We start from the raw sequence: 144,179 nt of genomic DNA, 5'->3' as shown, positions 1-144,179 counted from the left end.
ACCCTCGTAGAAATTGAAGCCGATCGACCATTTAAGGCGTTTCAGATTCGGTGAATAGACCCCAAGCGAAATGATCACTGATCCTAATTTTCACAACAGAATTTTGTTCAGCGATAAAGTTCATGTCGGTTGAATGAGTACGTATTTGCGGTATTTAGAGTGATGATACCCTACAGGCCATTGTTGAGACGCGCTACATCAACAAAACGGTCAACGTTTAATGTGCTCTATGGGCAGAGGGAAAATTGGTCCATATTTCTTCAAAAATTAAGCCGTCTATAATGTTAAATTATAGAGAACGTCATAAAGCCGAGATTAAGAAATTTTTGGGGTCTGAATTGGAGGTTTTCGGAGTAGTCGGGCTTTGGTTCCAACAAGACGACGCCACATGCCATACAGTCAAAAACACAATCAATTTATTGAAATAAACTTTTGATGTGGCCTGCAAGATCGTGCGATTTGACTGATGTAATATTTTTTATTGGATTATGTGAAGTCACTTATCTACTCAGATGCGCCCGAGACCATTGTCGTATAATCAAATAAGAAGAAGAAGAACTCATATCATCTCAGCTAGACTGACCTCTCTATTTCAAGACACTAGGCAGCTTTACACATGTCCACAAACACTTCAAACTAACATCCCTGTTCTTGCTATTAAACCAGGTTGATAGTTGTTTCCATGACCTACCGTCGAGCAGCGGATTCTCAACACACCGCTGAAAAGTTCGGTGTGTCCTTCATAACAACAATAATTACAACAATAACAGCTGCAAGCACATTTGCGGAAATGTAAGTCTAAGGTAAACATCATGACGATCCTGCGCTTGTAAAAACACTAAAGTAATGCATGCAAGCCTAATCTATAGTAATATTGTTATTTTATATTTATTGTAAAAGGTTAATTCTAGTTATTATACCGTAACTTGTATGACCAAAGCCATCAGCGTCTGTACACGAATAATTTGCATAGAGTTTATGCGATTCTTGCCAAGCGATAAGTGACCACGTCAAAAACATAGCTGATTTTCATATATGTATAAATATATATGTACTATGTGTATCGATATATATATATATGTATGTATATGTGTATTGTAACGCGCCGTATTTTCGCAAAGTGGTAACACAGTAGCTAACCGCTGCTATTACCACCAGCAGCACAGCGGTGCGTCGCCACAAAAATGGTAGTCATGACAAAAAGAAACAACAACAACAAAAATTGCAATGCGGAGGAAAAAGCATATCAAAACGGGCGATCAATGGTCATAAAACGTATTTGGCTTAACATGTGCGAACGGCATGCTGGCGACTGGCGATGGCATCCAAAGCGGCCAGCAGGCGATTGAGCTACAACAACAACAACAGCAAAGCAAATAACTACAACAAGTTGGCTGGGGAGCGGTAGGTCGTTGTAATGGTATGTCTAAGCGACAACATCGATTAAGTGGAAACCATTTACACGCTTGCCGCGCGCGCCAAACACCATTTGTGCCACAAATGCCACAGTGGTAACTACAAATATGCACGTGAAGCAAAGAAAAGGCAAACAAAAAAAACACAGCAACAACAAAAAATAACAAATCACAGATAGTTAACAAAAAAGTGACAGCAATGAATTTGTGTGGCATGTTGGCGTTGCATGTTGCATTCAAACAATTGCAAATGGTTGCTGTTATTACTTTATAGCTTGTTGCAAATACTCGCACTGTTGCCAACATGTCAATTATATCAAATTAATAATTATAAGTAATTTTATGTCTCTCTCTCACTATGCCATTTATGTACGTTGTTTGGCTGGCTTATGCAGCGCCTAGTATCTTGTTGCAGATAGTTGCAGGCATACAAATGCAGCAAACGGGTACTTGATTTAGTATAGCGTTGTTGTTGTATTTGTTATTGGAAATGCATGACAGCAATTTAGCTGATTGCACACTTTGGCGTATTCATATTTGCCACAAAGCAACATTGTAACAGCTGTGACGGCAGCAAACTGCTGCATGCACCATTGCCAATAGCAAATGCTTTGCTTAGTTAAGCCACATGAGCAACAGCTGCATTAGTAATGCCGTAGCAGCAATAACATCGTCGGAAACAAGCCTAAACTAGTCACAGCGCATGTCAGATTTAATTTTTTAACTGCCGGCGTGCCAAAGTCTCGACAGCGTTGTAATACCCGTTGGTAGGGAGATAATATAGCTGTTTAGGATTCTCCCAGTAGTAAAACTGCTGTGCCGATTGAGCTCGCGTAAAGGACTAAATAATATATGATCATCACTTACCCTTACAATTGTTATAAGCCACGGCTTTGATGGCCTTCGGTGCGTTCCCCGAAGCAGACACAGAACGCCAAATCTGGCTGAACGATGACTATCGTTTCGTGTTTGACCAAAAAGTCAGTCACAATCACACTAGAATGTGACGATGCAACTCTTTACAAGTCTGACACTATCATCGGCGCGTGTATCCTCAAAACAGTAACCAAATTAATGCGTGATCCAAGTAGAGGTTATTTGTTTAATAGCCCTTTTTTGAACATATCCCAGTCTTGCCAAGCTATTACGTTATTTTTGGTTCAATATAGTTTGGTATTTCATGATGGAAAGATCTGAACAACGTTTACAAATCGTTCAACTTTATTCACGTTCGGCCCATTGAGCGCACTATTCGCAACAACATCACCTATCTTGAGACCCAGCATTCATTATTGCGTAATATTTGAACGAATAGACCACGTCCAGCATGCAGTGAAGAAAAGAAGCAGCCGCACAGCTAAGAGTATACACGAAAACCGTGGAGAGTCGATTCGGCGCCATTCGCAGCAACTCGGACTGACATATCGAACGACTTGGCGCATTTTACGTCTTAAATTAAAATCGTACCATCGCTCCATAAATGCCAAAGCGTGTTCTTTGGAATGGTAATATACATTCCCCATTAAATTTGAAGTTTCTGCTTTTTTTCTTTAAAAAATTAGAGAATGCTTATACCCGAACTTAGTTCTTCCTTACTTGTTTTCTTTTTTAGAATTCTTAACACCTTACTACATAAGTGGCGGCAAACTAAAATCTTGCATTAATTGAGAACTCCCTTTATCACGTTGATTTTTGAGGCTAGAATCCGTAACCAAAGAGACCATTTTTCCGTAATAGACCGCCATTTGGTAAATTTCAAAAGCTATGTATATATATGTATTTCTGGCCTAGGCAACACTAAGTGTTGCCAAGTGCAATCTGACATTTCCATTGGAAAGTTTGACATTTTTTAGCATAACATCACTCAGATCGTTTTGTCATTTAATCGTGAATTGTTTTATTTACAGGGAGTTAAAAAATTCATCTCGGCAAAAAAATGGAATTAACTCGTGAACATTTTCGTGCGATCATTTTTCACAACTTTCGACGTGGATTATCACGACAAGAGTCATCGATGAACTAAAATCTTTGTATGGCTATGAAGCACCATCCGATAGCACTGTGAAAAACTGTTACAACGAACTCAATCCTGGCCGACGCTCGCTCAAAGACGAATTCCATGAAGGTCGTCCAAAAACAGCCGTTGTGCCAGAAAACATCGATGCCGTTCGTGAACTGATAATGCAAGACCGTCATGTAACATACCTTCAGATAGAGGCATGCCTATGCATTTCTCCCACTAGCATACATTCGATATTGCATGAACACCTGGCCGTAAAAAAGGTTTGTTCTCGTTGGATCCCGCACAATTTGACAATCGCTCAAAAAAAGGCTCGTGTGGATTGGTGTAAAGAAATGTTGAAAATATACGATCGCGGTGCTTCTAAAGACGTTTGTAAGACCGTCACAGGTGACGAATCATGGATCTATGCGTATAAGCTCGAAACAAAACAGCAATCGACCGTGTGGGTCTTCCAAGACGAGCCAAATTCAACGAAAGTTGTTCGTGGAAGAAGCACTTCGAAGCAAATGGTCGCCTGTTTCTTCGGCAAAACTGGTCATGTGGCGACTGTTCTGCTTGAGCAACGTAGGACGGTCAATTCTGAGTGGTACACCACCATTTGTTTGCCTGAAGTCTTCGGAGAAATTCAAAAAACGAACAAGAGAAGACGAATCATTGTGCACCATGACAATGCGAGCTCTCACACATCGGCTCAAACCAGCGCCTTTTTGACCGGCCAAAACGTCGAATTGATGGGTCATCCGCCGTACAGCCCTGACTTGGCACCCAATGACTTCTTTTTATTCCCACACATCAAGAAAATAATGCGAGGTCATGTTTTGGAGGTGTCTCAATCGGAGTGGAAAAAGTGCTTCGAAAATTGGTTTGAGCGCATGCAAAAGTGTATAAATCTTGATGGAGAATATTTTGAAAAACAATAAAACCATTTTCGTTGATAAATATTCCTATTTTCATTATTAGGCCAGAAATATATATAGCAGCCCTCGTATCAATCAACCACCGTATTCACCGTGTGATTTTTTCTTGTTCTGCAAACTGAAATTGCCGATCCGTGGAGCCCATTTTCAGTCGATCGAAAAGATAAAACAAAAAAACAGCACTCATGAAAAGTGTTTCGAGAACTGGAAAATCGTTGGCCTAAGTGTAATATTGGGTTGTCAAAAAAGTCTTGTGGTATTTTTTATTGAATTTTATTTATTTTTATTTTTTTTTTTTATTTTTTCTTTTTTTTTTTCTACTATGCCGGTCTCTTTCGACCAATTCAGCGATTTTATCGCAATTTTCGACGACAGGCCTTCCGGAGCGTGGCGCATCTTCGACCACCTCTACACCAGAACGAAAACGTTGAAACCATCGTTGTGCGGTGGAAATGGAAACTGTATCGGGTCCATTTTTGCCTTTATCGTAGTAGTACTGTAAAATATGCCGTATTTTCTCTTTATTTTGCTCCATGTTTGCGACGCTATAACTTACGAACGACTTAAAAGAAACGGCAATCAATCAAACACGTGTGAGCGCGTGAAATGAGCTTTCCATAACATGGTCCGATGCGACAAATAAAACTAGAACTACGCGCTTTCAGCGCCAACTAGCGAAAATACCGCAAGACTTTTTTGACAACCCAATACATCTGGAGGGGACATTACTAATTGAATATTTTGTGCTCTATTTACAAGTTTCGGGTACTTTTTGGTCACAATATATATCAAGATATAAAAAAATTGATTTTTATAAATTTCACAATTGGTGTACCCTTTAAGTTTCGATGAATATTTGGTTATATTGAACGCTTTTATGACTTTTATTTTGCTAAGGAATTCATTTGCTCTTCAACAACATATTTTTTTAAATACAAGTAAATAAATTTTAGACTATTCGTTTTGATAAAAGTTAGTAGCTGAGTGAGCATTTATGTTTGTTTTATTTTAAGGATATACACACATATAGGCACATACAGAATATATTTATAAATTTGAGCATATTGGTTATCATCATCATGATTTTTCTAAACCTTTCAATCATGCCACACATACGAGAAAAGGTAAAAAGCAAATTCTCGATTTATTTATGGGTAACAACAACAACACCAAGTTGTTTGTTGCTGCTACGACGCTTTATCACTGAATAAATAACAACAATGCAATGTCTACAATGTTGCACTCGAGTGACTGACGACTGCTGTTATGGCAACAATGATGGAATGCTGGTTGTTACCAATATGTTGCCACAGCAGCTGTGCCTGTAGTTTGAGTGGCAGCACCATATGAACCGATGTATGTATGTACGTCAGCAAACTATGAAGTTATATACAACAGTTATTTACAAATATATAACGTTTGTATGTATAACATATGTACGCAGCTTCCTGCCACATCTGTGAAATAGCTAGCTGACTGGCTTGACACATGAATGATGTGTTTGTGTGGAGAACAGTAACACAACAGCAACAACAACAACAAAGAAAAACAGCTCACTAGCATTGCAACTGTAACAAGTGCGCAAACAAATAGTCTGAACTACAACAACATTTGACAGCTGCCTGACTAGTGGGTGGGAGGTTATTCGTTTAGTTGATTGCTGCCTTCGTTGGTTGAGCGGTTGATCGTAGTTCTATTGTCGTTGTTGTTTCTGTTGCCTGTTGTTGGCAGAAACGAAATTGTAGAAATCGCCTGGCAAGCTCCTGACAGTGGGAGTTAAATGTCGAACGCACACATACGCCCAGCAATACAAGCATAGAAAGGTATGTTACTATACATACATACATTCATATGTATGTACTTGTCATATGTACACTTATGCATTGGTATATAGAATAAAGTAAGAACTCGGGACTATTCAAATGGTCGCAAACTAGTTGTTTTGAAATATTTCGTGAAGATATTAAACAGTTTTCCATGAAAGAACTTGAGTTTGATCATTCAGTTTGTATGACAGCTATATTGAACAATACTCCCAAAAACTCCACACCACATAGTAGGACGAGAATGATGACTGACTTATAGAGTTTGGTCTTTGTTCGTCGAGAGAGGACTTTACTTCTCAATTACCTACTCAGTTCCAGTCTGAAATGTCATAGCGGACCAATATGAGAATTTCCAAAAAATTAACAGCTTTTTGAAAGGAAACAATTTCGGCCAACATACAGACAGTCAAACAAATGGCTAAATCGACTCAGCTCGTCAAGGTATAAATATTAGAACTGTGTATTTCAACTAGTATAATCTCGAAATGACCTACTCCATATACTTGTATGTCATGTTAGCTCACTTTGTTGCCAATAAGTTCAAATATATTGCACAAAAGTATCAAAGTGTCAATAAACATGTCGCCTTACTTGCTCAAATCTGAAAGCAAGCTAAATGTAGAAATACAACCCTGCCACACATTTGTTATTGTTTTTGTTCAGTTATGTGGTATCATGACACCAACACTAACTTCAAATTGCAAAATACCACAATCCCTCACACTCATACCCGCATACTACACTTTTTTCGTTTCCCACTGCTCGTCATAGTTGACAAGCGACAGCCGACAGTTGACAACAAGCTGTGGGTGTCATGCGGCGACGCAACGGTGGGCATGGCAGCTCAGGCATGTGTACGTCGTAGTGGGTGTACTGCGCCACTAAGTTGACATTAGACGTTTGTTTGTGTCAGGCCATCCGCAATGTTAGGTTATTATTTTTTGAGTGACATATGCTGTCAATATTTTATTTATGTACTCGTACTCACATGCTGCGCATATCTGCCATATCTACAGAGAATTATGTTTGTGTGAGTATTAGAATGTGTTGGAATATGCTTTTGTACTACGTGCGTATGCATATCTCTGTGTATTTTTGGAGATAAAAGGTGTACACATATAAATGTCAAATATTAAATAAAAATTCTTGTTAAGAAACATGTGCACGGTTTCAGATTTATTTATTTTAGTCATAAAGTATTCGTTTTTTATTCCAATTAGATTGCAAAATATTTAGAAACTTTTTCGTTTTTCTTGTCAAAATAACAGTGAATGCTTGATGTAACTACAACAGTTAGACATTCGCTCTCGTTATGTGAAGAAATTTTCAGGTAATTATTTTGCATCTTATGTTACATTATTGGCGCGTTAATAGGGATCCGTAATGTTTTTGAAAATACCATAACATTTTTTGAGCTATATGTAATATATAAGTTAGCTTAAGGGGGGATCCTATACAATCGCCCTATGAAGTGCAGTGTTTCTGGGGCGGGCCTACTTCTTTAAAAATATTCGGAATAAACCAATGAAACTTCCGGATTCTATTTTTGAATAGTTTTTCAATTGATTAGTGCGAAATTTTTTCCATTTTTTGAAACTACTAGAGGTATCTTCCCCCTTAATGAAATTGGGAACGTCTTTCTATGATATTTGTCTTTCCTTGTACAGAAAATGGTTATAATTTGGCCAATAATTCTTCTACAACCCATATACCTAATATAGTAGTAGTAATATATCCGACTTTCCAGTTGATTTTATTATTTAGTGCGATATTTTAATGAAACAAAGTACTTCTTTACTATTAGCTAAATAGGAATGAAATCGGCCTTAACCCGAATCCCTAATATATTCCTTACTTCTCCTTCATACATCCAATATTTTATATTTTCTGTTTAGTTGATTTTATATCTCTTATATTTGTATTTCAATAGAAGATATTTCAAATATATTAACCGCAAATACAATATGAACATTATGTCATTAGGAAAATAAATGTATACGGATGAATTTGAATACCGTTAGAGATCTTTCCCTATCTTTTTTAAAAGTTTGGTCCAGAGCTTTCATTTTGCGTTAATTTTTAACATCATATAACGTTAGTTATTTTAGTTCGCAGTGCCTATCTCTCTCTCAAAATTTTCCCCGTTTTGGTTTTATAATATACATAATTATAATTTATATTAGTGGGGTTATTTCAAAATTTGAATATTTATTTTAGAAAAACTTATACAATTGTATTACTCAAAAGCGGCAAGATCTGGGCTATAACGAGGATGAGCAAAACTTCCCAGTCACTGTTTTCCAAATAATTATTAGTTAGCCTTGCAACATGAGTACGAGCACTGTCATGATCGTTTTCGGCAGTCAATCGCTTGGATTTGTTGTACTGTATTCGATATCATTCCCAATTTCACCCTGTTTTAGAAGCTCAAGATACTGTACACACTTCTAGTCCTACAAGGTACACATGTATAATTATTTTGCCATTAAGGTAGTATTTATATAGTTAGAAGGCCGAAAAAAGCAAATTTTCCAGAATTTTTCCGGAAAACTTTTAAATTTATTGATCCAAAAATTTGTACACATATTTTTGTATTATTAAACTGTATTATAAGACTTATAATTAATATATGTATATATATAAGTATATATTGTAAATATTTATTTGGTAGGAACTACAGCTGTTCTCCAGGAGCTTCTCTCAAAAATGACCTTTTGTGGTGACCACTACATCTCTGAACTGGATCCTCTGAAATTAAAAAATCAAACAGATTTCGTTAAAGTAATGTTATATATAGGCTCTAGTCGATGGAATAAGCAAAATAAACTTTTGACAAAATGACGGTTTCTAAAAAAAAAATCGATTTTTTACCACAATTTCAGCATAAATAGTTTATAAAATAATTATTTATCGGTGAAAAGAAATCTTCTATTAATTACTAAAAAATTTATTTAATGAGCTCGCGTTAAAATTTGGGACTAATCGGCTTATTCGTTTTTCAGTAATGTTGATCACCGACTTTGAAAACACCATTTTGCAAAAAAAAACGCGTGTAAAGTTTGGAAAGCGCTTCCAAGCACTCTGGCACGCCTTTTAAAATTTGCGTATAACTTCGAAAATAATCTCCAGAACGATATGAAATTTTCTGTGTGTATTCTGAAGTATATGTGCATTAAGAAAATAAAATTAAAAAATCAATTTTTTCGAAAATTGTAACTGTACATAGCTCCTTAAGAATATCTATTTTTGCCGTTGATATGGCCGGTTGGCAAAGTTTCACATATGATTTTTTGCATTACGATTGTCAAAATAGATTCATTTTTCATCACTAGTCACAATCCAACGCACAAATAATTTTCAACGTCTCTTGCTTTTAATTCATATCTTCATCTTAAAGTTTTGTTGATGGCTTCAGGTCTTTGCAGTCAGAATCACCACTTTTAGTTACGCCGTGTCATGAGAAACCGCACTAATATAGTTATAGATCAAATTTAGATGGTAAGTTGTCGTAAGACTATGATATAAAATGGAAAAACATATTTAGTAGATACTTTTTATACTTATTTATATGCATACTATTGAATATCACAACATTGCTAAAATTTTGTCTAAAAAGAATTTGATCTGATCTACCTTCTTCAGCTGGAATATACGCAAATTACAAACACCACGTTTGAAATTTTTTTTAGAGAACTGCATATTTCTATACATATGAATGCGTAGTTAATGAAGGTCTTCAGAAACCACAATGCCAACAAAGTTCTTCAAATACTTTTCTACCTCCTGTCAAAATTATTCAATATACAACCACATATCTCAACTAATATGCTTGTATGACATGCCTGTCATGTTCTTCTAGGTATTTTGGTACTAATGCTGACAAGATTATTTTTGTTGTACATGTACCATATAGACTGTCATTGGTTACCATAAAAATGAGATGGGCGATAATATAGTATGTATTGTATTTACACAACAAATGGCAAATACCGACCGTACGTAGCAAATATTGCTTATTTGATTTTCTGCAGTGGTTTGATCAGTGCATTTTGGACATTGCACACACATGCAATTGATGTCTTTGCCAACAACGTTCATATATGTATGTATAAACCCACTATGTGTAAAACCCACTCAGTACATACCAAATAGGCTTTTGTGCACATATGTAGCATACATCCAGGCGCCCACAATTGCACACGTCATACTGCAAAGCTGTCAATGATTTATGAAATTTCTTACAAAAATTTTTCAAATAATTACGCACTAACAACAATGCCATTCACACATACATATACATATTGTATAAGCCTTGTTGAATTTAAGGATATTGACGTAAAATACTCAAGTTACAAAAAATGTATGTGCGAGTACAAAAGAATTTCGACTTCGACATGTCGTTAGCCCACTCATATTGCATTTGGATTATTGTTCGAAAACATACATATCAATAGAATAGCTTGATAGGCTCATTGAAAGCAAACATTTTTCGTAAGCGTTTTTTGATTTTTTTTTAATAAATAAATAGTGACTTTGCAGAAAATTGCATATTTCTTAAATGAAAAATTTTCCATCAATAATATATATATACATATAGTACATACATCTGTGGCACACTGATAAACAAGCTTTTGGGAGAATATTTAAATAAAGTTGTTTTACGTAACTAATGGCAAGCGATTTACTTTCTGCCAATAACTTACAGAGGCTGTACTTTTCATTACAAAATTTAGTTAGGTTTAACACTGGTGGATTGAGATCACACGCTCTGAAGTTCATAAAGTGGGCCATAGAAACCTCCCTACTGAAACCGTAGCACAATTCTTTTTACTCGGATAACTCTTCAATAGTGCATTAAATTTAATATTGAAAGAAATTATCCCCAAATTAATTTATCCAGAAAGAGCTCTCCATCCAACGCAGTCAGTATATTTTTAGCACTATTTAAGATTGAAGAATGCAAATACATATTTAAAAATCTGTCCAAGAGTATTTAAGGTATCGACTTTGATACCCTACATCATAATTCCTAAAATTAGGATATGTATGAATAAGCCTATTGGTTCCTTGGTCCTCTCGGCTGACTCGTGGGAGCATAATAAACACAAATAAAGATCCTAAAAAAAAATCAACCTTGGCGACTAACAGATGTACCAACCATAGTACGTCGGAGAAGAAAACAGCGGTTACCAGGCAAAATATGCATAAATATTGTACACTCCACATCAAAAGCAGCCATGAGTACAAACCAAAGTACAACCAAGTGAGGAAAAGCCCGTACCAAAGGACAGGTTTCATTATGGGTATGTTTACCAAAGGCCAAGCTTCCGGGACCTCAGTGAATAAAGAGGGAATGAAACGCCAGAAGCATATAGTGGAGGAATATGAGAGTTTCCTGCATCAGAAATAATTAGAACCTCCTGCTGAAACCAGTAGGTAAGTAGTTCCCAAAAAAGGAATCGGTCACAAGGTCAAGCGACGGGAACTCTGCCTAAAAAGACAAGGCAGGCAACAAAGTTGAGTAGTGCAGCAGCAGCAAGCCACTTCAGCGACGTGGCCAGGGACAGCCAGGTGGTTGTCATAAACGACAACTCTTCCTCGCCAACCACATTACAGGAGAGATAGCTGGTGACTGATGTCAGATTGTCTAGCTTATTTTTAAGCTATATACCTAACAGTCCAGCGAGTCTCCGTCCGGAGTTAGACCCCTTAGAAACTCTAAGAGGCTACAGGGTCATTAAGTGCGCGGATCAGGCCTCCCTTGATTTTCTTGCGGGTAATGTCGCTAAAATAAACGACGCTCTCATAGGCCTCAAATTGATGCTTATACCCGCCAAGGAGATTCCAAGGCTCTAAAGGGGCCAGGCGAAAAGCTCCTACGATGTATCAAATTGAAGAATATGTCCATGGTCCTAGCATGTTTTGCGACTAAAGACTAGAGACGGTGTTCTAGTCACAAATTAGGACTTTTTCTCAAAATGTCTCCAATATTGACTTCAGACTGCTTACAGAATTGTGCTATAAATGTATTCAGTCGATTGATAAGATATGTTGAGATCTCTGATATCTCTCTTTTCATAACGTTTCCATAAACTTTTTGATGTTATCGCCAATAACAGAGTCGGATGGACGGCTCACAGGTTTTGAAGACTTTATGGTCTTCAATGAATGCTTTGTGCCATGATTCTATTGCTTTGAAAACATAAAATTTCAAGCAAACTCATTGTTTAGACTTCACTAAAGAAACTTTTCACGTCGTAAACAAACAGCTGCCAATCACACACTAATTGACATAAAAAGACCAAATTTCGCACGAACATAAAAAACGTTATAGACATCTATATAGTTTAGTCGAATTCAATTTGGTCAAATGGTAAATAAATTTTCAAATCGAGTACTTAACAAATTAATGGATGTGATAATACTAGATTCCTTCGAAATGAATGCGCTACAAAATTTTGTTTCGTCCATTTTGTCCCCAAACTAAATTTTTGTAGTGAATTTCTACATTAAACTCATTACGTTTACATATTATTTTTGAAAAAGCTTCAAAGTCCCAATTCAATCTCACTTTTACTTTTCCAAATTCATATGTAATTATATTGAAATGAAGTGATTATATAAATTTACAAACATTTATTTGGCCATTTCCTAAGTCCACTTATTTGAATAAACCAAAATTTATTGTGCAATTCTCTTGGTATGAATACATAAATAATATTGTAAAAGATATGCGTCTTAAAATGTAATATTTCACAACATACACATCGTCTTAGCCCAATAATTTATAACTCAGCACACTTTGTAGCCATAAGTAACTGTATTTGTATGTATGTGCTTACACCGACATTGTCATGCATTAAATATATCCCACGGACAACAAATCACTAATTCTCACTTAAACTGGTTAACGATAAATATTTGAACACAGCGCCCAGCCCTCCTTTCTTATTGACCAGCTAAGCAAACCGTTTTGCTGAAACAACTTCTCACAAACATACTTATAGTACAAACACATGTTCAACGACGCACTATTAACTTGGAGTAGAACTTGTCGATAGAGTGGCACAGAGAAATGAACTTAGGTCCTTAATGTCAGACAGCTGATACACACGAGATAATAAGGATAAAACTTATGCGCACTTATGGAAAGCTGTAAATGGATGTGTGTATGTATATGTGTATTGAGTATCTTGAAGGCCTTGAAGGAAATTCTAATGTAATTGTATATACTGGCATTGCATACTCGAGTTGGGAGTACCAACTTCGCTACAAAATACTAAAATTTCACTTGGAATCTCCACGCAACCTTATACACAAATCGAACCAATACATTCTTCAAATCAGCATCACAGTTGACGAATATCCATAATACAGAATTTTTGAAAACTCTGTGAAAAATATTTTAGATTACGGAAGGCATTCCCCAAACGAACGCTCTTCTAAGCGGAGTGTAGAGCTACACAAAAGCAAGCGCGGAGATTACAGCAACTCTGCGGTCGAATAAGACTAGTAGAATGCATACGAAAAATCTACCTGCAAAACATTGAGGTCACTATTGAAATACCTCCAGGAACCCACAGTAACTATAACGTTTCTGGAACATATCCAATGACCTCAATGTTCATATTAAACTCTCACCTAAACTTCACCCGGAAGATCCATATATTTGGACCCGCATTCAGCAACACTCCATACTTTAAGAAGTTTCTCCAACCCCAAATCACTTTGCTTCGACCCGACTCCTTCGAAACAGCCCGCTTCCTGCACTGTTGATAGATGATATAACTAAATAATTTCATTGAGTAAGGTTTGAGTAGCCCTTATAACAACAAAAACCTTTCTCACTTAATCTAGCTTATTTAAGACTAGAATAAGAGTAAATAATATACTGTTTAAATACTTGAAAAGTCCACCTTTCTTAGATCCTTAGTCTAATACCTTTAAAATACGGACTATATGAATACTTTTCCTCAAAAAATAATATATCTGTACTCTTTGCTCATTTTCAGTTATATGAGTACATAAATCATTTGAAAGGCTTTCCTTCTCTGGTTTAAGAAAACACAATAACGCTAATTGAGAGCCTTATCCTTATTAGTTCAAACCTTTCACCGTTTACCTTTCAGATTTCCTTGTGGGATGTGCGCGCATGTACATACATATGTACGTACAATTGAAATATAAGCACGCACTAATGTTTGCTAACACAAACACATCTCTATGCGTCGTTCGAAATTTCCCCATACATCTGTATGTCCAGCAGCATGGATAACCCGAGCAGAGGCAACGAACCGGAACAAAACATAATTTATGACTTCATAAAGAACCAATTCCAAGTAAACTGCCAAAGCTTACCCGCAAGTAGCATAACCTCAAGAGATGTAGAAGCAAGACCTGCAAGGAATAGAGCAGAGCAGCATAGGATGGAGGCAGGCTTAGTCCCAATATTTGTTGTCTTTATATGCTTACGATGTGAAACCATATGTGTCTATTGTGATATAAGCTACTGTTTACGATAGAAAGGTGCAAACGAGATGAGCAAGATGAACAGTGTCACAAATACTGCATATCCTATTTAAAAATGAGACCAATGAAATAATAAGCATTCAAGGGTAGCCAATGGTAAAATGGGTTTTCATCGGTATTACTTTATCGATTCAAGAAAATACATTATATGATTTATATAACTGGTTCAAGTGCTGTAGCTGTTAGGACAAGACTTCAAGACTGTCAACAATTTCCCCTTCTTTTTAAGAAATAAAAGTACGTCTGAAAATTATGTTGAAAACTTTTAAATTTAGTATACCCTGCTCTTTCTAATGTTGCCCTCATTCTGGTTTGGTTTCAGTGTCTAATAGAATAACACTTGTTGTCTCCAAAGAGATAATAATAATTGTGCAGCGCTTATTTTCAAGACTACAATGACAGTGTTTTTGTCAAACATTCACAATATCTAGAACAGTTGGAGAGGTCCAAACAACTACATAAAGCTAGGCAGGTATGTCAAAAAATATTTTTTGTATTATTATTTTTTTTTTACATATTTTATTATTTTACATTTTCTATCCACTGTCTTAGATAGTAAACCACTCTTCTCTTAACTGAATTCTTCTCATGAACTTTGTGCTCAGTTGAGTGTGGTGCCGTGATTGCGGTAAGATAATCTCTCTTATTGGCTAAATCATTTCGAGAAAGCAGGAAAATTATCCACAGCAAAACAATTGATTTTCGAGACAGTCAGTGTCACACAAATGTACGAACATATTGAAATACGAATGGAATACAAAATGTGACATTATATTTGTCCCAGCTGACTTGAAGAGAAGCTGCATAAATCTTCGGTTACTCTTGTAGATAATCTTAAATAATTTCGATGAATGTGACCTGCGTTCTATTTAGATGGAGTAATAGTCGTTGATAGTTCCGGGAATAATTAAGTTATATAAACCACATCAATCAACATATCACATCAAGGCACATAATATTTTCAATAATTTTATAAGAACTGTGATGGGTATTCTGAGCCTAAGTCCTCCTTATGATAGCCGCACGATAGGCAGACAGATATACATATGTTACTTATCTGTCTTGGCATGAAACACATACCATACAAAATTATGTTCATATATTCAATAATACATACAATATCTGCATCACATTGGCCTTGAGAAAGTCGGAAATGTCATTAGCATATTAGTAGTTGTTAGATTATTTATATTGCAGTAATAATTCTTCTCATATGTATCGTTAGCGACATGCAACAAACCTTGCCACAAATTATTGCAGTTATGCTGGTTCGAAGTCAAATACATTCAATATACTTATAGATGTTTATCTAACATTACTTGCATTACATAATGGGATTATATTCGAATAAATTCTGAGTTTTACATAAGTATAATCTGTTTTTTATATCTTACCACGTAGCAGACCTGTTAAGTTTGCCACGACATTTGTAACTCCTAGAAGGAAGCTATAAACCCTATAAATTATATGTACATATGTATATATCAATGATCAGCATGATGATCTGGTCGATTTAGCCAGTCTGTCTGTCTGCTAATAGTCTAAATTAAATGCCTAAAAATAAACATGCAATTTTTTTTTTTCAAACCTTTAGAGTAAACGAAAAGTCAACTTGCTCATTCTTATACCATGTTCAGACCGAAAATTTGAAGAGATTAGATTACATTTAAGCCCTTTACTAATCAGCACGTTCTCACTGCCGTTGGACAGATGACAACTGTTTTTGCCATTCAAGAATTCTCCTTCTTCTTTACTGGCGTAGACACCGCTTACGGGATTAATTTCGCTCCGTGGCGCCAATTGGATATTCCAAGCGAAGCCAGGTCCTTCTCCACTTGGTCCTTCCAACGGAATAAAGGTCTTCCTCTTCCTCTGCTTCCCGCGGCGGGTTCTGCATCGAATACTTTCAGAGCTGGAGTGTTTTCGTCCAATCGGACAACATGACCTAGCCAGCGTAGCCGCTGTCTTTTAATTCGCGGAACTATGTTAATGTCGTCATATATATCATATAGCTCATCGTTACATCGAATGCGATATTCGCCGTGGCCAACGCGCAAAGGACCATAAATTTTTCGCAGAACTTTTCTCTCGAAAACTTACAATGTCGACTTATCAGTTGTTGTCCATCATTCAAGCCTCTGCATCATATAGCAGGACGGGAATTGTGAGTGACTTATAGAGTTTGGTTTTTGTTTGTCGAAAGACTTTACTTCTCAATTGCCTACTCAGTCCGAAGTAGCACCTGTTGGCAAGAGTTATCCTGCGTTGGATTTCTAGGCTGATATTGTTGTCGTTGTTTACGCTGGTTCCAAGATAGACGAAATTATCTACAACTTCAAAGTTATGACTGTCAACAGTGACGTGAGAGCCAAGTCGCGAGTGCGACGACTGTTTGTTTGATGACAGGAGATATTTCGTCTTGCCCTCATTCACTGCCAGAACCATTTGTTTTGCTTCATTGTCCAGTCTGGAAAAAGCAGAACTAACGGCGCGGGTGTGGAGACCGATAATATCAATATCATCGGCATACGCCAGCAGCTGTACACTCTTATAAAAGATTCTGCAGCTCGAATTATTTTCTCCAGAGGGAGTCGCCTTGTCTGAAACCTCGTTTGGTATCGAACGAATCGGAGAGGTCCTCAACGTCAGCCGTATTAGTTTGGCGCGGATACCAAATCCAGACATCGCGGCATATAGGCAGCTCCTTTTCGTACTGTCGAATGCAGCTTTGAAATCGACGAAGAGGTGGTGTGTGTCGATTCGATTTCACGGATCTTTTGCAAGATTTGGCGCATCGTGATGTCTGGTCGGTTGTTGATTTTCCAGGTCTAAAGCCACACTGATAAGGTCCAATCAGTTTGTTGACGGTGGGCTTTAATCTTTCACACAATATGCTCGATAGAACCTTATACGCGATGTTGGGGAGGCTTATCCCACGGTAGTTGGCGCAGATTGTGAGGTCTCCCTTTTTGTGGATTGGGCTGAGCAGGCTTAAATTCCAATCGTTGTGCATGCTTTCGTCTGACCATATTTTACAAAGAAGCTGATGCAAGCTTCTTATCAGTTCTTCGCCGCCGTGTTTGAATAGCTCGGTCGGCAATCCATCGGCCCCTGCCGCTTTGTTGTTCTTCAGGCGGGTAATTGCTATTCGAACTTCTTCATGGCCGGGTAATGGAACGTCTGCTCCATCGTCATCGATTGGGAAATCGGGTTCGCCTTCTCCTGGCGTTGTACGTTCACTGTCATTCAGCAGGCTGGAGAAGTGTTCCCCCTCCATAATTTAAGTATGCTCGGGCATCGGTGATCACCTTTTTGTTGATTACTAGTACTACGTAATGCTAGAAATAAATTATTTCATAGAATTATTTCATAGGCTTGTTAGCAGTATCCTTAAGTTGAAAATACTTTCCACTTTTTGCAAATGCCCAACATTTGCGTAACCAAGTATTACTCACATTACTAGTACAGTTAAGCAATCTGCTTACCAATAACTTACTTTACTTTATCAGCTTTCGCACATTTGTACAGTTATAGTTATACGGTATAGCTCACTTTATCCACAATTCTCAGCGGTTGCCATGAAACACAAACGAAGTACTGTTTTACCAGCACTTTTCCAAAAATGGCATTCTCTGGGCTTTGCACTGCGTTGCATATAATAATTGTTGTTATTGTTATAAGTAGAATTTCGGTAATCGAAAGAGGGGAGAAGGCCATAGCCCACCGGCAACTGGCAACAGCGCAGATATTCTTACAAAAGTCATGACTTACACATGTCGCCGTTATAGTAACTTTTCCGTTGTTTGTGTTCGATATTTGCACGCTCGGACACATCAGAGGCAACAAAAGCGACAACAAAATACAAGCAAAAGAGAATTCAAACAGTAGTAGAAACTATTTTCACACTCGCATATGTACGTACAATAACAATAACAATAGTAAATCGTATTGTAATAACGTATGGCGAACATTTGCAGATTTGCAGTCATACGTTGCCACTGTGGCAGCAGCGCTAGCGAACAATTACACCAACAACGCCCACGAAACGGAAGCTGTCACGTGTAATAAATGGTAAATGCGACAGGAAGGAAACACTACAATTTGTTATCTGTCAACAGCAACAGCGAAAATGGCAGCACGGCAACACAGTGTAACTAAAATAAAAGCACCGACGGTGACAGCAACTGTACGAGTAACAATGGCGAAGGTGACAACACAAACAACGGCAATGGCGATTGCAATGCGAAAAGCGTTAGAAATTCGGGGCGATGAATTGAGGCGAAAGGATTTGTGCAGCGGAAATCTTTGACACTTTGCAACAATCAATTCGAAAAAGGAACATGCCATGTCGGTAAAAAAATAACTATGGATAAATATTTAAGTAGATATGGACAGTAGAACTGTGCTAGTGAAAAAAATATTGTCAGAAATTTGTTTTAATTGTTATATAAAAATTACCGCTAAGGATTATAACTGGTGTATGCGGGGCTCATTGTCTTAACAGGCTAACCTAACCTAAACTATACGAAACTAAATGTAATAATAATCTTTTTAACTTGCTGAATTTTTGAAGGAGAAAAACTATTCTAACGGTAGCGACGGCGAAGGCGACCGATTTTTTATATTAATTATTGCAATGCTTCCGAGTAGTGTTTGAAATCTGACCACATGTAGGGGGGTTTTCTAAAAACAGTTTCTGGATAATTATTTATTGTATTGAGAGAAAATTATAGTAGAACACTAAAAACGTTAACCTCGGCTGCACCGAAGCTAACATACCCTTCACAGGTGCATTTCTTTTAGTAACTATGTGTGCAGTCTGTGTGGAAGCTATATGCTATAGTAATCCGATCTGAAGAAATTTTTCAGAGATTATGTTATTATCTTAAGCAATAATCCATTCAAATTTCGTGAAGATACCACGTCAAATGCGAAAGTTTTCATACAAGCCCCTGATTCCGAGCGTTCAGTTTGTATGGCAGCTATATGCTATAATAAGCCGTTCTGAACAATTTCTTCGGAGATTACATTGTTGCTTTAGAAAATAATCTGTACCAAATTTCGTGAAGATACCACGTCAAATGTAAAAGTTTTCCATATAAGAACTTGATTCCGATCTTTCGGTTTGTATGGCAGCTATATGCTATAGTTAACCGATCAGAACAATTTCTTCGTAGATTACATTGTTGCTTTAGAAAATAATCTGTACCAAATTTCGTGAAGATACCACGTCAAATGTAAAAGTTTTCCATATAAGAACTTGATTCCGATCTTTCGGTTTGTATGGCAGCTATATGCTATAGTTAACCGATCTGAACAATTTCTTCGGAGATTACATTGTTGCTTTAGAAAATAATCTCTACCAAATTTTGTGAATATATCTGGTAAAATGTAAAAGTTTTCCATATAAGAACTTGATTCCAATCATTCAGTTTGTATGGCAGCTATATGTTATAGTGGTCCGATATCGGCAGTTCCGACAAATGAGCAGTTTCTTGAAGAGAAAACGACGTTTACAAAATTTCGAAACGATATCTTAAAAACTGAGGGACTATTTCGTACATATACAGACAGACGGACATTCCTAAATCGACTCAGTTCAACATGCTGATCATTTATATATGTATATAACTACTTTATAGGGTATCCGACGCTTCCTTCTGGATGTTAAAAACTTCGTGACAAACATAATATACCCTGTTCAGGGTATAATAACTAAAAATGAGTCACGTTCTAGAGACTCCTCTTATTCACGTCACATTTATATTGAAAGAAAATGATTGAATAGAAATTAAATGAGCAATTTTCCAGAGATTCCTCTTCTAAGGTTCACACTTCCCGAGATTCTTCTGTGATGACAGCTCAATTTGCATGGATAGCCGGAGTTTCCCTTATGACTGTCTTTCCTCCAGCTATGTCCGGTTGTTTTGGTGTAACAGCACGTATTAGTGACCTAAGTATCCTACTATACCTACGGAAAACTGTCCCTTATCGTACATCTTGGCCGTATTTGTTTTATTGTATTTTTAATGGTGCTCTATTTCATGCAGTTTTTGTTGTTGTGATGTGTTCATTTTTTGCTAATGGATCTCGGCCACTATCACCGACCGTTGTAAGGGTTTCCATTTATAAAAACCGTGTTTATCTTTGCAAACAAGAGACTACACGAGAATTAACAGGAACCTATTGCGACATGCCTTAAATGTACTGGAAGACTCGCCGGGGTTTTAACGATACGGATATGAGTACAGTATTAGCCGTTCAGGGGGTAGACAGCGGTTTCGGTGAGATGTAATTTTTCCTACTGAGGTGATAGAACGCTTATCAGACCTTTGCCAAACTATTATTTTGGATTCCAGTATATCATTATCAGACCTCGATTGATATATTTTAATTTCAGGCTGAATATACGAAGCCTCCGTCGGCGAGTCCTGGCATTCACCACAATTCGCATCAAAACAAAGTCCTTCAACATATCGCTGATTTGCATCAAAGCCCTGACAGAAGAGAAGGACGATGTGACCAAAGAAGCCTTCTATGAGCGCTTGGAGCGCAACTATGAAAGCTGTCCCCGCCACAATGTCAAAATCGTGCTTGACGACGATTCGACTCGGGAAATTCAGCCTCCATGAGGAAACATCTCCAAATGGGTTGAGACTGATCGACTTCGAAGGGGCCCGAAATATGTTTATCTGTGGTATTAGATTCCACTATCTTGTTGCAGCTAAGGTACTCAACCGCCTCTGTGCAGCACTTCTACTCCTGCTCTCTGAGAGCACTCATCAATGAGCTATCATCAACTAGGTATAAGGGAACTGTGGGACGGTGGGATTGAGAGGCCAAAAAGCGAGAGTATGAAGAGCTTGACAAGCTGGCCGACAGGGGTAATGCTCCATAATTCTACGAAAAGTTGCGGCGACTAAGGTGATCTAGTAACCCATGCCCAGAGCATACTAAAATTATGGAGGGAACACTTTTCCAGCCTGCTAAATGACAGTGAAAGCATAACGCCTCGAGATAGCGAACGCGATTCCCCCAATCGATAACGATGGAGCAGACACTCCATTGCCCGACCATGAAGAAGTCCGAATAGCAGTTACACGTCTAAAGAGCAATAAAGCGGAGTGGCCGATGGATTGCCGGACCAGCTATTGAAACAGGGCGGCCAAGAACTGATAAAGAGAATGCATTAGCTTCTTTGTAGAATGGTTTGACGATAGTATGCCCACGATTGGAAGTGTACTTTGCCCAATCCACAAGAAAGGAGACCCCACAATCAGCGCCAACTACCGTAGGATAAGCCCCCTCAACATCGCGTATAAGATTCTATCGAGCGTATTGTGTGAAAGATGATAGTCTATCGTCAACAAACTGATTGGACCTTATCAGTGTGGCTTTAGACCTGGAAAAAATGTGTAGACTACTTAATGGTGACCATCCTTACATCGCAATATGACCGAGTATTTATGTATGTTCGATGTTAGAATAACTGAAAAATAATCTGAGTAAAATTTATTTCTTCAATTTTGCCAAATCATTTTACAAAGTGGTTTTCTTGTTAATTTTAAGTTTTCAGTTTTCAAAAAAATTATTTTTTTTAGTCAATTTAAATTGACAGATAGTATCATAAGCAAAGGCAAATAAAATTTCCAACATGATAATAAAATTATGGAATGCTGTCCACTGTGGCATTCCTTAAGAATTTATAAGCCATGATAAATGGTAAGAAATAAAGTAAGCCACTACGTATATATTTATGTACGTATTAAAGCAAAGTCAGCAAACGAAAATAAACAAATGGCAAAGTGTCGAAAGGAAATACCAACAATAATAGCTGAATAATGACACTGACGGCGGCAAATTTATTTATTCATCCAGAGCAAAGGAAGTCGTAGTTAGCGGTTAGTTAGTTGCCTTCTCACAATATAAATGAATGACAGAATGGCGGAAGAGAGTAGTTAGTTAGACTCACATCAAAAGCATGTGCATATATTTAGTAATAACGGATGGCTTAACGGAAGTTTGACAGTTCGAGTGTGTCGGCAACGGAAAATGTCGCTCACGACGAGTTACGACAAATAAAAGGATCCACTGGCCAATAAAAATAACAATGCCTTTCGTTCTGTGTGTGAAATTACGGTACATACAACGAACACAAATGCACTTATGCTTATTTAAATATTATATTATTCTTGTAGGTGAACGGTCGGCATTGTTAATAAATTTAATGACATACGACATTTTGTCGGCTGAGGTTACAAATGACAGTCGTACGTTGACAGACAATCGCTGCCAAAGCTAACCTAGACAACAATTCTAGAAAACCAAAAGCTTTTATCATGTATTCCCAGTAGTAAATCGAGAGTTTACGAATGGTACGAAAAGTATCAGACGAATATTTTAATATAAATGTTGCTATTGTACCGGAACACTGTCAGCTTTCCAGATGCATCAGTATTTTCAAATCAGTCGGTATTCTCTATTAATCTAATTGTGTATTTTGAAGATAACCATTTTAGGTTTGGCAGCTGAAGGTGTCTGAACATCGTATATGCTTGGTTCATATGATATGAATGAGCCAAGCATTCGGAAAGAAGATATAGAAAATAGGTCTTTGTAATTCTTGAAACCCGAGATCGTGCATTGCAATATACCCATCTGAGTGAGAATTGAATATTTTATCCTAGTATTCAAATAAAAAAAGGTATCTTGGAAACATCTATTAGGGTTTAAAAACAGCCAGGGTATCGGGATTACTACAGCTTGGACGTTTGGTTGCTTACTACCCAGGAAATCTGAAATTATATGCACAAAAATTTCTAATAGCGGTTGAAAGATTTTGAACTTTTAAACTTTTAGAAGTCAGCCGTATGAGTAATTTTACTGAACCTTGAGAAAGTAGGTAGTAAGTATTTAAGTTGAACTATTAAAGACTCTACGGAGGCTGCTATATATAATTCTGGCCTAGGCAACACTAAGTGATGCCAGGTGCAATCTCACATTTCCATTGGAAAGTTTGACATTTTATAGCATAACATCACTCAGAACGTTTTGTCATTTAATCGTGAATTGTTTTATTTACAGGGGATTAAAAATTCATCTCGGCCAAAAAATGGAATTAACTCGTGAACATTTTCGTGCGATCATTTTTCAAAACTTTCGACGTGGATTATCACGACAAGAGTGCATCGATGAACTAAAATCTTTGTGTGGCTATAAAACACCATCCTATAGCACTGTGAAAAACTGGTACAACGAATTCAATCGTGGCCGACGCTCGCTCAAAGACGAATTCCGTGAAGGTCGTCCAAAAACAACCGTTGGGCCAGAAAACATCGACGCCGTACGTGAACTGATAATGCAAGACCGTCACGTAACATACCTTCAGATAAAGGCATGCCTATGCATTTCTCCCACCAGCATACATTCGATATTGCATGAACACCTGGCCGTAAAAAAGGTTTGTTCTCGTTGGATCCCGCACAATTTGACAATCGCCCAAAAAGGCTCGCGTGGATTGGTGTAAAGAAATGCTGAAAAAATACGATCGCGGTGCTTCAAAAGACGTTTATAAGATCGTCACAGGTGACGAATCATGGATCTATGCGTATGAGCCCGAAACAAAACAGCAATCGACCGTGTGGGTCTTCCAAGACGAGCCAAATCCAACGAAAGTTGTTCGTGGAAGAAGCACTTCGAAGCAAATGGTCGCCTGTTTCTTCGGCCAAACTGGTCATGTGGCGACTGTTCCGCTTGAGCAACGTAGGACGGTCAATTCTGAGTAGTACACCACCATTTGTTTGCCTGAAGTCTTCGGAGAAATTCGAAAAACGAACAAAAGAAGACGAATCATTGTGCACCATGACAATGCGAGCTCTCACACATCGGCTCCAACCAGCGCCTTTTTGACCGGCCAAAACGTCGAATTGATGGGTCATCCGCCGTACAGCCCTGACTTCTTTTTATTCCCACACATCAAGAAAATAATGCGTGGTCAACGATTTTCGTGAAGATGCTGTTGAAGCATTCAAAAACCATGTTTTGGAGGTGTCTCAATCGGAGTGGAAAAAGTGCTTCGAAAATTGGTTTGAGCGCATGCAAAAGTGTATAAATCTTGATGGAGAATATTTTGAAAAACAATAAAACCATTTGCGTTGATAAATATTCCTATTTTCATTATTAGGCCATAAATATATATAGCAGCCCTCGTAAACATGTTCTCACGAAATTTTACTTCAATAAACGCATTCGTCTGTTGCTTACTTCTTAGCGTTAATTGAAAAAAATTATTTTAAGAAAAGCACTGTCGAAATTTATATTGACCGGTCACAATGGACTACATTGTAGGAACTTATAGTATATATTCCTCTCTTCTGGCCCACTAAAGTCAGCAAGCATTTACCAAGTTAAAAAAAAATAGTTATTTTTTATGAAAACAAATGATACTGATACTTGCTGAAGACTATCCAGGTTCTGATAGCGACAACCAAAAAGTTACAGCCAAGACTGATGCCTATTTGAAGGATCGTTTAACTCGGTGTATTGCCCTCGATGCCATCTTTATTGAATATGAAATACGTTTTATTGTTCGATAAGAGAACGTTGATAAAAGAGAGAGCGTTTGTTTTGTTGGTACACTCTTCATATGAACGTATGTATGTGAAGTTTCATTTCAATCTGTCAATTCATTCTTTGTTTACAAGCCATTTAGTGTCGCCGTGTCAGAGTATTTTTTTACAATGGGAAAAATTGAATATCGTGCAGTGATAAAATAGCACGAAAAGAAATTCTCGAACGAATGTTAAAAGTAATATAATAATTGTTCACCTACAATTAGGACAGTAGAAATATGGGTTGCTAAATTTAAACGTGGTCGTTTAGGGCTTGAAGACGAATCACGTCCAAAAAGCGCATCTACACCAAAAATCATAACCAAAATACAGGGTATGATTTTGGAAGATCGTCGATTGACCGTCAAAGATTTAGTAGAGGCTCCACATATCTCATTAAGTAGTGTGAGTCATTTTTTAAGCGAAATTTTGGGTTTTAGAAAGCTTTCAATAACAATGGAACAAATCGAATGCGACTTTCTCAGCAACATTTTGAGCATTTTAAAAGGGATAAAGTGGATTTTTTGCGTGATCCTGAATAAAAACAAGAGGCTAAAGAGTTGTGTGAACCTGGTTGTTCGGCTTCGAAACGAGTTCGTGTCCGGAAATCGACCAAGAAGGCTATGGCATCAGTTTTTTGGGATACGAGGGGAATTTCGTTTGTGGATTGCTTACAAACTAGTAAAACAATTAATTCTGAATATTATTGGAATCTTTTGGACCAGTTAAAGGAAAAGAATCGTGAAAAAATACTCGATTTGTAGAGGATAAAAATTCTTTTTCATCAGGGCAATGCACCGTGTCACAAGATTATTTTGACAATGGCTAAAATCCAGGAATTGAAGTTCGAATGGTTAGAGCATCCACCGTATTTACCAGATTTGGCTCCCAGCGACTTCCATTTGTTTCCAGAACTCGAAAAAATGTGTGCGTGGTAAGCGTTTTTCATCAAATGAAGAGGTCATAACGGCTATTAAAACGTATTTTGCAGACCTTCCGGATTCTCACTTCAGGGATGGGATCCACAGATTGGAGGATTGTTGGAGCAAGTGTATTAATGTTCAGGGAGATTATACTGAATAATAAAGTGTATTTTCAATCATACAAAAATATTTTTTTTTATCAATCGGTATACCGCCAGGCCAAAGCCATAAATTATTACTGCTGGGTTATACTCACATACGTACAAGTATTTTAGCACATGCATATAAATACGTGTTTAATGTCAAATCAATGTTTTCACTGCGCTTTAGTTGAAACCAACATTAACCCCAACGCTTTCCTCCCTCTCTCAACAGCATTTGCACTCACTGACCACCTGACTAACTCTTGTCGCTTGTTTTATCCGCTGCCCCGCCGGCGTACTTCTGTCGACGTATTTATGTCAATTTTACACTTGTATGACAGCTACAAAAATAATCTGTCAACATAATCATCAACTTTAACCTCGACTGTCAGTTTAGTTAGCAAAATATGTTACCACAGACTAAAATATACTTGAAAATACATAAAACCACAATTTGACTTAACAGCTGTCAGTGTGCGATTTCGAGTAATGCAAAAAAATGTAAAGTGTACATAAAATACTTAAGTGGCCATTTGGCTAGTCGGTCTACCAAAGTGTGTGGACAAAAAATGTAAACGCGATAAACAAATTGGATTTTTCTGAAACTGTCTGTAAATTGAACTATGGGTTATAGGAGACTACTAAATGCGCTATAATGGTAGTATGTGAACAGAGCATCTACGAGGTATGACAATTAAGTAATGAGACTGATTCCATAAAAACCGTATATTTGAAAATTATTCTACAACTCTGCCATCCCCTTCAAAATAGTTCCGATTCCAGCGCGTTTTTCATGCTTCGTAACATTTCTGGAACTCTTCGACTGGGATGTCCGCGAGTACCCTCGTCACGGCCGCCTGGATGCCCGTAATCGACTCAAAATGGGTTCCTTTAATCACCGATTTTATTTCAGGAAACAAAGAGTGACATGTCGGGCGAATAAAACGGTTGTTGCAACACGGCGATCCCTTTAGAGGCCAAATACTGGGACACGCTGAGGGCGGTGTGGCACGGCGCGTTGTCGTGATGAAGGATCCAGTTACGAGCGATGTCTGGGCGCACCCTGTTGACTCCTTTTCGCAAACTTTCGAGTACTTGGCAATCGTAGACTTGATTCACAGTTTTCCCCGGTGGAACGAATTCTTTTTGGACGATTCCACGGCTATCAAAAAAGGCAATAATCATCGTTTTCACCTTCGACTTGCTCATGCGAGCTTTTTTCGGGCGGGGGGCGCGCGGAGACAACCAGAAACACCTGGCCACGACTAAGAGCAGTAACACCATACACTCTTACAATTTTAGCGTACGTTTCCGAAGCTGTTTCGCCCAATCTGGCGCAAAATTTTATCGCGACGCGTTGCTCTTGATTTCGTTTTTCCATTTTCGTGACGAGCACTACAAACACACGTCTACTCAACTTGACGCAGCAGGCGAACTAAACAACCTAGAGCGATGGTATATATATCAATGGAGAAGGGAGGGATGCCGGAAAAGGAGAAAGGGAACTTCAAGGTCACAGGTTTATCACAAACGCGGCAATAGAGTCAGTCTCATTACTTAATTGTCAAACCTCGTAACGTCAAGGCTTGGTGGTTCTTATTTCATAAACTCTCTCAAATATAGACTACTTGTACTTATTGCGTTTTAAAATACATCCAAAATGCTTTTGGAATCACTTTACACTTTAAACTAACTTTGTTCCAAATCTTATTTTCATTCTATGAACCAAATCATCATTTTTCGAAAAGTTCATTCAAAAACAAAAATTTAAAAAAAAAGGTCCCCAAAAGTCAATTTCTATAAAAGTTATGGCTATTTGAAAATAAAAAACAGTTTTTTTTGAAAAATTCATAACTTTTTCGAAGTTGGACAAAAAATTTTGAAAAAATTCTCAAAAATGTTTTTCAAAGGGTAGAAAAGGATGGATAAGTTTCAGTAAAATCTAAAGGGTTCGGTTTCAAAAGTGGTCGATTTGGTATGGAATACCCCATATGAAGTCGTTTAAATTAAGCTCATAACTTTACAATATATGAAAAATGCGAACTAACCCACAAAGAGCATTTACTTCAGCTCTGAACCCAATTTAGTGCTTCTTTCTAAAAATATATTCCACACTTATCCGTTGCCATTTAATCGGTAACTTCTTGCAATGTGCTGATTTTAATTTTCGAACTCTTATCGGCCATAAATAATCCGCATCTCGGCATTGGCCGACAACGCAACGTACCAAACTTTCAACGTGCCACACTTTCGCTGCAAAATTATAAATCTTCACAGCTCCGCTGGCATAAGTGCAAGCCTATAATATTTCATTCAGTCCACGCCAATGCAGTGTAGCGTGCATTTAGCCCAACAACTAGCGGCAAACAGCTAAAATTAATCACTGACCATGTTGAGTGGACGCTGGTCACCCTGTCCTTCGTGCTACGTGTCACCGACGTCGGCGCAGTCGCAAAATAGATGTGTGCCAGCTGCATACTTATACGCGAATAGATTTATACACTTTTATTCAATTACAATTTGTGCAGTTTTTTATTGCTTAAAAACAGCGTTTTATAGGCAATTATTAATTACCCACCACGACTGAATTACCGGCCGTTAACAGATGCGTTTTTTTTTTTGTGCCTCATTTTCGATTTCCCCGCTTCACTCGCAGCTTTAAGTATGTAGCTGCAAGCTGCACGCACCACGGCCAAGTTTGGGGGGGTTTAAGCGGTTGGTTAATTGGTTGGCTTATTGCACGTAAGTATGGTGTGTTTGGTGGTATGTATGTATGTATATTGGTCGGCTGCGTTATGGCCATGCGGCTAAACTATTGCGGCCGTTAAGACCACATTCAAATTACGCTTGCTGTAGTTCAAGTTTTTGTTGCTTTTACTCACCTCAAATTAAATTTGCAAAAGTTTTAATTTACGACGAGACGCACTCGTAAAAGTCAAAATAAATTGCCTGCCCGTCGGAACGACCGGCATCGTTTGTACATACGCTCGCCTGCAAACGGCGCGCCAACCTAAAGAGTTGGCTGGCAGCTGGACAGCCTGTCGGTCGAGGCTGGCAAACTGGCGCACAGTCTGTCTTGACCGTTGACGGCTATGTTTTGGTCGGGCCGACATGACCAGATAATTTGTGCGCAAACTCGACCGTCGTCGAATCGTACATTCTCCTTTGTAAATTTACATACGGTTTAAGTGCACACACACAGCGCTCGTAACACATATTCGCTTGGCGTCGCCGTAAATTTGATTTGAGACTGCATGTGGACGTGTAATTGACATGTTTGCCGCTGTTATGTTTCGATATGTGGCACTTGGTATGTGGTGGCATGTGGCGAGTAAAAGTGACAGTTGGCAGCCGGTAGTCGGCAAACTGGCTTTGATACAAACCCACACTCTCCGCTCAGCAACATATTTGTGATTTGTACCGTAGCATAGTGTGGCGCGAATTGGTAAAACCATTTTAGTCTTGACTGAACTATTCAAACCGGTACTCTTTGTCAAAGCAAAGCATTTAATTTTGATAAGCCAAAACATGTTGCCAAAATTAATGGCCTACAGCAAAACTTCGAATGGCTAATGCACAAGCGTTTCGGTTGAAATGCACATAAAAACTTTATTGAATTGCGATACAAATCGTAGCTGGTTGTGAACAACACAACAAAAAAAATGGGTTAAACGATAAACGTGGAAAATTAGTAAGTGTGAAAAAGCTTTCTAGGTAATTAAATGCTTGAAATTGGAATTACCATTTATGGAGCTTTTAATGATTACTGCTGCCTTTAATTATATTTTTTCTAATAATTTTTGTCTGTCATTCGCTAAAAGCTTTTTTATGAACTTCTGCAATCAGATAAGGTGCTTTTTAATAAATAACCTGTTTAGTGGTGTATTTTTGGTGACGATTGTTAATTAAAAGCGGAAAGAAACCAACACTATTGGATCGTTCACAAAGTAATTTCTATTGAAGAAAAAGTTGATCCCATTCAGTTTTTTCCCAGCCAACTTCACATTTAATTATATTAGATTGTCAAATATCTCCCTTCCGTTTTTTGCCTTTTATTCAATGCTTTATAAAAAGTGTTACAGTGATCGGATGCGCCATTTCGTTCGATAATCTGTTTCCTTCTTGACGTCAACTTCATTATACCCCCCTCGCAGAAACCCCCCTCCTTATTTGCGAAGAACTCGGACGCCATATTTCACAAGCCTCTTTTGAGTTCAAATTTACACCAACAAGGGGGTTCGCCATGGACAGGAGCGGGCGGTAATCACTTGGCGCTATGTTCGGGCTTTATGTTGGATTCGATAAAACCTCCCATCCGAGCTCCCGTAGCTTCTAACGAGTCATCAACGAAGTGTATGGTTTAGCTTTGTCCTGGGGGAACACTACACCCTTCCTGTTGGCCAATTATGGACGCTTCTGGTCGATCGCCTACTTCAAGCGGTCCAGTTGTTCGCAGTAGATGGTAAATAAGACGTCTGGCCATATGAGAGCAGCTCATGGTGGATGATTCCTTTCCAATCCCACCCAACACACAGAAAAACCTTCCTGGCCGTCAACCCGGATTGGCCAATATTAGGACGATTCATCGGCCTTCGACCACGACCGTTTTCTCTTGACATTGTCGTATGTGATCCATTTTTCGTCGCCAATCACCATCCGCTTCAAAAATGAATCGAGTTCGTTCCGTTTCAGCAGTACATCGCAGGCGTTGATTCGGTCCAGAAGGTTTTTTTGCGTTATAGAGTACCATCCCCTAAAACACCATTAATCTAATGGAACATTTCTCTAGCGGATACAGTATAAGGAACACAATAATTTCCGACAGTTTTAATTCGTAACGAATCTTACGTCTCTATATCTATATCAGCGTTATCGTTTTTAATTAGACAAATAACTGTTCTACTATATACATATAATGTACATGAGAATAGTAGTACTGCAGGGCGTTTAATTTTGCACCTAAATGTTATAATTAGCAAACAAATTTACATTTTACCTTTTAAATGAGAAGGTGTGACTTTATTAGCGTATTTTTGAAACTATAATTGTGTAACATTTCCAGAGTAGTGCTATTTGGCAACAATTGAAAAAAAAGTATTGCTTACAGGCATGTATTGCATGGATATATAACAAGATAGTGGTCCGAGTCGATGTTAGGACCTCCGAGTATACGCATTTCTAAAACACTGGAAAAATGTCTTCCCTCTATCACAACAACATAGACAGACACCGGACCCAGAGGATACTTGGTTTCCTAGCCAGAGTAGTCGATGTTTCTTAATTCGCTGCACTATGTCAATGCTGTCGTATAACTCGTACAGCTCATCGTTCCACCGAATGCGATACTCGCCGTGGCCGACGCGAAAAGGACCATACATTTTCCGCAGAACCTTTCTCTCGAACTCACTAGATATTGTCATCGTCCATGCTATGGAATAATGAGTGACTTATAGAGTTTGGTGTATGTTTGTTGTCGTCGTCGAGAGAGGACTTTGCTTCTCAATTGCCTACTCAATCCGAAGTAGCACATGTCGGCAGGAGTTAGTAGGAGTAGGATTTCGAGGCTGACGTTGTTGTTGGTCTTAATACTGGTTCCAAGATAGACAAAGTTATCTACGACTTCAAAGTTATGACTCGCAACAGTGACGTGGTTGCCAAGTCGCGAGTGCAACGACTGTTTGTTTGATGACAGGGGATATTTCGTCTTGCCCTCGTTCACTGTCAGAACCATTTGCTTTGCTTCCTTGTCCACTCTAGAGAAAACAGAACTAATGGCGCTGTTGTTGAGGCCAATGATATCAATATCATCGGCGTACGCCAGCACCTGTACACTCTTATAGATTATTGTCTTTATTCAGCTTTGGAGCTCGAATTATTTTCTCCAGCAGGTTCTTCCCGATCCTGATGAAGCTTTTGGTATTGCTCAAGGTCAGTTTACACAGCCACATTAGTTTTTCGGGCATACCGCAGCTCCGGCATAAATGCAGCTCCTTTTCGTGTGTCAAAAGCAGTTTTGAAATCGACTAAGACGTGGTGTGTGTCGATCCTCTTTTCACGGGTCTTAACCAAAATCTGGCTCTTGATGAATATCTAGTAAGTTGTTGATTGAAGAGGTCAAGACTTTCCAATTTCCGGACGTACTTTTATGGGTAATCTCTTGTAGACTAATGACGTTTTTTTTTACTTTTTCCGAAGTCGAGAGTTATGGATGCTAAATGTCCCTCCATGGCGCGCTTAAATAAAATGATTAATGTGACATCGCCCGATTTCTTTATTATAGTCAGCAAAATTAACCCAAAAACAAATTTTTCATCAGCTTGAGCTTCGAGCTTGATAAGTGGTTCATTAACTTTGCGAAATAATGAATCTGCACATGATTTGGTGCCCGCTGCAGTGGCCATACCCCTTAGTATACCCTGTCGAGGGTAAAACGGCTATTTGTTTTTCAACCGATTGGACTATTACAGTTACTTATGTTAAGTACTTTTCACTCCTTATAGTACAATGACTGCTAGGAACAAGAGATTTAGGAGACCATTTTGAGAGTGTACATAATCTTCGGTACCCAAAAGCAGCCCTACCTTCCTTGTATATAAACAAAATTAAAAATTGGAAAAAAAATTTCACTTTTTATTTACAAAAATATTTTAGCGCACTTATGGTATTAACTGTATATTAATATATTATGTAGACGAGTATGTACATATGTGTGTATGTAAACAGGCTATATTCACCACATTTACACTTTTCTAGAACACCGAATGATTAGCATAGAGTTTAGCGCTTGCTAACTTTGTGCGCTAAATTAACTAACAAGCGTTTTGTATTGTTAAATGAACCAACAACAAAATACTTATCCATTATATACTAGTAATAGTCGGATCGCACAAAAAGTGTTCGTAACATGTAAACGAGGTGAACAATTAACAAATTTTGTGCTCAACCTAATCCGTATTATTGAATATATGCAAACGAAATCATTGGCAAGTAATTGCTAACAAATTGCTACAATGTTCATACGACAACCAAACAAAGCACGCATATACATATAAATGTGTACATACACATATGTATGGCTTTGTGTGTATGTATGAGTGAGAAACGCTGGTGAAGCTTGAGCTGTTGACTGGTCCGTCTATTTGGCTTGCGATTCATTATGTGGAAACATAGTGAAAAAGTTTACAAGAAATATCCAGCAAGTAACAACAAATACATGTGTATATGTGAATGAACAAATGTAAGCGTTGTAAGTAAGTTACAGACAACTGCCACAAATGGTGGCAGGAATGTGGCAAAAACCGCACACAAACTAAGCAATAAACGTTACAGCAGGCAAAAAGCAGAATAAATGCGGTCTTAAGTTCGAGACATATGTACATATGTATGTGTACACGCATAGAAGACTTTGAGATCAGTATTGACTTGGAAATTGTATGCATTTCTGCATCTATGCTTGAATGATCGTTGGCGAGCACAGTGGTGTAATTTACTAAAATATTGCATAATTTATTATGATCTAGAAAAAAGCAGTATAGGTCCTTTAATAAATAATTTTTTGGATAAGCTACAACTGCTTATAAATGCCACATATGTACTACTATAGGCAAAAAATAGTAAGACTTTATTCATAATTTTAAAGTTCATTCTTCAAAATCTATGTCGTCCCCCTTAAAATAATCTGCCTAGGCGCCAAGACACGTTTACTGCCTTTAATTACTCAAAACGGTTTCACCGAAGCAGTTGTTAAATAGCCAGAAGTCACACGGAGATAAGTCAGGCGAATACGCTCGTAGCGCCAGGATATTAGTCGAAAATTTGACGAAAAACTCACGAAGAATCGATGCAATATGCGACGCTACATGATCATGGTGCAAAAACCTAGAGTTGTCAGCCCCTAATCCCGGTCTCTTTTACAAATAGTTTCGCGCAGACGGCGGACAACACTCAAATAGTATTCATTGTTGCCAGTTTGACCGATTGGGAGGATTGCGAAGTACAGCACACCTCGATAATCGAAGAAAACTGTCAACATAGGCTTGATTTTTGACCTGTTTTGACGTGGTTTTTTCACCTCGGGTCACCTTTGCTGCGATGTTCGGCCGATTTATCGTCTGTTTCCGGGTCATGAGGATAGATCTAAGACTCATCGTTGGTAATAATACATTTCATGACGTCCTGGTAGTCGGAAACCATTATTTCACAGAAGTTAACGTGACGCTGTTTTTCGAAGAAGTCTATTGATTTTGAAACCAGTCGTGCTTTAATTTTTCTTAGGCCCAGCAGATTTTTTAAAATGGTTTTCCCTGATCTTTCCGATATTCCAACGGTGCCAGTAAGAACTCTAACCGGAAAGTAATAGGACTGAGCCGATTTAAAAAAAATAATTGCACCAAACGTTACAATTCAAAATAGGATCCTTTTGCAGCGCTGCCATCGCGATTTCCAAACATTAAAGGCGTCACAGAAAGCATTCTCTGGAATGGGCTTGAAAGCTGAGGTACATGCTGCTGAAATCTGTCGTCTCAGAATGCTTTCCTGTCAAACAAGGAAACAAAAACAGTCCGGAGAGGCCACATCTGGGCTGTAGGGCGGCTGTAGAAGCGTTGGAATGCCGGCCCTGGTTAGTTAGTCGTCGTTTGAGTCTCTTGAGGATTTCCACATAAAACTTGGCATTGACGGTTTGTCCAGGAGGAACAAACTCATGGTGCTACCATGTGAATAATACCTGTTCCTGTCTGTGGCGAATAGTTTCACTGATTGTAAATTCACTTCAACTCTAGCTTGTGGAAATCATATGTAAAAGGGAGAGAATTGAATTCAAAATTTTTTTTCTTCTTAATTATACTTTTCAAAGGATTAGAGATGAAATGAGCGCTTATAAGGCCTTAAGTAAGAACTTGGTTTGAGTGGTTTGGGGCGAAAAACGATCTTCTTAGTGTCTATTGACTGTTGGCTGAAAGATATACTAGTATGTGTTTACAGTAAGTTACATTTTCCTAAGACATCCAAACAAGTATAAAAGTTCCACGCCAGAATCTGCGAATGCCCAACGAAATCGAAAGAAAAAAGAGTGGGAAATCGCCAAGTGAGCAAACAGAAAGAAGTGAGAGAAGTAAGGAAACCGCCAAACTCGAAAAGAGCATGCTAGCCAACAAAATGCCGCTTTCCTACTTGAGAGCATGAGTAAGCTGATTTTTTTTTTTTGCTGCCTTTGTTATTATTACCTTGTTGTTGTTGTTCCGGTTGGCGATGGTGTGCACATTGGCGCCCACGAGTATGAAATGTTGCTCCCTCTGTGCGCCATAAATAATATTTTTTCGCATAAAATATGTTATCCGATTTTCATGGCATGCCGAATAGCGGCAATATTTCATTTTTTATTACCTTTCGCTCTATGCCTGTAAGAGTGAGAGTGTGAGTATAAGTTGCAGCAGTGTATGTATGTACCACCGTTCGCTCATACATTATTGCCGGTTACCTTTGCATAGTGAAAAAAGAAATATTTGTGTTCATGCCACTAACATCCTCGCCAGCTCAACGCGCAGTTATTCATGCCATATTTTCTTACAATCCGCTCAAAATGTAACACCACCCCTTCAACTCATACACAAACACATGTATCAGCGCCCACAAAAACCGTTAAATAGGAAACGCACACATACATAGTAATAAACTTGTTTCGAACACCTCTACAACAATGCGCCTAAATGTATGCAAGTGAGTCGATATTTTTCACACTTTCGGCCAGTACTGCGGGAATGTTTGTCAGTGGCGAAGGTTTTCAATCAATTTATGATTTTAAAGTACCCACAATTCACTTGATCTTGGGAATGTACGTGTTAAGAGATAAACTGATTGATAACACAAAGGAAATGGACATATTGAAGCCTGCAGCAGTTGTAGTATATACTCGTATGTATTTTGGAATGGTAAATTCCAACAAAAGAAGCGAAAAAGAAGACATGTCTTATTAAATTTAATTTCTCATGAGACTTTTGGCCTTTTCCAACATCATTTATTCAGTTCTGCCCAGTAGAATGGTCATGAGTTTAGAAGAGAAGATCTCTGAAGTCTACAAAACTAGATTTCTACTGAACTAACATCTCCTTTAGAACTATTGGCGTGAATGAAAACAAATTCTGTCTACGTATGGGAAGAACATCGGATAAATAACTCACTCTCCGAAGTTAAATCTCTACTAGTTAAAAAAAAGTAGTATTCCAATCATGATGCCAACAATAATCCAATAATAATCGATATTTTTTATCGGTACTCACACAACTTTTAAATTATTTAATTCTCATATTCTAACAACACTGAAATTAGTTTCTTGCTTTTGCCAACAGATAGCGCTAAATAAAAGCTTTACAATTTCAACCAGCGAAAAGCTGCAGGTTTTTTGTCCAAGACATAAATCATCACTTTCTCGGTCACCTGATAAATTTCGCTATTACTATTAATTATATCTGGCAACATTGAGAGCTAATTTTGAGCTGTCAAAAGTTGTTAAATTGTCCAGCTGAAGGGAGAAATTTTTTTAAAGATTGTGCCTTATCAATAAAAGATATGACAGTTCTCTGCCAGTAATATTCGATTAGTTAATGAATATTAACGTGTATTCTTACCGGTTAATAGTACACTAAGTTCGTTTGATTTAATGCTGATAATATACAAAAGTTGAAATAAAAAGACGGTGTTTGTTTTGCTATTGGCAATAAATTGGTCTAACTAAATTTCTTAAACATACATATTTCCATAATGGGCGAAGAATCTTCAAAGAAAAAACAAAAGACGTGCCTTCAAGTTGCAACAAATGTTTCTGAACAAAAACACAATGTAACAAGAGAGCTCAGAGGCAATAGCTTAGGTTTATGTCGTGGCTTTCGAGGATGTACCATTTGGCTCACTGGTCTGAGCGGCGCTGGCAAAACATCCATTGCATTTGAGTTAGAAGCTTATCTAGTATTACGTGGCATTCCAGCATATGGACTTGATGGTGACAACATACGCACGGGATTAAATAAAAATTTGGGTTTTACACCAGCTGATCGTCAAGAAAACATACGAAGGGTCGGGGAGGTGGCAAAATTATTTGCTGACAGTGGAGTGATTGCGATTTGCAGTTTTGTTTCACCGTTTGCTGAAGATCGCGATTTAGTTAGAAAAATTCATAAAGAAGCCGATTTAAAATTTTACGAAGTATTTGTGGATACTCCATTGTCGGTATGCGAGTCTCGTGATGTCAAGGGTCTTTATAAGAAAGCACGAGAAGGTGTAATAAAGGGATTCACTGGAATAACACAGGATTATGAAAAACCTGTACAACCTGAGCTTGTTATTAACACTGCCGGATTTACTATAAAAGAATCTACACAGTTAGTGATAAATCTTCTGCAAGAAGAGGGTATAATTCCAAAATGTAAGGCAAATTCAAATGAAATCGAAGAACTGTTTGTAGAACCAAAACTAAAAGAATCACTTCTGCATGAAGCGAAATCATTACATTCGATCCCATTAACCGATGTAGATCTGCAGTGGGTGCAAGTCCTATCGGAAGGATGGGCACATCCGCTAAAAGGCTTTATGAGAGAAGATATTTTTTTGCAGACATTACATTTCAATTCAATTGCTACTGACGACGCCACAACTCGTAAAAATCAGTCAGTTCCAATTGTTTTGGCAGTGACAGAGGACATAAAAAATAAACTAGATGGCGTGTCGTCTGTGGCGCTTACATATAAAGGCAACCCGGTGGCAATTATGCGTAAGCCAGAGTTTTATTATCAACGTAAGGAGGAGAGAGTATCACGCCAATTTGGCACAAGTCATGAAGACCATCCATATATCAAGATTATTGCTCAGGGTGGAGACTATTTGGTCGGCGGCGACTTGGAAGTTTTAGAACGTATACGTTGGAATGATGGTTTAGATCAATACAGATTAACACCAAACGAACTGCGAGCAAAATTCAAAGAAATGGGAGCGGACGCAATCTTTGCATTTCAATTAAGAAATCCAATTCATAATGGTCACGCACTACTAATGCAAGATACGAAACGGCAATTAATTGAAAGAGGATTTAAGAAACCAGTTTTATTGCTGCACCCCCTTGGCGGTTGGACAAAAGATGATGATGTCCCCTTGCCCGTAAGAATTGCTCAACACCAAGCAGTACTTGATTCTGGAGTTTTGAAAGCAGAAGACACTGTATTAGCGATTTTCCCCTCACCAATGATGTACGCTGGGCCAACTGAAGTACAATGGCATGCTAAAGCAAGAATGAATGCAGGGGCAAATTTTTACATTGTTGGTCGGGACCCAGCAGGTGTACCACATCCCAATAAAACACTTTACCCTGATGGCAATCTTTTTGATGCGACACACGGCGCACGAGTGCTAAAAATGGCACCTGGTTTGGACACTATAGAAATATTACCCTTCCGAGTAGCTGCATATGACAAAAGCAATTCACGCATGGCTTTCTTTGATCCAAGCCGTAAAGACGAATTCGAGTTTATATCAGGTACCAAAATGCGTACATTAGCCAGAACGGGACAATTACCGCCTAATGGATTCATGGTGCCGGAAGCGTGGAAAATATTATCGGAATATTATCAGTCGTTATTAAGCCAGTAAGGGTTGTTTTTTAACAATAATTAGAAAATTATACAAAATAATATTATACCATATATTTATGTACGTTTATATACCCTACATGTGTTTTAAAAGTTTTAAAATTATACTTTGAAAGTGTCAATATTTTTTAACTTAATTATTTTTTTATTATTATTAAATTATTTATATTCCTATCTCTAAATACCAATTTTATGATTGTAAATCATATAGTAATATATGTAGCTACTAGCGACAAATTTATTTGAACTTCCTTAGTAATATTGCCAGAAAATTAACTACATTTCTTTTGTTAATGTAAACTTTTTACTTAATCAGTGCTCATGTCATACGATTGAAAGTGGTTTCTTTTAGATCCGTTATCTTTTTATATTGGAAAATTTTGGTAGCTAAACCAACTTATTTTTTATATAAATGCGTATGTACTTTGAATTTAGTTATAAGTAACAATGTTTTTTAGATTATGTGTTAAGCTCAAATTTATTTACATTTTTTTCTTGATTTTGTGCCTTTTTTATGTTATATTGTACTTGTATTAATAAAAAAACATTAATTTTATGTCGCGCAACCAAAAATTTGCTTTTGCTTGTACCTAACGGTATTACAATCCCAACGCGTGTCTTTAAAATATGTAAAATGTTTTAAACTGGTTTTTAGAAGAAGAAGGTAAGTTCTATAAATACGTAGTACATACATATGTATGTAACGGGTGATTTTTTTGAGGTTAGGATTTTCATGCATTAGTATTTGACAGATCACGTGGGATTTCAGACATGGTGTCAAAGAGAAAGATGCTCAGTATGCTTTGACATTTCATCATGAATAGACTTACTAACGAGCAACGCTTGCAAATCATTGAATTTTATTACCAAAATCAGTGTTCGGTTCTTTTCTTTTTTATCGACAAATTTTGTTCAGCGATGAGGCTCATTTCTGGTTGAATGGCTACGTAAATAAGCAAAATTGCCGCATTTGGGGTGAAGAGCAACCAGAAGCCGTTCAAGAACTGCCCATGCATCCCGAAAAATGCACTGTTTGGTGTGGTTTGTACGCTGGTGGAATCATTGGACCGTATTTTTTCAAAGATGCTGTTGGACGCAACGTTACGGTGAATGGCGATCGCTATCGTTCGATGCTAACAAACTTTTTGTTGCCAAAAATGGAAGAACTGAACTTGGTTGACATGTGGTTTCAACAAGATGGCGCTACATGCCACACAGCTCGCGATTCTATGGCCATTTTGAGGGAAAACTTCGGACAACAATTCATCTCAAGAAATGGACCCGTAAGTTGGCCACCAAGATCATGCGATTTAACGCCTTTAGACTATTTTTTGTGGGGCTACGTCAAGTCTAAAGTCTACAGAAATAAGCCAGCAACTATTCCAGCTTTGGAAGACAACATTTCCGAAGAAATTCGGGCTATTCCGGCCGAAATGCTCGAAAAAGTTGCCCAAAATTGGACTTTCCGAATGGACCACCTAAGACGCAGCCGCGGTCAACATTTAAATGAAATTATCTTCAAAAAGTAAATGTCATGAACCAATCTAACGTTTCAAATAAAGAACCGATGAGATTTTGCAAATTTTATGCGTTTTTTTTTTTTAAAAAGTTATCAAGCTCTTAAAAAATCACCCTTTAGTAGTAGCGATGACACTTTCATAGCGATGTAAACATAATGAAAGGCTGACTATGTAAGTATGCAGCTAAGCATAGCAACTTAGTTTTAGTCTGTTCTACGAAAAGTTGTAACTTCTTTGCAAAGAAATTTATGGCCAACGATGACACAGTAAATACGTTAGCGTTACTTTTTAGTGTGAAATTTTTATGCATATTCATAAACAAACTATAACTGTATATATTTCTGTAATTAAAACAACATTAGTTGTTTTTTTCTCGCAATCATGTTGCTTCTTATGGTCACTTAGCATAGATGAAGCTCTATAACATACATACATACATACATACTTACATATGTACATATATGCAAACTTTCCATTTGATCGTGTGGCCGAACTTTGACCTGTATATAAAATCTAAAATTCTCATGTTATTTACATGAGTAAAGAAATAAAATTTCGTTAGGTTTAAATTTAATATAAAGAGCTTGTTTAACTTGGTGTCTTTCTTTGGAACTGAAACTTCAGAGAGCGTTTCCAAAAAATCAGCTTGGGAAATAAGGAAAATCCTATTGTATATTGTATATAAATTTGTACGCGCTTTACAAAATACTTTCCAAAATTACCTTAAAAATATGCTAAACCTTGAACATTAATTAAAAATATTAAAAATTGTTTTCTTGTAAATTCTAGCAATTCCCTATCATCCCCAACTCTCTCCAAACTCGTTATCAATAAAAAATTATATTGACCAAAACAGAAATAACAAGTAAGGAGCTGCTAAATTCAGGTGTAACCGAACATTTCATACCCTTGCAACTTAACAAGATGAAAGTCGGGGCAATACCTTCCACATTGCGCGATATACATGTAGTATAAAGTCAACTGAAAGTTTCGCCGAATTAGTTTCGTCATAAGTATATCACAGATAGGCCAATATTTTTAGTAAAAAGTCAGCCATACCTGTAAGCACCATTCACTTGGAAAACAATCCACGCCAAATTTCGTGAAAGTACCTCGTCAAATACTCAGCTACTCATGCGGATCATTATGTATATATTTTATAGGGTCTCCGACGCTGCTTCTAGAGGTTACAAACTTTGTATAGGGTATATTATACAAATAATTCGTGTGCAAATTCCTATGACTAATTAGTAAAATGATATTATGTTTATAATTTTGACTTTTCAACGTTTTCGTTGTTATGTATGTACGTACATACATATTTACCATGGTACCGATGATACATACGTCGAAAGTAAGAATGAAAATCGAAAACTATATTAAGTTAAACTAATCAACAAATTTGTGCCAACAACTGTATAACTAGATATGTATGTATATGCAGGTACAAATGTATGTATGTACGTAGTAAATATGCGCTGGAGATAAAGGTTTAACATTTGAACAACTGCTCGTAATGAATTCTATCTGCTAAGTATGTATATAATTTTGTATATATTGTTTCTATAGCAACAATTGTATATATGCATATATTACTAACCCAAATTATTGTTGATTTTTTATCGTTTACGTTTTTAAATAAATATTATTTTAAATCCACACTCCCTATATTTTCACTCACTATTAAATTTTAATGTTTATTTCAATGATCAGAGAAATGAAATGCTGAGAAAAATTTGAATTAAGCAACGTCATAGGTCTACAACAATGCACACCGCGTACTTGATATTCTGTATGTATGAATATTAGTTTAAATGTATTGGCAAACATCAAAGATTTATCATTTTCATTAACCGCAAGTTATTTAGCTCATGCGTCGCTTGACTTTGCTTTGGTACATACAATATGTTTGAAAAATTATGACCAGCAAAACTAATTTTGATTTCCTGACAAAAAATTTCGATTTTTTATAGCTGAGGCAGCTACGTTTACATTTTTTTAATTTAATGCATTGTGTAAAGGTTTCAAAATAACAAACACATTCCATAATTTTGCTGACAATGTAATGCTAATGAAGAACGAAATTCGGGGAAACAAGTAAGGAAGTCCTAAGTTCGGGTGTAATCGTATATTTTAAATTACTGAAATTGTACTGTTGCTTTGGACAATAAACTGTATCAAAGTTCGTGAAAGTATTGTGTGAAATAAAAGTTTTCCAACCATGGACTGGACTTTGATCGAACAGTTTATATGGTTATCGTTGGTTCTGACAAATCAGCACCGTCTTGGGGAGAAAAAGACGAATGCAAAATTTCAGTTCGACATTTAAAAAACTGGGGAACTACGTTATGTATCAATAAACAGCTAGACATGGCTTAGTCAGCTCAGCTGGAAACGATGATCTTTTATATACCCATTTTAAAGACTCGCCGACATTTTTAATTTGATTCAAAATCTCTTAATTTTGACCCAATTCAACCATTCGGTCAAAAGACTATTATACTTTGTTACAACACGTTTCGAGAGTATGAAAATTGAAGAAAGCGAGAAAATCGAGAACAAACAATGAAGTAGTTCTTAATGTTAGAAATAGGTTCGTTGAACTTTGTAAACAAGCCTAAGGCACTAAAAACCATAAGTGGTAAAACATGCCACAAAGATCATCAAGAACTGTGTTAAGCAAACGTACAGTCATCTGTGTAAGCAGAAATCTATCTTAGCTTAGCCAAGATACAACAGCTTCTAACTCATAACACACATAGACCTAAATACATACATACTTATGTACTTGGGTATGTAGTATGTGTGTATGTGCCCATTCTTTTTTGCATGCAATCATTGAGCTGAATTATTAGGCGTCTTCGACACGCTACTTTTCTGCTCGCCATATTTGATTCTTGTAAAAAAATTTACATACATATGTATGTATGTACATATGTAAAAAAAAAACAAACAACACATACATATATCCAGTATAATAAAATATAAGACTTTTTTACAGTGTAATATAAGTATCATAACCTCAGCGATTCCCGCTTTGGGAATATATTTTTATACTAAACCCAAACAATGCTTTTATTTTTCTCGCTAAGGTGCTATTGCTGTCCTTAGCATTGTGTTCGTGAAAAAATCTACACGAAATATTTTTTGAAGAAAACTGCAATAAGTAGAATACATACTATATGTATGTATGTACTAAAGGGTTGCAAGAATTAATTCACGCTATGAATGCAACAGAGAATTTATGAATTCATCTCATAACTCGAGTTCAGCGCCGACGCTGAGTTCGAATTATGTGAATGCAGATACAGAGAAGACATTGTGAGTTGTTGTTTATCGCTAGCAGGTAGACTCAGCTCATTCATCTCATAAACAAACCCAACTCACACTCATATCATCAACCAGCAATGAATGCAAAGCGTTAGCGTTCGCTTAGTAGTGGAATAGTGTGTGATCGTCACTTATTGTTATGTGAATTCATTGTTTCTCTAATTCTGTTAACAGAACAGTGTGCACCCATAGTGTTCAGCTAAGCAAGCAAATAGAGAAGATAAACGGAAGGGTTTTCCCCACAACAAGTTTGCCTGCATTGTACTGGCCGTAGACGCTTAACCGAGACAGTTTATTAAATTTTTAAATTCGTCATTTGTTTTGTGTATACGGAGATAAAAGGGGGTAAAATAGTTTTGGCAGATTTTTATTTTAATATTTCATATTTTTCATCAAAAATAATGGATGTAAGTAATTGACCGCGAAATTCAGTGCAATTGTTTGCTAATATTTGCCATGTTGTAATACAATTTACACCTGTGTCTCTGTTTTACAAAAATAGGTAACATTAGATGAATCTGCATCGTCAACCCAGTCGACGCCTGTACTAAGGCAGCAGCTTAATGAAATTAAGGATAATATAGTGAAAGGGAAATATACAGTGGTTATTGAGCTGGGAAAAGCAAGGTTTGGGAAATTTTTGGCAAGGTTGAATAGATTTAAAAAGAGTTTTTTTTTTCAATTGTTCCAAAGGACAGGTTTTAGTTCTAAAATATTTTTTTTTTATAATATTTTGTTAAATCTATTAATCCCTAAATAAACTTTATGAAAAATTGCAATAAAATTGAATATTGGAAACATTTTTTTTATCCATATTCGTATGTAATTATCTATGCGTATTTACATACTTCTTTCTAGCCGTGCAACTAGAATAACTCGAGTTAACAGTTGTTAATTCACACGAACATCATTCACTCATCCAACATCCTTCTTGCACAGAATTAATTCACACCAACAGAATGAAATGCTTTGGTAGACCAATTCTACAGAGAGTGGATCGTTACTTGTGAGAGTGCTATGAGTTGAGCGAACTCGTTGTTCTTCTCACTAATGAGACTCGGTCCTTATTTCACCCAAACATGAGAATTCATTTTTACGTTGTGTGAGTGAGTGCAAGTTGAAATTTTTGGACAGTGACTCAAAGTTTGTTTTTTGCGTATTCATGCAGCCCTTTAGTATGTACATATTTCTGAGAATCGCACTGGATGGCACACATTTCTCCAAGATAAGCATATATTTACGACTATTGCAGAGCAATTAAGTTTAGCCGCTTGACAAGAAGCATAAAATTTTGCCAACGGAAGCAAACACCTACTACTTTGTGACGTTCAAAGTAAAATGCTGATTATGAACTTCTTTCTCCTACGAGTTTGTTTCAGTTATGTTATCAACTTATTTTCTTCTCTAACGAGACCGGAATTAACTGGGCTTAACATCCGTCCAAGAGTTGTCAACTCGGCAATTCCATTACAAAAGTATTTTAGGAAAGTTGTATACAGGTGTCATAGTAAATTTTTATACACTTGCAGCATGTTGGTACAGGGTACAAAGGTTTTGTTAACCTAACGGTTGTTTATATCACCTAAAGCTAATCGAGTCAGATATAAAGTTATACATACGAGGTGTGTTCAAAAAGTATCGCGAATCGTAACTGACAGTTTGCTTCGATTGCAGGGGCGTGGTGCATCATGAGTTCTTGCCACAGGTTAATAAGGAATATTACCTGCAAGTTATGCGCAATTTGCGCGAAGCAATCCGCCAGAAACGCCCGGATTTGTGGAAGAACAAAAATTGGCTTTTGCAACACGATAACGCCCCTGCTCCCACACATCGTTGGTTGTGCATGACTTTTTGGCCAAAAACAACACACTAATGATGCCGCAGCCACCGTATTCCCCAGATCTGGCCCCCTGCGACTTTTTCTTTTTCCCTAAACTGAAGAGGCCCATGAAAGGACGACGTTACGCTTCTCTTGACGAGATAAAGACGGCATGGAATGAGGAGCTGAAGAAGATAAAAAAAAAATGATTTTTTGAAGTGCTTCGAAGATTGGAAAAACCGTTGGCACAAGTGTATAATATCTCATGCGGATTACTTTGAAGGGGACAAAATAGATATTCATGAATAAATAAATAATTTTTGAAAAAACACTAAATTCGCGATACTTTTTGTACACACCTCGTATGAGGATGACGAGACGACTTGAATTCCGAGTGACTGCTTGTCCGTTCGTCCGTCTGTCCGTCAGTCTATCAATCTGTGCAAACTGTGACTTGAGTAACAAGTGAGATGTCGCAATGAAACTCGGTACACGGAAGAGGAGTTCGTAAGTGGGCGTAATCGGACCACTGTCAGACTCACAAAACGCCATTAAATGAAAACTTATAAAGTAACTAAACACTAAATTAAGATACAGGGTTGTAATTTGTCACAGGGGGTCATATTGGCAAGAGACACCTGTGGCTAAAAAAATGGACTTGCTCCCGCCCTCTAAAAGGTTTAATGTATTTATCTCCCGAACTATTTAAACTGAAACAACCAAATTCGCTCAGAAAAAACTGCATAAGCACCCCTACATACACTGTGAAAATGAATAATAATTCCGCATACTCCATGTGTACTGGGACCTTTAGTTAACTTTTTACCGAAAATATCGGTCAACATGTGAAGTATGTAATTGATATTTGGAAAGAATCCCTTTCTGATAGTAGCATGTCTGGAAAGGGTTAAACCGGATCAATACTTCCATTGTCTCCATATACCTAATACCAAGGTTTTCGAACTTATTGGTGACTTATACCTCATATATACCGCATATACTATATGTTTTCATTGTAACTGTATACAAGGATTATTTCAACCTCTGCAAAAACAACGCCAAAATAAGATTGATTGAATTTTGTAGTTTTCTTTATAAAGACATAAGGACATTTGATTATTAACGATAGAGATTATAGCGAAAAAATAGAATAGAAAAGAAAAGAGAAAAGATAAAGTACAGAGAACTTCCCTTACTGTTTCGTGTTGATCCCAAATTAAGAAAGTAAATGCGACAATTCGATCATTCGTATTAACAGGCTCATAAAAGACTTACAAAATTTACCAAATATTTGCATTTATATTTTTGTTAATTAAATTTCAATCACATTATTCTTAAATTTTGTAATTAACAGTTAAAAAGAGAAATAACTTTGTGAAACAAGAATATACATATATATTTAAATATATACATATATATAATTATTTTTAATGATCCAGCTTGAATCTGTGTCGAGTTAGCAACTCGATGCGCATGTACGTGGTTCCATGACTTTTAAATTAGATTAAGTAACTAATTCTTTACAACGGAATAAAATAAAATGGATTTCATAAACAGTAACAATTTATTCTTACCCAGTCAAATTCTTTAATTTACTATATTTAATCACTAGGTAACTCATAGAACTTCTTTAGCGCCTGCTTAGTTTCCTCCGCATCCGTACTCACAAAACAAAGACCCAAATCTTTATCAGCCACAACCTTTTGCCAGAAATGTTGAAGTTTGCTTTGTACAACTCGAGTTCTTATTTCGCTAATCCACTTGTTGTAGTCATCAAATGCGTTGAAGTCATAACAGTATTTACGATAAACTGCTAACGATGCTTCCAACTTTTCGTAGTTTAAACTCTCCTTCGATTCGAATAGTAATGACCAAATAGTATTGCGCATTTGCTTTGCATAAACCTGAAATTTTGCATCACGCTCTGTACGATTTTCGATTTTCAAAACAATGCAGTTTATTAGTTGACGAAAATCTTCAGCTGGGGTATTCTCACCAACTGTATCAAAACTCAGTGCAGAACTGCTATCAGTTGCAGTGCTTGCACCGCTATGACTAAATTCAGATTTAACCTTAGCAGTTGTGTTTGTTTTGCTTTCTGATTGGTTTTCTTGTAACGTAAATAAGGATTTTACCACTTTGGCTGCACGCTTTGCGTTCTTCTCACGCAGTTCAGGCACTTTCCAGAAGATTTCTACGAAATTTTTATCATCCAACATTTCAGCAAATTGCTCATCGTCTTCACTAGCATTTGATAATATTTTTCTTTCCAAAACATCCAACACATTTTGCTCATAAATGTGTGCCAATGACTCGAAGGGTAACAGATCGGGGTGATAGGTGTCACGTGGCTCATCACACACTTTCGTATTTATAGTCAAGTCCATTGAATCAATTAGATCATCTATGGCAGCAAATTGCTCTTTGGTGCATTCCGTTTTTTGTGTACGAAGGCGCGGAAATTGGAAATACTGATGTTGTGAATGATAGGCTATTTCGACCATTGTAAGGGAGGCGGGCCTGTCGGCATTCAACTGTTAAATTAATTGATTGTTATTACAATTTATAATGGAAAGCTTGCTGCTAAAGATATTTCATTGCAATATTTAAATGATTAATAAAAAGTTTTAATTACCTTATTGGGTAAAAGAACTACCATTTTTGGATTATTAAATGCAGTGCTAAACACTTTGCAACAAAGCATAGCCATATTGGAATTCGTCATAGCCCGTACTAATGCATCCAATTTCTGCGCTGAAGCATTCATGCCTTTCTGATGCACAATCCAGTATAACGAATCCCCACAAAAGTACTCTTCCGGTATAGAATTGCGTTTTATAAAACCAACAAACTTTAAGCCTGGCTCATAGCGTTCCTTATCATCTTTCAACGATTCATCATAGGGTATTGGTGTGGAACCCAACATATAACCATCAATGAGTTCCTCCACAGTAGGCTCAATCTCTGAACCACGTACAAAAGATTTCCATTCACGCGAAACTATTTCATCATCTTGGCCCCAACACTTCTTTAATTTGATATTGCTTTCATCTTTCATATAAATAACACCAGATATTTTTATGTTGATCTCTGAACCAATAGTTAGTTTACTATTCCAAACCCACGGACGTTTATTGGTAATTTTGAATATACAACGTTTAGCTTCTTCAAAATTACAAAGCTTCACACTGCAATTGGTTATCAATTGTAAGGCGTAGTCCTCATTTTTAAGTTGGTTTTTGCTTTTTTTACCATCTCGAAATATTGCTTTCGGTAAGCCGCTAATTGGATTATCGATGTATTGTATATTCTCTGATCTATTGAAACGTAATGAAAAAGTAAAGCTTACATTCATGTTGTACAAAGATAAATTAAAAACACCTACATTACGACCAATTCGACTTCTGTTTGGGCCACATTTTGTGCGATAACGTCAAACATATCATAAGAATTTCGAACATCATTGAAATCGTAGAAAAATAGTATTCTGGATTTTTGGAACTTGAAGCATCTGCATAAATTTAATCGTTTCATATGTCTATATTGGATTTGAGGCAATTAGTTATACTTACTCTTCACCTCTTTTTATAACTTCCATTGCTACAACTAACGCGTCAAGCCATTCACCATCATCACAAGCATTCTCATTTACAAATTTATAGAAATTCAAAAGCAGTTGCCATGTAGGACATTGTGGCTGCTGATATTGCGTTATATTATTGTAACTATCTGGGAAAACATGCTCATTGACATCGTTGGAAGTTTTTTCAGTACCAAGTAGCACAAATGAAACAAAATCTTTTTTTCCCGCACAAATCTAAAATATATGTATGTACATGTAATTATATTTCAATGATTTCATATGTTTTAATGGTAGCTTACTTTTTCTTTTAAAATTTCGGATACTAATTTCACCGATTTCAATTTCAAATTTTCATCGGCGCACGGCCGAATATCTAGTACGGCTACAACAAATTCCTAATGGTAATAAAAAAATATTTTCAGTCAAAATTTACAAAATCAGTTATTATAATTCCTTTTTTTTTATATTTACCTTATTGAATGCCATTTTGCTGGCTTTTTAAAAAACTGAAAAACAGAAATTTGTTTGTCTAGATTTGTTGTGAAATTTAGCCGCCACAATTTTACAGCTGACAATTAGTACAAGCAGACACAGAAGTCGATAATAGAATGACATCGATTCAGATCGATTTGAATAGAAAATAATATCGGATAAACGATAAATAAAAATGTAAGTCATGTTTATAGAATAAAAGTACATTACAATTAAAACATATATCTTATGTATAGGTAAAATATCTTGAAAATTTTTTCAAAAATTTAAACCGAAACCGAAACCCACAACCTCCCTACGTTAAAAAAAGATCACGAGTTTTGCAATATTCACAATTATAATTTATTAGTAAGATGTATAAATATTTTCAAATATAATATAAATATAAATAATTTCTTTGGAAAACATTTAAGGTGCTTATTATATGTATTAATATATAAATGTGAAATTATATGTACAGGGGATACATGGCGAACATAAGTTTTATTTAATTAGAAGATTTGTGTAAAAAATAATTTAAGGTGTTATAAATTTTCTTGGTGAAAAACTGGCAACTCCAATTTTTTTTGTTTTTTCTTTTATCGAAAATAAATCGAAACTTGCCAGCAAAACAAATGTAAATAAATATAAAAATATGTAACCAATTTGTTGTTCGCCACAAGTGTAACAATAGAAGAAAAGTACATGATTATTATTTCGAGACGCAGATGTTGACTTTAGTTATTAATGCATGAATCATTTTATCTGTGCTAGATATAACTGTGACATCATTTTTTTAGCAAAGTTTAGTTTTCTTTAGCAAATGGAGCCTCACAACCTCCATAGTTGTAAAATTCTTTCGGTTTCGGATCCTCCATATCATCAAAATAATCAGAATCTCTAGCCCAACAAGGCCCTAGTTCCTTTTCAACAATGTGCTCTCTCCAAAAATCAATCATATTGCGTTGCATCAATTCGTCCCGTACCCCGATTATCCAATCATTATAAGTAAATGGGTCATAAAAGCACGCATCCTCTTTGATCTTTTTTAACAACTCAGCAATTTTTGATTGATCTTCTTTTTTAATGGAACCAGGTACAAAAAGAAGTTTCCACACAATATCTTGGGCAGCAGCGGCGATTTTCTTGTAGTTACTCTCTATTAGGTTATCATCTCTTATATTTTCTGATTGAACATTTTCCTCCATTAGACGCTCATAATCTGCCAGTGGAGTTTCCAACGAAATCACAGGTTCAAAATTCAACTGAGAAACAAATGGACATATACCATAAAATGGAAAAGTTTTAGTTATTAAGACAAAACTTACAGCATTAGTGGGAGCAATTGGTGTTTGGAGTACAGCGGATGTCGACACATTTAAAAAGTTTGACAAACTAGAATTATCCACTTGTTCAAAAGGTGCCACGCAGCCAGCATAATTGTAAAATTCTCTTGGTGATGGGTCTTCCATGTCATCATATAAATCAGAATCTCTGGCCCAACAAATACCTAGTTCTTTTTTGACCATGTGATCACGCCAGAAGTCAATCATATTATTTTTCAATAACTTGTCGCGCACAACAATTATCCATTCGTTATAACTGTATGGGTCAAAGAAGCATGCATCCTCTTTTATTTTGTTTAAAAACTTTGCGATTTTTTCCTGATCCTCCTTTGTAATGGAACTACCTTCAAAAAGGAGTTTGTCCACAGTTTCTCTCGCGAGAGTAGCTATTTTCTTATAATTATTCTCTAACGTATAATCATCTTCTACATTTTCTGATTGGACATGCTGTTCCATGAGACGTTCATAATCCGCTAAGGGTGTTTCCAAAGATATTTTTGGTTCAAAATTGTCCTAAGGAAAATTTTCAAATATTTAAAAATTTCAAATGTATCTAAGTATATGCATGATGCAACTTACCGCACTGGTCATGGTTGGTCTCGTTTGATGTACGATCGGACTTGATGGCTTTAATAAACTTGCCGGTCTTGAATTAAACATTTTTAATACGTAGGGATAAATATTCATATAAAAGAAATAATAGTATAATCAGTAAAAAATGTTAACTACGTATGAATCACGCGAAAATTGCTTTACCTGTACGTAAGCTTTTGTGATAATTTAAAAACACAAATAAACTAATATCAGATGACAGTCGCAACCGAGTTGTCAAACCGTACGGTCGCATTTTTCTTTTTCTCTCGCGGTCATTCTAGTGGTGTCTGTGTTATAACGCTACTTTACAGTTTTTCACAAATAACTTTTTTACTGTCAATTTCTCGCTGTATTTATTTCTTATTTTTAACTGGTGCTACATTTATAAATTTTTGCATACATAAAAAGTAATATTTTCACAATGCCCCCTGGGGCCAATAATCTGGGTGATAATAGGTTTGCCCTATTATCCTCAGCCCAGAAGACTAAAAGAAAAAAGCCTGAGCAAACAACGTTGGAACTATTTCCGGAACTCCCCATTACAAAGAAGGATGACCCCAAATACCTCGTCATTAAGTCGCGGGATGCCAGTAAACCCATCACTTCCATCTCCTGCTTCGCGACTTATAAAGGTATTCAATCTATCAGTAAAGATATTAACAACGTCTCGTCACTTCGCGATGGCAGCCTACTCCTCCTTGTAAAAAATCAAAAAATTGCCGATAAATTCCTTTCTACTAAAAATCTACCCGGTGCAGGTGCTGTTGAAGTTGCTCTTCACAGCACCCTTAACTCAGTCAAGGGCACAATTTATGCCCCCTTTATTTGCCAACTTAGCGACGATGAAATAATTGAAGGTCTCAAGGAACAAGGTGTCTCTGCAGTCCACAAGTTTAACAAAATAGTTAAAGGCGTTCGTGTACCTACTGGTGCCGTATTATTAACATTCAATAAATATACACTTCCTAACAGAATTGATGTAGCCTGGAGAACCCTTGATGTCCGTCCGTATTACCCTAATCCTATGCGCTGCAAAACTTGTCAGCTATTAGGACACACCGCTAAACACTGCGTAAAAACTCCTTCCTGTGTCATTTGCAACCTTCCTCCTAACCACTCTCCTCCTTCTGATTGCACCAGAGTTTACTGCGCTAACTGCGCAGGTGAACACCCTTCGTCCTCAAATGCTTGCCCTAAATTTATTCAATCGAAAGAAATATTAAAAATTAAAACTATACACAAATGCACCATGCGTGACGCCATTACCATGTATAAAAATCAATTTCCTTCCACCCCATCCCCCTCCTCCTTCGCCAACGTGGCAAAAATGCAAACTAACAATGATATAAATACAAATTCAAAAAATCCTAATAACAAAGATAATACCTCAATATCAAAAAACTCTAACCTCAATAATAACGCAACAACAACAAAAACTAACAACGATTCATCCTCCACCAACAATCCATTGCATCATATAGAACTTTCAGAAACCTCAAAGAACTCCCCTCTTCTATACCCTCCATCCTTGGATTCTTCCCCCTCCCCATCTTTCTCTCCACTTTACCACATCTCATCGCCCTCCTCACACTCCTTATCTCCCCTGGCATCTTTTGCCATCTCCCCTCTTGATCATAACACCCATCCAACTTCCTCCTCCCCTTCATCTCCGTCACCCTCGTTGATGGAACAATAAATTCCCATAACCTCACATTATTATTTTTTCTTTATTTTTCTATCCATGTTATCCATCCTTCAGTGGTATATGAACGGATACTTATAAATACATCGAACTCTAACTTTTATAAACTCATCATTATTTGTGCCTATTCCCCTCCTAATTAATCTTTTACTTTAAGTTATTTCAATAGTTCACTAGTTTAACCTCCTTTTTCGATTTCTCTCCTCAATTCTCGTGGCAATCTACTATATCCGCAAGATATAGCCTTAGAATCTGCTCTTCAAAATCAGTACAATTTTATCCCTAATATCAGTCACCAAAACTATGCTGTTGATTTAGTATTATTTTCTAATTCCTCCGATTTGTCCGTTTATGTCTTCCTTTTCTAAAATCTTTTCCCTCTTTTTCCTTTGGTTCGGTTCTTCGGGCACGTCAATTTCTTCCTCTAAATCTAAGTTATTACATATTTGTAAGAAACATCAATGTAATACACCCACACTTACCGTTAATAATATAAATTTAATCTGTACAGATAGTTTTAAGTTCCTAGGCTTAAAATTAGACTCTAAGTATTCATTTAAGCAACATTGTCAATATGTAAGAAAAAGAATATTTGTTACCAACATCTCCGATAAAAACATATTGCCTTAATCTGGACTGCCTTTTTAAAAAAAAGACAATATGGAAGACAGCTTATATAATCTCTATCAACAATGATGATCCTGCTCAACTTTTAATGAACCCAACTATTATCCCTCCAGTCAGCCGAAAGCCTATGATGCTAGTGCTGCGTACAATAGTTAATATAATAGGGGTATTCTCTTGCTCTTGCAAGATTGCAGATTGCAAAAATACTACACCGAAATATACAAGGGCACGAGAGCACCCATTGCAGAATCTAGTGATATATGAGCGACTGATTCAGTCAATTTATTGTAAATGACTATTGTGCATGTCTATTGTGAATTGGCGCACCTTCTGCATGCATTTTTAACAAAAAAACTGTAACAAAACTTTATAATTTAAATAGAAATTATAAAATCTAATTAAAATTTACCTTTCTCAACAGTTTAACGACGTAATATGTCTTTATGTAAAATGGCAACTACAACAGGGTTGCAATTTTATTTTTGCGTGACATTGCACGCTAATATACATGGGTTTTGGTCTGACATATTTCACAGCCCTTGCAAATATTTTTCTGCGTGTGTTTGTTGTTGTGCCGTTGTAAATTTGCAATGCTTGCACCGTGCACCGGGTTTTGCAAGAGCAAGAGAATACCCCTATAAAGACATATTACGTCGTTAAATTGTTAAGAAATGTAAATTTTAATTAGATTTTATAATTTCTATTTAAATTATAAAGTTTTGTTACAGTTTTTTTTGTTAAAAATGTATGCAGAAAGTGCGCCAATTCACAATAGCCATGCACAATAGTCATTTACAATAAATTGACTGAATCAGTCGCTCATATATCACTAGATTTTGCAATGGGTGCTCTCGTGCCCTTGTATATTTCGGTGTAGTATTTTTGCAATCTGCAATCTTGCAAGAGCAAGAGAATACCCCTATGGGTTTTGTTGTGACATATTTCGGAGCCCTTGCAAATATTTTTCTGCGTGTGTTTGTTGTTGTGCCGTTGTAAATTTGCAATGCTTGCACCGTGCACCGGGTTTTGCAAGAGCAAGAGAATACCCCTAATAATTTGTTTGTTATGTTAGCTTTAATAAAATAAAATAAATATCAGATGATGCCAGATTCTACGTTATCGCTAGAATAGGGTTTTCGAAACCCCAAAAATTTAACAAGCTATTTTAGAAGATCACAAGCTACATAAAGTGGGCAACATTGATCACTTGAAGTTTCCAATCTCATTTGGTAATTTCTGCACATTTTTTTAATTGTAAAAAACTAAAAAAACTTGTTTGGCATACCTCACATTTGAGACTCTTAAAAACTACCTAATTTAATGAGTAGAATTGCGAAAACAATTTTGCCCTAGCCAAAGTGTTATAGCGTCAAAACATTTCGGATAATTAGCATGTAAAGCATTATATATCCACTTGGAATTTTAACTGTAACTTTACAACTAGAGAATATCTTGTAAACTATCTACGTTTGTTTTTATAAATAAGATGAACTTTCTTCGGACAAGATTTATCTTTAAGTTGTTTTCTATTCGTCAAGAGTTGAAAAGTATTAAACAATCTATACCAGTTATTGAAAGCCGCGTTAAGAAACATTCTAGAATAGTTCATTTTAATTAATATTGAAGATAATAATGAAGACTTCAGCACAAAGCTCGGTATTTTCGTATGACAGTAACATTTCAGTTGAGCCATTCACAATAGCAAAATATTTATAATAAATCTTGTTATATATTATAACACGGTAAAGCGGTATTCGCATACTCTATTGTATCTTACAAAAATTATTGAATATTACTTAGCTCAGTGCCTTTTTTTATTAGAGAATATAAATTAATGCCAACAACAAAAAAAAGCTGTATATATTATGATGTTTTAGAACCTTGAAACTCCCTGTATTCTTGCAATCCACATTTTCGCAACCCTGTTGTTTCATGTGCTCATGTAACATATTTAGTTGCTTTCTCTAGTGTAGTTGCGTTAATTCCGAATTTTTCTACTTAATTGAATTTGTGAATGAGATATAATACCGTCTTAACAGCTATAATATGTTAAAGTATTATTTAAGTCATATAAATACAATAATAATAGTTTGCTAATAAAAATGACAGTCATAGGGACTGAACTAGAACATATAGTGAATGGGTGGTAAATTTGAGTTGCGGGGAGACAGATTTTTTACTTTAACCGAAAATACCAGTTAAAACCAATCACTATTTTGTTGTATAAATAAACAAAGGCGGAAAATTGTAGAAAATTCTCAAAATATTCAAAACTTGTAGTGAGCATATGTAAGCAGCACCAGTGCAATCTATAAACGGTGTGGGAGTAGACGTGTGGTAATTAATGTTTACATATACATAAGTTAAAATGTAAATATACAATAACGGTATATGCTGCATGGGCAAAATCAGTAATTTTTAAATTTAATCTAAGATAAAACATAAGATTGATAATGATATGTAAAATTATAATTTTACCTTGATTAATTACTATTGATTTGGTTATAACACGCATCAAAGCAACAACAAACGATTACGACGGCCAAGGGCAGGAGGTAAACGACGAGAGTGTAAAGTATTTATTTTTAATTTACCTCACCAATACGTTCAACATTTTCAAATAATTGTTTGCTGCTTTAACTATTAGAGGCAATAGACAACAGCTTTTTGGCGGTCGGCGACAAAATATTTGAGCACGACAACCACGAGATAGGCAACCTACAGCGATAACTAAGGCGCATAGTAAAGCAGCACACCTAAGCATGCACTTGTGTCCTTCATTGTTGTGTCGGGAATTTGCAAGTTGAATTCGAGATATAACACGTGCCGCATTCAACACAATGAAAAAGTGTACGCTATAAAAATATTTATGAAAAATATACAACTTTGGAATAAATTCTTTAGAGCCTAATACGAAAGGTGAGAAGCGCCGTGACAGTATCGTAGAAGTGTAATGTGAAAAATTGTTAATGTTTGCTAAATGAAGTGGATTTATATATTATATTATAAAAAAAAACACAACAAGTTTAAAATACATAGATCCACATGCGTGCACAGAAAATTATGAGTTTTAAGTGAATGAAATATAATTTTTAATTCAACGTTATAATGACTGGTTGCTATGTATTTGGTTATAGTCACAACAATTTATTTAATATAAAGAAAAAAACAAAGTTTCGAAAATATTTTCATTAATCTTTTATTAATACGCTCTTTAAGAAATTGTATATCAAGTCCTTTAATTTTGTCGATACACTATACATTAAAGTCGATTATAGCGCTTTATAGAAGTATTTGAATACATGTTTTTAATTATGTAAACATATTACTTTATGTGTATATATGTACATATATAGATAATATATGTAAAAAAAGACGCAGACAGATTATAAGTGAAGCATTTTTTTTGTATAAATACATTAATTACTTACGTGTTTTCTGTCTGGCGTTAACCTTATCATTTAAACTTTCGACATATACACCCAACAATTTATACATATTTACACCTTTTTTTTCACTCACTCACTAGTGCTCTGTTTTCATTTCCTATTTCAGCCTCTCAACGAAAATGCTCTCCATTCAGCAAGTGATCAAAGCTCTCCGAAAGCTACAAAACAGTAGGGCTAACAACATCGGCGGTGAGTTAATAAAACAAAACTTCAATCGAATTGTGGCTGAATCGTCAGTAGCCACTACTACATCTGAAAATGTAGTGGAAGCGATACCAGCGTTTGTGGGCGCAATTTCTCCACCCAATGAAAATGCATTTCTGTTGGCACCGACGACTGTGACGTCACCACAATCGTTAACCGATGAGATGATATCACCACAACAACAACATTTACAACCCCACCAAATTGAGAATAAGCAACAGCTGTTCCTCGCAACTAATTCTAGTCATCGACAACAAACATATCAGCCACTGCGGCATTCACAAGCATACGAAGTTAAATGTGGAACTGGTCTACAACGTACTGTCAGTGTCGATTTGCCAGCGATTGAAAACGGTGGTGTCAGAGCTGGTGCGGGAGACCAAATTGACGTAAATTCATATAAGAATACAACAACAAATGCGAATGCTTCAAATTATAGAAAAGCAATTGTGTCCGGAACTATAACACGCTCTCAACAGATACAGAAGTTCTATCAGCAGCATCTGCAACACTTCCATACACAAAACAATCAAAATTTTGAAAATAAGCAAACACAATATAACGCAATGTCATCACTAGCTGCTGAACCTAAAACTTTGAAGCAGGATGAACAAACTGCGGCTGCCACAAATGGCCAACATACGCCAGAGGACGGAAACACCACCAGTAATGGTAGCAGTTGTAATGGCAATGAACAGAAAAATTCTTCTGGTAAGCCATGCTTTAACGCCGGGCTGGGCCAAATACTACAGTTTATGGAGTTAATTGGCAATTTAAAGGTAAGCAAAAAACAAACTTGTTTGCAATAATTTGACATCATTCATCGATTTTCTCAGTACCATATTGTATAACACACACAACCGTTTACTGAATAGCTTCGAATACAGTATTGAGTGAAATGGTTAGTAAAATTGTGCACTAAAAGATAAAAAAGCATTAACTGTGTAGTATTGAATAAACATACAATAAATGATTTTGCAAAATATGTCAAGCCGCACTTTCAGTGTTGAAATCGCATGCTAAAATGAAAACCGGTTTCGTTTGCGTTTATTAAAAACAAATATATAAGTGCAAAATAAATGTAGCTAGTTAGTGACAGAGCGTTCGAAGTGTGTTCTTATTACTTTTGTAACAGTGAGCCAACATTTAATGTGCGTACGGAAATACTTGCTAACAAAATACACTTTTGTTAGTTAAATCAATAAGGTAACGGAAACATGTGAAAAGTGTGTGGTTACCGCTACTAAAAAAGTTACTCATTTACTAAAAACTACAATTATAAGTACTGCTGCAACAATAACAACAAATATTTCTGTTTAATCGATAAATATAAAAGTTGTGTTTGATGATTAATTTAGTGACGTGGAGTATATAGTATGTATAGCACATAAATTGCAAACATACCCGTACCTAAGCAGTTTTGCTGCAGTGGAAGTACACTCGCCGCGCCTAGACTCTTTGTAATATTTTATTATCAGGCGTTTTTAATAAATGCAAACTTATGTATGTATTTACGTTTGTAATACAAGTTACTCATTATTGACGATAATATTTGAAGTTTTTTCGCAACGATTAAATAATATGGTAAAAGAAACAGTTATGCAATGGACAACTGGAAGCTGTGCTGTCAAAATTAGCACAATATAGAAATTATCGCACAAATTCTTGCAATTTTTGCATTTTGTAGATGTGTATTATTTCATAACACAATTTCTCTTTGTTCTCGCGTTCATTATTTCATTCTATATAAATTGTTTCTGAAGTAAATAAAGGAAATTTTAATCCTATCTAGATCTCATTGACGTACGGGGACATTATTTTGTACAATGTCTGTTAATCCAAACAAATACTAAATATTTTGGTTTTTCAATGAAAAGTTATATTGAATTAGTCTTTCAAATATAATGTATACAATACAATAAAACCTTAATTTTTACACTTTTATTTAGCTAGAATAAGAAAAAGTGTGTGTGTTTGGTCTCAAGTATTATTTGATATGTACAATAGTGCAAATTTGTTAATTTAAACAATTCTCTCCTCTAATGCATTTACCTAGTTGCAACTTTGTTAGCCATATAATTCACTTAGAATTATATTATTTTGTAAATAACACCTTCGTCCGCACACAATGTATATTTTTTCTCTTTAGCGTACATTTCGTTCTTGCAGTTCGCATATTTTTAAAAATAAAATTCACGCGCTCGCTACATATGTACATACAGACACCACACACTTGCTCATGTATATGGAAAGATATATGCACACAGTTTGTATATACATATATTATACATTTTTGTAATCTTTTAGAAAATTAGTATGTTAACATAAATTTGAATGCAAATAAATGAATTGTATGTATAGTACTGGCATAGATAACTATCACTCACTAGCTTACAGAATAATATCAAAATAAATAATTTGATGCCTTAATCTTGTCAGACGTAGTATCAAAAGTTAGAAGATGCATATAATATAATATATAGTACAATTTAAAATTTCTTTCGTTTCGACTCACACCAACAATTATAGCTTATTATATCAAAAAAGTTCTCTATGATTTTAAATTTCAAAATTCTTGACTTAATAAGTTATACCTTTTGCTTATGTTTTGAAAAACATTACTTTATCTTCGTTATGTCAAACTTACCATTCAATAGAGGTTCTCCAATTTTATTATCTCTGATGAAAACTGAACATATATGTGATTTAGAAAATTACAAAGCATTTTATGTACATAATTATATTTTAAATAATACTATACATTTCAGTGTCAAATGCCCTTCTTTTACTTTTTGTTTATATTTAACAAAAATATTCACAAGAAAAATGTTGAATATGATTTCAACATGTACATAAATATATATAATATATGTATCTGTTTGTATAAACGAGTCTTCAAGAATGCTTGTGCTACATTCTACTCATTCATTCATCTGTCTTGGACTTATTTTTATTTTTTCTACTTTGAAGGCCAAGATCAATGTCATCAGAAACATTGCAACTGAAAAGAGAAATTTTTACGCATGAAAAGTAAAATTTAAGGTGTTAGTTATTTATTAACTAAAATAATTTTGTTTGAAAATAATCGCACCTCTATGATTTCAACAAAATGTGTATTACAAATAGAAGAAAAAATTAAATGTGTCTCAGTGCAAACCGATTTTTTCCCCTATTTTGTTGCTAACATTTGCAATTCATTCGTTTTTATCAACATATGTATGTCTATATTAGCACTTATAATTTAGAAAAGGTAGACTTTATAGAACTTATAGTTGGAATACTTAACCGTTCTCCAGCGCGGAAGGGCATGAGTTCACGCTATCTTTAGACCGCTGGGTATTGTTTTCTTGAAAAAATATTATCAACCCATTTGTTAAGTCAATGCTTCATCATTGATATCTGTAGTAAAAACGCTAAGTAAATTTTCACAGTAAATATACTACTGTAATATAAAGCTCTATTGAATCTCGTATCGCCATCAGTTATCAATAATTTTCAAGTGCTAAGGTGTTAAATTTTTTGTCTGCCATTTTTTCTATTCATGCACGCTTGTCTTATGATTTAAGTGTATTCACATGCATTCAGTGCACACTTTATTGTTCGTCATAAATAGAAATTTCTACGTTTTACTTACCGCGAATGCTTATAATTATAATTTTTTGTTTTCTATTATCACTCATTCATTCACGTGAGTATCAATTTAACTTATAAACGAATGTACATGTACATATGTATGTACATATATGTTCGTATATGTACATATATTTGTTTATATATTCGCATACAAAAATCCATTATACATACATATATATATTGTTCATTTTACTACATTATTATCGCCGTCTTCTCCAAAGTTCGTGCGTTATATTGAAAATCCCAGCAAGAAAGTCTCACACTATTCAATAAAATAAAGTATAATATAAGTACATTTATGCACCCGAAAACTAACTTATTATTGTTGAAATTGGTCGACTAAACCCAATGACAAGTAAAATATTTTGCTTTTCTTGTTTAAACTAAAATAATTATAATAATAGTAAAAAAATACTTTTAATTAAATTAGAAAGATCAGATTTAATTATTTCGATAATCTTCATTTTTAGTTATGATGATTTATGTATATGAATTCTGTATAAATTTATAGATTTTTAGTGTTTTTTGTTTATTTAGAAGTTTATAAGTGTAGCTGTCAAACCAGCTGCTAAAATGACCATGTGTTTGGCTTTGACATATTTTAGACATTTGCAAGAACGCTTCTAAATGAGCAAATAAAAGTTTTCATAAAAGGGCTTGATTTTAATCGCTCGGATTGTGTGTCTTGGATGTATGTTTCTAAGCCGCACATTTCTAAATCGACTCAACTTCTCAAGCCGAGCACTTATACATATGTATATAAATATGTTTGCACATATATTTTATAGGTTCCCAAACGATGAATACTCCGAAGCTTCACATCTTATCTTTTATTAGTAGCAATAAACGACGATACAAATCTCTTTATTCACAGATATTTTTGGCAAGATTTCACATTGGCCGTTCTAGTTGTCATTGTAGAGGCAAGATTCTGCCGAATTGGCAGCCTTGGGCAGGTAAAAAATCCGGGTTCGTTCCAGTTACGTATACCCGACTGCCGTGGGAACTTTACTAGTCGTTGCTAAAAATCAGTTATCCAGTCAATTGTTAAAGTCAGCTAGGTGACTTACGCTCCTAATTTCAAATAATAGGAAATTTGGACATCTCTGTTGGGCATTTATTTCTGATTTCCGGCTTAACGGATATGTGTGTATGTATATGTGTAACAAGAAAAATTATCGATTTTTAGTGATTAATTTTGGGGCGACCATCCATAAAATAACATTCCAAGCGGAAAGAATCGTGGATTTTATTACTCCAGTTTCAGTACAGGGTAACGCATTGTCCGTTGTAAACTGCATATGTTTATGTTTGTTACACAAATAACTATAATATTTCACGTCGACTTTGCATATGAGGTGCACACATGTGCATATTTGCTAATTATTTTTTATTACCATGCGTTCCGAACCGTATACTCCAGCAATTCCAAGAAATGTAATGATTGCATATGCATCAGCAAAAATCATAAGGGGAGGAATAAAAGTAGTTGCACTACTTTGAAATAATCATTGACAACTTAAAAAACAAAAAATTGAAATGCTTAAATTGGTAATGCGCTGATAAAATAAACAAGTGTGAGTAATTGGAAGAGTTTATTTATAATGAAAATCATTGAAATGCATAAATATAATATTAGAAAAAAATACTATATCCAATATAGTACACACCACTTGAGATCGCTTAGTAATTTTATGCCTCTAATTGCTGCAAATGAATTTGATTCTCCATTTCCGCTTATTACTTGCACTCCACAGTTTTTTTTGTCGTAACTTTTGTGTATGTAAATATGTACATACATATGTATGTACATACATATGCATATAACAGGGCGCGATAAGATAAGCAAGCAAATCATTTGAAACTGTGCATACTTTTCACAGCTAAAGTGTTGCTGTGTGGTTTTTCATATATTAAATACATTGTATGCATATATACATATGTATATTTGTAAATATGTATCAGCAGTAATATATGTTCATAGACGTGCGAAAACCAATCTATCTATCTAGCTTGAAGTGATATGTATGTCATGTGTATTAGACTTTAACAAAAGTATTGCTTTGCTGTAGGGTTACCATCAGTTTGTGATGTTTCTTATTGTTTCTAATTTTTTTTTTCAATTTTACTTTATTAAAATCATTAATTTTATATATAGTATAGGGCAATTCAGAATCTTGTGCATCTGAGTTTGCAAAATTATGCAATTGCATAATTTTATCTTTTTTGTGGTTTCAGCTGTGAATTAATAGTTTTTGCGTGCAACCCTTGAAAAAACGGTGAGGAATAACATTTACAACCAATGTTCGCACAAATTGGAAAATATGCCGAAAAAACGCTTTAATTTTTATTCGGCTTTTCGTGTTTTAGCCTTTTTTATTTAAACTGGTTTGCTCCATTTCTTTCTATTTACAATGTTTTTATTTTTGACAACAGCAGATAATTTGCAAACCAATGTTGCACATAATACAATGGCGTTTTAGTGTTGCATCTTTGCAAGGGAGTAGCAGGTGCATCGCTATACATCACTAAAAATCAAAACCATTTTTTTCGAAATTTTTTGTGTTTAAATTTAAAAAAATTTATGCAGTAGTTTTCTTAAAAAAAAAAAACTAAATATCGCCTTTTTAGATGCTTATTTAATATATTTACATGTCTAGTGACGCTCAAGCTTGTTGACGCGTGACAAATTCTTTCGTTTTAAAAGCAATAAATTATCGCACATGTTAGCTAATTACGTTAAAAAATTATAAACTTATTGCTTTCATAACGTTATTCACGTGTCAGCGATTGAGTTTAAGCTTCTCAGTTCAAATTGTCGAAAAGTGCATAAAAAATTGCATGCAGTTTCTTGTTGCATTTTACAGACGTATTTTTGCATGTATGTATGTACATGACATGTATGAACACGTTTATTGGCGTTTGGACCCTTTGAGTGTATTAAGGTAAATTCTTGTTAACGACCCATTCTTTTTAAGAACCCATTCTTTTTAAAGGAGTTATTGGGTGTGAAAACGCTTTGTATGTTTATATAACCTTATACACGATGGTCTATGTTAGTCAAATTAGTTAACTTAATTTGAAGCAAGCCTTAATCGTTATATTGACATATTGCGATTAGTTTTCATGAAAGTCTGTTTTATAAATATTTATGTACATACATATGTATGTATATATAATATATGTATATGTATTTAATATGTAACAGACAGTTGAATGGCTTCGTAGCCGAGCGTATGCCTTATCAACTTATCAACTAGACTTCTTTGCATTTGATACACAGCACAGAAAAAGGGTAATTCGACAATTAAATCGGCTACACCATTATAAATTTCCATTTAAATATGTATAAGTACATACATATATATTAATATATGTATATGTATGTAAGTATAAGTATATCGCCCATATGTTAAATTCGTCATATCGTACTAGAGGGCTGAAGCCCCCCCCGAAATAAGGAAATTTTTTAAATAAATCGCAAATAAAAAAGATTTATCACTGACTGAATCTTTTGCTCAGCTCAAACCTATAACAGTCGTACGCAACTACACTAGACGGTGACTGAAAACTTAATGACGGAGCAGCAAACATGTCAGGGCATTTAAGTGGAGTGCAAACCAGGATAACTGTATCCAAAAGCACGATATGTTCATTGCGCTAGTCACCGATTGAACCTTGCGCTTTCTAATACTATGTCATTACCTTCAATACGGATGCCTTGGTATTGTCAATGAAATAGCAAATTTATTTAGAAACCATTCAAATGCAAACACAACTTTCCAGGACGTTATACAGAAGCACGCACCAGAAAGCAAAAAAGACGAGTTGTTCGCCTTTGTGAAACAAGGTTTATAGAAAGGCATGAAAGCATTATAAGCTTTGTGGAGCTTTTCAAATTCATTGTACTAAGTTTGGAAATAATTTCGAGTAAGACATGGTCCATTTCGTCTAAAGCATCAGCCTTCTTAGCAGCGGTAGAGAAAAGCGATTTTTTGCTTAGTCTATTCGTCTGTGAGCAATTGTTCAGCTTAACGCTGCCACTGTCTGTGCAACTCCAAGAAAAATCTATGGTTTTTTCAACGATATTTTCCAAATCGCATCACAAATGTCTAAAGGTCTTTTTGACATACATATGTAGATCTTGTAACAATATTTATTCCATGCGTTGATGCTCTGATTCAAAACATGACAGAACGTTTATTAGTGAATGAGGATATACTCTCGTCATTTCAAATTCTACTGCCAGGATTTGCTGCAATTGATAATGCCGAAGAATTAAAAAATTTAACTATTTACTTCGAGCACTTGCTGTTATTGCTGTGCACTGGGATATTAAAATAGATCCAGATGAAGTAATTAATGATATGGCAAGCAAGAAGAAAAGAAAAATATTACTTATTTAAGTTACAACTATGAATTATGATATGATATGAATTTATATTGTTGTTTTTTTAATAACCAGAAAATTTAAAGTTTATATATGTTTTTACTTCAGATGACTGACGACCAAAATTTGCTCAGAATCCAACATTCGTTGGACGACTATTTGACCAAAAATCAGATTTTAACCATTGACCTCACCTGATATGGCACCGTGCGACTTCTTCCTTTTCGGAAAAATCCACTTGACCATGAAAGGAAGCGCTATGCAGTCGTAGAAGGCATTCAAAAGGCTTGCACCGACATACTGGCGGCCATATCGGCCAACGGGCTAAAAAACTCGTTTGACATGCTTTTGGACCGTGCAAGAAGCTGTATTACAGCAGAAGGAGACTATTTTGAATAAAATAAATTGATTTTGCCGAAAAAAAACATTTGTTCTGTTGGTAATGGTGATTGTAAATATGTTAGAGCGGTCGGAAAACTTTGTAACTAATGCTCTAAAGAAGTCCAAGAAAAACTGACCGAATTGATGATCGCCGTATACTTCAATTGGCAAAAAAGGGCTCTTTTGTAACTTAAGGACAAATAGTGACAGAAATTGGACTAAATGTTAGCTCGCGGCGTTGATTAATATACGGTAATTTACCGAGGCGTAAAGCCAGAAAAATTCCTCTTCAACGAAAGGTCCACATGCAGAGGTGAGAGCTTTTGCCGTTGAACATAAAAATTGTTGCTGTCCCACCGGAGAAAAAAAGTGGCGATTTATTTTATTCAGTGATGAAGCTAAGATTAATATTAGAAAAAAATATTTTACATCTATTATTTTGACCAATGCTATGTCTTGTTTTGCAAAAAAAAATCGGTTTTTAGTATTGAGAATGAAAGACTCCCGATATATTTAGGTTTAATAAAGTGGGGCATATGTTTCATTTAAAACAAAATTGTTTTAATTGCAACTATTTCAAAGTTATTAAGTAAAAACTGCTTATAGCTATTATTTTGTCCATAAGTATATTTATATTTGAGCCAAAACGGATCATAATTACTATCTTTACTAATAATACGACTTTCGCGCCGTCTGATGGCTACGCGTTTATCGGAAATCGCGATTGTTGAAGAAGAATGCAATTAAGTGTAGTATGCTATAATACTTATATTTCATATGTAGGCGTAATATTGTTTAATATAAGCACAATGACAGTAGGTTTTATGTGGTCCATATACGCCTGTTTATTGCTGCAATATAAAGTTCACTTTTTTAACCCATAAAAAATGATATTGTCATACCATAATTGAATTCCGTTCCAGATACATATAAATTAGGTCTTAGATTAGCTGCATCTATAAATTATGAAAATCATACATACATACATATATTCTAATTACAATCAATTTAATGTGTGGTTACTCTGCAATTTCAGCATACGAAGCGTACGGGATGGGTGCTGCGCAACGTCAGTGACCCCGAATCTATATCAGGTCATATGTATCGCATGAGTATGATGACTTTTCTACTGGACGGTAGCGAGGGTCTTAATCAGATACGCTGCATGGAATTGGCATTAGTGCACGATCTGGCCGAGAGTGTAGTTGGCGATCTAACGCCTTTCTGTGGTGTCTCCAAAGCAGACAAACGCGCAATGGAATTCAAGGCAATGGAAGACATTTGCAAGTTAATAGAACCGCGCGGCAAGCGTATCATGGAACTTTTTGAGGTATAACTCTATATATATAAAATATATTTAATTTATTTACTAATTTCTCGCTTAACTTACAGGAATACGAAGCTGGCGAAAGCGCTGAATCGAAATTCGTCAAAGACCTCGATCGACTCGACATGATTATGCAGGCATTTGAATATGAGAAACGTGATAATTGTCTGTTGAAACATCAGGAATTCTTCGATTCTACAGAGGGTAAATTCAATCATCCATTCATCAAGAAACTGGTTGATGAAATCTACGACCAGCGACAGAATTTGGCGCGCGCCGAAGGTGCTACGCCACCACCGCCTGTGCATGTGCCTGACATTGAGGCATTGCCCAGCACTAATGGTCTAGAGAAGAGCGCGGATGCCGCGCCAGCGGCTGAGGAACCAGCCGTGGAAACGCCAAAGAACCAAACCAGCACCACTAGTTGATTGCGCAGCAGCACGCAAGGCTTGCAAAAGTCGTAAAAAAAATAGCAGCACTGGCAAAATATATATGCCACAGCAACTGTCATTCACGGATTTGTTTGACAAGTTTTTAAATAATATTCTCTCGGTTAAGTTAAATAAAATAATAATCGCGGTAGTTAGTACTTTATTCTGTGCATAGTAGATTTTCGTTTTTCTTTTGCTTTAAGCCAACAATCAAAAGAAAACTAACTGTATTGAACAAATTTTATTTAATTTATCACTCGTCTTAGTGCACATGGTATTTAAAAGTGTCATTTTCAATAGTCTAAGTTAAACTAAAATATAATTTAATAATCATTATATTACCTGCACGCTACAGCATAAGGTTGTAAAGCCAGGATTTTAACGATGTTTTTAATTGTTATTGTAATACAAAATCAGTGAAACTATATTCATAAACATTATAAGTATCTCATTGTTCCATGCTGCATTATAATTTATTGTAATAGCAAATTTAATGCAAATTTAATCGGCGTTGTAGACACGTATGCAATTTAATTTGTACAAAACTAACAACAAAGAACACTAAAGCACTGAATTTTGTTGTAACAGCATAAAACAACCAACATACTGCTGCTTCAGTGACAGTTCTTCGTAGAATATAACAAATACCGGTGTGGTAGATTCGACTGTGGTAGGTATGATTCAATATGTGGTAGACGTTAAAAGAGCATCATTAGTTTAAAAGTCTGTCCTTTGCTACCACGACAATCATTACCACGTGCAGTAACAGTTAAATAAGACTGAAGAAATTAAACGGATTGCAAATTTATGCGCGCTAACATTAAAATTGTATTGAATACAAGTGTCACATGCCATGAGAAACTCATTGAAAAAACTACAGCATATGTATAAGGTCAGTTTCTTAATTTAGGTTTATCTACTCTTTTAATAACTACTGTTATCATTGTAATACGCATACGCATTGTGATAATTCTCATACTTTTATTTCATTTGCAATTGCACCAACGATTACCTTTGAATAATATTGTTTATTTACAATAGGTGAGATACTTAACAGTGAATCTGCTTTATTTTTTAATGAAGAATATTATTTATTAACAACAAGTTTTTAAACAAAAGGCTAAAAGTTAAAATACTTTCCCATTTTATAAATAAACTGCACATAAAAAGAGTATTTAAATCAAAAAACAAAATGACCAACGGCATTATCTAAATATAATTCCTTTATATTAATAATTTTCTCGCAGAAAACATAAACAAGTTATCATCCAGCTACTTCATTTCTATTTAAACAACTTAGAATTAAGCTTTTAGCTTAATTTTAAGGCACTTAACACATGTACTATGTATTTAATAGAAAATAAAATGCGTTAGAGGCAAACACATTAGTTACTTGTAAACAAAGTTAATACATACAGACGCATTCGCATATGGTATAAAAGTTTTTCCTGTAATGAAAATGACTTATGTTGTGTTGAATGATAACAAATGTACATTGTTTCTTGACAATTAGCGAAGATATTCAAAAACCAAATATTTAATTAAAATTTTAACTTACAAATTAGTTTTGTTATAATAGTTAAAACAAGTTTCTAATATAGAAAGTCCGCTTAGTGTGTATCTAATTTAAAAGCTTTGATTTACCAGTTGTAAAGATATATTTGTAATTAATTGAAAAACCAAAAAAAAAAAATCTAAATTCGAAACAAACGAACTTCTTATGTGTTTAATTAATGGTTGTTTATAATTCCTTTGATTCAATTAATTGCTTTTCAGGTATTCCGCCGTAAGGTAACCATCTTGGCACTACGCTGTTATTTTTATTAATGATATTTCTAATAGAGTACCAAAAATCTTTTTATATGTCGAAGTTTTTTTAAGGGGTCAGTAGGATAATCTTTTTTCAAATTTTTTGCATTTTCTGTTCCCTTATACCTTTAGAATTAATGTAGTAACCCACTTTACCTTTGGAAGGTTTCGAGAAAGGCCCAAAAATAATAATACCGCTCGACGTTCGGAGCGCTCGAAATGCACAACTCAAACTTTAAACGCGTTTTTCTCAAAACACACTTTTTTTTAAACTGGCGGACATGATTTCGGTCGAACTACTCAAACGATTTGCTTAATTTTTTTTTAAATCTTCACAAAACGCCTGGCTATCGTCCCTACTATAATCATAGTTTATTGACAATGTTATGACAAAATTTGTGTAAAAAAAGCATGGGGAAAATTTAAAAAAAAAAAAAACTAATTGTTTATTTATCATACTTTTTTCATGATTCTAGTAGGGACGATAACCATTCACGTAAGAATAAATTAGGTTTTTGTGTTTCAGATGATCGTGTCCGCCAGTGAGAAATCCTGTCCGCCAGTGAAAAAAAAAACGCATCTCATTCACCCAGCCATTTCTCCGACAAATCATGTCGGATGTCATTAAAAAATCCCCAATTGTTTATACACTCCACGATATACCTCATGATATGTGAAAAAAGTTCTATTGTAGAATAGAAATAAAAAATATGTCCAAAAAACAGGCCAGATTACCCTACTGACCCTTAAATCATATACAGTGAAATTCCTCAACGGACATCTCCGCAAACTGGACACAACATTTTCATTTCGATTTTCATACAAAATCAATTTCTGTAAACGGACATGAGTACATTCCAATGACCGGACACGGACACTATTTTGGTCAAATTCGTTCAAATTATCTCTGATTAACTGATTATCAAAAGTAGTCAGAAAAATTGTGTACAATTTCTAGTTCCCGCTTTTTGAAATCTTTAATAATTGTACGCGTTTTAAGAGTTGACGATGTGCTTTTCCCGCATATCTGTGTACTCCTCTCTCTATATAATAAAATACTTTAGAGTAGAGCAAGTCTTAAACTTTTTTATTTTCGAAGTTAATATGGACCCTAAGCCTAATTTTTTGAGCCTTAAGCTTAAAGGCGGTCTTAGTTTTAGTCTGGGTGATTGCTTTATTCAGACTCTCCATCTGCTGAAAGTAGAGGTCCGAATTAAGAATACAAAAAATAACATAGAACTTTACTGATCGTTAATTCTGGCTTAGCAGAAGCCTTTTCGCGATTCAAACAAGACCGTTTTTCTGTAATGTTGTCGGAACTGATCCACTTTTCATCAGCAGTAACCATCCTCTTCTTAGAACTTACCCACGGTCAGACTCGGCGATTTCTATTATTTTAGCAATATCTTGGACACTTGATCTTTCAGAGCGTGGTACAACTTTGGTATCAAAATTTTTGGAACAGAATTGACGAAGCCAAAATTAGTCATTATTAACTCCTATCAAGATCACAGACACTACTCACATTTTCAACCACTTCGGTAGCGTTTATTTCTAAATAGAAGAATTGAAAAACATGTTTTATTTTTTCTTTACTTGTGTCCCACTCTGATGTGCGTTCCCAAAACTGTTTGAAATTTTTCCAGCGCTGCAGATACGTCCTTGTAGAATTATATTCTCTTAGAAAATTTGAGTGTTAAAAGGTCAACCTTTGTGAACTACTGTTGGTTAGATTAGTGATACTAATTGTGTTGAGGATGTTCTAGTAGGTTAAACTTTTATCTATCCAACCGAGCTAGATTTCTATGACAAATACACTTCTGCAGCAACAACATATTTCTCCAGCAAACGTACTAATTTAACATCTGGAGATTGGCGAATCGAACATGCAAATGGTAAAAGCAAATAGAAATGAGGAATAACAATCAGTTATACTAGTTTAAAAAGGTCCTCACATATTCTATTGTGTTGTCTCCATTAAATAGGAGATCACTGAACCGAAGACGACTTTTAACAGGTGATCTAAGTAGAGTAACTTTTTGCAAAAACTTTCTTTTTTGACACATCACGCGTGACTCGTGTCAAGCTGTCATGTTATTTTTGTTCAGTATTTTTTGGCATTTCATCGAGGAAAGACATACGCCTGAACAACGCTTACAAATCGTTCAACTTTATTATTTTATTTAAGTTCTGTAAAGAATAAGATTCGCGCGTTCCGCTCGTATTTTACGTCGAGATCTTAAATTGAAAATACAGCTTGTGCCAAAATTTAAGTCGCTCGACCTTTCCAAGTGACGTCGCCTCGCTCTATGGGTTCTTGAAAAGTTTCCAGAAGATCCGTCGAGTAAAATTTTGTTCAGCGATGAGCCCCATTTCTGACTTAATGAGTATGTAAACAAGCAAACTTGCCGCATTTGGGACGTAGAGGAACTTGAAGATATTCAAGTGCTGCCATTTCATCCAGAAAACAACGGTTTGGTGTGGTGGTGGTGCTCCACAATGGAATCCGACCCATATTTCTTTAAAAATGATGCCAGTGAGAAGATAACTGTCAATAGCGACCGTTATCGCGCTATGATAACCGAATATTTGAAGCCTGAAATTGAAGCTCGTGATCTCGACAACATTTCGATTCAACAAGATGGTGCCACTTCCCACACATCGCATCAACCCACGGATTGATTGAGAGAGTACTTCGGTGAGTAGATAATTTCAAGTTGTAGGACGGTCGAATTCCATAAAAGATCATGTGATATCACATCACACGGTTAAAGTTTTTCCTGGGTAAAGTGGAATGTGGACAAACCCACTTCGATTCAGCCCTTGGAGCAAAACATCACTCGTGTCATTTGCCAGTTACCAGTCGAAATGCTCGAACAAGTCGCCGAAAACTGGACTCAACGGATGAACCATCTGAGACATAGCCGCGGTCAATACTTGAAAGAGATAATATTCAAAAATTCTTTCGAATGATAATAAACATTCCCCATTAAGTTTGAAGCTTCTGTGTTTATTCTTTAAAAAAGTAGGGGAACTTGAACCTTTATTACAACTTCTTCAACTTTATTGCATATAAATCCATTACAGTTTCCAAAAGGTCATTGTTAAAAATATTAAAATTTTGTTGACATGTAAGGACGCTGATGTGGCAAGAGAGGTGTATTCTGAAAGTAATTACAGTTAATTATTTTAAGAAAAATCCAATAATACTATTTCATCCACCTTCAATTAAAATCAAGTGATTGTCTTTTCCCTCCAGGTCGTGTGTATGATGGACGCTTTTCTTGGACTTGTCTGTAAGATAATAACTTTGTTTATTTGTAATAACTTTATTTATTTTTCGACTACTTACGTCTAACAGTTATGATGCGTTCCGATTCACCCATCGAATTTTTCGCCACGCAATGATAATCCCCAAAATCTTTTGAAACAACAGGACGTATCGTCAAACGCATAACAATTCTGAAAACATTATCCAAAGTAACGGACTCATAGGTGCCGCTCTGAACAAATTCCTTGCCTTTCAGCCATAAATTAACGGTCGTAGGGTGAGCTTCGGAAATGCACTCTAGGGTAACCTTTTGACCGAAACCCGCATATATGGTGTCGTAGCGCGTCCAAACGGTTGGTGCAACTGAAAAGTGGAACCATTTTATAAATTCTATTAATATCTACAAACTTACATATGTGTGTGAGACTTACAATTAACAGCAATTAGTATCCGTTTGCTCACAGTCGGTGGTATACCATTCGAAGCTATACACAAATATGCGCCCATGCTTTCTCTTGTCACCTGCCACAGCGTCAAATTCGTACCGTCAATACTGTAAATGTCAGTACCATTGGCAGTCTGTAATAATGGAACATCGCGTTCACGACGCCAAGTGACCGTGGGTGTTGGCAAGCCTGTTGCAGTGCATATTAGAGTCACGTTTTGTCCCTCCTGCGCAATCATGTCGTGGCTGGTTTGGTAGTCAATAATGTCGGGTGGCACGACCACATCCAGATAGCCGACTTGACTTTTCATCGGATCGGTATTTATCTGACACATATACCAGCCTCGATCTGATTCGCGTACATCCCTTATACGCAGCTGCCAGATACGATGCTCTGTGTGACTAATACCTATGCGATGGTTCTTCGTGATGACGTGGTTTTGTATGCTGAGAATGGTTTGTGTGTCGACTCTTAACCAAGCCAGCTGTAAATGACATATGTACATAATGTTACAAAAGAAAGTATTAACGTTTGTGGTCTTATATTTTTTCTTTTCAATATATAATAATAAAGAACTTGTTAAAAGCAATGGGACTCAAACGATGACATGGTAAAGCTGGTGTAGCTCATTTTCTGTCCGGCCGTCTATCTGTACAAGCTATAACTAGAGTAAAAAATTGAGATATTTTGATGAAGTACACATATGCCTTGGTAAAAAGGTGAGGACGATTTCGTAGATGGGCGTCATCGGATCACCCACAAAATGTCATTAACAGAAAACATATGAAGTTCCATAACTAAGCCGTAAATTAAAATACAGATCTCAAATTTAGCACAACAAGTTACATTCAGGAGGGACACCTGTGTTTTCAAAATTTTTGAAAAGTGAGAGTGGCCCCGCTCCTTATAAGTTTAATTTATACAAGCCTTCTTACGATAGTGTGAAAATACGTAAATCGGCTTCTCAACTTGCATAATTTTAGATTTCCTATGATATTTCCTTTTCCAGTACACAAATCAATCACCAATCATAAAACTTTGGACGAAAAATGCTTCAAAGGCATAAGGCCATCTTATAACCAAAAATTGTTTAAATCGTCACAAAATTGTTCAAGCCCTCTAAGTGTTGAATGTGTGGATCCCAGTGCTTTAGTTGAATTTTTTCCGAAAATTTCGATCAATGTGTGAGATTAAAAATTGAAATTCAGAGAGTATCTTTTCCGCATGATAATATAGTATGTCAAAAGTGTTAAAAAGGATAGAATCCAGTCAATACTTCTCTTATCTCCCAAATTTCTAATATTGGTTTATCAAACAAGTTTTGCGGTTTTTTATTGATTTTTTTTTATTTATTGAAATTGAAATGAATTTTTGATGACTCATGCCCAGCTCTTGACCGATGCTACGGCTGCTACTATGCCGGTCTCTTTCGACTAATTCAGCTATTTTATCGCAATTTTCGACGACAGGCCTTCCGGAGCGTGGCCTTTCTCTATTTGGTCTTCCCCTCGTTCACTACCTGACCATTTGCGAAGTCGACCAGCTTCAACCCATTTAAAGAGGTTACGCCATGGAGGCTGAATTTTTCAACTGTTGTATCAAAGATGCATTCTTTGCCTACCCTGCCACTTTAAACGTCACAAAGACCTACTCGTATCCATTCCATCGCACTTCTTGAATGACGGTGATGGTAGCCTTTACTTTTACAAGAACATTAACCAGCTGAGCATCGGGCCCTTCTCCATTTAGGGATCGGAAATTCCGAGTGCATGTCCTTAAATCATAGTCATTACGTTAGCTGTGGTCATCATCACAAGGGAGGTCTTTCATCCGAGGCAGTTGTTTCTTTTTCATCAGGAGTGATTTCTACGAAGCGGGTCCTAAAATCAGCGCACAACCTCGCTAGGCGAAATAAAGTTTTATACACATTTATATAGCGAGTCTTTGGTTTCCAGACCGAGGCCGCTCGTAGTCGCACCAAGGTGCGCGGTGAGAACGGAAGATTAGAAATTAGGGATGCCCTACGACTGTAACTGTTTACCCAGAAACACGTATGTATATTCCTATTATACCCCTCACGTGGCTTATTAACTTTTTTATACCGTTCGAGTCTCCGGGATCCGACAGCATTATCCCTGCACAGTATCAGCATGAAACAAAGGTATTAAGCAGTTGGTTGCCCCCATCTACGCGAACTGCGTTAGATCAGGTCACTTTGCGGCGGCTTGGAAGCAGGTTAGAATGCCTTTCGTTCTGAAAGCCGGTAAATCTTTTCATGTAACTCCCAAGACTTTAGGCCTATCAATCTCTCCATATTTCTATTGAAAATTCTACAGAGACTCTTGGACCTGTACATCAGCGGTCGAATTCCAAGGCACATGCTACTAGGTGATCAGCATGCCTACCGAAAAAGCTAGGAACCCCGCAACGTGGCGTTCTTTCTATCTTGCTCTGGATCCTGTTGGTGAATGATCTTTTGAATGAACTTGAAGAACGAGGCCGCTGGCTGGTTGCCTATGCTGACGATGTATGTAGCTTTTTTGGTGAAAGGAAAATTTCTGAACACCGTCCACGACCTTACCCTAGGGTGCTTACCAGGTAGGTAGAGAGAAATGGATTAGCCATAAATCCAGATAAAACGGAGCTTTATTTAGTATTAGATATTAAACTCCTTACGTTACTCACGGTATTCTCCCCTCGTTGGGAGGCTCTATTCTCCAACCAGTGATCGGGTGAAGTACTTGGGGCTTATCCTCGATAGGAAGCTCTCAAAGAATCAAGTAGAGAGTGAGGTGAAGGTATCTGTTTATACTGTTATATAGGAGCAACTAGGAAGAGGTGGGACCTCTCACCAAAAGTAGTACTCTGGCTCTGTGAAACCATAGTTAATCCAATAATGTTATTTTGTGCTGCACTAAGAACTAACCCAACAATGGCATTCAATGCCATACTACACGTTCCAGCGTCGCTTGAAGTCGAAGACTGTTTAGGGAAACTGGGTTTATAAGAGGCCCAGAGAGTGAAATTACCTTCTGCTTCGATTGTATTCCTTCTAAACTAAATCACTGCATTGAAAAACCTTCTCTAATAGTTCGGCTCACACAACTTCGAGGGGTTTGTGGATGGGGCGGATCCGTTGAAGAAGGGCTTCTTCCCGAAGGAAACGAAGTAATTGGGGAGTATTTGGTGGAGTCTTCTGTCGGAAGCGTCCCATCAACTATAGATTCAGATTACCAGACCATTGTAGCGTCTTCCAAGCGGAGGTGATTGGCATCAAGGCAGTGCAGCAGTAGATGTGCAGCCTCCTTCTGAGCCGAGCGGCTATGGTAACTTCAAACTTCTTCTATATTAGACTACACCGAACACAGCAGAATCGCACCATTTCCTCAATTCCAATGTCTGCTTAATTTCTAGCGTTTAACCATTGGACCTAAAATGAGCTCAGCAATAGCTGGTCAACAACCAGAACTTGTGCGACTGCGAGATCCATCTGACCCGGAATGAACGGTAAAAGGCCAACGGAACTACTGGCTTTTACCTAGGTCGATCACTTCACATTTATAGCATTGAATACTATACAATAGGTTTACAGGCGGTGCGGCTAAGTTTTCTGCCGGGCGCTCTTTGCCAAAGCTGTAAGGAGGAATGCGAGGTGGAATCATCTTCTCTACTGCACAGCTTTTGCGAAACTGAGATTGAAATATCTCGGTAGCCACACCTTTGGCGAACCAGCTAAGCTGCTGAAATTGATATTAACCGCTTTAATAAGTTTGTTGAAGCACAAAACTATTCGTCGATCGATGAGCATCTGGTGATCTATCTTTTAGGAGTTTCTGGGTAACACAAAGGAAAATTTTCTATCCAAGTGAGATTCATCGTCTTCAGTTCAATCCCACGACTTAACCTAATCTAACTTTAATTCGAATTGAAGGTTGTTTATATAAAAGATATGCGACTTCCGTCCGATGCGCACCGTTACCTGGTTAATTTTTCAGATCGAAGGCAAATATTTCGATTTTCGATGCTAACTTCGAAGAAATTGATATTTTACTTATGACTAAGGATTTATAAAATTTGAATTGTTCTCTCATTTGCTGTGAGATTATTCACACTATAACAAATATATCTGGTAAATAACATGAATAATTGTGTTCAGTGAAGTTAAAATTAAAATAAATAAAAATTTAATCTACCAACCTTGAAAGACATCAAGTCGTGAACGACGCAGGTGAGAGTCGCATCACGTCCAACCGGCGTCGTTGCATTATTTATAGGTCCACTAAATTTGGGATCGGCTGCAAAAAATAGTAATAACATAATTAATATTGTAAAAGAGACTAAAAGATACGGATTAGAGTCAGATGTAGGGAATATAAATAAGTGGTGAGTGTATTGCGAAATGCTTTGATACCATAGATAATTCAACCGAGATCAAGATACGGAACCCTATTTGAGGTTGAGCTCACCAACTTAGGAGACTTAAATGAAGTTGATCTGAAGTTATTAAAGGGAACCCCCCCTAGCTACGCCACTGGTTTTATGTTACCGTATGTTATAAGTCATTGACCATTTTCTTTGGATTATTATATAGTAAAATATTAGTAGATGCTTCATCCAACCAAACTGTACTCTCCACTGGGAACAAAAAGAAAGTCATGTGCATATTTGCGATACAACAAAGCATAACAAACCGCAAAATTTTATTATGTTATATAAGCGAATAATGCCGTGATAATAAGCGTAAACACTTAACAAATGTTGAAACTACCAGATTTTTTTCGCCCATTTGCCAATAAGATTGCTATAAGCATATGCAAAGATATGCCCTAAGAGGTTAAGCGCAATTTAGGATATACCTTAGGGAGTTCTTTGCCAACACATTTTAACACACACGTGTCTAGACAAAATGTTGCATACATGCAAAGGTAACTGGAAGTTTACAGCTAGACGCGGCATTAACACTGAAAAAGCAGCAGTTATTACGAAGTGAGGGGTAGTTAGGTAGTTTATAGAAACATATGTTGGGTTTACCGGTTTAGCGAAGCATTATACTTGCATATTTTTAGCTCCAATTAAATTTTGGCGCAAAGTTTAGCGAAGTATTAAGCGGTCTTAAATTAAAGCAAATATCTAAATTGTTTCTTATATGGTATATGTAACTTTGAGGTAAGTGAACGAATTAAATATTTATTTCCTAGCAATAGTCGGAATTTTCTGGAAAAATTTATTGATTTCTATCTTGTGGGCTTTTCAAACTTCAATGGAACTTTTGTAGCATTGATTTAAATCAAGTTAAGAAGTAGATAAGGAAATATTTATTTTTCGGCTATACTTTTTTCCAGTAATACGAGGTTTGACAATTGAGTAATGAGACTGATTTTATTGTCGCGCTTGTGGTAAACCTGTTACCTTGAAATTCCCTTTCTCTTTTTTCGGCATCTTCCCCTCTCCATTGATATATGTACCATCGCTCTAGCTTGCTTAGTTCGTCTGCTGCGTCAAGTCGAGTAGACGTGTGTTTGTAGTACTCGTCACGAAAATGGAAAAACGAAATGAAGAGCAACGCGTCGCGATAAAATTTTGCGCCAGATTGGGCGAAACAGCTTCGGAAACGTACGCTAAAATTGTAAGAGTGTATGGTGATAGTACTCTTAGTCGTGGCCAGGTGTTTCTGGTTGTCTCCGCTCGCCCCCGCCTGAAAAAAGCTCGCATGAGCAAGTTCAAGGTGAAAACGATGATTACTGCCGTTTTTGATAGCCGTGGAATCGTCCACAAAGGATTCGTTCCACCAGGGAAAAGTGTGAATCAAGTCTACTATTGCCAAGTACTCGAAAGATTGCGAAATCGAGTCAACAGGGTGCGCCCAGACATCGCTTGTAACTGGATCCTTCATCATGACAACGCGCCGTGCCACACCGCCCCGAAGCGTGTTCCAGTATTTGGCCTCTAAAGGGATCGCCGTGTTGCAACAGCCGCCTTATTCGCCCGACATGTCACCCTGTGACTTTGTTTTGTTTCCTAAAACAAAGTCTGTGGTCAAAGGAACCCATTTTGAGTCGATTACGGACATCCAGGCGGCCGTGACGAGGGTACTCGCGGACATCCCAGTCGAAGCGTTCCAGAAATGTTACGAAGCATGGAAAACGCGCTGGAATCGCTATATAGCTGCCCAAGGGGACTACTTTGAAGGGGATGGCTGAGTGGTATAATAATTTTCAAATATACGGTTTTTATGGAATTAGTCTCATTACTTAATTATCATATCTTGTATCACATAATATACCTGACAATTAGCTATCGTTAGAATACTTTTTGCGTAACAATGCTTTACCCTGAATATCTAGCTATAACCAACCAGGTTAAAACCAAAGTGATGGTGCGTTACTGGATAGATAAGGTCCATTATACTGAAAAACGTGGTGGAGCGAGATGTTGGTCTTTGCCTGACATAGTCCCAGTAACCATGAGTCAGAAATTCAGTTCTAATAATAAAGGCCGAAGGATTTGCAAATTAATATAACCAAAATAATACTCGTAAAGTCAATTTAAATAGACTTTGATTTCAAATTCAGAAAAATGTTCAACTAAATCTTATAATTCCATTTGTAGCTATATGCGATCTTGAGTCCGAATGTGTGAAACAGCAACTCAGCAGAAACTTTGTTCTGTGATTGTCGTACCGTAGACAATGACACATTTTCTCTACCCTTTGAAAAATATAGTAGATTACAGCTGCACGACATTTCTCAGATTTAGAAGCCCACGAAATGCGTTATAGAAGTTAAGTAAGCCGCTTAAAGTCTTGCTAAATACGAGCACTGAAAATACATTGTTAATGGAACTTGAAGCTTGAATATGGCTAACATTTTAATTACTTCTATCTTCCATGATCTTGTAGAAAGTTTCAGTTTCCGAAGGTTTAAACCTTAAGACATTGAATCATCAATGATTTTTTCCAATAACTGCGTTCTTCGAGGAAGTCAATTGACAAGTTTCATGACAGGTTGATTGGGATATTAAGGTTTTGTAAAAGTGCTTAAATCAAAGATCGATCAACCGCACTCCTAACCTTACGATCTTTTCGGTCTATTTATAACTGCTAATGTGAACTCTTCACTTGAACAGATGGCTATTGAGCAAATTCGTCACTAATTTTGAGAAGGGGTAATAAAAGGTTGATTGTAAAAGATAGATCAAAGTCAAGTCCTTATTTGGAAAGCTTTTTCATTTTATTTTATTTTATATTTTATTTTACAAGATATAGAAAACGATTTATTGTTCAAGACAATGATGCAATTTCTGAAAAAACTGTTCAGATCAGATCACTATAATGATCAGTTGCCATACAAACTTAACAATCGTATTTAAGTGCTTGTAATGAATACTTTTTCATTTGACGAGATGGTTAGGTGAAATTTGGCATGGGTTAATGTCTGAGGTCACAATGACATCTCCAAAGAAATTGTTCAGATAGAATTTTTATGGCATACTGTACAGCTGTCATGAAAGCTGACCAACCAACAAAATCAAGTTTTTATAGGGAATATTTTGTATTTGAGAATTAACGTTTTTTCTTCTTTTAATTTCAGCTACATACAAAAATAAATATGTAATACTTTCCAACTGAGTACAAATGAAAATTGTTAAATACATTGTGTCAAAAATGCACCCGGAAATTATCATTAAATTTCCCGGCTAAATGATATTTCAAAAAAATGCATTTTGCTAAGTTGGTAGGACTGTCCTTAATTTCTATGCCAAATGTGAGCTCGATCTGTGAAACAGTTTTTTTTACAGCGGCTCCTTAAGTCTGTACACCTCAGTAGTGCGTTTATGAGTTTGACATGCAAAAACGTCAACAATCATCGGAATGGAGGGAAAAACGAGCCGTGATGCTCATTGTTTTTTTTTTCGATATTGGCGGATATTGGTTTGGTGCATTATGCATTTGTTATTTACGATTTCCGGGTACTTTTTTGTCATAAAGTAAATTACTTTGTACTTCTATACTCAAATGTGGTCTTAAGATTTAATAATTTGCATTTTTTGCTGCTTACAAATATCTCCCACAAATAATCTTTAATAAATTGAAAATTTCTGCTTACTTTGCAACAGATGCATAATTAAATCTTACATACTTTAAAGAAGTAAAAGTAAGCTGTCGCGCAAATAAATTTGGTGGGAATGTAAGGCTATCCAGATGGCCGCAACAAAAATTAACTGACCTCGAAATGAGCATCCGCTATAAATTTGAGGCATATTTTAATGATTATTAAGTCGTTATTAAAGCCTACAAGTGACAATTATTTTTTGATATTTAACAGTTTTGAAATACCAACATGCAAAGGTCGTGGTGAAAGTAGAGGAAGCAATTATATAAATTAACAGCTTAGCCGCTAAACAAGCCAGGCTAAGGCAGTGGTAAATTTCAAATGTAGCGACAACCACGCAAAGTCTGGGAGTGGAAGGAGACACATTTTTCTAGTTTATCTTATACTTATGCTGTGTGAAAATATGTTGAATTAAATATTTAGATACGACTGCGGGCATCCAAAATCTGTTTTGAGGTTTACAGAGACTGTGGTGCGTTTCTAGCATGGAGTTAAAAATGGAATGTTAAGAATAAGGCATTACATGTATGTATGTCGTTTTTTGACATTTCTGTACAAAATAGTAAGTTTAAAGCAAACGAGAATTCGAATTGAATTAAAAAACTGATATTTTTCGAAATTCCGAAAAGTTTTCTAGAAAAGGAATTTGAGTCTTCAAATTCGAAGTACTTGAAAAAGAGAACATTGTTGAAGCCAATCCAAGTTTTTTCTTTAAAAATAATTATTGTTTGTACTAAGTAATCATCTAAAAAGCATCGAAGTCTGTCTTTACCCTTTCTAACCCCAGTATACCAAAGATAGATTCTCCGCCCTACTTCGAGTCTTAAACGCAGCAACTGTGAATGCATTTGTATGTACGACTGGAACCGTGAACGTGCACTGAAAGTTATTCTGTTGCTCACTCCACTCCATATACCATAATTTTAAAATTATGACAACTTGCACGAGTTTAGTGAAAACGTCATCAAGACATTGGAAGGACAGGTTAAGAACTACTTTTCAACTGTAGGTCATCGGAAACGGTCTGAGGATGACATTTTTTAGTAATTATATTACTAAGAGGATAAACTCTTCGTCCAGAATTTCCCTGGGAAATAAAAGAGGTAGCATCTTGAAATAGAATACCGAGGCTTCGAAAAACGTGGAAGAAATTTGTGCAGGGATAGTGAGAACATAAGCTAAGCTTTTAGTACCCATCAGTAGTTTTCGAAAGAGATATGGTTGTGAATGTTGAAATGGAAAACGGGTTGTCATATTAATGTAGTATTTCAAAAAGTTTCATTCTATGAAATGAAGTTGGCAATAATATAGGAGTTGATAGAAGGGTCTAACATGTTAGCTATGAATAATCATGGATTTCCAAATACGGTATTGGAAAAAAGGAATTGGCTGACAACCAAGTTGAGAGAACCGGAGCCCTCCTCTACAGTCAGTCCACGTACTATCGAAGAAGAGTTCCGGAGCAAAAGTCTGGACTTCTCAAAGTTAAAATAACTACGCGGAAGATACAATCTGAAAAAAAATCCAACGTAAAATTACCCTCATTCGAGTCTACCTAAGAGTAGTCACAGTTACAGTATACTGGTCACTGCAGATTAAGGTGTCCGATGCACAAGATGAGAATTCGGTCGATAGAATGCTCTCAGTTCATCGATTTTGTCTTACAAACAACAGAGCATCTACTAATTGATTGAATTGCATTGGCGCTGCACCCATTTTGCACAGAGCTTTCTCATACACAATCAGTTGATATGTTTAGAGTGCCTTTTATCTCGAACAACTTCACTTTACGGTCATCAAAAATTATTTTGTGGACTTTTTTGATGTTTTCGTCGGTCTTTTAGGCGTCATGTACATATATGTCAGGACGTGGAACTTTCAATTGACCTGGTAATTATAGTATGGAAGTAGAGGACGTAGAAAGGTTTGTAAGTTTGTCTTATTGTTTCAGAAAATTATTGACCTCAATGACAATTATTGCTAAAAATAGCATTATGCACGCCAAAAAAAAGACAGACATAATTTTCTCATAAGCGGCGAAGAAGTGAAATCATTTTTAGGAGTTTTGCTTTTTACTGGTTAACAACCAACAACAGAGCGGGCTTATTGGAGTGTAAATGACGATCTTTGTACGAGTATTCCTATGGTTATAAATGCAATAAGTTGAAGTAGGCCTTTAGAAATCAAAAGAAACCTGCATTTTTTTGATAACAGTCTAGCTACGTGTTCAACTGACAAAATGTTTAAGGCTTTACGTTTATATTAATGTAATCTCATTCTGAAAAATTCAAGCCAATGGGGAGGTTTTTTACGAAATATTCTCAGTAGATGAGTCCATGATTAAATACTTTCGCCGACAGTTTATAATAGGAAACCAGTTAGAATTTTTAATAATAATAGAGCAGCAACAAATGCAGATAAATGTTGTTATAGTAGTTTTGACGTGTACTGTGGTAAGAATGTAGAGATGGTTCTTGTACAAGAACGGTTGAAATGCGATGCAAAGTTTTTCACTCATAATGCCGCTGGTGATGTGAATTGTGCACAAAAACATCTTGTGTTGAACGCAAGTGATTCGCTCAATTTCAAAACTTAACTGCGCGTTGTTCCCAGATGAGAACACCAATTTTTATCAAAAAAATATTCATGCAACTTGCAAAGATCAAAACTGGGGAAACGCCCTCAATGAAGACTTCAACATTCATTATTCGAAGAAATTGTGAATGAATTACAATCAAATTTGATATCTTGTTCTTCTTCTTAATTGGTTTAGATACCGCTTACGCGATTATAGCCGAGTTAACAACCGCACGCCAGTCGTTTCTTCTCTTCGCTACGTGGCGCCAATTGGATATTCCAAGCGTAGCCAGGTCCTTCTCCACCTGGTCCTTCCAACGGAGTGGAGGTCTTCCTCTTCCTCTGCTTCCCCCGGCGGGGGAATACTTTCAGAGCTGGATTGTATTCGTCTATTCGGACGACATGATCTAGGCAGCGTAGCCGTTGTGTTTAATTACATTACTTTGAGAAATTTATCTTCAGTTCTTTACTCTTCAAAAGACTTTGTAGTCGGCCATTAGCTAATTGTGAGTGATACAACTATTAATGTTTGCTAACAGCCTTAATATTATGAACGAAAAATAACGAAATGTCGCGATATTTGTGAAAAGCACATACACCGCATTTTCTCTCTCAAAATATGCCCAGTAATGACGAGTAAAGGCGCAAACGCTGCCACGAATTCCAACCTTCAATGATTTCGTTTTGTTCATAAAGCATTCAATACGATTCTAAATAATAATTATGCAAAGGTACAACTATAAACTAAAATTTAGTGTTCGCTTATGGATATGTAAAACTTCTAGACGATTTTTACAAATAAACAACCGAAAATATTCGAGTTCTTCAAAAACTTAAAACGTAGGATACTAATACAAAAATACATAAGCATGCATAGTATAGTTAGCACCATAATGGTCTGCCATGCAATAATCAAATTATATTGCAAGTGAGCAGGTTTAGAACATGATTGCAAATCATAGGTTACTCATACGTCATGGTGCGCGCCTTTTCATTGCATTCACGCCTTTGACCTAGCATAATGAAACTGCGAGTTACTTACATAAGCAAGCATAGCTTTTACACTTATGTGCAATATATATTTGTATATACAAAACATACATATGTACATATAAATATGATTTTGGTGGATTTTTTAGCATATTTTGTAGATTTCCTGCAGTGGTTGTGAATTTCACATTCTAACCAGGAACATTTCGGAGAATGTAATTTGTACATTTGGAAGGAACTGCGGAAGATAATGGTTTTAAGAAGGGGTTATGCAGTAAAAGCAGCGGGACACCACGGACTACCAGTTTAACCGCATAGTAATTTTGGCGGCACTAAAGAAGCGTAGAGGTGGCGTCAGGGTGGTATAAAGGGATTTCATTTCAGTTTGCATATAAGAATTTTGATTTACTTATTTTGGAGGGCACCCGTAATACAATGTAGTTTAACACTTGTTTAAACAAATGTCAAGAGTGACAAACTTTCCATTTATTATTAAAATTAAAAAAAAAACTTGTATAAAATAAGTAAAATATAAATATAAATAAATATAAATAATTTTAACAAAAATTATTTTCGTAAATTGCCATTTAACACATTCTGATTTCGGCCTACAAGTTGACTTTTATTCCATTTTCAGTTTCCCTAAGAACTTAAACACTTACTTCCAACGCGGTTGTTGCTTCACCGCATCATTGATACATATTCTTTGTGCTTCATTCTTTGTGGTGCGAAAAAAGGAAGTCTCAATTGTCTGCTTCCCGTATGAACATTTGAAAAAATAATGAAAAGAATGTGAGCAAGGAAGAAATTTTCACCCTGTTGCAAGGCTGTTGCTGTCTGGTCGCAAAGTCTGCGGCCTCAGTGGTAAGGCCCATTTGTTAGCTGCAGCCGACTAGCGCGACGATAGTTACATGTCTGAGCCGACAAGCCCATCTAAACAGCGCGCTAGCTTAGTCAGCCACTTAACTGGCCAATCGGTCTTCAGCTATTCAGTCCGTCAATCGCATGAGGCTAGTATGAATATTTACGCTACTTTGCCCCTTAATAACGCATTGATTTACGTTGCAGTGACGAAAATTGCCATTTTTATGCCGCTAAGTGGTCCCACATACATATAGTATATGTAGGTACATTAGGGTGTTCCAACTTTTTATAGAAATATGAGTTTGTTGTTTTTTCAATTAATTAATATTAGTTGGGTATATCTCATATAGTATAGGTAGGAAGGTCAGGAGTATGAATGATACTCGATAATATGAAAAATTTTTTAGAGCTGGCGAACCTTTACTCCAAATCAACTCAACAAAGAGATTTACGTGATTACGTCTCATATAGAATATTTCCAAAATTCTGTCTATATCTCGTTAATAATGTAATGAGTGTGTCAGCATATCTAAATGATCAGGCATACTCCCTCGAAATAGTCGAACGGAGTCAAATCAAATTTTCAAAATTCGACAGCTGGCAAAGCTTTGTCTCTACCTGTAGAAAACTCCATATACTAAAAATATAATTCCCTATGGTTTATAAACTAGAATATGTAGACCAACCTAACCAAATATAATTCACTCAAATATTCATCGATACATTAGGGTAGAAAAAAGGTAATAGTAATAGATATCTTTTAGCTGATGACCACTCTTTCCATCTATAACTATAATTTGCAATGCATAATGGAAAAATTCAGAATTATTTTCTTGATTTTTAAACCACATAAAAATTGGATCACCCTGATTGCCATGTGAAGTAACTATTTTACACCTCTCAGCCACGTAGCAATGTGGCTTGCATGGTGTAAATGCATGTAGCGTTGTCTGAAAATTATCGTGCGAAGGTGGGTAATTGCATTTTCGGCTTGTTTGTGAAGATGCAAAAAAAAGTAAATTTACTGAATGTAAAAAATTGGACAGAAGCATTCCAAAAAAAATAAAATAATTTTCCATTTGCTGCTTCAAACACTGCGGCAACACTTCCGCTTGTCGGCGATATATCTTTTTATTAATTTGTGGTTTACTGTAACGGCACTTTATAGCATATTTCGGGTATATTAATTTTACGTGTATGAAGTAGAGTTTTCTTTTAAATAAATGACAATATTTATCTATAATACCATAGTGATGTAAATATATTATTTAAAAGAGGTGTACGCCCGTAAGTAGAGAGTACTAAAAGTGAATTTTGCACTGATTTAGACACATAAAAAATTGATAAAAATGTTAAGATAACATAAAGCTTATTAGTACCTACTAAGACAAAACATTTACAAGGTGGGTTCCAAAGTAAACAGGACTTTAAAAAAAAAACAGAAATTAATTTATTTTATTCAAAATGGTCTCCTTCTGCTTCAATACAGCTTTTTGTACGGTCCAAAAGCATGTCGGACGAGTGTTTTAGCTCGTTGGCCGGTATGACCGCCAGTATGCCGGTGCACGCCTTTTAAATGGCCTCTACGTCTGCATAACGCTTTTCTTTTATGGGCAAATCATTTTTCGGAAAAGGAAGAAGTCGCACGGTACCATATCAGGTGAATACGGGGGTGGTTAATGGTTAAAATGTGAGTTTTCATGAATGTTGGATTCTGAGCAATTTTTGGTCGTCAGTCAATTTGTGCGGAAACAACGGTGCACACACCTTTCGTAAGCCCAAATGTCCGGCCAAAATGCGATAAATCGATGTTTTGGAGATGTTCAATTCCATTTCAATGATGGTTTCGGCTGATGTTTGATAAATTCACGCACAGTTTCGATGGAATTTCCGGTGATCATGGATTTTGATTGGCCCACATGTTGATCGTCATTTATGTCCTCACGACCACTTTGAAAACATTAAAACCACTCGTGCACTCTGCTACGGGATAGGCAATCATCGCCATAAACTTGTTTCATCCATTGAAACGTTTCGGTAAAAGTTTTACCAATTCTAAAACAAAATTTAATGTTGGCTCTTTGTTCGAAGCTCATTTTCGCACCGATAGCACAAACATACTGACACTTAAAACGCAATAACTTAACTTCCAATCGATGAAATGTCATGAAATTCTCACTGGGCAATCGATAAAGATAGCAGATTCTAACGCATCAGTCGGTTTATAGTTTATACATATATGTAGATGGCGCCACCAGGGGAACTAAATTCAATAAGTCCTATTTACTTAGGAAAGAATAATGAAAATATTCAAACTAATATATTCAACTAAATCTAGAAATAAATCGTTTTCTGGAATTTAGAATTAGCATTTGAGAAATGAAGGTTGGGAGTGCCAATAGGAGAACCCTTTTAAATAACTGGTTAGTCGGTAAAGAAAAATAAATGTTCTCTTAACATTTTTACAGATTTTTCAAATGTGTAGCTAAATATGGCATAGTCTAGATCATATAAAATATATAATAGTTAGTGGATGCAATGCAACAATAAAAACTTAGATCCGAGCCAAACATGATGGAAAGTGAAATCACGACAATTTTGCCTTGTTAATGCCATTAAAGATGTCTTCACATGAATGCATTGCTGTTATTTAATGTGGAAAATCTGGTTAAGGAAGTTGAAGGTAATAACCATATTTCTTTCTTAAGTATGGAATTTTTAGTCAATGATATATATTTGATTGTATTTGAGTATTGAGTTTCCATCAGCCCAACTGAGTTCAATAAATATTTTATTTTCATTTACGTTTCTTAATGAAGATTTACTTATCGTTTCTTTTATATAGATATTTGAACAATTAAGAAGAACAATAATTGTATAGGCGCCTTTATTTGATGTTTTTCTGAACTCTGGCTTTCTTGTGTTGTGCGAGAGAAGCCTTTCTATAGCTACGATACATTTTACTTGATCTGGTGAAGGAACAAAATTTCTAAATATTTTTAAAAATTATTTTAAAATCAAGTATAAAAGTAAAATAAGTATCAAGTTTTTTTTGTCAAATATTTAGTATTTTCCTAAAATAATGGATGACTTGAAACCAATTTATGCAACACTATGATAAAACATACGTATATAGTATCAACTTTCTGTTTTTCGCCTAAGAAAATAATAAAGATTCATTCAAAGGAGTGTTAAGTGTTTATGGATGCTTCTTTGTTCATGGACTTAAACGCCGTTAAAATGATAACAAAATGCTATAAAAAGAGCTAACTGAATTCAGCTGAAATACTTTGAGGCAAAAATAGACATGATTAGGTAGAGTAAGAAAACGATTTTTACGATGAGTGAAACTGTTCAACAAAGAAGTTCCATTAAGGGGCCAGTATGGCAATCTTTTCTAAAATTTTTTTTTGCATTTTCTGTTCTCTTACACCCTTAAAATTAATGTAGAAACCCAATTTACCATTGGAAGGTTTCGAAAAAGGCTCAAAAATAATAATTAGGAAAATGTCAATTTTTCAACGTTTATGGCCATCTTTGTATGCTTTTTCAGTACCTCAAACTTTAAACACGTTTTTCTCAACCACACATTTTTTAAACTGGCCAGCATTATTTCAGTCGAATTACTCAACCGATTTGCTTAATTTTTTTTTAAATGTCCCTACTAGATTCATAGTTTATTATAATTTATTGACAATGTTTTTTATTTATCACAATTTTTTCATGATTCTAGTAGGGGTTAATGAACGGTTTTATGTACTTTTTAAGAATAAATTGGGTTTTTGTGTTTCATATGATCCAAACATGAGAAATCGTGTCCGCCAGTCAAAAAACGCATCTCATTCACCCCGCCATTTCTCCGACAGATGTCATCAAAAAATTCCGAAAAAATTTGTTTATACATTCCATGATATACCTCATTATATGTGAAAAAAGTTCTATCGTAGAATAAATGTCAAAAAACAAGGCAGATTACCCTACTGACCCCTTAAATTTTGTGTGTGGAATCAAATTCAGAATTTCGGTTAAGCCCTCTGTGTTGTTTTTGATTGGTAAAAATTAAAAAAAAAAAAAAAACAAAAAAAAAAACACATCCAGTACGGCCATCGACATCAACTGATGATAAACACGTCAATAAAATAAAATAATTGCTGCTTGAGCATCGACGACTAACAATAAGAGATCTGCGTTAGGATATCGGAAGGACCAGTGAAAACCATTTTGAAAGATCATTTGGACGTGAAAATTTTTGGAAGAAAAGTGAAAACACGTTTGGTTCCAAAATCAATAATTTTTTTATATATTGGTGTTAAATTGGCCACTTCTTCTTTGTGCCGACACTAAAAAATTTCTATAAATACCAGAAAACCGGTAAGTTCTATTGAAAAAATTTATTGTAGTAATGATGAAATATATTAAAAACTTTAATCAAAATTATTTAGCATTTTTTCTGGAATTCTAAATGTTAATGCCTTTTTTCAAATCTAATTGGAATACACAAATTGTTTTAGTTAGTTCTCTATTTTAAGATTTTACTAAGCCGTCGGGTAGCAAAATAATCAACAGCAATCTAAATACAAATTTAAAATATTTAACTTTTTATCATTTTTCAGTTATGCCAATAAAAACTTACAGTTATTTAATTCCGATATTGTTGACAGCGACAAATAGACGAATTGATTTATTGAAAGCAACCAAAGCCACAATTTCATTATTTTTACGAAATATCAACAAAGCTTCACTTATTACTTCACTGAAAGTGCTAAACAAGTCTCTAGAAACACTGCTCTATTGAAATTAAGAATTTCCGCGCGCGCTTAAAAAGTGTGACCGTTAATGTAAGCAGTCCTTTGAAGACTGTGGTTTTCAGCGGACTCAAGTGCCTTGCGACTCCCGTCTTGACTTATTTTTTTTTATGATTGCTGCTGCCACAAAGTGTTAGAAATCAAAATTCAAATGAAACGCCACAATTATGTATGTACCAACAACAACTTCATTGTGAGTTTATATGCGTGTGTGTGCGTTCATTGGCAAGGACGCTAAATTGGGTACCAACACGTTGTTTGTGGTAAATGAGTGAATAAAACGCGCATGCCCCTTGGACAGAATACACTAGCACGCATACATTTGTACAAATATATATATATATATATATATATATAAACACATGTGCTGCATATCGGCACAATTGCATGTTTGTGTGTAAACATTGCAGCAATTTGAAAAAGTGTTTGCCGGTCTTTCGGACGTCGTTTGCAAGGAATTTCATTCATAATTCTGAGACACGTGCCCTCTAACTGTTGATTTGTTACTATAGTGGTTGTAAAAAGGCAAATAATAGTATTTTGAGATATTTGAGTGCAATGAAGTGTTGTTAATTAAGCAACACACGCATTGGGTTAAGAAGTTTTATGAATTTTATATTTCAGCAATATTAAATTAAGTTGTAAGAATTATTTTTAATTAATTATCGTCGTCATATATGATATATGTATACACATATATTTAAAACAAGAAAAAACGTTAACTTCGGCTGCACCGAAGCTTATATACTCTTCACAGGTGTATTTCTCTTAGTAACTATGTGTCCAGTTTGCTTGGAAGCTATATGCTATAGTAATCCGATCTATCGAATAATTTTTTCGGAGATTATGTTATTACCTTAAGCAGTAATCCATTCAAATTTCGTAAAGATACCAAGTCAAATGCGAAAGTTTTCCATACAAGAACTTGATTCTGATCATTCAGTTTGTATGGCAGCTATATGTTATAGTGGTCCGATATCGACCGTTCCGACACATGAGCAGCTTCTTGAAGAGAAAATGATGTTTACAAAATTTCAAAACGATATCTTAACACGTTCGCGGACGCAAAAAAATTTAGGGAGCTGCAAAAATATACAGGCAATTATTTTTGAAACTAGTTGTAATATCCGAAATCTCATTAGACATATATTATAAGAGTAGTCAGAAAATCGTATTTTAACCGTTATATATGTACAATGAATGCTATAGCATCCACGACGATATAGATACTATTTTTCAACCAGAATGACGTGAATGAATTTGTAAATACACTGAGAAAAGTTAAAATAATATTAAAGTATCTAATGAACCAATTGGTCATTATTTTGAAATGTGTATTAATTACAAAAACTTAAGATTGTATAAAATTAAATGAATAAAAATTGGCTTTAAAGTTTGAATGCTATAGCATTCACGCCATTTTGCATCAGTATGAAAATGAATGCTATAGCATTCACGTCCGCGAACGTGTTAAAAACTAAGGGACTATTCGTATATATACAGACGGACAGACCGACAGGCGGACTTGGCTAAATCGACTCAGCTCAGCATACTGATCATTTATATATATACTTTATGGGGTCTCCGACGCTTCCTTCTGGGTGTTACAAACTTCGTGACAAACTTAATCTACCCTTGTTCTGGGTATAAAGATTATATTAATATGGTAAATAAATATCATATATATGTATAGTATATGCTTCTAGCGACAAATATGAATATTAATAGTTGAGTATTACCCATATTACATAACAGACTGTAAGGTCTATCTTATAACTTTATCCCTGAGGTTTATGTTTCAAAATTTGAGCGTTTATTTAAGACAATCTTGTACAATCTGCTATACAATTTTCGTCCTAACAAAACTGCGCTGGCTTGGCGGCGGATAATGAATCAAGCTAATTATCGATCCCTGTACTGATGGGAACCATATTTCCTTTTGCATCGACCGAAACAAATGAACTATGGTGGTCAGAAGAGGCAAGGTTCGGTCTATAAGGCGTGGTAAAATGTGAAGCAAAACATCCGTTTGACATTACGGATTTCACCTAGTTTTGGAAGTGAGTAATTATATAGTATTCCCTTCTGATCTTATCACATACAGATTATTAGCTCGGCGTCGTGGATATTCGAGCTTGCTTTGATTCGGCTGGTTGTGCAGGTGATTTCTTGCATTTTGTGATGCCGTAAAGGATTCATATTTCATGGAGAACGATGGAAACCGACTTCTTTTTATAGCGTTCAAGCAGTGTATTTCAATGTCTCTTGACCTCAATTCACAAGGCCCCGATCTCCCTGCTTTTTAAACATTTCGAAATGCCTGCCATCAAAGACAGTCGAGAGATCGTTGAAGACATGCCTCTTTCTGGACAACCTTCGACCTCTCCAACTGATGAAAACATTAAAAAAGAGAGCTCGACATCTCTCGCAAGTTCGTTCGAATAATTTTTGTGGATGTTTTGGGCATGAAACACGTTCTTGCTCGACTCGTCCCGATAAAGCTAAATTTGTTTTAAAAAGAGTACCATAAGTACATATGTCTCTTTGGACACGCTTAATGGTGCGATTTTCGAGCCTACTAGGTGATGCTCATTTTTTTCGATATTTGGCCAATAAGGCCGTGATCGTGAATATCTGTCGAATATGGCCAGAATCATGGAAGAACAATTCATGGATTTTAAACGGCGAAAATGCACCATGTCATCGATCCATGACTCAATTTAAAGTCAAAAACGCAATGGATACCATCGATCAACCACTGTACTCACCAAATTTGCCTCCGTGTAATTTTTTTTTGTTCCCTAAACTAAAATTGCCGCTCCGTGGAACTGATTTTCACTCGATCGAAGAGATAAAAAAAAAATTCGCTGAAGGAGCTGAAGGCCATCCCGAAGAAATGCTCATGAAAAGTATTTCGAGGACCAGAAAAATCGTTGGCATAAGTGTATTATATCTTGTGGGGATTACTTGAAAAGCGACAAAATAAAAATTGATGAATAAATAAATATTTTAGATTTTATTTACAGGGTTTGTGCGGAAAGTAATCGGACTGATTTTCTTCCGCCGCGACTCTACTTCGGCGCGTGCGCGCACCGACTGGATTCGGTAGAGGGCGTTCCTAGCTAACGAACGTACGACTAGGAACGCCAGTTGTCTCCGAGCACCTGGAGACTCAGGACGAACATTTTCGCACGACATGTTTCTGTGAGTGGTGCAAGCCAAAAATGCAGTGTTTGTTAGAGCAGATATCGCAGCCGATTAGGAGTTCCACCTTTCATGTGAATAGCTACCTGGCCCCCGGACTTTTTTTGTTTCCTTGCCAGGAAAGGCCGGTGAAAGGTGAGCATTTTGAGACGACAGAAGGGATCCAAGCAGCATGCACCTCGGCTATCAAGGCTATTCCAGAGAATGCCTTAAGTGACGCCTTCAATGCTTGGAAATCGCGCTGGCAGCGCTGCATCTACGCAGAAGGATCCTTTTATGCAAGTTTTTAAAGAACTGTAACGATTGGTTCAAATTTTTTTCACTGACAAAATAATTTCTTGTTTAAGTATATATTTCTTTTCTATAAAATAAGATTTTTGTTATTTCATCTTTCTCCTACAATGGGTTCTTGTTTTTTTGTTTTTAAAAACTATTAACTATGTTCAACAGGCGTTTCCTTAATAAAAAATGTTTCCATTTACGTAATCGTTTCTCTAGACTCCTGAGCATAATTAACCAGTTATTTATAAGCATATATTTATATGTATACATTAATGTATACAAAAAACTTTTATTAGATGCTTTACACCTGCCAACACATATGAATGCTGAGAGCTAGAAATCAGCTGAATCAGCTACTTGAGGCTTACGACATAAAGTGTACACATATGCAAAAGTGTTCGCGAAGTTTGGCATATAATTGTCTAATTGTTCCAAAATCGTATTTGTTCGTATGAACTTTTTCTGCTGCATTCGCAAGAAATTAATTGATTGCTGAAGAGGGAATTTATATTCATAATGAATATATGGTAAGTATACTCGTATTAATATGCGTGTATATGTGAGTATGAATGTGTATTCTGCTTGTTCCTTTTATGAACTCTTCCGGAAAAGGCTACTTTTCTCCATTTATGATAAATCTTTAATATAAAATACATATTTTCCCCTTTAAGCCAAAGACGCGTCAGTTAACTAACAAAGTTTCGGTTCTGTAGGTATTTTTGGATCAGCTTGGAATAATTTTATAGAAGAAATAATAGACGATTTTTTCAACGTTTTAAGGCAGTCCCATTTGAAGAAAGAGAAAGTGTTGTTTCATCAAACTAATGCATCGTGTAATAAATGAATAAAAACCATTGCAAAGTCGCGAAAAATGTAAAAAAGACTTTGTTCATAATTTTAAAATTCTGTATTTATTCTTCAAAATCTAGATAGTCCCTCTCTCATTAATCCCCCTTGGTCCCAATACACTTCTTATACGTTTTTTCCAATCCCCGAATACTGCTCCATCGAATTCGGTATTCACTGCAGCTAACGCACAAAGGACCATAAATTTTTCGCAAAACCTTTCTCCCGAAAACTCGAAAACTCGCAACCTCGACTCATTGGTTGTTGTCATCGTCCAAGCCTCTACACCATATAGCAGGACGGGAATTATGAGTGACTTATAGCGTTTGGTTTTTGTTCGTGGAGAGAGGACTTTATTTCTCATTTGCAAGACCCATTGGCTTTGTTCCTTGTCCAGTATGGAAAAAGCAGAGTTAACGGCTCGGGTGTTGAGGCCAATGATATCAATACCATCGGCTTACGCCAGCAGCTGTACACTCTTATAAAAGATTGTACTTGCTCGATTAAGTTCTGCAACTCGAATTATTTCCTCCAACAGCAAATTGAAGAAAACGCAGCATAGGGAGTCGCCTTGTCCAAAAACTCGTTTGATATCGAACGGCTCGAAGAGGTCCTTCCCTTTTTAAACTTTCGTACAATACACTCGATAGAACCTTATACGCGTTGTTGAGGAGGCTTATGCCTCGGTAGTGAGCGCAGATTGTGGAGTCTCAATTAATTCTTCGTCGCCGTGTTTGAATTGCTCGGCCGGCAATCCATCGGCCCCCGCCGCTTTTGTGTTCTTCAAGAGGGTAATTGCTATTCGAACTCTTCATGGAACGTCTGCTCCATTGTCATCGATTGGGGAATCAGGTTCGTCTTTTCTTGGCGTTATACTTTCACTGCCAATCAGCAGGCTGGAGAAGTGTTCCCCATCGGTTACTAGATCACCTCTGGGGGGTCGTCCCATTTTTTCGTAGAATTTTGGAGAATTACTCCTGTTGGCTAGCTTGTCAAGCTAGCTGACATTTGTGGGCACCTTTAATCGAAAACCTATTAAGGGCCATAACTAAGTACTCAATTTATACATAAAACTGTAATTTGACACCGGGGATCGCTGTAGCAAGGTGCTTTTGTGGGAAAAAAAGCTCCGCCCTGTAATAAGTTTAATGTAGATATCCTCTAAACCACTAAGGCTACAACAACCAAATTTGCTCACCACAAATATTATAGGAATCCCTACCGACAGGGCGAAAATGGATGAATTCGGAAGACACACACTGCCCATATAACGGTACTGTTAAATACTCCTAAAAGCGCGATAAATCAATAACTAAACACGCCAGAGACATTTTAATTTTATCCCGAGATGTTATGAGAGTGAAAATTTTTTTAGCATGTGTACCCCAACTCCCATATACTTCAAATCTTATTCCGAATTTTTCGGGCAGGGTAAATATTTCGTCTCGCTATTTAATAAATTTGGTAAAGTTTGTATACGTCTAGTGTATTAATATGGTATAGTTTTATACATTGTCTTAGTTCCAAAAGGAAAGATAATGTCTCATGTTTGGTTTCTCCGAATTCATCTCAAGTCTTACCAGTTACGGTTACTTTTAGCACATAATTTATTCGCTTAGCTTAAAAAGCTTCCATATATGTAGCTATCCTTTAGCATTTCCGTTGGATTCGTTTAGGGTGCAAAAGTTAGCTTTCAATTTATGAAAAAGGCAATTGATGCTATGGTTCGTGACAAGCATACAGACAAAAGCTTTATCCAAAAGCTCTGAACAACAGTTTGCAAAGTTCAGTCTGACCCCACTTGTGTACATTAACATTCTCTGCTGTACAGGTACATAGCTGTTCACTGTTAAAATTAATTCATACAATTTTTAAACTTTTAAATATATGTAATAGTTGTTAAAGTATTCCGAAAAGCTTTCGAGCTTCCATACACAGTTATAACAGTAATATTTGAAATTAACAGTTAATAAAATTATGTGTACAGTACACATAAGTATTTTAGTGTTATATATGAACGTTTCACAGTATGTGAAACAAATAATCACCCAAGGACTTGGGTGTAACCGAAAATTCTATAAAATCATGTTTGATATACTACTAATATCAAAATTTTTAAATATTTGTTTGACTTTAGTGATACCCTGGAGCTTTATTTTGGGACAGATGGTACCAAGCTACACTAAACGATAATAGATAACACAGAAGCATTCGTCTCGCCAGCGGAACTTACAACATTTATATAGACGGAGCAAAAATGGCTAATGGAGTGGGAGCCGAAATGTTTTGTTCGGAGTTGCATCTCAGGCGGTCCTTCATGCTTCCGGGCATACTGCATAACCTTTCAGGCGGAAGTATTTGCGGCCAGGAAAGTGTCTGAGATAGCTAACCAAACGATCATGTGTCGGAGCCGAAATCTTTTGCTCGGATGCGGAACTCAGGCGATCCTTCAAGCTTCCGCCATATTGTAGAATCCTTGAAACGGAAGTCTTTGCCGCCAGGAAAACGCCTAAAATAGATAATCACGCTAAAGTTATGGAAGCCGAAATATTTTGCTCCGAGCTGGATCTAAGGCAATCCTTCAAGCTTCTGGCATACTGCAGTATCTTTCAGGCGGCTGAGATAGCTAACAACGCTAAAGGTATGGGAACCGAAATATTTTGTTCGGAGCTGGGTCTCTGGCGACCATTCAAGATTCCAGGATACTGCAGTATCTTTTAGGCGGGAGTCTTTGCGGCTGAGAAACCTAACAAAGCAAGAAACTAAGAGTGCATAAAGTGGTAAATGTAGTGGCTGACGGAAAGCGGCTGAGATCCAGTTCACAAAGGAATACCGGAAAACGAAATAGCTTATGAAATTGTCAAAAGTGGCAACCGTCTGACAACGAATCAGTACAGAAAATATGGAAGTCATTAAACACGGCGCAGGATCGCTAAGAACTGTGCAGGAACTCCGAAGAAAAAAGTTTTTCTGACTATAAGTAATATGCAGTAATGCTGAAAATAAATTAAAACCGCGTTGATACTGTCTGAATCTCCCATACACCTAATTTATAATTTTCAAACTTCCTATTGGCTTTATACCTTCCAAATCAGTCAGTATATAAGATCTCTTAGTTAAATTAACTGAATGTACAATTCTGGTTATAATGGGGTTTTCAATAAGAGCGCTATAAAAGTATTTTTTTTTTGTAAAACAAAAACGGTTTGGAATATCAATGAAAATTTTTATTCCTGTGAAAGTACATTCGATGCCATTATGTATGGAACACCATTTCTTTTGCATGGCTACCAAGGGTATGCATGCAGAAGTCTAGACGCAGAGCCCAATTTTCGCATAGACCATATATTTGACGTAACTCCACAGAAAATAGTCTAACGCACGACTGGGCGACTAATTAACTGCGCTATTTCGTGAGATAACACTTTCACCAAACTTGGTTTTCAAAAAATCGATTTTGACATTCATTATGTGGCTTGTGGCACCCTCCTTTTCGAACCACATAATGTCCAAGTCCATATCATACAGTTCGGCCCATAAATATTCCGTTATCATTTAGCGATAGCGATTCCCACATAGTAACGTGCCGGTCTTGATCACCACGGAAGTAATTTTTTCGGGACGCAATGGTGACTCATGGAGTACGTGTGGATTGCTGCCTAACCAATAACGCATATTCAGCCAGAAATTAGCCTCATCGCTGAAGATGATTTTTCAATTTGATTTTGTAAGAATGTAGGCCAAGATCTTTTCACAAAATTCGCCACACCGACGTCACTGAGATGTCCCATGCTTGAGAACGTAAGAGACTGATTTGGGTCTTCCTCAATTGATATGACGTCGTTTTCTGTTCCTATCGGTTTCTTTTTGTGGCTATTGGAAAACCGGTGACTTTAGTTTAATAATTTTCATTACTCAAACAAGCCCGCAAGTCTCAAGTTGCAAGAGTCGGAAATGTTCGGTTACATCCGAATTTAGCGGTTCCTTACTTCTTTGATAACATTTTAAACTTCTTTGAAGAGTTAAACACACAAATTTCTCTGAAATTAACACAAACAAACTACAGATAATTAATTAATTCATAATTACTTAACAGCCAATTGTAAGTTCCTCCTTCTGCGGCGTTTGTGTGCTAATAACAATTAAACCATTTTCACATTAATTGGTTTTATTGTTGGCGAAGGTTGCTCTATGTGACATTTGTAATCATGGGAAATAAAGTCACGTATGTGTATGTCCTATATAAGGGCGGTTCTTAAAAATACATAAGATCGTTTCTTGTGCCTCAAAATTTCAAAGCACTGCTCCTACATCAGCAATGAAGCCGATTTCTCTTTTCATATTGCTTCATCTGTTCCAAAATTCTCATAATATCTCGGATGCTCGAAGGATTGATGATTTGTAATATATGATTATGATTTACATCATAAGTCCTAAATACGAAAGCCTTCTCTTAGTCATTGCAATATCATTCCAATAATATGAGGTTTGACAATTAAGTAATGAGACAGATTTTATTGCCGCGCTTATGGTAAACCTGTGACCCTTTCTCTTTTTGCGGCATTCCTCCCCCCTCCATTGATATATGTACCATCGCTCTAGCTCGTTTAGTTCGCCTGCTGCGTCAAGTTAAGTAGACGTGTGTTTGTAGTGCTCGTCACGAAAATGGAAAAACGAAATCAAGAGCAACGCGCCGCGACAAAATGTTGCGCCAGATTGGGCGAAACAACTTCGGAAACGTACGTTAAAATTGTAAGAGTGTATTGTGATAGTGCTCTTAGACCCGGAAACCAAACACCAAAGCTTACAATGATTGTCTCCGCGAGCCCCCCGCCCTAAAAAAGCTCGCATGAGCAAGTCGAAGGTGAAAACGAAGATTATTGCCTTTTTTGATAGCCGTGGAATCGTCCACAGAGAATTCGTTCCTCCGGGGAAAACTGTGAATCAAGTCTACTATTGCCAAGTACTCGAAAGATTGCGAAAATAAGTCAACAGGGTGCGCCAGGACATCGCTCGTAACTGGATCATTCATCACGACAACGCGCCGTGCCACACCGCCCTCAGCGTGTCCCAGTATTTGGCCTCTAAAGGGATCGCCGTGTTGCAACACCTGTGACTTTTTTTTGTTTCCTAAAACAAAATTGGTGGTCAAAGGAGCCCATTTTGAGTCGATCACGGACGTCCAGGCGGACGTGACGAGGGTACTCGCAGACATCCCAGTCGAAGCGTTCCAGAAATCTTACGAAGCATAAAAAACGTGCTGGAATCGCTGTATAGCTGTCCGAGGGGACTACTTTGAAGGGGATGGCAGAGTTCTAGAATAATTTTCAAATATACGGTTTTTATGGAATCAGTCTCATTACTTAATTGTCATACCTCGTATATGCGCCGGCGTCTCGGGCTTTAACTCACAGAAGCAATATGTTATTTCAGGGCTTATTCTTATCCTGTGCAGAAATTTGTCGCAGTCTGCAGTGTCTTGTAAGAAATCTTGTTGAAAGTCTAATTCCGTCGCTACTATACCAGTACCTATCTTTTATTTGTGTTTCCTCCTGTCTTAGTTCTTCTTTTTTGAGGGTCTTTGGGGAAAGGGTTCTTTTTGGTCCCGCCGACGGGGTCGGGGTCGCTTTTTTCGGTTTGTGTGCTGACTTTTCATCTACTGCATTTAGTTTCTTGACACATTCTCATACCATCTGCGATTTGATTGTGTATGATGATATTGCCTTCACTGCTCTTGGGCTATTGCTGAAGATTACTACATATATGCTAGTGTTCTATTTAGAATGAATTCTATACACGATGAATGACTACTGCTTAGAATATAAGGGGGTATTTGCTAGCGAGGATTTCACTCTTTTTTCTTGGACTCGTCATACCCAGGAAACTATATCAATATCTGAAATTCAGCCAAATACGAAATATTGTAAATATTGTGGTCAGTCTCCAATCTATATGGATTTTAAAGACTTCAGTCTATGGTAAATGCTTACATAAATTAATAATTATAATTCACAATGTTCTTAGAATAAAATATTGATACTTAATAAGATAGACAATACTAAAGAGTTTATCATTGACATTACATTTTGAACTAAGTATTACTATTTTTTTCTTTAAGTGAAATTTCTTTCCCTTAATTATGTGCATATTCTTATGAATTTATATACATAAGTAATATTATATAAATAAATAATTTGATGGGAAAAATTTAACCTTAATGAAGTCTTTGGTTTTCTTATGAACAGAAATATTTTCACTTAACTCTTGTACCATTACCAAAGATTAGGTAACATTGCACGGCTCAACTGTCGATATCAAGGCGTTCATATTAATTAGGTGAATTCTTGAAGCGAACTATTTTCGATTTAGAAATATTTCCATTACATTTTGAATAAAATTTTCTTTTGAATGCCTTGCTTTCAAAGGCTAACCACTAGGTGCCTCTAATGATTGGCTACGGTAAAGTGCAGAGTGAAATGAAGCCAATAACAACCTCAAGTGGCTCATTTGCGATTTTCAAATTTACTTACTATCCTAAGGGTGAAGAATTTCACTATATACTTATTTATGTACGTGCAAACTTACAAACACAAAGTTAAACAAATAAGGAAAGGATAAGTTCGGTGTAACCGATGCAATTTTATACTCGTATATACAATGTATGTATATATAACTCAGCAGCATTTTGACATAAGGTTTGTAGAGTAACGAAAAGAATCGTATAATATTTTGAATTATATGGGAATTTGGGTAATTGGTAGACATTTTTACATATTTTAGCCATAAACTATATACATACATATACCCAAAATTTTACGTTCAGTTAAATTCGACGAAAGTTGAAAGATCTTACATAAGTATACAGTATTGTATAGTAATGATCAGATTTCATATATTTTTTGCCAGTACTTCAGGCAAATAAAAAACCACAGGCTAATAAAATGCTCCCAAGGTTACATTAAGGTTCCTCACATACAATCATTAATCTCCCTATGATCCAGTCAGTCGGGTATTCGAAAATCCTCACATTAGTTATTATATTTGGGGGCTAGATCAAGTTTTCGCCGAAACTGATCTATTTTAGGTACAAAGCTACACTGTTATGAGTAAAACACTCTCTCTCAAATCCACCATACTTTTCTGCTAAGGAACATATGTATGTACCAAGTTTCGTCGAGATATCTTAGCTTTTACTAATGTCAGCGGTTCCGACAAATGGGCTGCTTCTTGTAAAGAAAAATACGGAAGTACATATATACATACATTTACATTTAGCGAACTTAGATCTTCTTTACTTGTTCTAAATATAAGGAATAGAAAGAATACAGAGCAATTATCTTATATTTTTTACAGAACTGTATAGTATCTTTAGCTTAAGGAGCTATACCAGTGTAACCCATGAAAAGCTAAGCGATTTTCGTGAAGTTTTTTAAAAGAAACTACTTGATCGAATGTTTCGAAGTTCTTTGAACATAATAAGGTATACTACATGATTCCGACCGAATGAGTAGCTGCAACAAAAAACTCAAAAAGGTTATAATAGTTAAAAGTATTTTCTATACAATGACCTAAGATTTTTGAAAACAATCAAAAATTAACTAACTGGCGTAGTTCTAAAGGAAAAGTGTCGTTTTTTACACTCTTACAACCAGTTGCTACAGAGTATTTTCGAGTTCGTAGATGGGCGTAATCGGACCACTGCCACGCCCATAAATTGTCAGTTATAATATATAAAGTGCCATAACTAAGCACCAAATTAAGATACGAAGCTGTAATTTGGGACAGAGGATCGTAGTAGCAAGAGGCACATCTGTTGGAAATTTTATTGAAAAAGTGAGTTTGACCCCGCCCTCTAATAAGTTTAATGTATATATCACCTGATCTGCTAAAGCTATAATAACCTAATTTGCGCAGCTCAAAAAATATAAGAACTCTTACCGATAGCGTAAGAATGGATGAAATCGTAAGATAACGTTGCTCACTCCCCATATAACGGCACTGTTTACAAAATACTAAGAGCGCTACAAATCAAAAACTACTTGCGCCAGAGATATTAAATTTCCCCTACTAGATGGAATGAGGGAGTTTAATGGGAGCCGATATGAAAGTTGGACGATGGGCGTGGCACCGCCCACTTTTTGGTGAAATAACATATCTCGGGATCTGATTGACCGATTCCGATTAAATTCACAGTGCGAAATTGAACGAAATCGTATTACAACCACTTCTTGTTTTCATACAACACAAAGTTAAACTTGATTCTTTCTACGCCAGCTTATGACCAAAAATTGTCAAAATCCAACCAAAACTATTCAAGCTCCTAGCTACCGAATATGTGGACAGCAATACCTATAGTTGACTTACGATCGAAAATATCGTTCAATGTGTGAGATATGTAATTGAAATTCAGGCAGAATTATGTACTGACAATACTATTTCTTTGTATTAAAAATGGGTTAAGTCGGTTCAATACTTCCCTGAGCCCACATATATCTAATATTAGGGTGTCACATATCTCCCTTCCGTTGTTTTTCTCTTTATTCAATGTTTTAAAAAAAGTGTTACAGCGATATGCGCCATTTCGTTCGATAATCTATTTCCATCTTGATCGGTGGAACACTACACCCTTCCTGTAGGCCAATTCTGGACGCTTCTGGTCGATCGCCTATTTCAAGCGCTTCGGTTGTTCGCAGTAGATGGTAGAATTAAGCGTCTGGCAATTTGGGAGCAGCTCATAGTGGATTATTTCCTTTCAATCCCACCAAACACACAGCAAAACCTTCCTGGCCCTCAATCTCGGCTTGGTCACTGTTTGGGACGATTCACCGGCCTTCTACCACGACCGTTTTTGCTTCATATCGTCGTATGTGATCCATTTTTCGTCACCAGTCACCATCCGCTTCAAAAATGGGTCGATTTCGTTCCGTTTCAGAAGCATATCGCAGGCATTGATTTGGTCTAGAAGGTTTTTTTGCGCCAAATCATGCGGCCCCAAATATCAAACTTGTTTGTGTATCCAACCTTCTGTAGATGGTTTAAAATGAATCGGCGTTTAACTCTCTTCTTCTAGGCAATGTCACGAGATGCCACATGGCGGTCTAACTCGATGTTTTCCATGTCGTCATAGGTCTTCCGTCGTCTGGCTTATCCATGGTGTCGTTTTCACCCGCTCTGAATCGTCGAAACCACTCCTTCACAGTTCGAAGTGAGTACCATTCTCCAAAACACCATTAATCTCACGGAACGATTCTCTAGCGGATTTGCCTTTAACGAAGGAAAACTTTAAAATAGCGCGAATTTCGGCGTTAGTGAACTCCATGTTAACACGTCTATAACTGTTGAACGAAATATCCAAACTAATCATGCATAGCGTCGTTTATACATAGTCGTGAAATTCAAAAGTTAAAAATCGGAAGGGATATATTTATCTTTATCCCTTTTTATAGATTTTCGAACTTCTAGGTGACTTTATACCGCATTTAACTATTATTTGAATTATCATCTCAATGAAAATTACAGAACATGTTTTACTCATAACAGTATATCTTTGTGCTTAAAGAGATACCATTAGGCGAAAACTTGACCTACCCATATAACTACAAGTATTACCAGGATTTTCGTATATCCACTTGACTTATCTCCATATGATTGGTGATAGTATGGAAGGTACCTTAATGAAACCCAGGGAATATTTTTTGTGTATAATTGCATTATTATATTGTGCATTATTCAGTGCGAAGTAACTATTAAGTGCTAAGGTATTCTAAAATGTATTATTTCTATTAAAGTACTACAAATACCTCTAAGGCGATGACTATTTATTTGGTGGTATTTCGTATTACAAGTATTGGCATTTAGTCTCTCTCACAATGAGAAAATTTCATACAAGCAACTTGTATGAAAGCTTACTTTCCTTCAGCTGTAACTTAATACCTAGAAGCAAATCATTGAGTCCATTAATACCAACTGATTGGTACAGCTTTAATATACTTTTAATTCGTAATGGTACATTACAATACTTATAGTGATTTAATCTATTCTTTGTGTACTCCGTGCTATTCTTTGCTAAAAATCAATCTACAATGAGCTCTTAGCTACTTGAGAAAAAAATCGACCTACATCATCGTCTAATCGTGTGCAAAGTGAGTGCGTAGGGAGCAGTAAAGTTAATTACACTCACATTTGGCCTAATTGCCACAGACAACCGCAAACTTTTGCAGAACTACCCGAAAAAAAACTAAATGACACGCACTTCGTTAATTTTTCATGTTGTCTAACAGCAATTGGTAATTGAGACTAACTTGATTTGTGTCCGAAAAAGTGAAAGCTGATATCAAGGCAGGCATAACAAAGCAGCGGTCTATTAGATAAAGGGAATACAGTTAGACAAATGTCTGCATCGATTAATACGGTTTGGGATATCCAGATATTCAATCGACCAATGCGATATGTTTACATTCTCATATTTTTCGTGAATTGAATGATTTACTAAGTAACTTGGCGGGGAGAGAAAACCGAGTTGGAGCCACTTCGGGAGATAACAGATGCTCACAATGAGCTGTGGTAGTTCTTGCAAAAATATGTGGGCCACTGTATATGTACAAATGCATGTGCTTAAGGTACGATACGAGTATGTGTGAATATAAGTATCTACATATTCGATTCTCTAACCTAATGGCAGCAAGAAAAACGCAAAATAGTTTGGCCTTTCAGTTCCTTAAAGAAACTATTTCGACACCGGCAAATACTACACGTGCCGTCCGATAAGTAATTAGCTTATAAAAGAAGTTTGAACAACACTGGCCTAACAATTTTTTTTGTAGGCCAGTGCAATGGATGCTTGGTACTCGACATAGTTTTCTTTCATTCGTTAAATACGTTTTCGGTAGGTTTACGAAGTAGGCCTTTTTGCCCCAGAGTGATTTTTTCACGGTAGAAAACAAAGAAGAAGTTGGACGAATCTAAACCTGGAAAGTGCAGTGAATGCGGAAACACCGGAGGGGTGAGCCAATGTATACAAGAGCACTTTTCGCCAAATGGTAACAGTCGGGTCTACGTAATTGGAACGGACCCGTATTTTTATCCGGCCAAGGACATTCAACTCGGTAGGACTTTGCCACTACAACAACGATCTCCAGACAGTCCATGAATATAACACCTTGTGATTTCCAAAAAACATAGAGTGTAACTTTTTCTATCACAGTTTTCGTCTTATTCGAAGTAGATTCGCTGAGCGACGTCCACATACATACATTTCACTTCAGTAGTGGCACAATCGGACGACGAGGATTAAACCTTATCGAACCACCCTTGTAAGCATTGGCCACTCTCTATATGTACTTAAATGAGTGCGTATGTGTGTACATGCAAAATATTTGTGTACTCACCAGCACTTTACACGCCTTCCTGCCAAGCAAAATGTGTTAGATAAGGCAATAATTTATTTGAACTTTACAGCATCATTAATTTAAAGCTTATTCAGTTGTTGAAGATTTATTAAATTAACTGGCTGGAACTTACAGCTTGGCGTTCTTGTTCGTTGAAGTCACTGCGTCTGTGGCCACAACTTGCTGACTACAACATGCTATCTGCTACAAGAAGACGTATGTACATAAAGGCTCCCCAGATTAGTTCATGCAAGATTGCAAGTAACCTACCAAGTTATAACGGGTGATTTTTTTGAGGTTAGGATTTTCATGCATTAGTATTTGACAGATCACGTGGGATTTCAGACATGGTGTCAAAGAGAAAGATGCTCAGTATGCTTTGACATTTCATCATGAATAGACTTACTAACGAGCAACGCTTGCAAATCATTGAATTTTATTACCAAAATCAGTGTTCGGTTCGAAATGTGTTTCGCGCGCGTGTTTTGTTCAGCGATTAGGCTCATTTCTGGTTGAATGGCTACGTAAATAAGCAAAATTGCCGCATTTGGGGTGAAGAGCAACCAGAAGCCGTTCAAGAACTGCCCATGCATCCCGAAAAATGCACTGTTTGGTGTGGTTTGTACGCTGGTGGAATCATTGGACCGTATTTTTTCAAAGATGCTGTTGGACGCAACGTTACGGTGAATGGCGATCGCTATCGTTCGATGCTAACAAACTTTTTGTTGCCAAAAATGGAAGAACTGAACTTGGTTGACATGTGGTTTCAACAAGATGGCGCTACATGCCACACAGCTCGCGATTCTATGGCCATTTTGAGGGAAAACTTCGGACAACAATTCATCTCAAGAAATGGACCCGTAAGTTGGCCACCAAGATCATGCGATTTAACGCCTTTAGACTATTTTTTGTGGGGCTACGTCAAGTCTAAAGTCTACAGAAATAAGCCAGCAACTATTCCAGCTTTGGAAGACAACATTTCCGAAGAAATTCGGGCTATTCCGGCCGAAATGCTCGAAAAAGTTGCCCAAAATTGGACTTTCCGAATGGACCACCTAAGACGCAGCCGCGGTCAACATTTAAATGAAATTATCTTCAAAAAGTAAATGTCATGAACCAATCTAACGTTTCAAATAAAGAACCGATGAGATTTTGCAAATTTTATGCGTTTTTTTTTAAAAAAAAGTTATCAAGCTCTTAAAAAATCACCCTATAGTACTTCTTGATAGCTTTTTTTGTTTTTGTCTAATCTTGTTCTCAAGTCTTATTGCAAGTAGCAGTTGTATAACGGAAACATGATCGGAAATTAGCAAATTTCTGCGGAAGTGTATAAATTAAATCAGGGGTTAACCTTAATCCTACAGGGCATAATTATACTAAATAGTTTTACTAAAACTTAGAAATTTATGTAAGTGGATCCTTCCACCAGTTAAAATAGACGTGTCTTTGTTTTTGGTATAGTTGACAATTCTGTAAGTTATATAAGTAGGTCAGTTAGAGCAAAGAAGAATTAGTAAAGCTGATTTCTACAATATACGAGTACTTAGTATATGAATGAATCATAACTTATTGTTTGCTCAAAGTGCCTAAGGCAGATTTTCGCGAGTACAAACTTGTATGGGTTTTCTTAGAAATGATAATAAGAAATGAAACTACTCTCAGACGCCCACTTTTCAAGGAACCAAATCACAGGAAAATTGGCCCTCAGAAGGCTTCAGGAGAGTTGTATAGTAAACATAGATCTTCTGGACTAGCGTCACCTCAAATTCGTTCAAACCATTTAAGTCCCATGAACCTGATAGCATCATATAGTACTTGCGCAACATCAGCGAACTGTGTTAGGTATGGTCACATTCCAAAGGGTGACATTCATTTCGAAGTCCGGCAAGATCTCTTATATTAATGTCAAGAATTCCAGGCCTATTAGTTTTTCGGACCGGCATATCAGGGGAAGTATACCGAGAGACATGATTTTAGATGCTCAGCATACGAGGGCACAGAAGGTAGAGGGAGCTCTCACGCTTAAGAAATATGTATTGAGGTAGCGGTGACTAATGGGCGGCCAGAAATGGTCATTGATGCTCTGGATAGGTTTAAGGTTGAGTCGAACCGAACCTCAAGCATCTCATATATTGTCTTTTCTGAGACAGAACAGTCGGGTCGAAGTAAGACAGTTAGCGCACAGTACGAATGGTTAATATCACCAATCTAGATTAGGTTCTATCACTTTTACTCTGGATCTTATTATTTATTGAAGGAACTCGAGAAGCAGATAATGTTGATTTCATGGTTAAAGGAAAGGTAGATAACACAAGGGTATCTCAATGTGGTAGCTACATAGATAGGCGAGAAAAGCGACTTATTGTCAACCCATGTAATACTGAATTGGTATTATTTACGAGGCGTTATAATATTCCGGTCCCGTTCCCTCATTGGGGGAATTTTGACACTACTCTGTCGAACAGGTGAAGTACTTGGGTCTTATCCTTGATAGAAAGCCAATGCTAAGGAAAAGGTGAGGAAGGTATTGTCTCACACCAAAAATTGTGTTTTGGTTTTACGGTTCTTATTGATGACAGTGGTGCAGTACGTGCAAAAGCAACGGTGGTATTTGATGTCATTCTATATAAGTATAGCAACCGTGGACATAGTCGTAAATTGTATTATTGTGGAAGTTCAAATCAGCCTGTCGTTAACCGAACAGAGAGAGGTGCATTTCGAAATAACTGATTAACTGATAACTTGGGCCACTGTATCGAGGAGTCTACTCCTATTGGTACCTTCTCCGCGCACATACCTCCGAGGGATATGTGAGTGAAGCAGAGATGACAGAGAAGAGACGCATTGAGATTTTTACGGATGGATCGCTGCTCAAATGCTGGTTGGAGGGGAAGTTTCTGTCAAAAGCTTTCAATTAATTCTGGTTTGAAACTGTCAGACCACTGTAGTGTAAAAGCAGATGTACTTATCCGAAGTAGGGCTTTATTTAGGGAGATATGCATCCAAACCTATGAACTTGCAAGAGAGGGCATAAGTACTTACTCAAATTCTCTCAGGATGAGAATGAGCAGTTATTCCCCTGTCTTCGCGCATTTGTGTGCTGGATCTATGGGCCTTGCTCAAATTTAGCAAGCGTTTGTCAGCAACCAGCATTTGTGGGGTTGAGAAAAATTTCTGGCCCAGAGAGGGATGTAAAAGTTCAATGGAACTGCTAACTCTAAGCAAGATTCATATCAGCAATGATAGGTGTCCTAACTAGACACTATACCGTAGGAAGTCACGCGATGGGCGTAAAGGTATTGGAGGACGCAACTTGCTAAAAGCGCAAGGAGGAAGAGAAGGTGAAAAACATATGACGTTCTCCTCCACTGTACAGATTTCGCCAGACTAACGTTGAAGTATATCGGTTGCCATACTTTCTAAGAACACGGATTATTGGCTGGAGTTAATAAGTATTAGCGGCGTCAATATTTGAAGCAGGCTCTTGGGCTTTGTCCATACCTGTGAGTTCTAGGCATCACAATGGACAAGTGTCTCTAACTGTGTTAGTTGCCCTCACGATAAATTTACGCAGCATAACCTAAGTTAATGGCAATATATATTAAAACAATTCATAAATTAACTCAATCAATCAATCAATTAAAATCAATGGATTTGCTTCAAAACATAGGTGCAGCATTCTTTTTTTGTGGTGCCACGGTCGAGTTACACAATATCACGGTTAAGATTCATAACCACTCAGCTCAGCATAGAGATTATTAAATAAAGCAAATGCAGAGGATATAAGTTAGCACCCCACACATTCAAAAATTATCATATGATGCATTAATATCATATGATACAAAGTAATATAATATGACACCACTAAATCGCTGATAGTGCAACACGTGTAGTGGCAAAATGTGGGAAGCGCAGCGTCAGCAAACTCCGTACCCGTTGCAGCGGCAAACATAGGTCTAGAGTTAAGTATAATTAATTGTAAACGTTAGTTCTTGAGCGGAATTCAATAAAGGAGCATAGCTCCCGGAAAACATTTTTTTTATAAAAAACAACTAAACGTTTTTTAACTTATATTCCTTATCATCACCAAAAACAAAATTTCAAATTCTTTTTACTTCCAATCATCATCAAAGGCTTTTAGCTCTATATTAGGTTTTAGCAGAAATAATAATTTGTCCTTGCTGTTGAGAAATGGATAAAAATAACCCTATGTCACCTTGGTTGGTTAAGACGTTCTGTGTGTCGAGTTCTGGAGTGTTCGAAATAAATATTCTGCGACAGATTTATGGGTAATTTATGTTGTGGCAAGATGAATATCACACAAAACAGAGTGATGAGCTTTATGAGTTCAGACAAAAGCAGTTCAAGTTTCCAAATAACATTTACTAAAATGAGTAAAAATAAAGAGTTCGAAATAGAGAATTTGGAGGTTGATTTTTTTTAAGACACAATGATTTATAAATTAGTCAGGTTATTCAGGAAATTTCAATGTTGAGGGTACATAATATAATTTCTTGTTTAATTGTGTCTGTATAAGAGTCATCGATTATTTAATGGTTGTATGAAAAAGGTGAAGATTTCGCTGCAGAAGCTTTTACTATAAAATATTTGCCAATAACTGACTGAGATGTGTATACTTATACGAGTAGATTAGGTGATAAACCTAATACATCGATCGTTAACTGAAGTCTCTCTATCCTTTCGAAGGAACGGTAACTCAAAATCTCTCCGTACTGCAAAAGTATGGAAAGTTTCTCTTGGTATCAGTAATAATAAAGTTATCTCTTAATTTAAGATTGATCTGCATTACTAAGTACAAACGTTTATGAAAGAGGTGTTCCAACCTGAATGAGTCGGAATATCGTTCAAACTTAGCTACTCAACAGCTCTGTAGAAGTAGTGCTGTCAACTAACTTCACGACTAAGAAATAACACTTAAAATATTTGCATCTTTCCCTTTACAGTCCTTAAGGCCAAGACGAACACTTTACTCATAATTCTCCTTTTCATTTTTTGTGAGCGCATAATTTTGCTTGTGAAGTGAATATCAGCAAAATTTAGTTACGAGTATCACACAAGCACTCACTGGAGCCAAACTTTGCACATTACTCGCATTTCACTTTGCCTCCGCATTGATGGAACTCGTTTAAAACAATTATAAATCTTTCATGTCTTTTGGGAAATTAGTTGGTAAATGTCAAGTAATCGACATGACTTTCATGGCAGTGTTTAGCTGCTATGGCCAAGAAGCCAGTAAGCCAGTACCGTAAATTTCAAATGAGTAGTGAAACTGAAAGGGGGGCGGACGCTTGAGTTGGATTCAGTAAAGCATGTAGCGGCATATTTCATTTAAAGAAGTCAGATTATATAAAAAGTGTACGCTTTTAAAGCCTTTTTTATTAAAGTTTTTTGATATCCTAATTAACAGCAGCTCAGCTTACATATAGTTTTCTCGTCATGCTCCGAAGATAGTGTAGCGTAGGTAGAAACTCAGCAGTTTACCAATTTAATGATTGACAGTTGGCATGATTGATGGAGTTCGCAAAGAAAATTATATTAATTTGGTGCGAAAGAAACTTTAGTGAACTGCTAGACTGTGAAATCCAAAGTAATATAAGTATGGCTAAATAATTAATAAAATGATATCTTTGACACTGGTACTTGAAAAATTGTAATTTCTGGGGAATTTAGAGCTATTGTTCAGGATTGTGAAAGCAAAATCTAGGGTTTTAACAACAGCGTTCAGCGTATCATATTTTATAACGAAATTATAACATACTAGCGGACCCGCCTACATTTTAATGTGGCTGATACATTGGTAGTACTACTAATACCATCTATATGATTTCTATTAGTTAGATTATAAGTATTAGTTAAGGAATAATCGCAAAAATGAATCAAAAAGCATTTCGTGCGTTAAGAAAGAATTGGTTTTTGGGGTAAAAATACTATTGAATTTAGGCTGTGCATCAGTGAAATCAATCGAGTCCAATCGATTGTCCGCCTGGTGGACTGCATACTAAGAAACGGTTCTCAAGCGTGGAAAGACAAAAAAATAGGCTGGCAAGGTTAAGGCATCAGTCTTTTGGGATGCCCGTGGTATATTATTCATCGAATGATAAATGAGCCAGTTGTTATTCATTGCATTGTGTATTTGATTGCAGTTCTATTCTACCATTCCCAATATTTAGCAATTTTATTATTTTTCAGGAAGGATCAGTTTGAAATTGTGCGCATATACATATGTATTCATCGTTTCCGTTTAAATATTGTATTGCTCTGTGCAGTGCTTCGAAAAGATTTCTGTATATCTCAAATTTTTTATCAACACTTCAGTTATGCCGCTATTTTTTTATGCCAGACCTTTTGCAATTTTAAATTGCCTGTCAAGATACCCCCTCCAATAGTTAGCAGGTATGAAAAAAATCACCCAATTTATTACTTAAGAACGAACTCTGTCCTCAATATAAAAACTTGATCCACAGATGTCGCCTTTTACTTTGGCATCGTTTTGTTTAATACACCTTTACGCCAATTTAAGGTTTGAATATTGGATACTGCGATGGTAGCGCCATCTATCGGTCAACATTCCAAAATTAACAATTGATTAAAAACGAAAAAATAATTTAAAAAACATTTTCCAGTGGACCAAATTGTAAATCTAAACCATTCTCGAATCTCCTTGAACATACACACAAAATTTCATCAAAATCGGCCCATCCGTTTAGGAGCAGTTCAAATGCAAACACACGGTCAGAAGATTTATATGTACATACTAGCTGACCCCGCAGCCGTTGTCCTGCGCGAAATTATGTGTTTTGAAATGAAAAGACAAAAATTTATATTTTATTGATAATCATTTATTTGCTATTTGTCTACATTTTTCTTCAATGTAACGCAGCTTGATAAACAAAATTTTTTGGTTTCTGTTCCGGTGCGTAAATGTACAGAGAAGATGGTTTTCCAACTATTGAGCACGCCACGTATATCTGGCCGTGTGAAAAACATAGCATTTCCAAATGTATGCCACCCACTATGCGACTATTCTGTTGATCGTCATTTTAAATTCAATTTTCACTGGAAACGGAATACTTTTGAACCGAAATGGCAAATCGTTAGAACTCAAAAGAAATCCGTAGAATCAAGCATTCTGTCCCTTATATTTGATAGGTGCATCACAATCAGATTGCGATGATTCGGTGGCATACCAGGCCTCTCCAAAGAATTTACAAATTCCACTGGTAATTCACGGTGTCGTCTTCATTTTCAGACGATCGATCGATTTGTATGATTGCAAGTCTCCTGGAATTTGACTTTGAATTTTCCAGTTTAAGTCAACAACATAGGTATTTGTGGCAGCTAAGATTGCTCGTACACTCAAGGAATCGTACTGACGACAGTTTGGCCAATGTTCGTATAAACATTCGTGATGAGTCCATCTTTCGTGAATTGATAAACGGCATATGGGATTGACATCAGACCATGGGAAGTATCAATTAGTATTGACCCATTTCCAATTCTTAGCGTATGCAATGTAAAATGTCTTCGGCAATGTAATTTTTGGTCGTATCCCATAACGCGGATTTGAAGGCTGATCATCGCGAAATGTGTGTGAACTTCAGTGGCATTCGTTTTTCGGGTGGATTGTGTAAGTTCATTCTAATGCATTAGTTGAGAACACACATGGATGTCCATCTACTGGATGACCCTGCTTTCTGCGTAACAATTTCTTCGATGATGCATCCCATGTATAATATCAACGTATTTCGAATAGAGCAATGTTCTCGCAAACGGATCACTGACGGAAGTTGAGAAAAAACTCGCTAATGTTAATTTTGTTGCTGGTGGTGTTTCTGTTGACTGTACTGTATTCTCTGGGTTGAAATAGACTCTTTGGTCATTCCCCAAATTAACTTCGAGACGCACAACAGTCGGTAAACGTTCATGAATTTCAAAAGAAATATCCTACAAAGCACTTTATTTCAGTTCACGTATCGACCGTGTCGTTTAAAACCAATAACCGCCATGTTGCTTCCTATGGTGACGTATTTACAAACGCATTTTATCGATTACACCAAACTACAATACGCAACATTCACATGACTTTTGAATGTGAATTAGACAATAGTGGCGAATATGGTACGACCCATGTGTTGTTAACTTTGATGTGTTGTTAACTTCGATATTTACGCCGATAGAGTGGATATCCATCATTTCCAGCTTGTGTTTCAGAAAAGCACATGGATAATGTTTCGCGCATTTATTGTCAGGCTTACAAACCGAAGTGTGATTGTGGTGTCCGCAAGGTCCATGAACCATGTTGGTTTTCATCACTTCATATAATACTGGATCTTTCTCTGCATCATTAATTTCCGCAGAAATGAGTTCATCAATTTGATCTGGTGTGACAACCATCCACCATCCAAAGATGGTGGATGTGACAAACCTCTCTTTTGCCACTCAACAGAGTACATTTAGCATCTAACAGTACCACATATACCTACCCTACTCCAAGATAAACTCCATGAAACATCGTAACTGTTGTTTGAAAAGTCGTGCTGTGACATCGTGACGATCGCTTGCTTATTGACCGCGATCCATAATTCCGCACGTATGTCACCGCATCCTGGGAGTACTTCTTGCCTTGCCTTGCCTTTGGCTGCCATACTTTGATGGACCGATATTAGGGCGACCTCTTCGTGGCTTCGTAACAAATTTCAATCTGCAATTGACCTCTTTGTGTGAAACGCACGTAAAGTTTTCACTGAATAATTTTTCTTTTGAATAGCCGGAATAAAAAAGCAAGCGACCGAAATTGAACTATTCAAATAATTTACAAATCAAAATATTGAAAAACAAAACAAACGAAAATTGAAAAAAAATGTTTATGGAAAAAAGATACTTTTTGGAATTATCCTAAAAAAAAAGTATTCTCCTTGTTTGGGCGGAGACCTATCCGAATTGGTGGTAATCACCGAAATCGGTCCAGGCGTTCTCTAGTTATAAGCGTAGTAACTAACATCACTTTCTTTTATATATATAGATATTAAGCGATGTGATAAAAACTTGATCCACAGATGTCGCCTTTTACTTTGGCATCGTTTTTGAATATTGGATACTGCGATGGTAGCGCCATCTATCGGTCAAACATTCCAAATTTAAAAATTGATTAAAAATGAAAAAATAATTTAAAAAACATTTTCCAGTGGACCAAATTGTAAATATAAACCATTCCCGAATCTCCTTGAATGTACACACAAAATTTTATCAAAATCGGTCCATCCGTTTAGGAGCAATTCCAAGGCAAACACACGGTCAGAAGATTTATATATATAAAGATATAAAGATACACCAAATCCATGGTATACAAAATGTAGAGAATATCACTTCTTGAATCAAGACTCAGGGACCTCATTCTGAGTCTTCTGTTCGACAGAGTGATTGAAACGGCACTTATGATGAAAGGAAAGTTCCTGGGCACCGTGCACAAGTTGACGCAGGGTATCCCAGCATCGTAACAAACTGAGCTGTCGGAAGTGATCTTGACATCAACCCAAGTAAAACCTGGATATGAAGCTTTCATGGAAACCAAATATCGAAGAGAAAGCAAAAAAGCTGTGGAGGAGCCATTGGCAAAAGGTGGATTCTCTCACCGAAAGTGATTATCTGACTCTATGATACCATACCCAAGCCCCTTATGTTCTATGGAGTCCTTATGTGATGGAAAAGGCTCTACAAAAGACCACACTGTCCACTACAACCATGGCACTTAACGCCAATTCGAAAATTGTGTCTGGAGACATCGCCGCTAGGTGTGTGACCGCGAAAGTGGCTATTAGACTCAGAGAATTTGGGTTCTTAAAATAACGCGTATTTGAACACTCAGATATACTCACACACTTTGACTTCATATAGATCATGGAGTCGCCAAACCGAACTCTGGCGACTTCTTCTCTGCCCATATACCGACGAAGGAGCTATGGCTGGGAAAAACTCGTGAAGGAGACGGGCAGTGAGCTTTTTTACGGCTGGGACGAAACTTGAGGGGAAAATAGGTGGAGGGGTTTACTGTCTGGAGTTCTCTATCCACTCCAGTTTCAGACTTCCTGCATTGTAGGGTCTTCCAAGCCGAGGTTGCAGCCCTTAAGGTAGCAGAAGATCTGAAGCTCCGGAGTGCAGCCTCTTTTAGAAAAGTGACCAGAAAAAATTGGCAATCTTGTATCATGAAGCCATTCCAAAATGCGAATCGATCGAAAGTTGCAAAGAATCTGTGAGCTTGCGGAAGATACCGTCCAAAGAACACGCCATTATTGCATATTTAAAGACAAAGGGAGGTGCTTGGATTTCCTCCGCTGGAGAGTCACTTGAGGTACTTATGAAGACGCCTACTTCCCAGGTAGAGAGCATAAAGTCATTAACAGATAATACCAGAAATGTAAATGGATAAGAGAGGACAGCCTGTGCCTGTGCTGTGGATAGTATTAAGTCATGTCTGACTGATGCGCTTAATATGAACCTGCATCAACTGCACATGGACGTTTGCATTTGAAAAGTAGCAGCATGCTTTGCTATAAAAAGCAGGCAGCTAGCTGGTTAGAACTGAAAGAGTTGTGGACATAATAATATCTTGAATCAGCTCAGGAAAAGTATAAATTAGTTAGATTTCTTCCAGCCAAGTTTGGATTTCAATAGTTACTTTCAGATGAGATTACGCTCTAGACGTGAATATAGATGGTGTTTAGTAAAGATATTATCACAATTTATACCGACAAGTCCCAAATGGACACCGGTTTAAGAAATGGGGTATACTCCAAAGATGTTGACATCTCTTTCTCTCTCTATCTAAACTCCTATCAGCTTGTGTCTTCCAAGCGGAAGTACTAGTCATAGAAAAGACATGTGGACTTCTATTAAATAACTACGGAAGTATTTAGAGAGCTATTATACTTGTATAGGGTGATTTTTTAAGAGCTTGATAACTTTTTAAAAAAAAAAACGCATAAAATTTGCAAAATCTCATCGGTTCTTTATTTGAAACGTTAGATTGGTTCATGACATTTACTTTTTGAAGATAATTTCATTTAAATGTTGACCGCGGCTGCGTCTTAGGTGGTCCATTCGGAAAGTCCAATTTTGGGCAACTTTTTCGAGCATTTCGGCCGGAATAGCCCGAATTTCTTCGGAAATGTTGTCTTCCAAAGCTGGAATAGTTGCTGGCTTATTTCTGTAGACTTTAGACTTGACGTAGCCCCACAAAAAATAGTCTAAAGGCGTTAAATCGCATGATCTTGGTGGCCAACTTACGGGTCCATTTCTTGAGATGAATTGTTGTCCGAAGTTTTCCCTCAAAATGGCCATAGAATCGCGAGCTGTGTGGCATGTAGCGCCACAGTAGTTCAGTTCTTCCATTTTTGGCAACAAAAAGTTTGTTAGCATCGAACGATAGCGATCGCCATTCACCGTAACGTTGCGTCCAACAGCATCTTTGAAAAAATACGGTCCAATGATTCCACCAGCGTACAAACCACACCAAACAGTGCATTTTTCGGGATGCATGGGCAGTTCTTGAACGGCTTCTGGTTGCTCTTCACCCCAAATGCGGCAATTTTGCTTATTTACGTAGCCATTCAACCAGAAATGAGCCTCATCGCTGAACAAAACACGCGCGAGTTAATTCATATACTTATGAATGGTTTCAAAAACTATTAATTCTTTTGCTGAATATGAACTTTATTCTTTTGAATTACATAGTTAAAATGAACATGTTTTTGTATTATCCTATGTCTTATATACTATTCGTTAAGTTGATAACATATCCATGTTTTGTGGCTTAGGTCTAAAGTCTAATCTTATTATTTATTATAAACAAGTGCTTATCATGCGGCTTATCTTGTGGCCTATGCATGTCTTGTATTCAGATATGAGTTCAAAGTCTTGTTTTGATACTCTTGTTTATTTGTTTAGGCAGAGCTGGCTTTATCAGCGTTTCTCATATACTTGTGTATAAATGTCGTTGATACTGGTATTAACTCTCCTCCCTCTTAAAAAAAACAAAATGTCCTCATTTTTATAATGTAAAGTTGGCTGTGAGTTTTTGGAGTTCGTGTAGTTTCTTTCTTTCTTGAGTAACTTGTCGTAGTTTGATTAATTTGAGTAGTGTCCAAATTATCAGGATTATAATTCCAAATGTTGTAATTGTGTAGCAAAAAGTTTGGATCGGGTGATCTTCGATTGGAATGAGTAGTTTTATGTAACTTCCGGATATTCGTAAATTTAGTTTCTTCATTGGAGTTGATTACTTCATCAATTGTTATGGTGCCTTCATGTTGGATTATCTGTTTTATTGTATCCTGTATGTTTATGTACTTTCGTCCATTTATTTTAATGGTGTCATTGAACTGGATCAAGTTTACTCCTGAGATAGTTTCGTTATTAATTTCATATTTTCCATCTAATATTATATTACCATAATCTAATATTGTGATATTTGCATTTGTTTCTTCAATAGTTTTTCAATTTGCTTTTTCTTTTAGCACTAATTTCGAAATACATTCATTATCCTTGTTGGTTTTACATATAAAAGTATTTAGTGATTGTTTACATTCTTTTACTCTTGAATAATTATTTATATTACATTGAGCTATATATTTGTCTAATATATATTTGCCATGCAGATAGCTTAATGATGTTATTTTAAATAATTTACATTTTTGCGTTATTAAAGGATATTTATAAATGATTACATATGTATCCTTAATTCTAATTACATTTATTGTAGAGTATTCCATTACATTTAAAACTGGAATATCTAACTTTTCGTTTTTTATTATTTGTTTTATATCATTTAAATTTAAAGACTTAGACAAGTAATTTCCTGTCTTTACAGAATTTATAGTTTCGAATAGGGTTTCTAATTCCTTCAAAGTTTCTGATATGACCAGGCTTGTTGAGATTGATTGAGGATCAACCTTTGAGATTGACCGTTCAAAGTGTGAGTTAATGACTCTCTGTTGATTATTATTTTCTATTATTTCATTTAAATGTGTTTTTATTTCAATAAGATCGTCATGATCTGGAATCCCAGTTATAAATTTTATTATAGTCCCTAAAATGTTTATTGATCTTTTTTGTATTGAGTGTGAAATAGTTTGTTCAATTAAATTTGAGATTCTATTTCGTTTATAATATCCTGTTGTGTCCTGCCAATTGATCTATATTCTATCTGTTTTGTATCTTTCCATTATTGTCGTTAAATTAAATAAATGATATAAAAATTCGGTATCTTCATATAGGTATGCGTCGTCAGTTTCGGTGAATATAAATTTTTTATTTTTTAGATTGCTCACTGTGTATGCTTTTATGTTTATTATTAAATTCAATAGGAGTATTACGAATGTTATCTTTATGTAAGACATGTTGTCTTCCTCCTCTCTCTACTAAAACTGTGTCCTCACGGTTTTCTATAACTATGTATTTTAGATATTTTTGTTCAGTTTTTTGTACGTCGTTTTGATAGTGCGTAAATTATTTGTTTTGGTTCATAAACTTTTTGTGTTCTTTTCTTATTATGATATTCTAAAACTTTGTCTTTGTTTTTTTCAATCAATTGTTTTATTTCTGGATAATTCTTCCTATTAAAAAATACTTCTACCGGTTTTTGTTTGGTCACCGAGTGTATTGTCCTATTATACTCGTATGCTGCGTTAAATATTTCCGTAACTGGATCGGTGTTATTTTGTTTAGCTAATGTTGCTGCGATTTCTATCAGTGTGCTATGCAAGCGTTCAACTGAACCGTTTGATGTCGAATGAGCTGTTGGCGTACGATTATGTGTTATATGAAGTCGTCGGTATAGTGACAAACAAGATATCGATGTGAATATACTCTCATTGTCGGTTTGTAGGTTTCTACAATATGGGTATGTAAGTGTGAGAATTTCTTCTAGTTTGTCTACGGTGTTGACTTTATCTGCTATTTCTCTCATTAATAAATATTTTGAGTACCTACACATACTAGTTATATATGTTCTATTTTCCTATGTGGAATATATCCATACTTATAGATTCTCCTGGTAGATTTGTTGCTGGTGTTTCTCCCTATCAGTTGTTTTGTTGGTCTACGCTCGTATTTTTGTTCATAACAATTTGAACAGTTTCGTGCAAAGTTTTTGATTTGTTTCGCCATATCGGGCCAAAAATATTGTTGTCTAATTTCCATCGCGTTATTTTTCTCATTTCTATGCGCTCGGTTATGTGTATTTGTTATAATTTCCAATTGCCTGTTTTTGTCTGTTATGTCTTCGACTAGATTTTGTGCTGTAAAGAGCTTGTAGTTTAGAAAATGTTTACTTAGTAGTGATTTTATTGAGAATAGTTCTTGTTCATCGATTTTAATCGCGTTATTGAAATTAGGTGTAAAAATTTCTTTTAAGGTTTTTGTTAGATATTCAGTGTTTTGGTATTCAATAATGTGTCTGTGATACTTTGGAAAGGTCGTTTGTGTTTCTTTTTTATTTCGTTCAGTTTTCTTTAATATGATTTGGTTCTTAAATGAATTTATCGTTTGTTTTGCGTATGTATAGTTTTCGTTTGGTGAACTACGTGTCGAGTGCATCGATTCTATTGTTGAAGTGTTAATTTTTTGTCTTGATAATGCATCTGCTACTACGTTTTGATTTCCTGGTTTGTATACTATTTTTGCTCCAGATTCTTGTATAAAATGTTTTCCATCTTTTTAGTTTTATATTTGGATTTTTGTCCGAAATAGAAAATATCAAAGCCTGGTGATCAGTGTGTATAGTTAAATCTGCTATACCGTAAATATAATTCCTAAGTTTTCCAATAGCCCATACTATTGCTAATAATTCTTTTTCCGTTGTACAATAATTTTCTTCTGTTTTTGTTAATGTTCTTGATATAAAAAATATAGGTTTCTTTTCTTGTGATAAGACTCCTCCTATGGCAAAATTACTCGCATCTGTAGTTAAATCAAAAGGTTTTGAGAAATCTGGTTGAAATAGTTCAACTTGTTCTTTTAATTTTGTTTTAATTATTTGTATAGCTTTTATGGCTTCTTTATCTAATTTAATTTCTTTCTTAGCTGACATTTTTTTACTTGTTATACCATTTTCTCCTTGTAGATGTATGGTTAGTGGTTTTGTTATTTTGCTATATCCTTGTATAAATTTCCTATAATATCCCGCCATACCTAAAAATGACCTTAATTCTTTCAGGGTTTGAGGTATCGGATACTTGTCTAATGTTTCTACTTTCTTAGGATCTACCGTTATCCTATTTTGTGTTATTATATGTCCTAAATATTCGACTTGATTTTTAAAGAAGTGTGATTTTTCATCGGAGATTTTCATATTTGCTTTATGTAATGCGCTTACTATTATTTGGATGTGTTTTAATATGTTCTTCAGGTGTCGAGGAATATATTAACACGTCGTCGATATATACAAACGCAAATTTATTTATATATTCTCGTAGAATATCATCAACACATCTTTGAAATATTGAGGGTGCATTTCTTAATCCGAAGGGCATTCGTATGAATTCATATTTAGCTCCATTTATGGAAAATGCTGTTTTTTTCCCTATCTTCTTTTTTTATCATAATTTGGTGAAATCCTGCTTCTAAATCTATCGTAGAAAAATATTTAGCTTTACCTAACGCTTGTATTGTCATGTTTATGTCCGGAATAGGATATCTATCTGTTATAGTTTTTGAATTTAATTTTTGAAAATCTATCACTAATCTTTTCTTGGGTTTTCCATTTTCATCTATACCCTTTTTTGGTACTGTCCAAACTGGTGAGTTATAAGGACTTCTACTAGGTTGTATTATATTATTCTTTAATAATTTTTTTATTTCTGAATTGACAAAATCGTTATCTGCGTACGGATATTGGTATTGTTTCGTCCAAACAGGTTCATTATTTTCTGTCCTAATGGTTGCTTCTATCGCTGTGGTAAATGGTAACTTTTCTGTTTTATTATTTCTCCTAATTATTTCTCTAATCTCCTCTTCATAATCTTTATTATCATTTGTGTAATTTATTTTTTGATTTTTGTTTTTATTTTTATATTTTAATTGTAGTGACGTGAAATCTATTTCTGCGTTTAATTTTTTTAATCCACAAAATCCTATTATCATATCAAAATCTTTGATATCTTCTAGTTCAAAAAATGGTAAATCATGGTTTAACAGATGTATTATTTTTTTACTAGTCATGATGGAATATCCATGCATTGATTTTGTCCATACAGGATCTATTGATATACTCTTACCTATTCTGCATTTTTTTGATATGTAGTTGTTTGTAGCGCCTGAGTCGATCATGATATTCACTTCTTGTTGTGTCGGACCATCCTTGAGTGTAAGGCAAGGCAGTCCATTCTTTAGCCTAAAAAAGTACTCGATGTATCGTCAGCTTCTTCCATGTGTCTGAAGGTTTGTTCTGGCTGAGGTTCAGGTTGTTGCTGTGTGTTGATCCTTTGTATCTTTTGCGGAATGATGTTTCTGTTAGAGTGATTTCGTTTGCACCCACTGTTTTCTTTGAGGTTTCGTCAACATCCATGCGTTCTTGTGGTGGTTGATATGTATTAAATCCTCTTTGAGGTTGTGTATAATTGTAATTGTTCCTCATTTGTTGCCTTGGTTGGAATTGATTTTGCCTGAAGTTGTTATTATTATGATTATTATGATTAGGTTGATTATATTGGTTTCTTGACCATTGATTTAAATTATTATTTTGCCATTGTGGTGGATTAAAATTAAAAAGGTTTGTCTTTTCCGGTATTATTCTATGTTGATTAGTTGGTCTTTGCCAAAAAGTTATTTAAATTTTGTTTTTGGATTTCGATAGGTCGTCTTAGATTTTTATTTCACTAGTTTGTTGTAATCGTATTTCGATTTGTTTAGCACTTGTATAGGTTTGCATTAAACTTTGATATTGATTTGATGCTAAGGCTGTTGCCAAATTTTTATTTTTTAATCCTTTAATAAATTGTGTTATAGATTCTTGTTCAATATATTTGTTATTTATTTCTGTTTTTAGAAGGTCCACTGTATTTTTAATCAGCTTCCTGTGCAATGTCAATGTGTATTGGAAATAAGTGTCCAAGTCTTCTGTTGGTTGTTGTGCCAAGTTCTTCATGTGTTCTTGTATTTCATACAGTGCGTTTGGGTCGTGATATAGTGCGTCCAAAGCTTCCATGATACTGTAGAAGTTGAGAGGTGTGTTGTTGCATTCAAGTAACATATCTGCATGCCCCGTGATTCTTCTTCTGAAGGTTGTAATGATATTGTAGAATTGAGGTGTATTCTGGAATACTTGGAGTGGTTCCATGACTTTCATTACATGTGACTTCCATATCGTATACTCTTCTTTGTTTCCTTGGAAAATAGGTAATTCCTTTATGACTTCGATTTGTACATCTGTTACATTCTGGTATTGCATCGTGGCTTCTTGGTATATTGTTGGAGTAGAAGTTTCGCTAGTATTAGGATTTGTAGTTTGGAACATCCGTAATATTAACTCCTTGTCCTTTCTCCTTTCTTCGTCCAATTTCGAGAACTGATTCTGAATGTAGGACATTATGTAGTTTTCAGGAGTGGTAGGGACTGTAGCTGAAGGATTTATGTCCTCGTTAGGCATTGTCCGTTTTGCTCCTTGACTCATTTTTTGAGTGTCTGTCTTCGTTAAGGAAGATTTAAAGATTTTGGCTTTCTTTACTAAAGATTTCAGCTTGAGGATTTAGATGTCCTTCTTTATGCGCTTCGAAGATTCTTAAGGATGCCGATGTCCTGTTTGTGCGATCTCCTCCTTCCCAGTAAAGAGCGGTTGAGCCCCCAGTTAATTCATATACTTATGAATGGTTTCAAAAACTATATATTCTTTTGCTGAATATGAACTTTATTCTTTTGAATTACATAGTTAAAATGAACATGTTTTTGTATTATCCTATGTCTTATATACTATTCGTTAAGTTTGATAACATATCCATGTTTTGTGGCTTAGGTCTAAAGTCTAATCTTATTATTTATTATAAACAAGTGCTTATCATGCGGCTTATCTTGTGGCCTATGCATGTCTTGTATTCAGATATGAGTTCAAAGTCTTGTTTTGATACTCTTGTTTATTTGTTTAGGCAGAGCTGGCTTTATCAGCGTTTCTCATATACTTGTGTATAAATGTCGTTGATACTGGTATTAACTCGCGCGAAACACATTTCGAACCGAACACTGATTTTGGTAATAAAATTCAATGATTTGCAAGCGTTGCTCGTTAGTAAGTCTATTCATGATGAAATGTCAAAGCATACTGAGCATCTTTCTCTTTGACACCATGTCTGAAATCCCACGTGATCTGTCAAATACTAATGCATGAAAATCCTAACCTCAAAAAAATCACCCGTTATATACACAGCGACGGGTTAACTTTGTTGTTTAAACGAGTTTTCGTGTTCTTTTTGTACTCAATTCTAAAAGTACTCTTCTATTATCTCACCTCTGAAATAGCCTCTCCGCGGCTATTTATACAAGTTCGCAAGAACAGAAAATTGTTTTTAATTAACTTGTTAGGAATAAAAAAAATGAGCATTGAACGCCTCACTTCCTACGTCACGTCCTTCGCAAAATCTCTGCCGACCCTTTCTTGCAACTACAACATCGCCACGCTGGACGCTGCTGCTTTGTTGGCGCACAGTTCACTAATTTGATTCATTAAAAAGTTTTTTTGATTCAATTTTGTCACTACCTACAACCACAAAAAACGGTTTTCCGTTGGGGAAAATCGCTAGCCACAATAGAGTACGGTCACAATGGTGTCACAAAAACAAAATCTGCAAAAAAGTCTTAAAACTTAGCTGAGTAGTAAATTAATTAAAATTTTTTCCATCTGAAACCAAAGTGCATGCTTTTGCGAAACGTCTAATCATATACTCATTTACTAACAAACATACATATATGGGTGAATATATGTGTGTACATGTGAGTCTGTAATTCTGTCTGTAATGCTATGTGCCCCTAAGCTTTTTATGCGAGAGTCTAAGCGAGTAATGCAAGTAAGATAACTGCAGAAGCCAAAGATCAGAGATTAACTTGGTCAAAGTGCATGTGTAGGTATATGGAAATTTTATACACATACATATGTACATATAATGGTCATATTTGAGGGATTAGTGCAACAAATTTGAATGACAGGTGACCGAAATTTGCTGGTACAAGTAGTTACATATACTATACGATACTCTCAAATGAAAGGCTAATAAGAGTGGCATAAGCAAAATGTTGCCAACGTTTCGTGGAGTTGGCGAGGTTAAGTGGTTCAAAGATAATAATCGTTGAAATTAAGTAATGAAATCGACATTTTTTGAAATGATTTATAGTTGGACACAAGAGAGTGGCTTTGGCGTACTGCAATATTTGTTTGTTTTAAGGTACGAACAGAATTTTAAAAGCTCTGCGTTATTTTAACACTTTTTCAAATTTGGTAACAGAAAAATGAATGGAAGTCAGAACTAACTACAATTTTAAAATTTCGATGTGCGGAAATAACCGTTCTAAAAAGCAATTTTTATGATTGATATGGTTGTGTTGGTATGGTGGTTTTGGTTTTAAAACACCCCCTAAACTCAGAGAAAAATATATGTTTGTTGATATGGGTTTGGAATGAGGTTATTGATCAAAAAAATCACATCAAATTATAAGCAATTATAATAAGTTACAAGATTTTTGTTGTTATTCATATAATTCGAACTTTCTCTACATTTGTAAAAGCAGTATCGCTGAAGCTCAGTGATTAATTGAGGATTCCATGTTATATTTTCCTTGGTTTTGAAAGAATTCTTCTATTATTTCATCAACTGACAGATCCATATCCCTATGAATATTCATTTATACTAGACCATTAAGCCTATCTTGACTTGTCGTATTTCGTAAATAGATTTTAATTCTCTTTAAACTTGAAAAACTTATTTCCGGTGATGCTATTGAAACAGGCAATAACGCCAATATGCGTAAAATCTTGAAAACATTCCCAAAAGACGTTTTATTCACTGCTTCTAAAGCTTCGAGAGCATTCCGAAAATGCTTGACTGAAGTTCGCTGTTTCCACATTTTCACCTCCGCAAGAAAGTTTTGTTCTGAACAGTTGATCACCCTTTTATAAAAAGAAAATATTTCTCGAGTTTTTTAGCGTCAAATTCGTACTTTGGGAAAAATACACAAACATTTTCTAACACTAATCTGTGGTTAAGAAAGCGGCTTTTCAAATGAGCAATGTAAGTATCAAGAAAGGGAATATAAAAAGCAATGCGATAGTATGCCTCAGCGTCGTTCGTTTTCAAATTTATTTCTGTACCTAGTTCGGTGCATAGTTCTTCAACGTTATTAAAAATCTAAGTTTTTAAGTTTTTTAAGTTTTTTCGGCATTTTGTCGCATTTCTTCGAACTCTTTTAAAGCGTCGTCCGCTAATCTAATGGCTTCTGCGAGATCTTCATCAGGCGATTGTAATTGCCGGCTGAGAGGTAGAACGACTGCATGTACGGATTGCATTATGAAGCTGGAAATTTGGAATTCTGCAGCAGAAATCGCAGCGACGAGCTGAGAGGCCGTAGTTGAAGTCTCCGGATCCTTCCAAGTGCAATTCGATGTATTTCAGCCCATCTTGTTGGGCATAAAGATTTCAGTTTTTGTTTTCGACATCCATTTCCAGACTTCTCAATTTCGCTTTTCAACACTTCCAATCGTTTTGGCCTTCGGAAAAAGTTGTGTAACGATCCAATTGTTTCTAGTGCATTTCCCATACCAACAACTTCGCAGACTGAGTTGATTGCCAGATTAAAGCTATGTGCCATGCAATGTACTCGTACTTAGATCGCTAATGGGAAACTCAATTTTACGAATGCCATTAAATTCCCTACTCATTGCTGGAGCTCCATCATACCCTTGGCCATTGGCAGTCAATGCCCATTTTTAAAAGATATTTCATTATCGTTTTCGCTAACCCTTCTCCGGTCGTTTATGTAACGGGGACAAATGCTAAGAAATCCTCTCGAAGGTTTGATGATTGGTCAAAGTACCGCACACAAATGGCAAACTGATCAATCCCGGCGATGTCTGTTGTACCATCAGCTAATATTGAAAATCCGCGTGATTCATTTACGCTATCGACAATGCGTAACTCATTCTTTTCAACAGTATAATATGATTTTTCGCAATTCAACTATCCTTATACCCATTTTTGTGCACAAGACAAAACGTGTCCTATAACAACTGAATTTTCGCGAGAAAACTGCTATATTAAAAATACGTTGAGTAATAAAACTTTACGTAAAACCCCGCCGAAAGAATTTTTCTGGATCCGCCACTGCAAGGAGACTACCTATTGTTCTCAAATAGAGAACGTTCAATCTTCTGAAAGAGTGTACAGTTGTTGGTGTACGCCGATAGTTAGTTTTACTTTATCCAAACTGAATAAGGAAGCGAAACATATGGGTCTGGATGTGAACGGGGATCTGACGAAATATCTCTTGTATCTGACTCGTACGTCACTATTGATAGTCATAACTTTGAAGTCGTAGATATTTTCGTCAATCTTGGAACGAGTATTAAGACCAATAACAATGTCAGCCTTGAAGTCCAACACAAAATCAGTCTTGCCAAAGATGCTACTTTGGACTGAGTAAACAAATGAAACATAAAGTCCTCTCTCGACGAATAAAAACCAAACTTTACAATTCCCTCATCCTTGTTGTCGTGCACCATATGGTGGCATGGATAATGACATCATATGTTGAGTCCGCTTTAGGAGTGTTCGAGAGAAAGGTTTTGCAGAAGATTTATGGTCCTTTGCGCATTGGCATCCGCCAATACCGCAGTCGATGGAACGATAAGCTGAACATAAACATAGTTCAGTGAATCAAGAGTCTGCGGCTGCGCTGGCTAGGCTATGTTGGGCGGATGAAAGAGAACATTCCAGATTTGAAGGTTTTCAATTCAGTATCTGCCGGTGGAAGCAAAGGAAGAGAAAGACGTGTACTCCGTTGGAGAGATCAGGTGGAGAAGGATCTGGCTGCACTTGGTATCTTGAATTGGCGCCAAATAACGAAAAGAATAAACGACTGGCACGCTGTTAAAGAAGAAGAATGAGTTATTTTTAGCTACGTTTTTTCATATACACAACCTCTAGTCGAATTAAGGTGACTTAAATGAGCAACTTCATGTTTCCGAGTTGTTTTAATTTGATTTAAACTTTAAAAATTCTTTTAAAATAATACAAAAGTGTAATGATTTTTAAAACAAATAAAATATTAAGCTAGAGATAAATAGAAGCTCCATCACAATTGAAATTACATACCTCTGGGCTACAGCCCTAACTATTTATTTTTTTTAGTTTATTTATTTTGACTATTCAACAAATGCCATATTGTGTCAGCTTTAATAGCCTACAGCCCTCAAATTACACTTCCTTAGCCAATTTACAAGATTTAATAATTGTTTGCTTAAACAACTGCTTCTTTGCTCAAGGTAATTGCCACCGACAACAAACAAGCAACAACTACTCAAGTGCGACGGCGTTTGTGCAGGCAATTTGCATCGAAAGCCAGTTTTCACCTTTTTAATGCGTTTAGTCCTTACAGGAAATTACACGCATCGATTATATGGAATTTTAACGCATTTAGCGTCTGAAATTAACACACGCACATATGCGCGCCGCATACCTACACACACTCGTGCAATGTGCATAGAAGTATGTGCGTAGACATATCGAAATGCGCGCATTAATATTGACACGCTGACGGTGTAAACTTGGCATATGCTATGAAACGCAATGCGACTGGCAAAAACAGCAGTTGCTGATACAGGGTGGTGCTAAAGCAGGTTGGAGTTATTTGCTTAAAGCATAAACGAACATTTAAGAAGAAGATACTCTTGTGCTAGCTAGCTAGTTCTGTAAGTTATTTAACTTCCTTACGAGTGACTTTTAGACATGTGAAAACTAAAAAAGGGTACTACATAAATCTGGAGAATACGCCGAATAAGACAATGGTATAGTTTGATTCATTTGGAGATGGGGACGGTTATGGAATGGAATATATCGGAGGAAGTTTATGTTGAATTTGCGACCGTGTCAAATGTGGCTTGTACGATTAAAAAGTGGTGATTTTGGTTTTGAAAAGTTGCTGATAAGCTCTCCAATGCTTCTTTATGAGTGTCACAAACTTCCTAGCATCTTCAGGGTATACAAATAATATGGTTAGGTTAGGTTAGGTGGCTGATCAGAGATCGCACGTGGACTGATATTGTACACCTTTGTGAAGCCATTGAAAAAAGAACTCCAGTGATCGGACTTACAAATTGGCAAAACGCTTTGTAGCTAATACAAATTTACAAAGGCGCTTAACTTCAACACCGGCCAGTTCGGTAGGATGTTTAAGTTTTGACCTCCCAAACGCGGGACAGTCAAGAAGGAAGTGCTGGCTTGTTTCTTCCGCATCTTCTTCCAAACAACTTTTGTAGTGAGAAGCTAGCTTTAGTGAGGGCAAAAAGATCGCTAGATATCCTTCGATCTATCTTGGGCCAAAAGGCTTTGCATGTACCAATGCTGGCCCAGCGCTGGCCAAGCATCCGCGAGGCCCAGCTACCTAGTAGTAGAGGATGCAGGATGCAGGAGCACCGACCCGTTCCCATTCTACCGATAATGATTCTAGGGTGCATTTCCTTGCTATCTCATCAGCTTTACAGTTAACTGCGATTCCGCTATGGTCCAGCACCCATACCAGTCTAATCACAAAAAGTTTCGCTGCTAGAGATAGCGACGTTAGGCATTTTTCGACTAACCCTGAACGCACTGTAAATGAGTTCAAAGCTAGTATCGCCGCTCTGATATCTGAGTGAATGGTCACTTCTCTGAAGGTGGACGCTCTCCGGAGCAGCAAATCTGCTGCTACCTTGATGGCTGCAACCTCAGCCAGTTGATAGAGAGTTCCCGACAGTAGACTCCTCCACCAACCTTCCCCCCAAGCTTTGACCCATCCGTAAAGAAGCTTACTGCCCCTCTCCTCCAACGGCTTTTTCCCACCCATATCTCCCTCGTCGGTATATGGGCAGAGAAGCATCCGCCAGAGTTCGATATAGCGACTCCATGATCCAGATGATCCGGTATGCAGTCAAAGTTTGTGAGGATATCCGAGTGTGCAGATACCCTTTAAGAATCCATAATATGATACTTTTATTCTATTTGTGAAATCTTTTTGTTTTCCTCTTAGTATCCGTTTACGTTATAAGCATCCGCCAAGTATTCTTTGTTTGCCGCTCAATCAAAGACTGTCTTCATTCACTTCCTCACCACACAATAGCAATTTCCAATAAATTTACTAGAAAGTAAATCAATATTTTGTATTTTTACCACCCGTTACGCGCATATATGCGGCGCACAGTCGTATTTAAGTGAGTTTATTTGCCATCATTATCGACAGCATAAATTAATTATGTGCTCTCAGTTTGCGCATGCTGAGATATGCGACGTTGCATGCATGTAAACACTACAGTTATTTGCTGTGGCTGTTGTTGTTGTTGTTGGTCGTTTAACTGCAATCTGAGTCTTTATTATCTTCTGCGATAAAATTTCAAGAGGCATAAATTGGTATTCACGTGCAACGCCGCACAGTTATAGTTATTAACGCCAACAGCAACAACAATATTAGCAACAGATCACAACAACAAAGCAAATAGACTTGTATGCACATATGTGTGTGTGTGCGCGCGCCAGTAGTTGTATGGCGGTGGATGCGTTAATTACGTGCTTGCATGCGTTTTTAAAGGCTTCTCCAACTCTCGGTGCGGCATTTATCTATCTACGCTTTTGATTACTCATACCACACGGCGTCCACGCGCCCATACGAATGTGAAGGCACACACTGACGCAGCGTTGCCTCGCATTTATGTCAGTTGGAAATTGGCAATATGAGTAGCTTAAATTATAATTTTCCCTCTTTAATGACTTATGCGGGTATGCGGGCGAGTCAAGTTGGTTTATTTGCTTAAATTCGGTTGCATTGAGTTGCATATGTGTATGTATGTATGCAAGTGTGCATGTGTTTTATCTACAAGTGGAAAGTGTTAATTGTTAGTTATTGCAAGTTTGTTAATTTATTATGTGTTGCGTTGTGGCACTTCTTCGCACGTTATAAAGTTTACTTTAATTATTTTGTAGAAAGTTTTAATTAGATTTAACACCATAAATTTTCCAGTATTAAGTTGATTGTAGGTTATTAGAGTCAAATCATGGTCTAAATTGATGAGATATTCATAGCAATTTATAACTTAGAATTCATTCATTGCAAAATTAAAAAGTTGTGATACAATACATATATTATGTAAAAAGAAGAAAGAACGTTAACTTCGGCTGCACCGAAGCTAATATACCCTTCACAGGTGCATTTCTTTTAGTAACTAAGTGTTCAGTTTGTATGGAAGCTAGAGTAATCCGATCTGAAAATTTTTTTTCGGAGACTATATTATTACCTTAAGCAGTAATTTATGTAAAATTTTGTGAAGAAGGTTGTCAATTGTGAAAGTTTTTCATACAAGAACTTGATTCCGATCGTTCGGTTTGTATGGCAGCTATATGTTATAGTGCTCGGATATCGGCAGTTCCGACAAATGAGCAGCTTCTTGAAGAGAAAATGACGTTTTTAAAATTTCAAAACGATATCTTAAAAGCTGAGGGACTAGTTCAACATACGGATAATTTATATATATTCGTATACTTTATAGGTAGGTAGGTAGGTAAATAGGCTACTACAGTCTGTCAAGTAATAGTGTGGTTTGGATAATTAATAAAAAAAAATTATTTTATGAAACTTTCATATTCATATATACGGAGGCTGCTATATATATTTCTGGCCTAATAATGAAAATAGGCATATTTATCAAAGAAAATGTGTTTTTTTTTGTTTTTTTTTGTCGTTGGTTTTGGCTCGTCTTGGCGTCTTGGAAGACCCACACGGTCGATTGCTGTTTTGTTTCGGGCCCATATGCATAGATCTATGATTCGTCACCTGTGACGATCTTATACACGTCTTTTGAAGCACCGCGATCGTATTTTTTCAGCATTTCTCTACACCAACCCACACGTGCCTTTTTTTGAGCGATTGTCAAATTAGGCGGGATCCAACGAGAACAAAACTTTTCTACGGCCAGGTGTTTATGCAATATCGAATGTATGCTGGTGGGAGAAATGCACAGGCATGCCTCTATCTGAAGGTATGTTACATGACGGTCTTGCATTATCAGTTCACGTATGGCATCGACGTTTTCTGGCACAACGGCTGTTTTTGGACGACCTTCACGGAATTCGTCTTTGAGCGAGCATCGGCCACGATTGAATTCATTGTAACAGTTTTTCACAGTGCTATAGGATGGTGCTTCATAGCCATACAAAGATTTTAGTTCATCGATGCACTTTTGCCGTGATAATCCACGTCGAAAGTTGTGAAAAATGATCGCACGAAAATGTTCACGAGTTAATTCCATTTTTTGGCCGAGATGCATTTTTTAATTCCCTGTAAATAAAACAATTCACGATTAAATGACAAGACGTTCTGAGTGATGTTATGCTAAAAAATGTCAAACTTTCCAATGGAAATGTCAGATTGCACCTGGCAACACTTAGTGTTGCCTAGGCCAGAAATATATATAGCAGCCCTCGTACATTGTACACATTACAAACAATGATGCAATTTGGTCAATACAATAATGTATCCAGTCACCACCCGCGTCGAATTGCCCGGCATCTCCGAGGCATGCTTTCTACTAACTTGACGGCGTATTCTAGTGGCAAGGATCTCCAGAACCGACGAATTTCGTAAGACAACTGCTTCGAAGTGTATGTGCATCTTCCATGAGCTTCTGTTTAATATGTGCCCAAACATTTTCAATATGGTTTGCATCGGGCGACTGCGACGGCCAATCAAATGTAACGATGCCTGATTGAGTTTTCCACTGAGTACAGAGCTTGCTGCGGTGTTTAGGATCGTTGCCCTCCGGGAGAATCCAATCTAAATTTTTTCAGATGAACCATCGTTTGGCAGGTAGCAGTAAAGCCTTTTTCTAGGCATTTAGGTTGTCAGTAAAGAGGTTCAAAGTGCCGAATCCCTGCTTTGAGAAGCAGTCCCAAAGATGCACCTTTATTCTATATTTTACGGTCCGCTGAACAAGCCTATTGGTGGAAGTTGACCAGGCTCGCGTGAGAACAGAACGTGTCCATATAGAACATTTATCAGTAAAAATGGCATTTTCAAAATCTCTATCAATATTCTCATGCGCCCAAGCGAGTCGCTTTGTCACAAGTTTTTCAGTCAACAGAAGCTTCTTCATTGTGTTGCGCCATTTCACATCATGAGTATGAAGAAGGGTTTGGATAGTTTGGTAGGATATATCTAAAGCTTCTGCCATTAATTTAGTTTGTTCTTGACGCAGTGTTAATGCAGGATTCCGCGAAAACGGATTCACTATTCTTTTTTCATCTTTTTTGTTCATTTTTCCTATCGAACCACGTTCCGGTAAATCATCGACATTTTTAGCCACTTTATATCGCTGTATCCACTTCTGTACAAATGCCTTCAACTTTCTCATATATTTAGCAGCCGCTGCTTGCTACATTTTGGGACCTTTCGGATGGATGCAAAGGAACACAGCTCCGTAGAGCGACGCGTATTAGAGCGAAATCTTTCATTAACTGTCGGTAAAGTCGACCACGCTCTTACTTGACAGACTGAATTTGTCAAGCCACGAATTATCCCACTTGGACTGATCTCTAGCAGTCCGATGTGATCATCAACTCCCAAGTACGGACCAAAAATACAGCCATGTATCTACAAACCGCCTAGAGCCAGCTAGAAATGTATTGAGCCGGCTAATATCTCATCCAGCCAATTCCACCACCACCAGGGTTCATAGAAAGTATGGTAAACCAGATGCTTCAATTTTAATCTGACGAAAACTAAATGGCGAAAAGGAAAGTGTCTAGATGTTTCCACCTCTTCTTCCTCTCTGGAACTTAAGCAGGTTGCGTCCTCGAAAAGTTTTAGCCAGGTTAACGTAGGGTATGTAACGTTCATTGGGAAGAATGTTGCAATTTTATAAAATACATTGTTTTATAGCTGTTGTTTACTTAGTACTTGCGAATACTTGAAAAAACTTGCTACTAAATTATCTCCATATTTCGCAGAAAGTGAAGGGGGAGCCAAATGATGTCTTTTATTGACGGGGCTAAAGAATAGAAAAGTTGAGTCATCTATAAATGTTACATTACTCCAATCACGATTAGTGTTTTCTTCCGCCAATGAAAGCTTTTTTGAATGTGTGAAAATAGTTCGCTAATTTCTGAAGTCTGTTACCTGTTGTATTTAGAGATATACTTAAAATTTTTTTAAATAAAATAAGTTTAGCTTCTCTTAGACTGAGCAGTGGTTTCTTATCAAAAAGGAGAACAATAGTACTACTACTACGATATAGGAACTCGGATATTTTAGTCAAGAGCTTTATTATTCTGAAAGATACTGGTTCTTGGTGAGTTGGAGGACTGCATTCTTCTAGTAGATGTGTTATGGTTAAGGACGACGAGTTACAATATAGGCAGGGTGAACTTTGGTTTCCATTAAATAAATAGGAATGCATTAATGACGTGTGACTAAAGCTAAGGCGAACAAAGACCTTTATATCTTGACAACTGCCTGATGGTGGTTTTTTTCTCTCTTGGTTGCAGAAGGCTTAGTGGTGTTCCACATTATTCCAAGCATTAACTTTTTGGCTTTTTGTTTTGAAGCGATGAAATGGATTATATAATTTTTTCGATGTAGTCGAAAACAAGCAATGACAGTTTTGCTGACTTTGCGCGTTGTCCACGACGAATATCGCATTCGATGGAACGATGAGCTGTATACGACATAAGACGACATTGCTATAGTTCAGCGAATTAAAAGACAGCGGCTAGGCTGGATGGACGAAAACACTCCAGCTCTGAAAGTATACGTTGCAGTACCCGTCGGGGAAAGCAGAGGAAGAGGAAAATCTCCACTCCATTGGAAAAACCAGGTGGAGAGTGACCTGGATTCGCTTGGAATCTCCAATTGGCGCCACGTAGCGAAAACAAGAAACGACTGTCGCGCTGTTGTTGACTCGGCTATAATCGCGTAAGCGGTGTCTACGCCAATAAAGAAGAAGAAGAAGAAAGAATGTTCTTTCGAATGATAATTACCAACACATTACCCCATAAATCTAAAGTTTCTGGGTTTTTTCCTTAAAAAAGTAGAGAACCTCGAAATAGATCACCCTTTATAAAGTTTTGCCAATACCTAAAAAAAATATTTCCCCAGCTTTACTCGTTGCATAAGATGCAAGATTGTTCGTTTACACCAGAACTTAGCTTGTGCTTACCTGCTTTCTGGTAAAATTTACTCGTTTAACATAAACACACTGGTCTTAAAATTTAAAAAATTTATATTAACTTTAAAGTTCTCCCTATTTGTCCAGTAACATCAAGACATTCACTACAAAAATAGAATAAAAATTAATTAATAAGAGAAATAGCCTTAACAAAATTTGTTTTGATACTATTACACATACTATTACACACAACTGCTTTTGAAGTCATTGCCTTAAAGCCAAAGTAGAATTATTGCTGTCGTATATGTAAATGGATATACCAGATTGGTTTGTATGAACTTTCTCACTACTGCAGCGTTATTGTGGTAACAGTGGTGAGCGCTGTGCAGTGCTATTATGTTAAGTATACGCAGCGACGCGCAATATGCAAATGCTTAATTGGCTGATTATGTATGGCTATGTTACGTAAGGTACAATTAGTTAAGATGTCAAATGATACACGCATACATTTAAATAGCTACGGGTATTAATTTAATTGGTAAGAAGTAAGCCTTAAGATGCAAATGCCTTGGTAGGGAACATTGTTGTGAATGAGCCTTAAATTTTCTTCTGTTTGCTTGGCATGATATCTGTCAAAAATATTCAATAACCTTATAAATATTATACAAACAACATCACATACTTCCATTGTGTTGAAAACGTCAAATTATGTACCGAAAGGTGATGATTTGCAGAAATTATTAATTTTTTGATTCCATTTGAAGAAAAGTACTGCAGAGTTCCACCCAATGCTTGTTGAGTCATATGGTGGTCACACTCTATCAGAAGCAATATTCAACGAGTGAGATATACTAATTTTGCTGTGAGAAATAAGACAACAAATGATCAGTTTGAACCATGCATGGATCGAAAATCGACCAGAATGGGCCAAAAGACACGACAAAGTCATTTTGTTACAAGCCAATATACCTGCATACAGAACAATATCGTTTCAAGATACAATTATTACCTCACTCACCGTATCCATCAGATTTTGGCTTTTCCAATGACTGTTTGTTTTCATCTAAGGGACAGGCATTGGCTGTGCAGTACCTCGATTTCTACACAGAACTCCAAAACTGAAAATCTGATCAATTTGCTTCAAAAGACGAACCTTTCTAGTGGCATGGTGCCAAAGGTGATTTTGACAACACGTCTCATACGAGCGTAGCAAGAGCACTTGAGAAAAAGAATGAGGCGGCACCGGTTTCAAATATATAGAGGCCGTACTGCACAGGGGATACCATAATTCATCTCTGCGCTACAAGATGCTGCTCACAGGCTGGAGTGTTATGATCCAATTATCACATATGAAACGGTTGCTTGGGCTTCGAAAGCATCGCGGACTTTGGTAGAACTTCCAAGCTGCAACGACTCGCCGGCATCTGCGTGTAGGGTGCCATGCGCCCACGTCCGACGGCGACATTTGAAATAATGCTGGATCTCGAATCAATTCACCTAGTAATTGGGTTAGCCAGCCAAGCACACACTGCTCCAAATGACAGCAGAAGGGTTTGGCAGAGGTAATCTCTTCTCAACGCATGAAGCATTATGTGGCGAAGTATCAGTGGTTCTTCTCCCTAGGGACATCATTACCAAAAGTTTAAAATTCATCAACAAGTTCAAGATTACCCTCAGCGGTGAGACTGAATGGAATGATTCCGCTCACGAGCTACTGTTTAGAGGTAGAATGAAGTGGTACACCAACGGCTCGAAAACGTCGAAGGGAATAGGTACACAAGATTTAGTCTAGATGAAACGTATCAATCTACTTATCCGGGACTGTAAGTGTCAGGGATACATAATCACTCTTCAGCGTACGATAGAGAAGGACTCTGTAAAAACTAAGAAGGAACAGTGAAATCCGTTTGATGAAGCTTTAAAATATGATCCGATTTCATCCAAATTAAAAACGAATCTTTTTAACTAATGTTTATGTTTTGAGTTCAGTCATATGATCAGTCTGCAATACCTAACCAGTGGTTTCTTCTTTTCGCTCCGTGACGCCGATTGGATATTCCTTCTCCACCTGGTCCTTCCAATGGTTTTCCTCTTCCTCTGCTTCCCCCGGCGGGTACTGCGTCGAATACTTTCAGAGTTGGAGTGGTTTCGTCCATTCGGTGACGGTGACATGACCTAGCCAGCGTAGCCGCTGTCTTTTAATGCGTTGAACTATGTCAATGTCGTCGTATATCTCATAGAGCTCATCGTTCCATCGCAATGTCGACTCATCAGTTGTTGTCATCGTCCAAGCCTCTGCACAATATAACTGGACGGGAATTATGAGTCCTTCAGTCTGAAGTAGCACCTGTTGGAAAGAGTTATGCTGCGTTGGATTTCCAGGATGGCATTGTTGGTGGTGTTTACACTGATTCCAAGGTTCCAAGGACTTCAAAGTTATGACTGCCAACAGTGACGTGAGAGCCAAGTCGCGAGTGCGACGCCTGTTTCTTTGATGACAGGAAATATTTCGTCTTGCCCTCGCTCAATGCCAGACCCATTTGCTTTGCTTCCTTGTCCAGTCTGGAGTAATCAGTATTGAGGTCGATGATATCAATATCATCGGCATACGCCAGCAGCTGTACACTGGTCTGCAGCTCGAACTATTTTCTCCAGAAGCAAGTTGAAGAAGTCGCACGAGAGGGAATCGCCTTGTCTGAAACTTCGTTTGGTATCGAACGGCTCGTAGAGGTCCTTCCTTCTTAGACTACCCATAGAATACTTGGTCAAAGACTAGAAGTCGTGTGCTGCTTAAGCCATATGTAAAAGAATCGTTTCTGGCCACTCCCAAGTGAATGGCGATCAGAGAACTTTCCTCACTTGTGTGAACTGCTACACATGACTTCATCCACCATAATACTATACATTATAAGTTGTCAAAATAGCCATTAGTGGCACGTAACTACAAAGTTTTAACGAAATAGATAATGCATAGTTATTCTAAAAATCTCTTCTACTAAATAAACATTATATGACATAAATTAATAAGATTGTTGGACGGCTTTTAGCTTCACGCCGTTTACCTAACAAACAAACATAACATTTACATAAAATAACCATAAAGCAAACGGCAAAACAGCTGCAAGCCTAGCAGCGGCAAGCAAAAAGAAAACATCGCTTGCCTCATGAACTTACCTTCGCTGAGCAGAACACAACCTGCTGTTGAGCCGCAGTCAACTGGCATTTTCTTCCCCAGCGCTCGGTGTATGCGAGCATAATTTATCTGCTGTGTGTTAACAGGACGAACAGCAAAAAACATGCCACAGCATGCTTGGGATAGTGGAAAAAGCTGTTGCACGATGTTGTTTTTGTCACTTTTGGTGCTGAGATGGCAGCCGCCAAGCGGGAGTCACTCGCGATCAGCGCACTAACCATGATACCAGATGCCAGCGTAATGCGCCGTCGGCCAGCAGCGGCAATGCACTGACGATGATGAGGGCGTTGATGTTGCAATGATGCTGTTATTGTTGCTGCCATTGGTGCTGGCAGCAAACTTGTGTCAACTTAGCAGTCTCTATTTTGTTTGTAGTTTTTTACACGCTGCGCGTTGCCGGCATCAACGTCCGTTGGTATGCCGCTACGGGTATGCTGTGGCCGGCGCGATGTTGCAGCATCAACAAAAATCCCATTATGACGTGAGCTTAACGAAAAGATTTTTAGCAACTTATGCTGAGCTCGTGCTCAGTGCCCAACCCGTGTGATTCCTTTGCTGCTCATGGCGCAGCGGCAGTGCCCGGAAGCAGTGCTGCAGCGACGCGTTGTCTGCTGCGGCGCTTCATCATGTCGGCAAGCTAGGCGTTTAGTGAGTTAATATCACCCGGTCTATGTTCCGTTTCTTTTTGTTTTGGTGCTGATAATTTATATTTTTATTTTTATTGTGTGCTTTTTGTCTTCTTCTGTTTATTAAATTTTTGCTACTTCCTTTTTCTTACTTCCATGTATGTCATCGTATGGAGGGCTTGTGTTGTTGCCTCTACTTTGACAAGCTCACTGCCTGCAGCGTTGCTGCATACACCATGCATTTTTCATAATGTAAATTAAGTTATCTTCCGGTTTTGTTGCTCTCCACGTCGTCGGTCTCCGTAGCCTCAGTTGCATTTTCTGCACCAAAACTTCTATGTATTTTTCTTCATGGCACCACAACATTTTCGAATGCCTCCTGTACTGGGATGCACGTGCTTTTAATGCCAATGGCTTGTTGGCTTACTCGTATGCTGCTGTTGCCTATGTTTGTATAGCTCCCCGGCTTTAGTCGCACTCTTTGTCAATGTCGGGAACAGTGGAGGCGTCAGTATGTATAGAGGGTTTGGATGAAATTAGTCTGCATAAAATAAAACTTAGAGAATGATTTATAATATAACTATGTTTTTAAAACCAGCAGGATATAATTTGGGAAGGGGAAATTCAGTGAACATATCGATCTACTTTTGTTAAAAAAAGATTAGACTTATCTAAAAAAGGGTTTTACAAAGTTTTTCAAATTTTTTTTCATCGTTGGACTCTAGGACTTCATTCCTGAAACCAGAGCTGATGAAGATTTGCGGTTTCCTCATCTAGGTCTTACTATACACTACACAACGATTGCGCCGGTGTAGAGGAATGGCCTCTTCGTATGTTTTCCGCTTGGCCGATCGTCGCGTATGCCGTCTTCAAGACTGGGCTTAAATAAGTGTCGTTTTGGGTTGTTTTTAAAGTGAAGGAGTTTAGATTCCCTAAAGTAACTATTTTCGGGTTGTCTACAATTGGAATTACAAAACTGTCCAATTTTTGTTAAGATTAAGTATGTCATCTATTTCATGCGGGAAATGATAAAGCTTTTTGTTGTGAGCCGTTGGAAAGATTAGAAGATTATTACCTCAAAAGACCGCCGATGTATTCAGATTCGTAGTTCTTCTTTTCATAGTTTGAGAGAGGAAAGATTTTTCAGTGTTGTCTACATAGTATCATTGCATGGTTGAGCTCATCGAAAGAATACGACAGTTCAAGTACTGTTACTGGTACTTTCAGATTTCGCGGAGGCGTGTAAGTGTCATGACTACGGGTTAAAAATTTCTTCACCTCTACAGGGTTTGTCCGTAATGTTATAGGACTGATTTTCTTCCGCCGCGACTGTACTTCGGAGCTTCCGCGCACTGACTGGTTTCGGTGGAGGGCGTTCCTAGCTAACGAACGAGCGGCTGGTCAGTTGTTTCTGAGCACCTAGAGAGTCAGGATAAACATTTTCGCGAGACGTGTTTCTGTGAGTGGTGCCAGCCGAAAATGCAGCGTTCGTTAGAGCAGAGGTACGAAATTAAATTCTGTGTGAAAGTCGTTTCATACGTAGGCTGCTATATTTCTGGCCTAATAATGAAAATAGGAATATTTATTAACGAAAATGGTATACACTTTTGCATGCGCTCAAATCAATTTTCGAAGCACTTTTTGCACTCCGATTGAGACACCTCCAAAACATGGTTTTTGAATGCTTCAACAGCATCTTCTGGCGACGAAAATCGTTGACCACGCATTATTTTCTTGATGTGTGGGAATAAAAAGAAGTCATTGGGTGCCAAGTCAGGGCTGTACGGTGGATGACCCATCAATTCGACGTTTTGGCCGGTCAAAAAGGCGCTGGTTTGAGCCGATGTGTGAGAGCTCGCATTTTCATGGTGCACAATGATTCATCTTCTCTTGTTCGTTTTTCGAATTTCTCCGAAGACTTCAGGCAAACAAATGGTGGTGTACCACTCAGAATTGACCGTCCTAGGTTGCTCAAGCGGAACAGTCGCCACATGACCAGTTTTGCCGAAGAAACAGGCGACCGTTTGCTTCGAAATTCTTCTTCCACGAACAATTTCCGTTGGATTTGGCTCGTCTTGGAAGACCCATACGGTCGATTGCTGTTTTGTTTCGGGCTCATACGCATAGATCCATGATTCGTCACCTGGGACGATCTTATAAACGCCTTTTGAAGCACTGCCATCGTATTTTTTCAGCACTTCTTTACACCAATCCACACGAGCCTTTTTTTGATCGATTGTCAAATTGTGCGGGATCCAACGAGAACAAACCATTTTTACGGCCAGGTGTTCATGCAATATCGAATGTATGCTAGTGGGAGAAATGGGTAGGCATGCCTCTATCTGAAGGTATGTTACATGACGCGGTCTTGCATTATCAGTTCACGTACGGCATCGATGTTTTCTGGCACAACGGCTGTTTTGGACGACCTTCACGGAATTCATCTTTGAGCGAGCGTCGGCCACGATTGAATTCGTTGTACACGTTTTCACAGTGCTTTAGGATGGTGCACTCTTGTCGTGATAATCCACGTTGAAAGTTGTGAAAACTGATCGCGCGAAAATGTTCACGAGTTAATTCCATTTTTTGGCCAAGATGAATTTTTTAATTCCCCGTAAATAAAACAATTCACGATTAAATGACAAAACGTTCTGAGTGATGTTATGCTAAAAAATGTCAAACTTTCTAATGGAAATGTCAGATAGCACCTGGCAACACTAAGTGCCAGAGATATATATTGCAGCCCTCGTATGATTAAGCAGGCTTATCCAGATGTTGTTTTAGCAAGAAGTGGTGTGGTTTGTGGGCACCAGGCCTTTTTGCAAGGCCGCGAAGAGGTCGCTGATGAAGACCGTGCTGAAAGACCTCATTGTCTTTTTTGACATCAAAGGCATCGTCCACCATGAATTAGTTCCTCCTGGACAAACTGTCAACAAAAAGTTTTACGTGGAAGTCCTTAAGGGACTCAAACGAAGGGTCAATCGGGTCCGACAAGGCATCGAAGCCGATTGGAAGTTGCACCACGACAACGCCCAGACTCACACCGACTTTCTTGTGAACGGCTACCTAACCAAGGCTGGCAACCCAATGCTTCCGCAGCCGCTCTACAGCCCAGATGTGGCACCCTCGGACTTACAAGCAGCATATACCTCGGCTCTCAAGGTTATTCCCGAGAATACCTTCAGTGACACCTTATATTTTTTGAAAATCGCGCTGGCAGCACTGCATCGTCGCAGAAGGAGTCTATTGTGAAAGTTTTTAAAGAATTGTTCAACAAATTTTTTTAAATCGACTCACTTTTAAATGCTTTATACAGTAGGGAAATGACTCGTCTCATAGATTTTTAGTCTTCAAATTAAGAACACTTGAAGAAGCGACGAGATTCTGGACTCAACTTGACATTAGATGTCTTTTGCATTAACTTAAACTGTTGCTTTTGCTGGAAAAATATGCCTGATTTGCGCCACACTTCCAGCAGTCTTAAGCCTATCAAAATAGCTCAACTAAAATTTATCGATCCCCTACTTTGATCCGCCTGTGTGCCTACACGTGTGCGCAATTTCCAGTCAGTGTGTGTACTGTTACTTTATGCGTAAATATAAAATTTTGTGCTTATATGTATGTGTAGTATGCAAAGTAACAGTTAGTTAGTGCGCACATTTTTGTAGTTGTAACTCGGGATAAGTTTGCTATTGTTTTTGGGTTTTTGGTTTTGGCTGATAAATGAGTCACGTGGTCCGTTTAAACACACAAGAAAACACAAGCACCCATATGAGTAGTGAAATTCCTGGTCATACCTACAATCTGTGCCTCAAAGCACTCTTTAGCATGCCACAAGCATGCATTTTTAAATTGGTTAAACACTTACTACATAGCCGAACACATTCACATACTTAGATATATGTACATATACTCGTATTGTAAACTTGTTGAGCGCCAATGACAACTCTGAGCCACTGCCGAAATTTTCTTTTCATTTTAAGCATACATTTTTAAGTATAAATATATCCAACCATATCTATGGTATATACAAGTATGTACATATATGGTATATGCTTAACATCTGCTCGAACTCTGCTTTCTTTGGCCTATTAACAATTCACGAGCCCGGACAGCATATTTCCCCTATGACTAAACGCAGTGTAAAGTTTATGAACTTTACCTTTTGCTGTGACAAAAGTTCGGATTTCACTTCAGATTTGGCGTAAATTCACTGCGTTTAGCAAGTATTTCTCTTCTTTAATAGTGCTGCATTAAGTTATGGCGAGTTTGTGAATAAAAAAATTTCAAACTTATTGCCAACTACGACTAAGATATGCGCTTTTGTTTTGACAATGAATCCCGTGTTTTAGGCATATGTGAGGCATATTTGTAAAAACGTATATTTAACATTGTAATTAGGATATTTCATATTTGATTTATCAAAAATATTATTGCGTGTTTGACGAATTTAAAATCACCAACACTATATAAAAGTGAACTTATTTCAGAAAAAGCCACGTTAGAAGTGTCACTGAAACATGTACTATGAGAACAAAG

General features: G+C 36.6%; 5 protein-coding genes across 11 annotated transcripts; 2 read left to right on the top strand and 3 right to left on the bottom strand.

Moving 5' to 3' along the window:
* Positions 1-36,895: 36,895 nt before the first annotated feature.
* Positions 36,896-39,203, top strand: LOC105233392 (bifunctional 3'-phosphoadenosine 5'-phosphosulfate synthase). The gene has a single exon (XM_011215470.4). The coding sequence runs from the start codon at positions 37,145-37,147 to the stop codon at positions 39,020-39,022; it is 1,878 nt and encodes a 625-aa protein (XP_011213772.2). The 5' UTR covers positions 36,896-37,144; the 3' UTR covers positions 39,023-39,203.
* Positions 39,204-46,969: 7,766 nt separating this feature from the next.
* Positions 46,970-49,901, bottom strand: LOC105233393 (uncharacterized). 2 transcript variants are annotated; one of them, XM_049461752.1, is made up of 7 exons: positions 49,745-49,901; positions 49,573-49,668; positions 49,263-49,507; positions 49,076-49,201; positions 48,326-49,007; positions 47,265-48,224; positions 46,970-47,181 (listed from the first exon to the last, which is right to left on the bottom strand). In XM_049461752.1, the coding sequence occupies exons 1-6, from the start codon at positions 49,757-49,759 to the stop codon at positions 47,292-47,294; spliced, it is 2,097 nt and encodes a 698-aa protein (XP_049317709.1). In that variant the 5' UTR covers positions 49,760-49,901; the 3' UTR covers positions 46,970-47,181; positions 47,265-47,291. The 2 variants fall into 2 exon arrangements, with proteins under 2 accessions (XP_049317709.1, XP_011213774.2); XM_011215472.4 differs by having other exon boundaries at positions 46,970-48,224.
* Positions 49,902-50,083: 182 nt separating this feature from the next.
* Positions 50,084-55,631, bottom strand: LOC105233394 (uncharacterized). Of its 3 annotated transcripts, XM_049461960.1 has the most exons (5): positions 55,116-55,133; positions 51,847-51,901; positions 51,670-51,736; positions 51,073-51,603; positions 50,084-51,009 (listed from the first exon to the last, which is right to left on the bottom strand). In XM_049461960.1, exons 3-5 carry the CDS (start codon positions 51,679-51,681, stop codon positions 50,551-50,553), a joined length of 1,002 nt encoding a protein of 333 aa, XP_049317917.1. In that variant the 5' UTR covers positions 51,682-51,736; positions 51,847-51,901; positions 55,116-55,133; the 3' UTR covers positions 50,084-50,550. The 3 variants fall into 3 exon arrangements, with proteins under 3 accessions (XP_049317917.1, XP_049317919.1, XP_011213777.2); XM_049461962.1 differs by lacking the exons at positions 51,847-51,901; positions 55,116-55,133 and adding an exon at positions 55,579-55,631; XM_011215475.4 differs by lacking the exon at positions 55,116-55,133 and having other exon boundaries at positions 51,670-51,864.
* A 363-nt stretch (positions 55,632-55,994) lies between these two features.
* On the top strand, positions 55,995-69,542 carry LOC105233395 (uncharacterized). 4 transcript variants are annotated; one of them, XM_049461853.1, is made up of 5 exons: positions 55,995-56,424; positions 56,534-56,932; positions 57,569-58,445; positions 67,107-67,400; positions 67,463-69,542. In XM_049461853.1, exons 3-5 carry the CDS (start codon positions 57,582-57,584, stop codon positions 67,823-67,825), a joined length of 1,521 nt encoding a protein of 506 aa, XP_049317810.1. In that variant the 5' UTR covers positions 55,995-56,424; positions 56,534-56,932; positions 57,569-57,581; the 3' UTR covers positions 67,826-69,542. The 4 variants fall into 4 exon arrangements, with proteins under 4 accessions (XP_049317810.1, XP_011213779.2, XP_019848436.2 ...); XM_049461856.1 differs by lacking the exon at positions 55,995-56,424 and having other exon boundaries at positions 56,539-56,568; positions 56,661-56,932; XM_011215477.4 differs by lacking the exon at positions 56,534-56,932 and having other exon boundaries at positions 55,995-56,350.
* Positions 69,543-72,678: 3,136 nt separating this feature from the next.
* On the bottom strand, positions 72,679-90,733 carry LOC105229905 (opioid-binding protein/cell adhesion molecule homolog). Its single transcript, XM_049461943.1, has 6 exons — positions 90,530-90,733; positions 77,552-77,649; positions 73,340-73,838; positions 72,990-73,271; positions 72,860-72,931; positions 72,679-72,801 (listed from the first exon to the last, which is right to left on the bottom strand). The coding sequence occupies exons 1-6, from the start codon at positions 90,606-90,608 to the stop codon at positions 72,719-72,721; spliced, it is 1,113 nt and encodes a 370-aa protein (XP_049317900.1). The 5' UTR covers positions 90,609-90,733; the 3' UTR covers positions 72,679-72,718.
* Positions 90,734-144,179: the final 53,446 nt, after the last annotated feature.

Source organism: Bactrocera dorsalis, chromosome 1, assembly GCF_023373825.1.
Source record: "Bactrocera dorsalis isolate Fly_Bdor chromosome 1, ASM2337382v1, whole genome shotgun sequence".
NCBI classification, from domain to species: Eukaryota; Metazoa; Arthropoda; class Insecta; order Diptera; family Tephritidae; genus Bactrocera; species Bactrocera dorsalis.
The sequence above is the reverse complement of the archived record's forward strand: the minus strand, read 5'-3'. Positions and strand labels throughout refer to the sequence as shown.

Bases quoted from the DNA above. Each gene is read 5' to 3' on its own strand.
- LOC105233392 (XM_011215470.4), top strand. From the start codon at position 37,145: ATGGGCGAAGAATCTTCAAAGAAAAAACAAAAGACGTGCCTTCAAGTT.
- LOC105233393 (XM_011215472.4), bottom strand. The intron at 49,202-49,262 runs GTAAGTATAACT...AAATTTATGCAG, and splicing joins GTTATAAAAAGAGGTGAAGA to ATGCTTCAAGTTCCAAAAAT. The intron at 48,225-48,325 runs GTAATTAAAACT...TTAATTTAACAG, and splicing joins TAGTTCTTTTACCCAATAAG to TTGAATGCCGACAGGCCCGC.
- LOC105233394 (XM_011215475.4), bottom strand. From the start codon at position 51,777: ATGAATATTTATCCCTACGTATTAAAAATGTTTAATTCAAGACCGGCA. The intron at 51,604-51,669 runs GTAAGTTGCATC...AATTTTCCTTAG, and splicing joins GACCAACCATGACCAGTGCG to GACAATTTTGAACCAAAAAT. The intron at 51,010-51,072 runs GTAAGTTTTGTC...TTTGTTTCTCAG, and splicing joins CAATTGCTCCCACTAATGCT to TTGAATTTTGAACCTGTGAT.
- LOC105233395 (XM_011215477.4), top strand. From the start codon at position 57,582: ATGCTCTCCATTCAGCAAGTGATCAAAGCTCTCCGAAAGCTACAAAAC. The intron at 58,446-67,106 runs GTAAGCAAAAAA...CTGCAATTTCAG, and splicing joins AGTTAATTGGCAATTTAAAG to CATACGAAGCGTACGGGATG. The intron at 67,401-67,462 runs GTATAACTCTAT...CTTAACTTACAG, and splicing joins GTATCATGGAACTTTTTGAG to GAATACGAAGCTGGCGAAAG.
- LOC105229905 (XM_049461943.1), bottom strand. From the start codon at position 90,608: ATGAAATTGTGGCTTTGGTTGCTTTCAATAAATCAATTCGTCTATTTG. The intron at 77,650-90,529 runs GTAAGTTTTTAT...TATTTTTTGCAG, and splicing joins AATATCGGAATTAAATAACT to CCGATCCCAAATTTAGTGGA. The intron at 73,839-77,551 runs GTTGGTAGATTA...TGTCATTTACAG, and splicing joins ACGACTTGATGTCTTTCAAG to CTGGCTTGGTTAAGAGTCGA.